This window comes from Pleuronectes platessa, chromosome 8 (genome assembly GCF_947347685.1).
Source record: "Pleuronectes platessa chromosome 8, fPlePla1.1, whole genome shotgun sequence".
Lineage (NCBI taxonomy): Eukaryota > Metazoa > Chordata > Actinopteri > Pleuronectiformes > Pleuronectidae > Pleuronectes > Pleuronectes platessa.
This window is the reverse complement of record NC_070633.1, coordinates 1,495,165-1,596,459: the sequence shown is the minus strand read 5'-3', so window position 1 is coordinate 1,596,459 and position 101,295 is coordinate 1,495,165. Positions and strand designations below refer to the sequence as shown.

Below are 101,295 nucleotides of genomic sequence, written 5' to 3'. Positions count from 1 at the left end.
TACCTCTGCTCCCGAGTATACTGTCAACATGCTTCCAGCTTATGCATTATTGGAACACTGTTTTTCCGTACCGACCTGGGATCACCTACGGCCTTTGTGTCATATATTATCTCCTCAGTCATGTCCATATTCAGGACAAGATGGTTGTTTTCACACCACTGTAAGAAATTCCTCAATTTTGGAATGATATACTGATGGGCTGATGTATTTGCTTATCAGGCCGAGGATGGCTGTATCATCCAAGAATTTTATGATGTAGTTCACTGGTTGGAGTTTTGTGCAATCGTTAGTATATGATGTGACCCTAACATGCTGAGTTCAGTTTGTTAAAAAGGAGAAATACGATTTCAAAATAAAAGGATTAACTTTCATCTGTTTCGGTTTCTGGATTATTAAGTGAGGCTGCAGAGTGTTCAAAGCAGGGGTAAATTGTCAAATGGTAAGTGTGCATAAGCCTTGGGGTCTTCTGGGTGTTTACTGATCAGATCTCTGTTGCTATTAATAGCATAGTCTGTGCCACACCCTTGCTTGTACGCAAACTGAAGATGATCTAAGAACTATTTAGCATCCTGTTGAAGAAATTACACCATAATCCTCTCAAAACATTGGATGTCAGAGAATTGTTTTAGCTAGAGTCATGTTTATGATTGCCTTAATAGTGTCCCACAGTTTTCTGAGCTCATTGCTGTGAATCTCTGTTCAATGATCTCCTTATGTCTCTTAAGAGGCGGTGGTCGAGTGGCAGAAACTTGGACTATGGGCAGAGAAGGTCTCTGGTTCGACTCCACGGAGAGACAACAAAAGACAAACCAGGATTGATCTGTCCAAAAATCCAAGAGTCTCCCTACCCTGTCTAGTGCCCCTGAGCAAGGCACCTCACTCCCCCAACATCTGCTCCCCGAGCGCCGTACATGGTCGCTCACTGCTCTGTGTGTCCTGCACCAGATGGGTAAAAAGCAGAGATTAAATTTCTCTACCTGCATGAGTGTGTCTGTGCATGTGTTTGGGAAGAATAAATGGATCTTAATCTTAATCTTCCTATTTTCTTTGAGCAGTTGATTCAGCTCCTTTTGCACAGTTTTGCTCTGTCCCCGTTTTGATGCCATTTTTTTGGCAATTGATACATTCTTTAAGTTGATATATTAACTTTCTGTTATATATAAGTCTTTATCTTTAGTTATAGGTTTTTTGTTGTTAAGATACACAATAATTTTTTTCTGGGCCATCACATTGTCGAAACACAAAATTGTATATATTCAGTTACCATCAGTGTAGCATTATCCACATCCATCTCATGAAAGATACTCCACTCGGTAGACAGAAAGCATCCTTTGAGGGACTCTATGCTGTCGCTAGTCCAAACATTCAGTTTAGTTTGTGGTTTGCTATGTTTCAAAATAGTTATGTAAGTGGAGATGAGGCACACTGTGCTTTGATCAGAATCTGACAATGGGGATTTGGCTTTGCTCATATAACCATTATTAGTGTTAACATAACATTTATCTAGGGTTCTGTTATCGCTTGTCTCACATTTGTTGGAAATCTGGAAGTTTCCCCTAAGATGACAATCAGGGCCTCTCCCACAGTGCCGAGAACTTGGTGTCTCTGGTGTGACACGCTACGTGTGTTTTCCCCTTGGCATGTTGGGCCTGGTCGAAGCAGCTCCAGAATAAAAAGTGCCAGTGAAAATTTTGCCAGGGTCCTCATTGGGCTAACATATGTGTGTGCACCATCTTTTGATTAAAGGTAGTTAAAAACAAGTTTAGAAAAACACAGAAACTGCAAGCATAGAACAGAGCCTGGGTAGCAGCAGTGCCGCGCCGCCATTGAATTTGAGGAATCAGCTAACACGACAAACCGTGTGTACAACCAAGTCTGGGCCATTCCAAAACTTAAATCTTCTTCTGGTGAAGCCATGCTTTTGTTGATTTGGATGTATGCTTTGGGTTGTTGTCGTTCTGAAAGATGAAATTCCTCTTCATCTTCATCTTTCTAACCAAGCTGACGCTTTCATCCAAATGGACTTACAATAAGTCCATTCAACCACGAGGCTACAAACCCAGAACAACAAGAATCAAGAAAGTCAGGTTTTCTTCTAGAAAGCCAAGCATGTCACTGCGTGGCAATGAGGAGGAAGCAAGGGAAATTATGCTCAATCACTTCAGTCACTGAGGCAAACTATGATCTTACACTGCCCCCTAGTGACAAAAAGTTGCTGCAACCGCTCAATTATCTTGATTTGAAATCATGAAGGATCAACCTTCAAGCACTCCCATGGCTACACGGTTTGAGCAAAAAGCTGTAGTTAAACCACTACTAAAGAAACTTAACCTAGACTGTAATGCATGGTTTAAACCCTAACCCTCACTCCAGTTTATTCAGAAATCTGCTTCTCAGCTTAATCAGAACCAAGAGGAGATAATACATTAGTCCAGTTCTAGCTGCTCTGCACTTGGATTGACTTTAAGGTTCTCTTCCTAGCATACAAGCCTCTGAATGAGCTGGTACTGAGTTACAGAGCTGACTCTCTAGTTAACTATATTCCCTCTAGAACACTGAGTTTATATGATACAAATATATAAGATGGGTAACAAAACCAAGCAATAGATATGCATTTACAAAAAAGAAATAAACTGCTCTACATCTTAAACATATGTCAACTAAACAAAACTAATGTATGAAGAAAAAAGGGCATCTCCTGCAGTTCATGACAGGAACATAGTCCATATATCAACTAAGATAATTTCACACTTAACTTGTCAGAATAATGCTCATATAAGGGCCTCATATTTTCCAAAAATACCTACTGTATGGTTCAATTTACAACTTAGTTGTCCATACTTGGCTATCTTAATAATTTATCCTCACACCTCATTAAAGGGGTTGTTTAAAAGTTTTCTTTATAAGGAAACGGAGGCCTATCACTGCCAAACCTCAGAGAGTACTATTACGCTTCTCAACTGAGATACATTGTGCAGTGGTGCCCCATTGAGTATTAGGCTAGATGGAAACACATTGAGCTGAATTTGGGACAAATTCATCCTCAAGCCAGGCTAGGTGGAAAAGAATACTCCATTCTAGATGAAATACTCAAAATCTGAGCTGAGATTCTTACAAAATACAAACTACAAGGAGACAGTAAACCTTTGACAAAGAGAGATAGATAATATATTTGTGAGATGGTGAGAAAAAAAGAATTGATTTTAACTTAGAAAAAGGAGGACCTGACAGATATTTACAAAGATTGTCTCTAAATTGTACCATGGTTTGCTAAAACAAAGTGGAAGAAACTCTGTGTGTAAAGCAAAAATATAAACTAGAAATTAATATTAAACTGTCACAGAATGAATGGCATTCAATGTGTTGTACATCGCAAACGTCGACTAGCTCTAAAAGATGGAGGGGAATTTGGCTGGAAGAATTTGATATGATTCTTTACTACACCTCACATAAAAACAAAACAATCAAGTAAATAGCAGACATGCTGGAGACAGTGTCGATAGCTGACTACCACTGAGTCACATTTTTTCTGGTCATGTATAAAAATTCAAACATTCTGGGATAGGGTTATTCGGAATCTTGAGGAGATTTTATGCTACAAGATTCCTAAGGATTGAGTACCTGGGATTGACACTATCACAAGGAGCTAGTTAATTAATTAATGTGACCCTCCTCGACCAGGATAGTTGTTGGAGATTGTCGAGAAAATATACTGTATACGGAAAAATTAACTCACTTAAGGATTAAACAGGGTTCCATGACCAACGCTGGGGAAACTAGACTACATACAAACAGAAGAATGCATTGTGTTCTCAGCTGGTCTGATAAGAGAGAGTGGTACCCCCTTCTCCATTTGTTTTACTTGTAATTATAAGGTGGATGTTGTGGCCTTATTCAGTGTAACTGTAATTGAAAAACTTTTTTTAATTAAAAAAAGCAAGTTAAGTATTGATATGTTCAGTTTCCAACAGTGCCATTGAAAGCATGTAAAATGGTCAGTTGGACACCAGACCCGACATAATTCTAAAGATAGCAGATACTGTACTTGGAAGGAAACAAGCTGCCTGATAAGTATGCAAAAGGTGGAACAAAGAAATGCAGATCTTGTAGTTATTTTGTAGTTAAAAAGTATAATCATTTTTTTCCCATCTTTATTCAAAAGGGTGGTCTTTCAGTTTGAGAGCATGACTTGTTGAATGTATGTTCTGATTGTATATTACTTTTGATCAAAACCATGCCCTTGCACACAAATAGCCCCTGTTTGCACTCAAATTCGCTCTGCTCCTGCTCAAACTGTGTGCTTGCACTCAGATAAGGCTATTTCGGCGTGTTGGTGCGCACTTCTGTGTTTGTTTTTAGTATTTAATTCTGTTTATATTGTTGTTCTATTGTTGTTTTATATTGTTGTTTGTACAGTGCACCAACCACACCAAGGCAATTTCCTGTATGTGTAAATATACATCGCAATAAAAATAATTCTGATTCTGATTCTGATATATTGTTGCTCGCACAGATTTCCTGCGCTTCAGCATCAGCCCTTCTCTGCACACGATATGCTTTCTGTGCGCTCGTGAAACGTCTGCTCTTTGATTTTTTAGTGCAACAACCCTGTCAAATTTCCCTACCAATAGAATCCCCGCTGTTGTGTTGACCACTGGTCAACTAATGAAACGAATGAAATGCCTCGTTGCGGGCGCATCTACCCCTGCCCTCCATGGCTTTATTATATGGACTTCCACTTGCTTTCTCTATGACATTTTTTTTTTTTTAATAATATTTTTATTACATTTTCTCATAACACAAAACATACAGAACTGCTCAGACACGACAGAAAAGGGAACAAAACAACAGAATGTGGGCATGTGGGTACAGTTAATAGAAAATAATTAAGAAAATAAAAATAAATGACAGTGGGCACATTTTCCAACCCGCCCCCCTCCCCCTCAATCCCCCACATCAAGACAAGGCAGAGTCCAGATAGGAGTCAATACAGAGCATACAAACATAGCGAGGCTACAAGGTGCACGTAACCACTTAAGACAAAGTACAAGGCATTGTCAGGCTGTTCAGAACCATATAGGTCGGAGTAAAATGATGCAAAGTTTTTATTAATAGTTCTAGTATCAAATGATCTAACACCATTAGAATTAATAATAGAGACTATATTTTGAGAATCTGCCCTCTTCTTGGCAAGATTAGCAAGATATCTGCCAGGTTTGTCCCCAAACTCATATAGTTTCTGCCTGGCAAATTTAAGGGACTGTTCAGAGTCCTGAATGAGAAAAGTATTCAGTGCAGTACGCGCGTGTAACAGCTCCTTAAGCAAATCAGGACTCGGACTAGATATATGATTTTTCTCCAGTTCAGCTAATCGAGATTCGAGAAGTCTACGCTGTTCATTCTTCCCACGTCTCTTGGATGCAACAAAAGACATAATCAGTCCACGAGAGTATATCTTACATGTCTCCCATGATTATCTGTAGACGGTGAGTTGATAGAATAAAAAATCTTAAATTCTGAAGTAAAATAGGAGGTACATTTGTTGTCTTTGAGAAGGTATGGCTGAAATCTCCAGCACCGTGACAATGCCCTGTCCTCAGCGAGAGAATACACCAAATAAAGGGGGGCGTGGTCCGATAACACAATATTGCCTATAGAACATGATAAAACAAGAGACATTTTTGAGGAGGGGATAAAAATGTAATCAATTCTGGTGTGACTCTGAATCAGTAGGGTGAAGCTGCCTCCACACATCACAATATTCAATATCAACACATATATTAGTGAGCACCCTTGCTCGCTTAGAAGGGGGAGAAATTGCAGATGGAAGTTTGTCAAGAGAGGGATTAAGGTGACAATTGAAATCTCCTCCCACAAAAGAGTTCCCTGAGGCCCGCTCCATAAAAACTGCAAGAGCCTTCGAAAGAAAATCAGGGGAGTAATCTGGGGGACAATATAGATTCATGAATGTTACCTCTTTCCCTGCGAGTATTCCCATAACAATTACATACCGGCCCTGGCTGTCTTTGACACACTCAAGAGACCTAAATGCCAGCTTTTTACTAATCAAAATGGCAATGCCCCTACTGAAAGAGGAATATGAGGTGGCAAAGAAGTGCCCCACCCAGCTCCTCAGAAATTTAGCATTATCCTTGTCCTCCAGGTGAGTCTCCTGGAGGAATGCAATAAAAACATTTTCCTTTTTCAAAAATGATAATACTGCCGTCCTCTTGGCAGGTTTTTGTAGGCCACGGACATTCCATGAACAGATCTTAATATGATATAAATCAGACATGGCCATAAGACAATATTTGCCACCAGGGCAGGATAAAAGAGTCAGAGCGGGTTAAGCCTACATTCATCCTGTATATGCCTCCCATGACCCTCATTATCGGATGCATAGGACAGTCACACCTGGCAGGAATAGAAACAAACTGATACCTCCACAAAAATCCTATATACATGTCATGTCCTGAGCTAAACACATGAACTACACTAAACAAGCATAACAAATGTACAACAAAGAAAAACAAACTGAGGGTTGTTTCCCGAATAAACAGGGACTGTTCACACTACAAACAGCTTTCAAACTCACCTAAAGCGAACTGACGGCATATGATGAAAAGTATGCCAAAAAAGGAAAAAAGTCCTCCATACGGGAGTAAACGAAATAAGGTGGAAACGCGATATTCACGTTAAGAGCAGCCGCGCCACTCGGTTAAGAAGTGTACATTATGTTCATAATGTTCAGAGTGCTCAAGAGAAAGTGACATCTAGAAAAAAAAGGAGCATGATCTGCCAGCCTGAGTGGAAGAACTACGGCTGCAAAGTTATCATCCAGGCAGAGATTCAACGAAAGCGCGTACCTCCTCCGTGGTGGAAAACCTCTTTTTGGAGCCTCCGTGTGTCACCTGGAGAGTAGCCGGGAACAGCATAGCATACGGCATCCCTGTCATATGCTGTTTCACTGCATCGTATGCCTTGCGTTTCTTCATCACCGTCGAGGAGAAATCGCTGTAAAAAGAGACCTTGGATCCGTCGTAGGTTAAGCCGCCGTCCTGGCTCGCCTGGCTCGCCGCTTCCATGACTCTCTGCTTGTCTCTAAACGCGTGGAATCGCAGCAGCAGCGACCTGGGTCTCCTGTTCGGGTCCGGTTTCGGTGCGAGGGAGCGGTGGGCTCTCTCCAGCGTGGAAATCTTTAGGACGCGGGGTAGCCAAGACTCTAAAAACTCCACCGGCTGCCCAGTCTCCGTACCTTCCGCCAGGCCGACGACTCGGATGTTTAGGCGCCTGCTGTAGTTCTCGGTCATGTCCAAACTCTCCGTGAGGGCGCTGACCTTCTTCTCCAGCTCCACGATCCTCGGCTCTTGTGCTGCGGAGGAGTTTTCAACTGCTAGTAGCCTAGCCTCTGCTTCATCTAGCCGCTCACTAGCGGCCTGGATCTCCGTAGCATGTTTGTGGATAGCCTCGGCCAAAGGACCGAGTTTTTCATCAATACCTTTAATAATGTTGGAGGTCATTACGTTCAGAGCTTTAACAAGGGCAGGGTCAAGTCCATCTGCGGAATCAGACTCGGCTAGGTCGCCATCTTGTGTGTCGTCGGCGGGCTCGGAGGGGACGTCTTTTTTATCTTTATTACCTCTGGTTCTTCCCATCTTGTCGAAAGACTGTGGCCAAAAGTTTTCCAAGGACATAGCCTATTATGTTCATAACAAAACTGTCTTATAGCACCTGGTTGTTATCAGGATAATGAGAAAATTAGCACCGAGTGGCACGGAGCTCCTGGAAAAGCGTCTGCTCAGCTCGCGTGACCCCCCTGCTTTCTCTATGACTTTTGGCATAAAAAGACAGTTATTAAAGGGTGGGAGTAGATGAAACATAGACTGTATGTAAAAGATGGACAAGGCTTCCGGCTCCAAAAGAAGAAGCCTATGTGGAAGTGCTTAAAAGTGTAATACCGCAAAGATCCAATAGGGTGGCTACAGTTGGCGTCAAACAAACTCTGGCTCAATAGACTGCCGTTCAACAAAAAACGCAAATCTCTCCAATGAAAATGCGAAAAATGTTTTACCCGCAGGTGATTATGGTCTCATTCTCTAGATATTGTCCTTCTTACCACAGATGTGGTGCTCCCTCTGAAGACAATGAATTAGATATGTATATTTATGGGCGTGTCTGTTTGATCTTCCTTAAAGACTCAGAGGACTGGTGGAGACAGGTTTGATGAGGGATGTGTGGAAAGTGGGGTGTATTCTGAGGACGTATGGAAGGTTGAGGCGAAAGGTGACTGAGTTGATAACCTTCTCTCAGTGGTTGGAAGTAACGTTGTACAAATACTTTGTTACTGTACTTAACTAAATTTTTCACATATCTGTACTTTAGTTGAGTATTTAAGGGGCAGCCCTTGACCTAATTATAAATAGTGGTTGTTCGGAGGTTGGTCGGGCTGCCTTGGTCGACCGGGGCTGAGCAGGCTGTACCGGTAATGATCCCTGCGCAGCTTCGCCTTCAGAAACTTTGTTAAGAGTTTTACTTCCCCGCTAGATAGTCAAGTTTCAGCGTCTTCTCGGCGCTCCGCCAGGTCCGTGACCAAATCTGGCAGGGCCAACTCGAGGACCTCACTAAACCATCCAATTGGTAGTAGCGATATGTGTACAAAGGGTAGGGACTTAATCATCGCGAGCACATATATTTATTCCTTAGAAAGTGAAAAAGTCCATGTTTAGTGATATTTACAGTTTATACTTTTTTAGTGGTTATACTGTGGTCTATTAGTGTTCTTAGGCAGACACAAGTGGCACTTGTTTATTCTGTTTTTAACACCTCACTGGAGACATGCCATGTACCAATCTGCTTCAAGACCTCCATTATCATCCCTGTCCCCTCAAAAAAAAGATCACTGGACCAAATGATTACAGACCCGTCGCCCTGACCTCTGTGGTGATGAAGGCATTTGAGCGCCTTGTGCTGTTCCACCTCGAAGCCATCACTGACCCTCTCCTGGACCCCCTGCAGTTTGCCTACAGAGCCAACAGGTCTGTAGACGATGCAGTATACAAGGCCCTTCACTTCATCCTCCAGCACCTGGACTCCTCAGGAACCTATGCCAGGATCCAGTTTGTGGACTTCAGCGCTGCCTTCAACACCATAATTCCGGATCTGCTACAGGACAAGCTCTCCCAGCTGCTTGTGCCTTACTCCACCTGCAGGTGGATCACAGACTTCCTGTCTGACAGGTTGCAACACGTGAGGACCAGGACCATAAGAACTGGTTCCCCTCAAGGCTGTGTTCTTTCCCCTCTACTCTTCTCCCTGTATACAAACAGCTGCACCTCCAGTCACCAGTCCGTCAACTCCTTAAGTTAGCGGACGACACCACCCTCATGGGGCTCAACTCTGGTGGGGATGAGTCCGCCTACAGATGGGAAATTGACCATCTGGTGACCTGGTGAGATCAGAACAACCTGGAGCTCAATGCCCTGAAAACAGTGGAGATGGTTGTAGACTTCAGAAGGAACCCAGCCCCACCAAACCCCGTCAACCTGAGAGACTCCCCAGTCTTCACTGCGGAGTCCTTCCGCTTCCTGGGCACCATCATCTCCCAGGACCTCAAGTGGGAACTGAAAAACTCAGGAACCAAAAGAGCTCAACAGATGATGTACTTACTGAGGCAGCTGAGGAAGTTCAACCTGCCAAAGACAATGATGGTGCACTTCTACACCTGCATCATCGAGTCCATTCTCACCTCCTCAATCAGCATCTGGTACGCTGATGCCACTGCAAATGACAAAGGCAGACTGCAGCGTATCATCCATTCTGCTGAGAAGGTGATTGGCTGCAATCTGCCATCTCTACAGGACCTGTTTGCCTTTAGGACCCTGAGGTAAGATTGTGGCCGATCCTTACCACCCGGGTCACCATCCCTTTGAAGTACTTCCCTCAGGCAGGAGGCTGCGGTCCATTAGGACCAAAACCTCATGCAACAAGACCAGCTTCTTCCCGGCTGCAGTTGGCCTTATCAACAAGGCCCGGGACCCCCAACTGACTTGAACTCTTACCCCGACCCATGCCTCAAGTCTGTGTTACATTAACACACATTACATTGCATATTGCATATTGCACATTGACAATGCACTCCTGTTTTGCATTTTATTTTACTTTTTACTTTACTTTTTATATCTTTTATCTTTTGTATATTTTTATTTCATATATTGTTTTTTTCTTATGTGTAGTGCTTATTGTGATTTTATGTTTTATGTTCATTGTATGCACCTTCAACCAAAACAATAGGTAGGTTTAAACCTACTTGGCAATAAATACATTCTGATTCTGATTCTGTTGTGTTGGTTCCTTGTTGTCCCTAGAAGTTCAGATGCACAAGTCCAATACTACTTGAACGTCAGCATCTGGGGTTCAAAAGTCATAAATTATACATTATATGTATTGTTATACATTTTCAGTCAGTTGAAATAAGGCTGAAGAGAAAAAAATTGGGTTGTTTTGTGTCAGTGTAGGCCTATTATAAAAAGCACTTTGCATTTTAAGTTGGGGACTTGTACTTTTGATACTTAAGTACATTTCATCACTAGATACTTTTGATACTTAAGCACATTTAATATGATCTACTTTAATACTTTTACTCAAGTAATTTTGTTCAGGTGACTTTTACTTTTAACGGAGTCACTTTCAGATAAGATATCTGTACTTTTAATCAAGTATTACTTTCAAGGCTAGTGCGCATGCAAAGGATGTAGACGTGTTTAGTTTGCGCTCCTCTCCGCGACTTACAAAATCATCTTTATACTGCGTCTTTTTTGCCCATAGACCACAAGTGTGTGTGTGTATATCTCCCTAACAACTCTATCAAACTGAAAATCCAAAATGCCGAAGCCAAACGTCTCCAGCAAAGCCAAATCCACCTACAGTCAAGCTGCCGGAGCTGGAGCTAGGGCCGCCGATAGCTGCAGCCCTGCGGGTGATTCTCCCACCAGGTCGGACATGCCTCCAGATAAAACTTATGAAATGTGTAAGGAGCTGTGCAAAGAAGTATCAGAGTCAGTCCTGCGCTGCATTAATGAACGTTTCGATGCCTTTGAGGCTAAGTTTCAGTCACTCGCAGCCTCGCAGGCCGAACTGCAAGCCCGTGTAGCTAGCCAGGAGCAAGCTACTAGCGACCTTGACGTCCGCATGCTAGCGCTTGAAGCTAAATGCACTGAGCTGACGGGACGCAACACTCAGCTTCACACAAAGGTGCTTGACCTGGAGGCCCGCTCTCGGAGGTACAACATCAAAATTGTGGGGATCCAAGAGGGTGAGGAGGACGGTAGACCCACGGAATTTGTCTCAAGATTAATCCCTAAACTGCTCGGCGACGAACACTTTCCGCATCCACTAAAAGTCGACCGGGCGCACCGCTCCCTCCAACCGAAGCCGGCTGCCGGCGCCAGACCGCGCACCATCCTAGCGCGCATCCATCACTTTCAGGAGAAGGAGTTGATTCTTCGCCTCGGCAGACAACAGTCCATGGAGTACAAGGGAGTTTTGCGGGTGGAAAATCAAAGGAGAGGAGTCGTCGTTCTCAAGTTGAAATTAAGCAAGTTTATTCAGAGGTCACAGGTCAGGAAAACGCGGTGTCAAGCAATTGAACATGCATGGGTCTCTAGTTCTACGCAGGAGCCTGCACAGGAAAAGAGGCGCTTAAACAGAGTGCGCACATAGGTTATATATTGATATATTGGGCGTGACTGGGGTTCGTCTTGGATTGGTCAAAACTAGATGGAGGCCGCTGCATCTAGACGGGGCAGTGCCTCATCTTCTTGGAATGTCGCGTGATGAAGATATCGTACGTGCAATCCGTTGTCGTGGTTACCAGAGGTCATAATGTTCCTGTCTCAAAGCAGCTACCTTAGTGTGTTGTGGGGGAGAGATTTTAGGCCAAGGTCTGCTCATTATCTGCTGTTGGTGTTCTACTTTGTGTGTGTGTGAATTGAAACAGGGAGCTGGGATGTGTGGTACAAAATGTTGACTGTTCTACAGAGTGTAATAAAGAGGTCAAAGAAATGTATGTGGTGTATGTCAAGAAATGTATGTGTAATGCATGTGGTATATGTCAAAAGGAGACAAGGTCCTTGTCTTCCCGGATTACACCAGCGAGGTCATGGCTCAGCGCCGCGCCTTCAGAGAAGTGCAACAGGCTCTGCGCAACGATGGAATAAAACACACTCTGCGATACCCGGCCAAGCTTTATGTTTACCCCCGGGATGGCGGAGCTCCCAATATCTTCGCGGACCCGAAGGAGGCGGCGAAGTCCCTGGAAAGGAATAATGTACGAGAAGGGGAGTAAATCCATACACTGACACTCTTCATTTAATTCACGGTTGCGCCGAGGTGAGGAAACTATTTGTTCAAAGCAGCTGACCAGCTGCTCACAGCATTGGGACTTTTTGCATATTGTCTTATATACACTATATTACAACGGTCCACTTTGAACTGCTGCCATGTTTGCACAACTTGAGGTGCTGATACTGTTTATACTTTCACTGCTTTAATGCTTTATATCGCGGCATCATATAATGAATGTTACTATATTGTCGCGGGGAGGGGGCTAGTGGTAACATATTTTAGTTACTTGCCCAGTAGCTCCCTTTGAGATGAACACGGGATGCTATGTGCCAGGTTCGGGGAGGCACAAGGCGGGGTGGGAGGGGAAGGATGTTACCGTTCTTTTTTTTGTCTTTTACTGCTTTTCATATGGTCAGTGCTTTACTTTACACTATTTGGTCGTGGGGGACACATTTGTCTTATGCAAGGGGCAATATCTCTGTAGAATTATTTGCTATTGATGAACAGGGTGGTGAAATTCGTGAGCTTCAATGTGAATGGTTTAAAGGACCTATTAAACGGAAGCGGGTTCTAACACATTTGAAAAAAATTGAAAATAGACATTGCCTTTATACAGGAAACCCATCTGACGCCCCTGGAGCATAGAAAATTGAAAAGGGATTGGATAGGGCATGTAATATCATCATCCTTTAACTCTAAAGCCAGGGGAGTGGCCATCTTGATAAATAAGAACACACCTGTAACAATAGGAGAAACAATTGTTGATACATTGGGGAGATATGTTTTAGTGAATTGTCAGATCTACTCAGAACCCTGGACCCTCTTAAACTTTTATGCACCCAATTATGACGATGAGTCATTTGTACAGGATATATTCCTGAAGGTGTCGACAGGACGGCAAAACATTCTTATAGGGGGTGACATTAATTTCTGCCTGGATCCTGTTCGAGATAAGTCAGCTCTATCGGTATCCAAATCTAAAGCAGCCAAAATCACAGTAGAATTCATGAAGGAACTAAACTTAACTGATGTGTGGAGACAAATGCACCCTCAAACCCGAGATTATTCTTTTTACTCTGGTCGCCACAACTCTTTTAATCGGATGATCTTTTCCTGTTGTCGACACAGCTGATCCACAGAGCATTAGACTCTGAGTACTTGTCTAGAACATTATCAGATCACTCACCTCTGACCCTGTCCATTTATATGCCTGAGAAAACTACTAATATGTATAGGTGGCGTCTGAACCCTACTCTCCTTCAAAAGCCAGATTTCTGCAAATTTATAAGAGATCAGATTGGGCTATTCTGTGAGACAAATTTTGCTTCTTCTCCAAATAGTTTTATATTATAGGACACACTAAAAGCCTTTTTAAGGGGACAAATAATCTCTTACACTAAAGGTATCAAAAAGAAATACATGGCAGAAATAGAAGAATTGGAAGCAGACATTTTGAAACTGGAAAAGGAGTTTCAACAATCAAGATCTAAAGATGTACACCAGTCTTTGGTAAATAAAAAGCTTAGATACAATACTTTGCATACTTACAAAATTGAAAAGAACATTCTAAGAAACAAGCAGAGATACTATGAATTAGGAGAGAAGGCACACAAAATTCTGTCTTGGCAACTGAAAAAAGAAGAAACCTCGAGGACGATTAATTCAATCCAAACTGAAACAGGTTCTGTATCACATAACCCAACAGAAATTAATGATGCGTTCAAACAATTTTACACACATTTATACACATCAGAACCACCAGAGAATCTGAGTAACATTGATAAATTTGTGTCCATGATTGAGCTGCCCAAACTTGGCCAAGAAGATCAAAATAGTCTTGATCTGCCCTTTACACAAAAATAAATTGAAAAAGCTCTGGGCTCATTACAAGCAAACAAATCACCAGGAGAAGATGGGTTCCCTCCAGAATTTTACAGGGAATTTAAGGACTTATTCCTCCCACTTCTCATGGATGTCATCAACTTGGCCTCTAAGACTCGAACACTCCCTGAGTCATTCTCTACAGCCATAATTACTGTTATTCACAAAAAAAATAGAGATCCTTTGAAATGCTCTTCATATCGGCCAATTTCATTGTAAAATACAGATTATAAATTAATTTCCAAGGCCTTGGCTAACAGACTTGGCCAATACCTGCCACAACTAATAAATCCAGACCAGTGTGGCTTTATTTCAAAGCGTTCCTCAGCTAATAACCTGTGTAGGCTTTTTAATATTGTTCACTTAACAAAATCTGAAACGGAACCCAGTATAGCTGTGGCTTTAGATGCTGAGAAGGCCTTTGATATTCTAGAGTGGCCATACTTATTTAAAGTGTTGGCCAAGTTTGGGTTCGGTCAATTATTTATTAGCTGGGTTCAAACTCTATATCATAAACCCCAGGCAAAAATCAGCACCAATGGACAGATTTCATCTACATTCCCGTTAAGCAGATCAAGTCGACAGGGATGCCCTTTGTCTCCAGCACTTTTTGTCTTAGCAATTGAGCCTTTAGCTGAAGCAAATAGACAAGATTCTGATATAAAGGGCTTTCAGGTGGGTCAGGCAGTTCATTAAATTAATTTGCTGGCAGATGATGTTATTCTATACTTAAAAGACCCTGATAACTCTCTTTCCAAATTACAAACTGTATTAATTACTTATAGCAGTGTTTCAGGCTATAAGGTGAATTTGGAAATAAGTGAAATTATTCCATTGACAAATTTTGATCACTCCGAACTCCAGCGAACAAGTAAATTTAGATGGCCTATGGATGGTATAAAATACCTTGGTATTATTGTAGACAACAACCTCAAAAACCTGTACAAACTGAATTACCTCCCACTGCTCAGTAAGATTGAAGATGATTTACGTAGATGGATGGGCTTGCCTCTCACTTTGATTGGAAGAGTGAATTGTATTAAAATGAATGTACAACCGAGATTGCAATATCTGTTTCAATCCCTACCCATTCCATTGCCACAATCATTCTTCAAAGCTCTCAATAGATACGTCAGGCAATTTTTATGGAATTGTAAACATGGGACTATGGCTCGGGGGGACTTCGACTGCCAAGTTTTAAAAACTACTACCTGTTCATCTCAGCCTTTTTTGAGGGCAGTGGCGCCCCTTCCTGGACACAATTCGGATTGCACCCCATGAATGAAAAGGTCCGCAGTGACTTCTTTTATAAGCACAATTCTAGAACTGTAAACAACAGAACAGATAACCCTATATTGAGGCATCTGACAAAAATGTGGTATGAGGTTCACAAAAGTCTTGGATTGAGGGTGGGGCTGTCACCTAAAACACCTTTAAAGCAAAATGAACTTATACCCATGACTCTTGATAATAAGATTCTGGACAGATGGCACCATAAGGGAATCCAACACTTGGAAGATTGCTTTGACAAAAGACTTTTCATGCCATTTTAACACCTGAAGAGGAAATATAACTTGTCCAATTAAACCTTTTTCTGTTATCTCCAATTAAGATCCTTTCTGAGGGCTAATTTGGGTCCTGAAATGACTCTGCCTGTTATGAATGATGTTGAAAGATTTCTTTGCGATGGGAACACATATAAATTGATTTCTAAAATGTATCGCCTATTGTTGAATGAAGGCCCAAAACCAGGTGTGCATAAGTCTAGAATGAAGTGGGAGTCAGATCTCAATGTTACAATTGACGAACAATTTTGGACAGAACTATGTCAAAACAGCTTGTCAACTATTATCAATGCCCGCTACAGATTGATTTACTATAATATTCTACATCAATTATATCTTACCCCAGAAAAATTACACTCATTCAAATCTAACCTGTCAGAAATGTGCTTTAGATGTGATATTGAAGTTGGTTCCTTTTTGCATTGTACGTGGCTGTGTATTAAAGTTAGGCCTTTCTGGCATGATATCTGCTCCACTTTAACCAGGATCACAGTAGTAAATGTTCCAGTGGAACATGAACTTTGTTTATTGGGGAACTTAACAAGTATTCGCCGTTCTCTAACCAATGCACAACTCAAATTCATTGAAGTTGCTCTATGTGTGGCTAAGAAGTGCATTGCAGTTTCATGGAAATCTGACTCCCCTCTTCTTACTGACAGGTGGTCTGTTGAGATGAATAGTTGCATCCCCCTGGAAAAAATCCCTTATTGTCTCAGAAAACGATATAACACCTGTTTGAAAATTTGGCAGCCATATTTAGACCATATTGGTACATCTCTTACACCAAATACTCAATGACTTAATGTAGTTGTTTGTATTGACCTTGAACACTGACCCTTTTTTTTTTTCTTTTTTTAATTTTTTTTAAGGGGGGCGGGGGGCACTTTATCCTTTGTTGTCCTTTGTTATGTCTCTATACTGTTGGTATACTGATATGTTTGTTTGTACACATTACATATGAAACTGAAAATAAAATATAAAAAAAAAAAGAAGTATTACTTTCAAGTACTTTATACACAACTGCCTAGAGCCGCTTCCAAATCCTGGTTGGCACGCTCGGTCTGTCCGTTGGTTTGGGATCAGATAATCGGAGGACAAGCTGATAGATGCCCCCAGCGCCCGGCAGAAAGCTCTCCACACATGGGAGGCGAATTGGGGCCCTCGGTCAGAGATAATATCCAACGGTATACCGTGTAACCGGAATACGTGCTGGGTCAGGAGGTCAGCGGTCTCTAGGGCTGAAGGTAGTTTGAAGAGAGGAACAAACATGCATGCCCTTGGAAAAGCGGTCCACAATGATCAGTATGGTTTTGTTACCTGCCGATGGGGGAAGACATTGTTTGGTGAATTCCAGGGTTCTTTGGACACCCGGATGGCAGGTTAGCTTGGATGCATGCCTACAAACAGGTACTTCGGATCTGAGGGAGTCTAGAACGTAGAGGCGGTTAGAAGGACCGTTACCTGGGCCAGGATGCTGGGCCTCCTTTACCCAGGACTCCACCTCCCAGAAGGCAGCTGCCACAATGCACGAAGGAGGAAGGATGGACTATGGACATTTGCTGGAGTTCCCACCGACACCAGATTCGAGCCTATGAAATTCTCGTCGGACCCCGAATCCACCAGGGCTTTGAGGAGGGGCGGGAAAGAGAATTCAAAAAAGCTAGCAAAGTTCTGCACGGGTTTCTGGATAGATTACCTGTGTTATCCAGGTGTTAAAGTTAAACTCAATAAAAAGATACATTTCAAAGTCCATGAGGACATGGGGATAATTCAGTTTAACACAATGTTAAGGTAACTACTGAGGTAACAGTAGCATTCACTTTTTTTGTGTTTTGTTGTGATAAGTGCTGTATATCTAAAATTAATCAGGTAAAAAATCGGTATGTTTTTATGTAGAAAAGCTGTCAGATGATGCTGACGGGAAAAAACGTAGTTAATTAACTCGATTCGCTTTTTAGGATTACATTCAGTTTTATGATTTCTCCTGGGCTACGGTTGTTGGTTTTCTTGGTGCCAGTGTCTTTATTTCTACTTGAATCTGATTATTTCATTCATGATTTTTTTCTATTTCTCTCTGGGTGTTATTGTTTGTTTTAATAACCTACATGAATCTACGAGAACCTGAAGGACTGAAGCTTAAGTTGATGATGATGATGTGAAACAGCTGGACCTATTCAAACAATCAGATCACTGGTGCCAACAGAAGGAAGACCTCATGTATGGAGCAGCATATTTTGGTGCCATTCTTCAGCTGCAGGTGTGATGGTGAGCTGTACCTGGCTGTGCCTCTGCACTGGGGGACACAGAGGAGCTGTGACAGGATTCTTTATATTCTCAGATTCAGTTTCTTACCTTCTTACCCAAATGAATTCACTTCAGCAGTCACAAGTGTTTACCAATGTGACACGAAGAGTCCTGTTGAAACTGTCCAACCTGAAGTTTACCTGTATGCAGGGGTGGACTGGGACAAAAATGCAGCCCTGGCATTGTCTGTCCAGACCAGCCCACTACATTATCAGCGGACACCACATAGAAGTCCACAAATCTCGCGGCGTCTTCTCTCATGCATACTACTGTTACCACCTAGCTCAAAGATGGCAACAAGAAGGGAGGCCACACACAAACCACTCAAGCCAAAAGTAAATTTATTTAACCCCAAATCAAGATAGCTCTAAATACGTAGTGGGATGTGTAAAATATGTTACGCGTCAGTGGTGTTAACAGTGTTTGGATGTGTGAAAATAAGGTGTGATGTATGTTGTAAGGTGCAGAAGCAAAGAAAAACAAAGGCTGAGGGCCCCATGCCCCTGGAAGCAGCCTTTAGATCTGCAGCTGAAGCCCAGCCCAAAAGGGCAGGCCCAGGGTGAGTGCCAGCTCTACCTGTGTCTGGAAAACAACTCCTCAGGCTCTCACATGTCAAGTGGTCAACCTGAGAAGGACATAGATACATTATAATGTCTGAAAAATAAAGAAAATGTTTTCCTCTGTCCTGCACCTAGAGTTGAGAACATTTTGGATGTGTGTTTCTTTTAAAACCTTTTGAAAATTATTATAATTATGAAGTATGAACTTATACATTAAAAAAAACATGATAAACTTACCAAATTCTAACAGTGGTCCCAAATGTCCACATATAAACCAGAGGGAGAACGACTCCTCAAATATATCACAACAACCTGTAATGGAGAATAATTGATCATTTAGTGTACATAATCACACCATTAAGGATCAACACATAAGCACTCTCATCTCTATTTACAGCTCAGAAAGTTTACTGTTGCTATGTCAACAGTAAACGACGTTAGCAGCTCTTAGCTAGCTTAGCTAAATCATCTGAACAATAATAACCCATAATATCACATTTCGGCATATTAAAACAAAATCAAAAACGTTTTCTACTTTGTTTTGGACATGTCTCAAAAATGTAGCCTAGCCAGCCCAATGCCAACGTTACTTACCATGTCTGCGTCCACTCGCTCATCATTGTCGAGTCCTCCTCGCTCGTCTCCCGGCGCACCTGCTGCTGCTGGGCTGGTGAACCCGGCACCAAATAGGTCAGTCAGTTTGGCACATTTAGCAGCCTCCACCTCCAGAGACTTCAGCTTTTTTTCCCGATGCTTCTGTGGCATTCGACGTTCGAGGAACTAATAAGATGAAGTTTTAGTTTGAACTAGTGACAAATTGCCAGCAACGCCACCCCAGGAATTTCACCTGGAGAGTTAGATTAACCTTAAAGTTAAAGCACACAAGTTCCTTACTAATGAAAGCTTGAGACTGGTTCCAACATACAATTTCAATTCCTTTTAATTAATATATACAGTCTTTAAACATGACTTCGCAATAAAATATGTTCACCCAACCACACTAAAGCGAACACACACACACACACACACAAAATACAAATAAGGGAGGGCAAATAAACTCAATAAATGCAAACAAAAGAAAACTAACAAAGAAATTAAATCAAAAGTAATGGAGATTTATCCAAACTGATAAATCCAAATAAATAGGTAAAGCAATTAAGCCAAACCAAAATAACTAAGAAAACGGATTAAACCAAAAACATGCAAAGCAAACCACAAAACACAAATAATATCATCAATAAGATCAGTTAGAAGTCGGTTAACTGAATAGATTAAGATGAGACTGAAGATGAGGCAGCAGTCACCATACTCGATGGTAGGTACAGCACAGTAGGAGATGCAGAGTAGGATGGATGTGTTGGCTATATAAGCCAGTGGGCAAAACAGCAGCCGGCCAACAGCAGCGTGAAGAGGGGGGGAAAAACGTGCTGGCAGAAACCGCCCACACACACGTCAACCCTGCCATAGAAAAATACATTTGTTCTAGAAGCTGAACAACAACTGTGGTAACTTGAGTTAACGTCATCTTATCCACATACCGTCAGGAGTTGAATGAACATCAAAGGGGAGGAAGGGGATCGCTTGCATCGAGCAGCACAATTACGTGCAACTCGATCGATCAGCTGATCGCTCCCCGCTGCAACCGGCAGAGGAGGAAAACACTCGCATGCCCTACAATTGGGGCCGATACGGGAGAAGGAAGACCCGGAACTGCCTGAGGGATGGAAGCCAGTGTTGAGGACTTGTGCAAAGTTTAGAAGGTACACAGACGCAAACAACTACTACATACCAAACAACGGCGAGCTGCACGACCCAGCTAAAAAAAGGCGACCAGGTGAGGCGGCCAGGTGCGGTGATAACAGGAGGCGGGGCAGTCTGGAGCTCCAAGGCAAGAGGGCTCCCAGTGCACAACCACTCACCTTTATAGACAGCGCAACCAACCGTGATGGGCCGGTACTGCAGCACTAATTAAAGGCCCATCCTGCTACATTCTACCCCCATCGACTTCATCGTCGTCCCGACGATGGAACAACTGATCCAGAGGATCACCCAACTAACTCCACGGCCTAAAGAGCGCAGTAACGGCATTTGACACTGGACCAGGGGGATTTGCAGCCCCAAATGCCAAGTTCCCTACAGGTCGCGGAAGGTGATAGAGGTTTAGGTGCTGGCCAGCCGTCGACCTGGCTGACCGGCGTACTTCACTTTCACCAGCATAACTGGTGGATGGAACGGCCAGGGAAACGGAGGGTGGATCTGCCACTGCAGTAGAGGGAGCGCTTGACGACTCTAACCCAGCAGAGTCAGGTGGTGGGAGCAACAACCGAGGGGTGGTTTGAGTCACCACGGCTGTGCGAGCAGGGGCAGCAACAGGGGTCTCCGGCCCCAACATAAACAAGTCTCCGTCAAACGGCAACTCATCCTCTGACCGAGGCCGGTCAAGAGGGGGTGGACAATGGGGCAATGCACTACCCTGAGGGGCAGCTCCAGCAACGGCTTTCAACAATGTTCGATGGACCTGCCGAACTTTGGTCTGGTCGTCCATCGGTGCGATGGTGTACACTGGACCACCTTCTCGGGGTGCCTTTACGACTCGGTACACCACAGGGCCCCACAGATCTTGTATCTTGTGGCGCCCCCTTGCACTATGATCGCGCAGCCACACCAACTGCCCCACCTTTAGTGGGTCATCCCGAACCTGATTATCATGATTCCTCCTCCTGCGCTCTGCCGCCACCTTCAACCTTTCCCGGGCCCCGTCAAAGGCAAGCTGGAGCCGGTTTTGATGTTCTTGGATCCACTCATGGACCTCGCCACCCACAGGGTCTGAGACTCTACCCAAAAGAAAATCAACCGGCAGCCTGGGTTCTTGCCCGAACATCAGGTAGAATGGAGACTCGCCGGTGGACTGATGGGGAGTGGTGTTATACGAGTAGAGCACCTGTGGCAGGCAAGAGTGCCAATCTCTTTTCCGAGATGCAGGAAAGGCACGCAATAAGTTGTGGAGAGTGCGATTAAAGCGTTCGCATTGGCCGTTACCGGCGGGATGGTATGGAGTGGTGCGAGATTTTTCAACACCGTAAAGTACACAGAGCTGTTGAATGAGGGAACTTTCAAAGTTGCGGCCCTGATCAGAATGGATACGGGCAGGAACGCCAAACTTATAGAACCACTCAGAGACCAAAGTCTGAGCAACAACTGGGGCTCGTTGATCTCGGGTAGGAACAGCCAAGGTGTATTTACTGAAAACGTCTGTCATGACTAATACATTCTCCAACCCGTTGTGGCTGGGTTCCAGCAAGGTAAAATCAATAGCCAAGATTTCATTGGGACGCGAAGCCAACAAATGCCCCATGAAACTGGGAGGCGGTCTGGGTGTGTCCTTAGCAACTTGACACCTCTCACACTCTCTGCACCACTGTGCCACCTCTGAGGACATACCTGGCCAGTAGCACCTTTGCCGCACTAGCTCCAATGTCCTCTCCACACCCTGATGCCCATGCCCTTGATGAACCTGAGACAGCACCTCTTGCTTTAACGTGGCAGGCAGCAGAAGCCGAAGCACCGCTTCGGCGCCATCAGGACGGAAGATGCGCCGGAAGAGAACACCCTCCTGCTCAACCAGCCGGTTCCACTGACCTATAATGGTCCGTGCAGGAGGAGACAAGTGTTTCCGCTCCTGATAATTGGGAGTCTGCTGCCGCCCCCAGAATGCTAAAACCTCCTGAAGGACAGGATCAGCTTGTTGAAGTGCCTGGAGGTCAGAAGGTGCATGATGGGGCAAAGCAGCAATAGCAGCTTGATTGGCGGGAGTGGTTTCACGCTGCAGGACCTGCCGCAAGGGCTCAGGAACTGAGGTACCAGGAAACATCTCCTCTAGGTTATTTGGCCCAGGTGGATGTTTCCGAGATAAAGCGTCAGCATTTTTATTACTCCTCCCAGAGCGGTACTTTATTTCAAAATCAAAAGCTGCCAATTGTGCTGCCCAACGCTGTTCGGTGGCACCGAGTTTGGCAGAAAACAAGTGACTGAGGGGATTATTGTCGGTGTAAACAATGCATTTATAACCAAGCAAGTACTCCCGGAATTTTTCTGACATAGCCCACTTGAGAGCTAAAAACTCCAATTTCATGGAGCTGTAGTTCGACATATTTCGCTCTGTGGGCCTCAACCCCCTGCTAGCATAAGCTATAGGTCTGACCTTCCCATTCTGTTCCTGGGAGAGCACAGCTCCAAGGCCACCATAGCTCGCATCAACCTCCAGGATGAACGGTAAGGAGAAGTCGGCGTAGGCGAGCACAGGTGCAGTGGTAAGTTTGGTCTTCAACGCTTCAAAATTGCGATGGCACTCATCCGACCAATGCTCCGCCACTATTCGCACCACACCCCTAGACTTCCTACCAGCTAGTTCTGCTACCAGCTTGTGTAGAGGGGCCGCCAACTTGGCAAACCCCTCCACAAAGCGGCGGTAATAGCTGGCGAAACCAAGGAATGAGCGTAGGTCAGCGATGGTGGTGGGAGGCTGCCAGTTGGCAACTACCTCTTGCTTGCTGGGATCGGTGGAGACTCCCTGATCAGAGACCACATGGCCCAAATACCGCACCTCCGGCTGGAAGAACGCGCATTTGCTTAGCTTTGCCTTCAGGCCTTGTTCCTGCAACCGTCCCAGTACAATCTCCAGCCGCTCCAGGTGTTGTTCCACCGTGGAAGAGAAGACTATGATGTCATCCAGATACAGGAGCAACGATTGACATTGTTGGTCACCGAACATTCGCTGCATCAGCCTCTGGAAAGTGCTGGGGGCGTTGCAAAGCCCAAAGGGCATGCGGTTCCATTCGAATAAGCCGAATGGGGTGCAAAAGGCGGTTTTGGGCCTGTCTGCTTCTGTGACCGGGACCTGGTTGTACCCGCTGGCCAAGTCAAGAGTAGAGAACCAGCGGGCACCTGTCAGGGCGTCCAAAGATTCCTCGATGCGTGGAAGGGGAAAAGCATCCTTCCGCGTTTTGTTGTTAAGCTGGCGGTAGTCCACGCACATGCGTAAACTGCCGTCTTTCTTTTTCACAAGGACAATTGGGGAAGCATAAGGACTGCTACTCTCTCTGATGATTTGATTTTCAAGCAGTTGGTTAATATGCTCCTTAACCACCTCGTACTCGGACGGCGGGATGCGCCTATGGCGTTGCCTGACAGGCACTTTGTCTAAGAGCGGGATGTCATGGCTGATCAGGTTGGTGCATCCCAGATCTCCCTCATGGGAGGAAAAGACAGAGCTGCACTGCCTAAGAAGGGACTGAACCTTACCCTGATCTTCAGTTGGTAAGGCTGACAAGTCCAGAGCCCCAATTCGATCTGGCACGACTTCAGACGTGGCCTGGGAAGCCACGGTGGCGACTTCTGTTGGCGTCTCGGTGACTCCTGCAGGCATGCTGACAACCCGGACTTCATCCAAGGTGCCCACCACAGTGCGAGGGTACAGCAAAACACTAGTGGAGCCAACATTTACGATCGGGATGTACGCAGTGCCTCGTACTACCCGAACCAAAGCAGGTGAAGCAAGCAGCCCAGCAGGTAGGCCAGACTCCGAAGGCTCAAACAACACCCTAGTACCCGAGTACTGCTCGGAGCATGTTGCTGTAACTATTGTCATCGTACCACCATGGATGCGGCATGCCTTCCCACCCCGAACCTTGACCTGGCCTGCTGCGTGCTGAGGGGCTTGCCTGCTGGCCTGATGACACTTCTGTAGTGCCTGCGTAACTGTCTCTGGTGCATCTGATACAGAGAGCGAATTGAACAAAGCCAGACCATGCTGTCCAAAGAGCACCTGATAACATCGATGAATAATGTTCATCCCCAGAATACCCGGAACCTGAGCAGACACCGCTCCCGGAGGATCTTTGACCACCAAAACCCCACACCGCGGCACCGAAGTGCCACAGAGCTCGACATCTAACTCCAGGTAGCCAACATAGGGGATGTCTAACCCATTGGCTGCTCTGAGCTTCAGCCAATTACAAGCTTGTAGCCTCTCATGCCCCCAAGGCTGGAAGTGTTGCAGGAAAAAGCTTTCTGTAACTGTAGACACCATGGAACCGGTGTCTACCAAGCAAAGAACCTGAGCTCCACCCATGTCCACGGCAACATGGGGGCAAGACGACATCAGCTCAAGAACTTCCTCCGAGCCAGTGGCTACCCCCCCCGAACTGTGGCTCTGCAGTTCGGCGGGTGCTAGTTTTCCGGCTCCTGGGCCTGATGAAAATGCCCGTTAGACGGTTGACGACCAGGCAAAGAAGACTGTGTGCGAGCAGAAACCCGAACGCCATCACAATCGCTTGCGTAATGACCTGGCTGTTGGCAGCGCCGGCATATAACAGGGCCACGACGAGGTGGAGGGCGGCGCAGATGAGAGGGCTGCAATGTGGCGATGCTCTGGGTAAGTTGGTTCAGCTGTTCTTGCTGCAACCTTAACATCTCTCTCATCTCCACCATTTCCTGTCCCTGAGGTGAAGTGGTTGCTCCCTGGGAGCCACTCTGTACCCCGTACTGGAGACCAAAAGCTGACGGGACGGAATGACTCCGACCCCTCCCGCCCCCAGGGAAACCCTCCCGCTCCCACCGGATCGCCTCACCCCGTACATCAAGTAAAGTAGCAGTAGCCTGCCTCCTGACCAACTGCTTCAGCTCGCGACGCAAGGCACCGTCCAAAACATGCTCGACAAATTGGTCGCGCAGCAAAACGTCTGCATTCGTCATCCCACTAGGTGCACTTCCTTTCACCGACGCCATCAAGCTCAACAACGCGAGGGAGAACTCATGCAGTGTCTCCCCTTCTTGTTGCCGTCGGGAGAAGAACGCCTCCTGTAAGGCTACATAAGACTTTGAGCACCCATACAGTTCCTGTAATACAGAGATGATTTTAGCTGAGTCTTCCCTCTCCACAACAGACCGATATTTGATCTCCTCTCGAGCCTCACCCTCAAGATGATCAAACAAGAAAAAGGCTTGCTCAGATGTGGATAAGTGACGCGCCCGCATGCAGGCTTGAACCTCCTCAAGCCACTCATTCAACCCCATCCCTGATTTCCCCCTGAACATAGGACACTTTCTATCCCTTGGCACAAAAACCAGCCTCTCTGCTATGGGGTTCCTAGTAGTAACAGGGGCCACAGGTGGCACAGAAGAAGTGGAGGATTCCGAAGTAGGACCAGGCACGGCCACAGCCTGCTCCTGCCGCAACCTCTCATTGTCCACCTTTAACTGCGCCACCAGCTCCCTCAACTCCTGCAGCTCTACATCCATAACTAACACTACAGTTAGACTAGAACACAACAACCCCACAACTGGATCCTCACCGGGACTCTGCGGACCACGAAAGGCCAAGCTGCTGTTTTGCCTCTGAACACAATTCAAAACCTCTACATCAAATATGTACCCTGGGGACTATTAAAATAAACAAAACAAATTATATAAAGGAACTGGACCACACGTCTCTGCTTTCCAAAAGTAAATATCCTGCCAACAACGCCAAATGTGGCATTCGACGTTCGAGGAACTAATAAGATGAAGTTTTAGTTTGAACTAGTGACAAATTGCCAGCAACGCCACCCCAGTAATTTCACCTGGAGAGTTAGATTAACCTTAAAGTTAAAGCACACAAGTTCCTTACTAATGAAAGCTTGAGACTGGGTCCAACATACAATTTCAATTCCTTTTAATTAATATATACAGTCTTTAAACATGACTTCGCAATAAAATATGTTCACCCAACCACACTAAAGCGAACACACACACACACACACACAAAATACAAATAAGGGAGGGCAAATAAACTCAATAAATGCAAACAAAAGAAAACTAACAAAGAAATTAAATCAAAAGTAATGGAGATTTATCCAAACTGATAAATCCAAATAAATAGGTAAAGCAATTAAGCCAAACCAAAATAACTAAGAAAACGGATTAAACCAAAAACATGCAAAGCAAACCACAAAACACAAATAATATCATCAATAAGATCAGTTAGAAGTCGGTTAACTGAATAGATTAAGATGAGACTGAAGATGAGGCAGCAGTCACCATACTCGATGGTAGGTACAGCACAGTAGGAGATGCAGAGTAGGATGGATGTGTTGGCTATATAAGCCAGTGGGCAAAACAGCAGCCGGCCAACAGCAGCGTGAAGAGGGGGGGAAAAACGTGCTGGCAGAAACCGCCCACACACACGTCAACCCTGCCATAGAAAAATACATTTGTTCTAGAAGCTGAACAACAACTGTGGTAACTTGAGTTAACGTCATCTTATCCACATACCGTCAGGAGTTGAATGAACATCAAAGGGGAGGAAGGGGATCGCTTGCATCGAGCAGCACAATTACGTGCAACTCGATCGATCAGCTGATCGCTCCCCGCTGCAACCGGCAGAGGAGGAAAACACTCGCATGCCCTACAATTGGGGCCGATACGGGAGAAGGAAGACCCGGAACTGCCTGAGGGATGGAAGCCAGTGTTGAGGACTTGTGCAAAGTTTAGAAGGTACACAGACGCAAACAACTACTACATACCAAACAACGGCGAGCTGCACGACCCAGCTAAAAAAAGGCGACCAGGTGAGGCGGCCAGGTGCGGTGATAACAGGAGGCGGGGCAGTCTGGAGCTCCAAGGCAAGAGGGCTCCCAGTGCACAACCACTCACCTTTATAGACAGCGCAACCAACCGTGATGGGCCGGTACTGCAGCACTAATTAAAGGCTCATCCTGCTACACTTCTCAGCGCCACCCGGGCACTTTTTACTCTTATTATCCATTTTAAGTTTCTGTCTCAGCAGCAGCCCGTCCCGCGACTCCCCCCGCCAATGCCATGAGGTCCCGCCCCACCCTGGTTTGTGTTGTGATTGACAGCACTGTCAGGGCTCTCTGACCCTGTCGGCCCATGATTGATTGACAATGACAAACAATAGACCAATAATATGTGTCGATGCTGGCAACACACTGCTAGCCATCTGTAGCCAATTGGCCGGCCCAATTGGAGGGAATTTAGAGAGGAAGAAGAGAAAAAAAAAACATAGCGGACCAGACCGGCCCACATTGGGTCAACGGCCCACCGGGACGATGCCCGGTATGCCAGATGGCCAGTCCACCCCTGCCTGTATGAATTGTGACTTCTATAACAATTGCTTATTGCTGTTTACCCTAAAAGTATGTATTACTTTTACATATTTTTAAAGTGTAAACAGCTGTTTACTTAACCTCTGATATTTATGATTAAACTGTACTGAGTACATTTTCCATTTACTACAGATGTCTAGTTTTTGCACATTTACCTCTTATGATAAATCAAACAGGACACTGTTTAATTAATCTTTTCATTGTCATAAAATGTTGTCTTAAGACACATAAGCAAAATATGAACTCATATCTTCACCATCAATGGTTGATTTGATTAAAACCAAAATGTAAAATACCTGTTATTAATATCAAATTAGTAAAGTAGTATTTCATAAAAATCTTACAGCACTTGATGCAGTCGTCTGTTTACTATAAGCTAAGGCCTTTTATATTTAAAATGTTTAACAGTGTGTAGTTAGACTGTAATGATGTTAAATTGTTTTGTATTTATATAGCGCTTTTCTAGTCTTTATGACCACTCAAAGCACTTTACAGTACAGTTTTACATTCACCCATTCACACACACATTCAGATTCTATTCTATTCACAGCACTTCGATATCTATGGGGGGCCATTTAGGCTGAACCCTAAATGGCCCCCCAGGGTTCGGCATGCATATGGGTCAGACCTGGGATCAAACTGCCGACCTTCAAGTTGGAGGACGACCACTCTACCCCTCAGCCACAGCCGCCCCTGGTGGTGATGGAGGAAGTCCAGGAGCAATTATTCATCACAGTTCATGTAGCATCTCACATATGTTCTGACGTCTCTGAGTGTTCTGCAGATTAAAACACGGTGTAAGTAAATATTTAACACAACACTATTTATAATTAGTCACATGCTAACTTATAAATATGGCAACAGAGTTGTAACATAAACTTAAAAACACAGTCCAAAGGAACAGATTAACATTAGGGTTCAAGAGCAATGTTGGGATTCAGCTGATGCCGAACAGAGAGCGATCTTCAGGTTTCTACAAAACAGAGAACTCTACAATAGAAATTAGGTAAACATCCATTCTGACAGACACTCCTTTCCAGACAGTGGCGGTAATGCACCGATAAGCTATTTGCCAACTGCGTCTGAAGAAGGAGAAGAAGAAGAAGAAGAAGAAGAAGAAGAAGAAGAAGAGGAGGAGTTCGAAGAAGAAGAAGAAGAAGAAGAAGAAGAAGCAGCAGCAGCTCAACTATTTCATAGTTAAGCTGCTGTCCACACAGTAACACCACTTCTTTGATAGAAAAACAGAGGTATGTTAGCTGCTCTACCAAACACCGTTCACATTCAGTCAGTGTGGTTGCCTCTGTGTGCTATGTTAGCTGGGACTGTGCTAATCGAGCTAGCTTTGACAAAGAGCAGGCTGAAGTTTACAGCATGAAGACGCGTGTGACATGTTTGTGTCTTCAGTTTAATATAAATCTTTGGGTGAAGACGTAACTATGACTGGTCTCTGGACTTGTATGATAACTTTGATTAATTGGCGAACAAACCGCTGTTTGTCTTGTAGCTGCAGCGTTTCCGTTAAACTGCCTTTCGTGAGCTTTTTTGTTATTAGACTTCTGCTGTTGACATTTGTGCTAAGTCATGTTGCTATCATTAACTAAAGCCTTAACACTTGTATGTCATACGTGCTTCTGTAATGGATAAAGCGTGTGCTTGAAGCCTCTGCTGCGCAGTGTGTGTATCTCGTTAAGAGCGAGCTGTCAGGACAAAGGTGCTTCCACTTCTTCACATCAACAATAACCACTGCTCACCATTTGAAATGTATTACATACGCTGTCATACATAGAATCAGCCGAGTATTTCATATCATGAAATATTCAAAAAAATAATACAATAAACATTCAACAAAATCATGATTAAAAGGTTCATTGATGTGAATTATCATCGCACAATTAAACCAAAAATTATATAAAAGTAAGGTCATGATCAGTTTGTATTTCTTACCTTAATTTCCAAGTGCAGTTAACCGGAATCCAATCAGTGTTTACTGTTATCCCCCTTCTTTCTTTACACCAGCACCAGTTCTGCTCAGTTCACTCTCAGGTACTTGATGGGCTGGTTGTTCAGTATCAGTGTTTCTTTTTTTTAAGCCAATTTCAGACATGAACCTTTGAGGATGTCCACACACTTGGGTCTGGACATTGTCTGGAGGTAGCCTTTCATACATGAACAACGCAGCAGGAGATAATCGGCTCAGATACGTTTACAACACAAAACAACACTAATCTCAGAAATTTTATGTATAAATTCTGCTGATGAGATCACAGTTTTTTGCTTACAGTTCAAAGTTCAAAGTTCAGTTTATTGTCACATGCACCAATGACAGCGTCATCGGAGCAGTGAAATTCTTGTGACATGGCAGGCAACATCTACGCAGTAGCCGACTTTACAAAAAAGAAAAATAACATACTATATACCATATAACATATAACATCGTAACATATAACATAGTCAAATGAAGCAGCAGTTTACAGGGTGAAGGAGTGGGGAATATTAAATTAAATAATATGAATATATGTGTGACATATAAAATGGTCAAATGAAGCAGCAGTTTACATGGTGAAGGAGTGGGGAATATTAAATTAAATAATATGAATATATGTGAAGTAAGTGTATTTGTATGAGGGGGGAGCAGAATGTACATGGTGACTGTTCAGAGGGTCAGTGTTGATTGTTCAGAAGCCTTACGGCCTGGGGGAAGAAGCTGTTTTTGAGTCTGGTAGTCCGTGCGCGGATGCTCCGGAAACGTCTGCCAGACGGCAGCAGTGTGAGAAGTCCACAGCCTGGGTGGCTGTGGTCCTTGATGATCTTCCGTGCTTTTCTCAGGCATCTTGTGTTGTAGATGCCTTGCACGGAAGGGAGATGGCAGCCGATGATGCGCTCCACTGTCTTCACCACCCTCTGCAGGGCCTTGCGATCAGCAGCGGAGCAGCTACCATACCAGGCAGTAGTGCAGCCTGAGAGGATGCTCTCAATGGTGCACCTGTAAAAGTTTGTAAGTGTTTTTGCAGCCATGCCAAACTTCTTGAGTCTCCTCAGGAAGTATAGGCGCTTTTGTGCAATTTTGACCACAGAGTCCGCTTGTTTGGACCAGGTAAGGTCATCTGTGATGAACACACCGAGGAACTTGAACTCTGAGACTCTCTCCACTACAGCTCCATCGATGTGTATCGGACCGTGACCCCCCCCTCTTCAGCTTCCTGAAGTCCACGATCATCTCCTTGGTCTTGCAGACGTTAAGAGACAGGTCGTTCTCTTGGCACCATGTTGCCAAGCCCCTGACCTCATCTCTATAGGCGGTCTCATCGTTGTTAGAGATGAGACCCAGGATGGTAGGGTCGTATGCAAATTTAAGGATGATGTTAGAACTGTGTGTTGCCACACAGTCCTGCATGTACAGGGAGTACAGGAGGGGGCTGAGTACGCAGCCCTGAGGGGCCCCGGTACTCAGGGTCAGTGAGGAGGAGGTGTGTTTGCCCATTCTCACCACCTGGGGTCTGCTCGTCAGGAAGTCCAAGATCCAGTTGCACAGGGGGTTTTAAGACCCAGGCTCCTGAGCTTGGGGACAAGCTTGGCAGGCACAATTGTGTTGAACGCAGTCCACAAACAGCATCCTCACATATGTGTTAGCCTCTTCCAGGTGGGAGAGGGTGGTGTGTGTTGTCAGGGCGATGGCATCGTCCGTGGATACATCAACACCGGCATCAACCCTTATTACTAAAAGCTTTCTTGACATCTTCCTCAGTGTCTTGTACGTGTATCCTGAGATGTATATATTTATTTAAATTATTTTTCTTATTTTATTTTACTTCTGTCGCATGATAGAAACTTGCAGAGAATGTTCAGAGATATTCCAGAGTTTAGTGCATGTTTGAAAGCAGCTTTAATTTGATCGCACACTGGCTCCATGATGTTGAGATCAGGTTTCTGTCCAGGATCAGACTGTACAGAATGGCTCATTGTCCTGCTGCACAAGAAATCTTGGATATCAGACGCTGTCTGGTGATACTGATGATGAAGAACAATCTAAAAATCAAGAGCAAAAATGTTGATGTCTCAACTTTTATAGTCTCAAGTGTTGTTTGTGAGTTGATATAATAGCGGGACAAGCTTGTGAAGCCAATTACGGAAAGCCTCTCTAGACCAGACGTTCCCAATTTAGTTCAGTCTTCGAAGGGGGTCGGTCTTGGAGGGCTGCATAGATGGTGTCCTCAGAAGGATGCAGCCCCTGAATTGAGACACAGCTAATATTTCCATGTCAACCACCATGCCTGGTTGACACCTACCTCATTCAAACCTCCATCTTGTATTAGTACATGGCTCCAAAAAAATTAAGGGAATATTCCATCATCCTATTATAACACCATGTCACTTACACTTAAGGGATATCTATCTGCGCATTTAGGGAGCATAAGTGATTTATTTAATTTCACCTTCTTCTGTGTAGGTGAAAGTGACCAAAGGTGCAATGGAGAGGCAAAGCAAAACAACCCCCAAAAAGGGAATAGTTTTGCATGTGGTGGCCACAAACAATTGCGCTCTCCTTATCTGACTGGCCATTACCTTCCCCTTACCTAAATCCAATTGAGCACCTATGGAACGTTATGTATAGTGTAGCCGACACCGCCAAGTATCGCCACAGACTGTCCAGGAGCTTACCGATGCCCTGAAACAGGTCTGGGAGGAGATCCCCCAGGTCACCATCCGCAACCTCATCAGGAGAATGCCTAGATTTTGTTTGGAGTGAATACAGACACGTTGAGGCCATACACAATACTGAGTCACATGATGAGTTGCCGTGATGAAATTAATGCAAGTTTGATCAACCTCTGATTTCAATATTTACTACGATTTTCAGTGAGTTTTTTTTTTTTTTTAATCCAGCCCGTGATGGGTTCATTATTTTTGTTTCCATCGACCCTTGTTACTTATTTTGTTCTCAACAAATTATTCAATGTACATCAGTAAAGACTTTAAGTGTTCCCTTATTTTTCTTTGAGCAGTGATTATGCTTTCTGTAATGGATTTCTAAACTCAAGTCTAAGCTCAAGTGAAGTTAACCTTGATGACATTACTAAGACATTATGAGGGTTATTTTCTCAGCGTATAACCCCTTTAATGGATCAGTACAACTTACAACCTAAGTAAACACCAATGCCAACTAACAAACAGTATTTAGCTGCTAAGAAACATATGGTAAATAGAGTAAAGTGTCTGTTAGCTGTGGACTCACACAAATTGCTAGCGGAGAAATAAGAGCTAAAAGAGCTATCACTGACTATGTGGAGGATCATTTGGTAATGGCTTGTTGCTCTCACCTTCCTACTGGTAATCAAATAGAATAAACCGTTTTAATAGATAGTGTTGTAGTGCAGCGATATTCTGGTAGCCAGAAATAAAATTGGTTAATTTTAGCCAATGAGATTGCTGCAGTAATGTTAGAGATTGGAAGAGTGGTTATGCCTGGACACACACAAAAGGAGATACAAAAACAGCAAGAGCCAATTCCTCTTCCTAGCCTAAATTGTTTGATATTACACAAAATGCACCTAAATATTGCACTAACATGCAAGCACTTTGTAGTTTGGCTTTTTTTAAGGCAATGCACTTACATGATTCTTGGATTTGTACCCTCATGTTTGAATGCACTTATTGTAAGTTGCTTTGGATAAGAACGTCCCCTATATGATATGTAATGAATGATATTTTATGGGTTCTTTGTTGAACGTCCTACTGTTTAACTAATATTCTAAAATCTAAATACATCTAAAAGTTTGGAGTGGTCTGACCTTGTGTATGAGTATGTTGTGTTTTTCCTGAAGCTGAAGAGGGTCCTCCCTCCACTCCTCTGCTGACCTGCGCTCACACTTTAACAATTAACACTAACACTAATCCGAACCAATTAGGACCTGAATAGTACTGATGTTTACTTTGTGTTTGTTGATTTCTCCTTAGATTTTATGAGGCATGTATTTAAACAAGTGTGCACAGCCATGACATCAGTGTTAAGGTGACTTGAATGATCCAGATTTATGATCTGACATCATCGATAAATAACTAAACACATGTGGATCAGTTTTTGTGAACGACTGAGATGGAAGCACGTTTTATGGAGGACGATACATGACTTAAGTATAAATAAATAAATGTATGAATAAATACATAAATAAAACATAAATAAAACAAATAAATGCAGAAATAAATAAATACAGAAATGTTTAAAACATGTCTTTAATATATTTCCACATTTATTTATTTATCTATTTCTGTGTCTGTATTTTAATGAGAAATGTGGCCTAACCTCAGTCTCATGCGGGATTGGTCACAGGAGTGTGATGATCCAGTCCTGCTACTTTTGCCTTTCAATGCTGAATGTTGTCCTGTATCTGTTTGCAGTGTTGACCCAATTCACATTTAAAATGAACAAGTTCAAGTTCAGAGGGTTAGGTTTAGTAAGTTTATTTTTTATTGGGATGATATCGGTGTCAATACTCCAGACTGTGAGCGTCACGTCTCGTGTTGTACTGAGCAAAACAGCTGTACGAGTAATGATATGTAAATGAGGTAGGAGGTCCCAACCTTAGTCTCGAGCAGGATTGGTCAACTGAGTATACACACACACACACACACACATAAACAGGCCCCGGAGCTAAGCCTATGATCAGTACATGAAGCAATGAAGCAATTTAGTATTTGTTTGATTCGCTCCAGAGTTGAAAGATAAAATGAAATGTGGCAAGAGATGAAAAACGCTACTGGACAACAGTCAGCATTAAAAGGCGGAAGTAGTAGGACTGGATCGTCACACTCCTGTGACCAATCCTGCATGAGACTGAGGTTAGGCTTGCCTTTCTCATTAGCATACAGACACAGAAATACAGAAATAAATAAATGTGGAAATATATTTAAGATGTTTATTTATACATTTCTGTATTTATTTCTGAATGCATTTATTTATACTTAAGTCATGTATCGTCCTCCATACTGTTATCCAGGAACATAAATATAAATTCAGCAGGTTTTTATAAAGATCAGCTCTAAGTTTGTGATTAGAAAAAATCAGAGGTGCAGTATCTCCTGTTGACCAGCAGAGTAATGCGGCTAATGAAGATGCACACCTCTTGTGTTCACACTGACAAAAGATCAATCATGTGTTAATATAAAATTCTTTGTTTCATTGATAATTGTTTTATAATAAAACAGTAGCCATCTGAATAGGTATCTATTGGTGACGTGCCTAGAGATTCCCACGCCTAGTGTTATGGAAATGAGCTGCATAATGCAGTCACTAACAGGTGCAATTTAAATGCTGTCTGCATTTGATGAGAGACAAAAGTGAAGGATTGCCTTGTTTATACTTCCTCATGGCACCTCAGCTTCTTCAACTGTGAGGGGAAGTGTCCTCAACTATAATCTGTTAGATAAAGATGTTAGAATGACATGCTCAACCTGTAATACCTTGTGTCCTTCTCCCACAATCCCATTAGCTTTCCATCTTCTGTGATGCTCTGTCTAGAATGATGCTTGAGGAATAGATCCTCCAGGCTGCGGAGGATCTAGGAGGAGGAAGGAGGTGCATGTGCGTGTGTGTGTGTAAAAGCCGGAGGCGTAAGGTAGTACCGATGGGTCCAAGGAGGAAGGCCTCTAAACTCCAGCCTGTTGGGGGCAGCGTTGGACGGGAACTGGTCCACTGTCCCTGTGAGACCAAGGACTACATCAACGAGCTGTCCCATGAAGTCCTCTGTCACATATTTAGGTACACCGTTCTCCTACAATTCTGTCATTTACTTTAACAAAAATTATATATATGAATAGAACCCTACAATATCTGTTTTCATTGTCTTGCATTTTGCAAGACCCTTCACCGTGAGTATAATGTCAGCTCCGTAGGTTGCACTGTAGTTAAGCAGGGTGTTTATATCACAGGAAAAAATATATTTTGTGTATTTACAGTTTGTAAATATACCCTTTTTAATGAAACGTCATGTAAAATCAAGGTACTTAATTATGTTGATGCAAGTCATCTAAAAAATTGCAACAATGCTCAAATACACCCAGAGGTTTTAGACAGAACATTTTGACAGTATGGACAGTATCACAAAATCTTTGATGAAAAAAATCCCCTCATGCACATGTTTGTACAGTACACACACATCATACGGTGTGTGAGTAAACTGCAAAAGGTTTTCAATCTTTTCAAATTTGTTTGTTTGCTGTAGATACCTACCCATGAAGGACATCATGTGTATGGAGAGTCTGTCCAGAAAGCTACGAGAAGCTGTGACGTTGTACCTGCGAGTAGTAAAAGTAGTGGATCTATGTGCTGGTCATTGGTGGGAATATATGTCTTCAGGTAAGACTCCAAAATAAAACCAGTGTTACAGCTACTGGAAGTGCTTCAGGTCAGAAATATTGTTTTTGAAGTCTGGTGTGAATGTCTTCTGAGCTCAGTCCAAAGTAACTCTACTGGGTTAAGGTCTTTGCTCTTACTAGATTTCTTCTGCTGCTAGATTTCCCTTTTTTGAAGTCATTCTGTTTACAATCAACCGATCTTCAGCTGGTGGACCGAAACCCTGACATTATTCTGTAGGACACGTTCATAATCTTGGGGATTAATTTTCCCCTTAATGATGTGAAGCTGTCTGGGCCCAGACGCAGAGATGTTACAACAGAGATAGAACATACTTTATCCAGTCCATGTTATGTCCAATTGAGCCCATCTGCAAACAGACAAAGGGCTGCATCCAGTTGACACTAGTATACAAATGTGATGTGATATGTAATAAATATGTTACTTAGGGCATAGCAGTCATACATTTTTCAACTATAACATACATTTACCATGTTGTTTGACCATACCCTCAGCTTACTACATAGTAGTTAGATAATTAATAAATAATTCAGAGTAGCCCTACACTCCAGTCGGGTTTCATTGACTGGATTCCAGTTTTAATAAATACTGTCTCCGGTCAGCTTATGTTGATGTTATTTGAAGTTCACATACTGTTTCAAAACCTTAATGTGAATATTTCAATGTTATTTACAATATGGAGGAGAACAATACAATGATTTGTTTGGTATTAGTTAAAATATTGTGTTTGTCATTCAGTGTAACTTTGATAATGATCTGACTAGAGCTAAAGATAAATATAAACATGAACACAAATATTTATAGAGGGTTCACATAAGACTGAGACACTTCACTCTGACAATTGCGTTCATGCATGCTCCTTTTCCCGAGAAAATTAGAAGGGACTGCAGAGTCCAGTGCATGTCTGAAAGCAGCTATTGAGAGAGTCCAATCATGTTTATTGTGATTTCTGTTCTAGGCTTTACAGACTGCAGCTTTCTTCTTCTCTTGAAGAAGATACCAGATTTGGAGCAGCTATATGGCCTACACCCTCGATACCTGGAGAAGAGAAGAGTTCGAGGCTATGAGGCTTTCAGTATACCAGGAGTCCTGGAGGCACTACAAGCTTGTCCCAATCTGCTGGTTAGTATGTGAGAATTAAATACTAGAGAAGTTCTGAAAACTTGTAATTGTAGGTCCAATTGCGTTAATTATCCCAGTCAGTCACTTTCATTAATATTCAGCTAAACTTTCAGAAACTCATGTAAACTGCGAAAATAGGTAAACCCAATCACTAATGAGAACTGTTTTAAAAATCCTTTAACCTCCAGATGAAACACATTTTTGTGCTGTCTAATTCTGTGCAGGATAATACATTGTACAGGGTTTCAGACCTTTTTTGTCCTTTCTTAATGTTTTCCTTAGTATATTGAAATGAGGAGACATTTTAGAAGAATTTTTTTAAAAGTAAATAGTCAAAGGTACTGAGGTAAAAATATATGAAATAAGGGCGTAACAATTCTTACAAAGAACATTATACCCCAAAATAAACTTTAAATCTATATATATTTTCAACTGCTAGGTATCTACTCCATTATTAAAGGGTATATATGACCTGCTGAAGTATAATTTGGATGTTTAGGAAGAAGTTGGAAAATGTATACCTTTTTTGTTACCATTTACTAGGTACATATCACTATTTCAATGTAGAGAATAACCATCAAACTGAGTCAAAATCGAAACCTTCATCACATAATAGGGATGCCACAATAGTGAGTGTTACCGGTTTTACATAGTGTTGAGGCACGCACTGATTACACAGCTTGCGCACTAGCTAGACAATCTGCTTCATTTTGTTATAAGCATTAAACCTATTTTTGTTCATCAGTGGCAGTGCCTACAGTCAATTCAAACATTTAAAATTTTGAAATACTTGCTATTAAGTTAGTCTGATGCTTCAGTTGTGAACCGAAAGTGTCTCCTCGATGCTGCAGGGTGCAGAGTCAAATCACAGAGTAAATTAGTCTTATCATGTGATTACAGTTGACCTACAAGAATGATGATGATTTGACGTGCAAGGAGTCAGGCAGTTAAAATATTAATGGAATGTTTTGAAGATCCACCGGCTCACAGACAGACGTTTTAAGTGTTTATGAGAGACAGAGCGAGCAAGTGCAGACCGTAGAACAAATTTTTAGTTAGAGAGATGTTTCATGTTATGAGAACTTGAGTTCCAATGCCTAGGGTATTAATGGGAAAATGCTGCACACAACTAAAGTACACTACAAGACAGAGGCTATAAGGTATTTTTGGCTCAAAACAGCTTAGCACCTGTTGCAATGGAATTTGTACTCGTAGAAAGGAAGTCGTAGTTGTAGGAAATGGTCAAACATGTTAATCAGTTAATTTGAAGTCACAGAGGGTTGCTCCCGTCTAGGTAATTAATGGAAAACACTGGAGCTATACAATTTACAATTAAGCAAACTGAGTCCACTGTGAAAACTGCAAGATTTCGTTGAATAAAAAAAAAAAAAGCTTTTACATGGAACTTAATTTAAAAAAGAATTATTATTTGACCTCATGTCAGGGCGTGGAGACTTCCCACCTGGAACTCGTGGAAGCCATATGGAACTATATGCCCCAAGTTCACATATTGGGAAAGTTCCGCAACCGCAACGGGGCTTTTCCGATTCCTGATGAGAACAAACTGACCATCCCCTTAACTGCAAAGATTCAGACTCTACATCTAGTGGGTGAGTAGGACATAATAAATTGACACTTCTACCTCTGCCTCAACATTACAGCTGAAATACAAAGGAGTAATTTTATGAGATACTGAATGTAAATAAGCTTCATCCTCACTGGCCTGTAGAAAGCTTCTCTTGAATCTGAAGTAGGTTTTCACATTTTGTAAATACAAAGAGACACAGTGAAAATAAGAAGTGGTTTTGTAAACATCTATGTAAAAGTTCATAGCAGAAAACTGTAAAGCTCAGCTGTGAGTGATGCTTAAGTTACAAGTATGAATTGTAACTCTGTTCTTAACCATGATTTTGAATGGACAGTTATATCCTCAATAGCGGCAGCAATTTGTCAATACGGGGAGCTGGGGGCACCGCCCCCTCCAACATCCTGAGACAAAAAAGCATTGAGGAAATGTTAAATATGATTTAATTAGATGATAATAGTTTACTTGTACAATGCACGTGGTAAAATGTAAGTGGCTCTGAGCATTCAAAGGAGATTGTTTCAAATTGTATTTGGTTAATTTCTGTCTAAATACATACACTTCCAGGTGTGGGGCGCCGGCCAGCTGAAAGTGAATGTGGGTCCTTAAACCTTTAAAACCTGAAACTGCTCTTTAATTGGTTGTTGCAAGTTTTCCATGGGACGCACCTCTCTGCGCCCAAGACACTCCCCCTTTTATTAGCAGCGAATAGGCATTGATTTACGTTACGATTTTTTCAGCATGTCAGCCCCTCCTTCGGAGCTGGTCAGAAACCAAAAGTATATCACACATGTTGATATTGCAATGGCGATAGTTTTTATAAAAATATCGTGCAGCCCTAATACACACTCCTGAGTCACATTAGGCGTTGCCATAATGAAATTGACGCAAGTTGGATCTGCCTGTGATTACATTTTAGTGGATTTTTGGTGGTTTTCTAACGTAATTTTGTTCTCAACAAATTATATAATGTACATCACTTAAGATTTTCAACTTGAATAATTCATTCCTCAAGAGCTGATGTGTGATTTAAGTGTTGCCTTCATTTTTTTGAGCAGTACACACACACACACACACACACACACACACACACACACACACTACACACACACACACGTTTATGAGCAGATAATATACCTTTGTTGATTCTCTAAACATCTGGACTAGACAGATAAACTCCAGACCTGGTAGTAACTCTATGAACTGGTTCTGTACTTTCTACTTTCGTTAATTCTGCGAAATCTGGCAAAACAACATGGTTGATTGTGGGCATGTAGGTGGTGTGACATTTGTATGTTTCCAGGTCAACAGTGATTCATAAAGGAAAGATTGCCTTCAGATGTGCGTGTGCATGGATTTATAAATCGGAGTAAAACAATAGATACAATTTAGTTTTGGTGTTTATTGGTTAGGTGTAAAGCAATTGCAGGTCATCATGAGTGTTGTGGGATCATACCCAGACATGACTCTCTGACACGGTGTAAACCAACCACTGGTTCTGCTCTGACCCTGAAATAGCGGCGGTGATATTTTATCATCAGCTGTCTGTCGTGGAAACCCTGTATTGCAACTTTTCTACATTTACCTACTCTTTCACGTTTCTCCTCTTATCTCTGCTTCACTTTCCGTGTGTCATTGAGAGGGGGCGGGGCCCGGGGCATGTGTGTGTGAGTGTAAACTCCGCCTCACTCCAAGACGAGGAGATGATTAACAAACCATTACTTGGACTTGGATCATCTTCAGTTGTGGCAGAAACAAACATTGTCATGTTAATGTTGGATTAATGTACCTTTTTATTGAGCTTGACTTCAACACCTGGTTAACACAGATGAGCAGCCCTGAGCGAACTGGTAGGCCCAGCACTGCAAAGTTACCAGATAAATAGCTTGGTTAGCATTGTAGTTCACGTTCACTGTGACAGTAACTAGCATGCTTACAGTTTCCTCTTCTCCGGTCAGAACACATAGAAACATTTGTTGAGCACAGTGAACACGTGTGAAGATAAAGACTGTAAAACTTTAAGAAACAGGTTTACTCACCTAACAAACCAGAGATATCCGCTCCTCTGTACTGTGTCTTTTGTTACTGAAGAAAAGGCCTTAAACCCAGTGTCTCAAAACTAATAATCAAAGTAAAAGCAATAGTTTCCGTCAGTGCTTGGACCCTAAATAAAGACAAAGAAACAATAAAAGTGTCATTGTAAAAATCCTCTCCGGCAACTGATAATGACAGAATCAGAGTAAATGTCAAAGAACTGAGTGAACACGATCTAAATAAAGCTCGGGTAAGGGTTATCTTTTTAAAATCTCTCTTGTCTGACCAGCTGCTGTCATATCATCTGGGAGTCTGTGTCAATCAGACACGTCCCCAAATCTACACCTTTTTAAACTCTAATATGTAATTTAATTACCATATCTCTCCTGGAACCGTCACCGTCACGGCGCTTCGGCGGCGCTACCGCGTCCGGTGTGACCGGGCAGCGCTAATAATATCAACCGTTGATCCAGTAGTATTCAAGCATATACTTACTTGTTGCTCCGACATTAAGCAACAGCGTCCCAACATTTGTCTTTCTTGGTGTTGTCTTTATACAACATGTTCCAAGGATCATACAACTCACTGCACTTCTCCACTTCAATTATTAATTTAATGTCATCCATGTTGAAGAACTCCTCCGCTGTTTGCTCCGTTAAATGTCGGGTGTTGAGGGTAAATTACGTATTCTCCACTCAAGCCTATGTGGATATTACGTAGCTCCTCCCCCCCCCCCCCCCCTCTCCCTCTTTTTATCGTTATGACTGCTTGTGTGGCTGTAGTGGATGGGCAGAGGGGGACATTTAATAATGTGGTTGGTAAAATTAAAACTCCAAGACAACAGAAGGTGAATACAAAGTATGGGATGCATATTTGATCATTTATATCATATAAAATATCGTTTAAAATAATTTTCCAGTGGGTTTCCTGTTGCGATACGCTCGCGTCAAGCGGAAAAAATAGACTCGACGCCGAAACGATCGCTTCACGGCGCTAGGCAGCCGCGGCGCTTCAGCTTCCGGTGTGACTGGCACAAAGCCAGAGGCTTGGTGCTGCGCTTACTCCACGCTTCGGCGTCGCTTCCGCGTCTGGTGTGAACCCGGTGTTACACTTTTAAGCACTTCCGCACAGCCGTCTTCTTTTGGAGCAGGAAGCTACGTCCATTTTAAATATACAGTCTATGTTTGCACCAAGTTTTTTGGCTGGTCCCTAAAATAACCACAGTCTGCTCTGAATGTTCAGCTGCAGTTTGTGTTGAGTTAAGTTCTCAGGTCTACTGATCAGCTGTAGACACTGCTGTAACAATGGTTTCAGTTATCTCATACGAATCTGGGCCAAACTAGGCACTAGGTGGGTATGTCACATCTTACTTGGTGATGAAAGAAGTTTTACAGAAAACAAGGTAGTAATGCAAATTAGTTTTCTGAGGTAAAGAAGGCCTTTGTAACCCAGAACTTTTTAACAATTTGAAAAAAAGGAACAATTTCTCCCCATCCATGTTTTTTCTTTGGAACAACCATTCAAGCTCGCATTCACACAAACTGAAAGTCTCCATTTTACCTAACCCCAGTGTTGTGCAATAGTAGGAGTAGAATTGACGTTGGCTAATTATTAATAATCATGAAATATGATTATTAAAATAACAATTATTTCTTAAAAATAATCAAAAATGATAAAGCTGTTAATTAAGAAATGTAACACATTTAATTAGAAATGATACGGTTATCCATTAATAATAGTTAAAATAATTAATGAAAACAATAAAATTATCAATTAAGAATAATACAAATCTGTAATCATTGCTTATTGTCGCGGGGCACCACCCTGGTTACAGGGACCAACGATACAATCTATAAATATCAGTCTCATAATGATAAATGTCAAATCAATAATCTCAATATTTAATATTAATAATTATTTAATTAACAGTGAAGGCTACTAAGTTCGAGCACAGGCAATCATAATCCAGCTGTATTCACATACACATGTACAAATAATCACAGAAATACAAATACTTTAATTACAAAAGCATTTATTAAAAAGGGGAAATAAAGTTAATGTTATTCAATGATTCATCATTTTAACAAGCTCCGATATTTCAAAGATAAACACAGCAGCAGCACTTATCACAATTCAGAAAATACATGTAAAACCGGCGGTCTACCTATGTATGTCTGTCTCGGTGTGTGTGTGTGTGTCTGTGTCAAAGTGTCTCTCTGTGTGTGTCTGTGTCTATGTGTATGCATGTGAAATAAAGTTAGTGTTATTTAATGATTCATCATTTTAACAAACTCCCATATTTCAAAGATAACAACAGCAGCCGCTTATCACAATTTAGAAAAACACATGTATTCATCTATGTGTATCTGTGTGTGTATCTGTCTGTGTCTATCAATGTGTGTCTGTGTGGGTGTGTCTGTGTGTGTGTGTGTGTGTGGGTGTGTGAGAGAGCGAGAGAGAGAGAGAAAAAGAAGGGGGCGTGGCGATGACGCAGTCACTTGGTGACGTCACATCTAAGATGGCGGCCGATCATGATTCGTGGAATCAAGGCCTAAAAACTCTCAAAATGGCGGATTGACTACAAAACAAGATGGCGGAGCCGTTATGAATTTAGAGCCAGAATGGGAAGAGAGGGAGAGAGGAGGCGTGGCAACAATAGATTCAAAATGGTGGTTTAACTTGCGTTATCCAAAATGGAGTCTATGTTAATGACACCATGTGGCCGGAGCTCACACTGGTGGTCGTCACACGAATTACACAAAGGGATTTTCAGACAAAGAGAATTCTTTGTCTCTGCTTTGGCGTTCGGCCGCATGGCTTCCAGATGTGTCCAGCCTCTCTGAATATAGATTTAACTATGTTACATGAACTGTATTCTAAATACAGATCGGATGTGTATATAGGTCGGTTTAGAAGGAGAGAGAGAGAGAGAGAGAGAGCAAAGCTCTTAAAAGCACCGTCAGAGACAAGTTACATTTACATTACCACTCAGCACCCAAGTGGCGTTGTGTGCTGAGGTTTGAACGGTAAAGTCTCTTTAAAGTTGTTCAAACGGTCACAATGAGCTGGAGACGCTGCTCACGGCGCTTAAAAACTGTGGCACAAGGCCGTAACCGGAAACCGGAAGTGGCGAGTCGCCGCTAAACATTAGAGACTCGGCGGTCTCATACAAAACAAATACGTTCAATTATTAAAACAATACGCTACGTATTATATTAACATCTGCCCAGACAATAAAGCCTCTTACTGTACCACCCTCGCGGTGTGCGTGCGCGTCGGGCCAGTGAATCACGTGGTCTCTCAAGCGGTCTTCGGCCGCTGGACCGGACAAACAGCGGATTTGCTCGTGCTGCTTCGACGAGATGAACGTCGTCCTTCTTCTTCAGGGATGTGGAGCTCGTGCTCCTCAGCGGAATGAATCTCGCGCTTCTGCAGGGGATGAACAGCGGTAACGCCGCTGTGGATTTGGAAAGAAAGTCTGTGATGCTCGACCGGCGAGCGAGTTCCTGTGCGCGGCCTCTTCAAGTTAAAAGAGCAAAAGTCCTTTTGAAAATAAAAACGTCGACTGAATAAAGAAATAAAAGAAATGAAATAAAATAACTCTGGTTGCCCCCTTAAGCAACTAAATCAGCTGGGAGGCCCCGAAGGGGGCCTGGTGTTGTCTTCAGAGCAGGGTAAAATGGCAGCGATGTTTGGGGTCTCAGTGGTTTTGTTCTACCTGAGAGGTCCTCCTCCTTGAGGAGTTGGTCATAGGATGATGCTGGCTTTAAGCCAATTGAGTGTCAGAAATGGATCTGAGTGGGCGGGGCTTGGAACTGAGCGGGGGTTTCTGGGAAAACCCCAGGACATTTCTCCACCACCAGGGGGAGATTCTTGGGCCTGCAGGAGGATGTTTCCCGCCCAAAGTTTAACAACCCTTTGTTCCTCTCGGCTCCAGTGTCTGGCGGCCCCCCCGCTGGGCTCTGGCCCAACAGTCCCCCTTTTGGTCTGGAGAGTGGGCTGTGACCCCGGTCTCCAGGGCAAACTATGGTCGAGAGTCCAGTGATAATCCATGAGAGGTAATCCTTGAGTGGAGTTGAAGCAGTGAAAGTTAGTTCATTATGAGGCAGAGAGGCATAAATGTCTTCGAGGCATGAGTCTAAACAGAGAGAGGTAATTGTCTGGGCAGACAGGCTAAATAACATATATTCTAAAACACGGCACACACTTTCAATTTCACATAATGCTTATCGGCAGTTATTGTTAAAATACCAATGAATTTCGGTGAAGAGTGAAATGAAAGAAAAGTGGAAACACGAACAGAAGAAAATGTTTGAGTAGGTGCTGGTGTTTTGAGGTAAACATGTGTGTTATCCTGTCAAACCAAAACATTTAGAACGGCGAGTCACGTTCTGTTGTTCGCTAATCTGTGAATTTATGATAAATCCTATTTCTAGGTTTTCAGATCTACAGATATTGGAATTTCACTGCCAAGACTGAATTGCCAAGTGTACCCGTGAGGGCTGCACAACCGTAGTGGTAACGACTTCAAAATCCTCAACGAGGTCTAAGGAGGTTCACTACCTGAACTACGTTATACAATTTACTGACAGAGGGTCTAAAGCATGCAGCTATTGATGGAGTGAGTGGTTTGAGCGTTTTTTTGTTTTAAAGTTGGGATTTCTTCCCCCCCTTTTCAGATGTGGAGGTGAGAGGGGGTTTCTGGCAGCGCCTTGGTCCTTCCCCGTCATTGAAGTCATCTTTTTGAGTGGAGAAGGAGGGCGTCTGCTCCTAGTTTCGCCAACGGGGTTCAGTGTCTGGTCTCTCAGTGGAGCCTGGAGGAACACGTGGCACAATGTCTCTCATTGCTTCATCCACACATCTCCGTATTTACCGCTCTGTCCCAGGATGCATCCCATGTGTTGGATTTCGGTCACCACATCTATACTACTGGTACTGATAGGGTTTCCGTCTGTTCCAGCCCCTACTCCTCTGTTGAGAGGGATTCAGGTGCTGAGGTCGAAACTGTTTGTGGGGCTGGTTGAAATCCTCACCCCCTTGGTTTTGAGGGGCGCCCTGTTGGAAGGGTCGCTGTTCCTGGTTCTCTTTGCTGGGGTTCATCTTGGCGTGGGGAAAGTTGTCATCTTCCAGCGCCGGGTCCACATTTAGTTGGATTTGAACTGCCAGAACCGCGGTGTCGTCTTCGTTGAACCCTCGGTTGTCTGGGTCGAAGCGATAAATGTCTTTTTTTTAAGGGGCTCTAGCTGCCGGGTGCAGATTTCCTCTCTTTGAGGGGGTGCTGAGTCATCAGGGTCTTCTGAATTGTGTGTGCCACAGTATTCATCTTTGTGGCCACCATCTCTTGCACCGGGAGTGGAGGACCATCCAGGACGCAACCGTGAGTCATGGTGCGCCCCTGCCTGAGTGGCAGACTGGGAACTCTCCTTCAGCCCTCCAGGACGGATTCCTTCCGTCGTTGTGGTGTGGATCAGCATGGCTCCGTGCAGGATGTGTTCCTTCTGGCTGGAGTGGATGCTGTGTGTCCGCTGGAAAGGCATTTGGAGTGCCTCATAGCGGTCCCAGGTCACTGCACGTCTAGGGGTTGAGTCCGGCCCCCCCTTTGGTGTTGAGGGGGTTGGAGCGGTCGACTGCTGGGTGTGTCTGGCTCTCCAGAGCAAAGCTTCCTCTGCAAGAGGGTTGCGTAGCTGTGCTCGCAGCTTTTCTCCCAGTGTCTCTGTTCCGCTGGCTTCACCGGGAATGACGTCAGCTCCTGGCCCTGTCATCAGGGATATCAGCTCGAGGGGGGGGGCAGCTCTGTTTGACTGTGCCCCCCTTTCTGCTGACCTTTGACCTTCCGTGCAGAGCTTCGTGCTCCTGCTACGCCTGGTCCTGTTCTGTGCGGGTCTCGATGATATGCCGCAGGTGGGAGTTTTTCTCCTGCTCCGCTCGACATGCTGCTTGCATGGCCTGGAGCTCCTTCGCATGTTCTTGGGCCTGCAGCTCGGCTCTCTGCTGGTAGGGGAGTGTCAGTTGACCCAGAGCATGGGGTATTTTTGGATGCGGGCCAGTGGGGTTGATCAGGTGAATGGACAGTTCTTTAATCTTACGATCGCAGGTACTTAAATCATACTCACTCAACTCACTCACTTCATCACTAGAAAAATTGATCAGACTGGCGACTGTCTCTGACAGGTCGTCTGGTCTTGAGGGAGCCCTGCCCCAGTGTGGTCCATGCTACTCATCTTCTGAGTGCGCAAACACCTGGTGGGCTGCTCAAGCTTGCTTAGATAAAAGCGGACAAAAACTCAATTATAGCATTTCTATAAAAATTGCTCAGACTGGCGACGGTCTCTGACAGGTCGTCTGGCCTTGAGGGAGCCCTTGCCCCAGGATGGTCCATGCTACTCATCTTCTGAGTGCGAAAAGAGCCTGGTGGGCCGCTCAAGCTTGCTTAGGTTAAAAGCGGATAAAAATTTAATAAACACTACACAAGATGCACAGGTGAGCTTCACTCTGTGTCTATATAGTAGCGCTATGTAGGATAGCTCGATGGCTCAATCCTTAAGACCTAGTTGGTTAACAAACAAGTCTCAACAAAACTAGTCTCTCAAATCTAGTTTGTTTCCTTAAAATTAAAAAGCATGCAGAAAATTCTCCAATAAAAAATATTACTAACCTACTGAAACGTAGTCAGCAACCAACCATAGCTATACACAACGCCTGCTTAGCAAAGGGAATTAAGAATAAAGAAAATTCAAAAAGAGAAATAAATTTCCAAAATTATTTTTCTCTTAAGAAAAGGAATTATAATTATTGTGCATTGAGATGACACAACCACTAATATGCAATAAGCAGCCAACCACGGATACACAAGGCAATAGTATACCTGTTTGGCACAGGTGCAAAGGGATTACAAATAAAAAAATTCAAAGAGAAATAAATTTCCAAAATTATTTTTCTCTTTAAGAAATTAATCATAAATATTGTGCATCGCTAATACACAACCACCGATTGCACTCTGCAGCCAACCACAGATATGCAAGGCACGAGTGTACCTGTGTTGCAAAGGTGCAGGGGAATTTAGAAATTAAAAAAAAAAAAAAATTATTTGCAGAGAAATAATTTTCAAAATTATTTCTGGATCATTGTACACAGTATTATGATACAGCTGGAGTTAGATAGCCTCACGCAGGGGCATTTATGTTGCATGCGTGAAGCGTTCCGCCCTCACACGGGGATCCATTTATGTTGTGAGGGATAAAAAAAAAAGTTTTGGAAGGAAAAAAAAATTAATTAATATCTTTTTCTTCAAAAATTAATTTCTGGGGGAAAATGAATCTGGATTATTGTACAGTATTATGATACAGCTGGAGTTAGAATGCCTCACACGGGGCACCATTTATGTTGTGCAATAGTAGGAGTAGAATTGACGTTGGCTAATTATTAATAATCATGAAATATGATTATTAAAATAACAATTATTTCTTAAAAATAATCAAAAATGATAAAGCTGTTAATTAAGAAATGTAACACATTTAATTAGAAATGATACGGTTATCCATTAATAATAGTTAAAATAATTAATGAAAACAATAAAATTATCAATTAAGAATAATACAAATCTGTAATCATTGCTTATTGTCGCGGGGCACCACCCTGGTTACAGGGACCAACGATACAATCTATAAATATCAGTCTCATAATGATAAATGTCAAATCAATAATCTCAATATTTAATATTAATAATTATTTAATTAACAGTGAAGGCTACTAAGTTCGAGCACAGGCAATCATAATCCAGCTGTATTCACATACACATGTACAAATAATCACAGAAATACAAATACTTTAATTACAAAAGCATTTATTAAAAAGGGGAAATAAAGTTAATGTTATTCAATGATTCATCATTTTAACAAGCTCCGATATTTCAAAGATAAACACAGCAGCAGCACTTATCACAATTCAGAAAATACATGTAAAACCGGCGGTCTACCTATGTATGTCTGTCTCGGTGTGTGTGTGTGTGTCTGTGTCAAAGTGTCTCTCTGTGTGTGTCTGTGTCTATGTGTATGCATGTGAAATAAAGTTAGTGTTATTTAATGATTCATCATTTTAACAAACTCCCATATTTCAAAGATAACAACAGCAGCCGCTTATCACAATTTAGAAAAACACATGTATTCATCTATGTGTATCTGTGTGTGTATCTGTCTGTGTCTATCAATGTGTGTCTGTGTGGGTGTGTCTGTGTGTGTGTGTGTGTGTGGGTGTGTGATAGAGCGAGAGAGAGAGAGAAAAAGAAGGGGGCGTGGCGATGACGCAGTCACTTGGTGACGTCACATCTAAGATGGCGGCCGATCATGATTCGTGGAATCAAGGCCTAAAAACTCTCAAAATGGCGGATTGACTACAAAACAAGATGGCGGAGCCGTTATGAATTTAGAGCCAGAATGGGAAGAGAGGGAGAGAGGAGGCGTGGCAACAATAGATTCAAAATGGTGGTTTAACTTGCGTTATCCAAAATGGAGTCTATGTTAATGACACCATGTGGCCGGAGCTCACACTGGTGGTCGTCACACGAATTACACAAAGGGATTTTCAGACAAAGAGAATTCTTTGTCTCTGCTTTGGCGTTCGGCCGCATGGCTTCCAGATGTGTCCAGCCTCTCTGAATATAGATTTAACTATGTTACATGAACTGTATTCTAAATACAGATCGGATGTGTATATAGGTCGGTTTAGAAGGAGAGAGAGAGAGAGAGAGAGAGCAAAGCTCTTAAAAGCACCGTCAGAGACAAGTTACATTTACATTACCACTCAGCACCCAAGTGGCGTTGTGTGCTGAGGTTTGAACGGTAAAGTCTCTTTAAAGTTGTTCAAACGGTCACAATGAGCTGGAGACGCTGCTCACGGCGCTTAAAAACTGTGGCACAAGGCCGTAACCGGAAACCGGAAGTGGCGAGTCGCCGCTAAACATTAGAGACTCGGCGGTCTCATACAAAACAAATACGTTCAATTATTAAAACAATACGCTACGTATTATATTAACATCTGCCCAGACAATAAAGCCTCTTACTGTACCACCCTCGCGGTGTGCGTGCGCGTCGGGCCAGTGAATCACGTGGTCTCTCAAGCGGTCTTCGGCCGCTGGACCGGACAAACAGCGGATTTGCTCGTGCTGCTTCGACGAGATGAACGTCGTCCTTCTTCTTCAGGGATGTGGAGCTCGTGCTCCTCAGCGGAATGAATCTCGCGCTTCTGCAGGGGATGAACAGCGGTAACGCCGCTGTGGATTTGGAAAGAAAGTCTGTGATGCTCGACCGGCGAGCGAGTTCCTGTGCGCGGCCTCTTCAAGTTAAAAGAGCAAAAGTCCTTTTGAAAATAAAAACGTCGACTGAATAAAGAAATAAAAGAAATGAAATAAAATAACTCTGGTTGCCCCCTTAAGCAACTAAATCAGCTGGGAGGCCCCGAAGGGGGCCTGGTGTTGTCTTCAGAGCAGGGTAAAATGGCAGCGATGTTTGGGGTCTCAGTGGTTTTGTTCTACCTGAGAGGTCCTCCTCCTTGAGGAGTTGGTCATAGGATGATGCTGGCTTTAAGCCAATTGAGTGTCAGAAATGGATCTGAGTGGGCGGGGCTTGGAACTGAGCGGGGGTTTCTGGGAAAACCCCAGGACATTTCTCCACCACCAGGGGGAGATTCTTGGGCCTGCAGGAGGATGTTTCCCGCCCAAAGTTTAACAACCCTTTGTTCCTCTCGGCTCCAGTGTCTGGCGGCCCCCCCGCTGGGCTCTGGCCCAACACCAGTTAGACCAAAAGGCATGGGCTGAGCATGCAAACTCCAAACAGGCTTACTGCCAAACCAGGATTTAAACCAAGAACATTATTACTGTGGGGTGACTAACCACTACAGGGACAATTTTGAAGATCATAACATTGGCACTTAAAAAAAGACACAGTTGAGTATATGATGTTCTTCAAATTGTGCATGTTTGTTGCAGGTGTTAATGTCCCAGAGATTCCTTGTGTTTCGATGCTGCGCCACCTTTACCTGAAGTGGGTCCGTCTCACCAAACCACAGCCGTTCAAGGATTTTCTGTGTGTGAGCCTCAGAACCTTTGTCATGCGGAATTGTGCAGGGCCAACCAACTCCCTAAAATACGTTCCCTTGGTAACTGGTTTAGCATCAGCCAGGAACCTGGAGCAGCTAGAGCTGGTGAGAGTTCCCTTTCTGGGAGGGCTGATCCAACATGTCGTGGAGGATAGCTGGAGATCAGGTGAGGATAGCGTGCATTTCTAATCAGCCTGCAGAGTTGGTGTAACAAAAGTAATATAAATTTCAATGATTAATTGTTTTTATCTGGGTTAGGATTTTATACCATAGGGCTGTGACAAAGATATAGTACTCTTATTGTGTACCTCATTTTATTCTCCATTTCTCTTTATGCTTATCAAAGGTTTTTTTTTGTGCTCTTCTTAATTACAATCATCTTTCCCTGTCATATATATTATGAAAATGACAGCAGAATTTGAGTTAATGAATTAAGAGTATTTGATTAACTGTAAAATAAATGGTTTGCTCTCTGTTATGCTGTGTATTTTTATTCCTAGGAGGATTTCGGAACCTCCACACCATCGTGTTTGGAGCCTGTAAGAATGCTCTGGAGGTGGACTTAGGCTACCTCATTATCACTGCTGCTCGCAGGTGCTCAGCCAGTTTCTTTATCTAACTGAGAGAAAAAAACTTGTTTATATGCAGATCATGTTTTAAAGCAACTGGCAAATGGTTTTATTCAGTATCTCAAGTGCCGATTTTGAGACGTGGTTTCATCACTGATCAGTCTGTAATAAATTGAAATGAAGTATATATTGTACAAAGTAAGAAGTTTAGAGATAATGTCAGTATATAAGATTGTTAAGACACACTATACCAGTATTGTGTCTAGGAAAACGACTGTGAACCTCAGCAAACATTGAAATGTAAAAAGCCCTAACCCTAAAATCAGTGTTTAGTTTGTCTGTACCCCTGGTTAAACTTTTAAAACTTTTCAGAACCAATATACTTTTCCATGGGCTAGAACTTCCTTAGAGCCATGTCATTGTGTCACCATTTATGTCACTGTCTACCTCTCAGATTTCCCAGCAACATGTTGCGCCTACTACAAGCTAGGGTTGGGCAATATTATCCATCGTCATCGTTCGTCGATCGTCAGTTGTCTTTTTAGCCATTTAGCCGGTTAATTAAAAAAATTTTAAACTGCAGAAACATAATAATGTCAAAGTAAGTAGGAGGTGTAATAAATATATATTTATTTGTAATTGCTTCAGGCTAATGAAATGTACAATCCATTAGTGAAAACAAATTACTGATTTATTGAGCACGACCACTTAATTTGACAGAATGAGAATAGGTAAAACTGAAAGAAGGAACAAGACATGTTCTATGAAAGGTCTGGACCCCTCATTTCTATTTGTGCTTGTAAGAAAACTCAAAATACATGAGAATTGGTGAAAGCGACAGGTTCTTAATCATAAATTACTCAAATGCACAACTTTTTCTGCAAGATTCTTGCATTAGGCCAAATGATTCTTAGTTTCAGGTGATCATATACTAATGTAAACATTGTTATGAATATAATATATTTCTGTCAATTTATCATATAGTGATCCTATATACATATATAAGAATTTCAGGAGTTTTCTTTAAACAAATAAATTTGGTGAACATTCATGTAATTAAACAGTAAGCCTTCAATGTTTTTTTTTATCTTCAGCTAACCGTAGAAAGGTTGTCAGAATTGTGTAATACAAACACTTCTCTAAACAATTTAATTGTGTTTTAACAGGCTTCATGAGCTGCGTATCCAGCCTTCACTGACTAAAGATGGAGTTTTCTCAGCTCTCAAAATGGCTGAACTAGAGTTTCCGCAGTTTGAGACACTTCATCTTGGATACGTGGATGAGTTCCTGCTTCAGTGTTAGTTCCTCCTCTCAAATATTATTACAAGGCTCTGACAACATTTTGGAGTTTTAAAAAAAAGCGCCCCTTTGCTTTTGTATTTTATAGGAAAAAAAATTATGTAAAACAAAATGCTAGAGATACCCATTTGTATGTCCGACCGGGTCCTGCAGTTTGAATATACCCATGTACATTTTTCCCGAACATTGTGATTAAATTTGTGACCAAGTTTTCATACTGATAAACTCTAGCAATGGTAGAACATCTCAAGAGTACAGTAAAAATGCAACATTTTGAATCTTATGAGTTAAATTTGCAGTTGTGTGAAAAAAAGCTTGTATGTGTTTTGAATGCAGGTAAAATGAGTCATTCGGAGCTTGTGAAGTACGGTCTGGCTGATGTCATTGAAAACCCAGGCATCATTACTGATATTGGCATAAAGGTTGTGAACGAGGTGTTCACTAATATTAAATACCTCCTCATCTACAACTGTCCTCACCTGCATAATCCTCACCACTGGATCACAGGTAAAGCACACCATCATTGCCTTAATATTCATGTAAATAAGTATGATTTTGGTAAGCTCAGTTTGATTATATATAAAAGAGGGTTCTAATATTTTGCCTGTTTCTCTGCTCAGATCAGTCCAGATGGAGCCGTCTCGTTGATCTCACCCTTGTTCGCTGTCATGCAATCAAATTGGAATCCTTCTCCCAGTTCATAGAGTTACTACCCAGTCTGGAGTTTATCTGTCTAGACCAGATGTTCAGAGAACCACCGAAGGTAGTTGTGTGTGTGTGTGTGTGTGTGTGTGTGTGTGTGTGTGTGTGTGTGTGTGTGTGTGTGTGTGTGTGTGTGTGTGTGTGTGTGTGTGTGTGTGTGTGTGTGTGTGTGTGTGTGTGTGTGTGTGTGTGTGTGTGTGTGTGTGTGTGTGTGTGTGTGTGTGTGTCAAAATTAAGGGAACACTTAAACCACTATATAATTTGTATACTTTATCAACCTATAGAGGGTTTGATTCAAAACCACCATAAATTAAGTAAAATGTTTACTCACAGGCTGATCCAACTTGCGTGAATTTCATCATGGCAACTCCCAATGTGACTCAAGAGTGTGTATTGGGGCTGCACGAGATATAAAAAAATATCGTCATCGCAATATCTTGTGCGATATACAGCGCATCTGGAAAGTATTCACAGCACTTCACTTTTATCTTGTCTTATTCCAAAATGGATCAAATTCATTTTTTCCTCAAAAGTCTACACACAATACCCCATAATGACAGAATGAAAAAAAAAACTCACATGTACATAAGTATTCACAGCCTTTCTCAATACTTTGTTGAAGCACATTTGGCAGCAATTACAGCCTCAAGTCTTTTTGAGTATGATGCTACAAGCTAGGCACACCAACTTTTGGGCAGTTTTGCCCATCCTTCTTTGCAGGATCTCTCAAGCTCCATAAGGTTGGATGGGGAATGTCGTTGCTTAGGGTCGTTGACCTATTGGAAGAGAAACCTTCGCCCCAGTCTGAGGTCCAGAGCACTCTGGAGCAGGTTTTTGTCAAGGATGCCTCTGTACATTGCTGCATTCATCTTTCCCTCGATCCTGACAAGTCGCTAGTTCCTGCCACTGAAAAACATCCCCACAGCATGTTGCTGCCACCACCATGCTTCACTGTAGGGATGGTATTGGCCAGTTGATGAGCGTTGCCTGGTTTCCTCCAGACATGACGCTTGGCATTCAGGCCAAAGAGTTCAATCATTGCTTCATCAGACCAGAAACCTTTGTTTCTCATGGTCTGACAGTCCTTCAAGTGCCTTTTGGCAAACTCCAGGCGGGCTGTCATGTGCCTTTTAGTGAGGAGTGTCTTTCGTCTGCCAACTGTACCATACAGGTCTGATTGGTGGAGTGCTGCAGAGATGATTGTCCCTATGGAAGGTTCTCCTCTCTTTACAGTGCAATGCTGGAGCTCTGTCAGAGTGACCATTGGGTTCATGTTCACCTCCCTGACTAAGGATCTTATCCCCCAATCGCTCAGTTTGACCGGGCAGCCAGCTCTAGGAAGAGTCCTGGTGGTTCCAAACTTCTTCCATTTACGGATGATAGAGGCAACTGGGCTCATTGGGAGCTTCAGTGCCGCAGAAATTTTTCTATACCCTTCCCCAGATCTGTGCCTCGATACAATCCTGTCTCGGATGTCTACAGACAATTCCTTGGACTTCATGGCTTGGTTTGTGCTCTGACATGCACTGTCCACTGTGGGCCTTATATAGACAGGTGGGTGCTTTTACAAATCATTTCCAATCCATTGAATTTACCACAGGTGGACTCCAATCAAGTTGTACAAGCATCTCAAGGGTTATCAGTGGATACAGGATGCACCTGAATACTTACGTACATGGGATTTTTTCGTTTTGAATTTTCTTATAAAATTTTCAAAAATTTCTAAAACTTTTCACTTTGTCATTATAGGGTATGTTGTGTAGAATTGAGGAAAGAAAATGAATTTAATCAGTTTTGGAATAAGGCACATAATAAAATGTGGAAAAAGTAAAGCGCTGTGAATACTTTCTGGATGCACTGTACGTATCACAAAAGACCACCTTACTGAGATTAGTGGTGATTCATGCGCCATGCATTCACGCTCTGCATGTCAATTGGATTCTCGGGGGATCTCCTCCCAGACCTGGATCAGGGCATCTGTGAGCTCTTGCACAGTCTATGGTGGTACTTGGCGGCGACGAATGCACCGATACCTAATGTCCAATAGGTGCTCAATTGGATTTTAGGTCAGGGAAACGTGAGGGCATCGATGGCTTTGTCATCCAGGAACTGCATACAAACTCTAGCCACGTGAGGCCGGGCATTGTCCTGCTCCAGGAGGCCGGGCAGTGTCCTGCTCCAGGAGGAACCCATGGACCATTGCACCAACGTAATGTCTGACAATTGCTCAGTGAATTTCATCCTGGTACCTAACAGCCATCAGGGAACCATAGGCTATGACAGAAGTCTGTGTGGACCTCCGAATATATGCCTCCCCAGACCATCACTGACCCACTAACGAACCGCTCATGCTGGATGATGTCACAAACAGCATAACATTCACCATGGTGTCTTCGGACTCTTTCAAGTGTGTCACATGTTCTCAGTCTGAACCTGCTCTCATCTGACAAGAGAATGTTGCGCCAGTGGAGAATGCCAATCGAGCTTCACGGTGCTAGGCTGTGAGCACAGGTCCCATGAGTGTCGGGCCATCATGCCACGCTCAAGGATTCTGTTTCTGACACTTTGGTCAGATACATGCACAGCAGTAGCCTGCTGGAGTTTATTCTCTGGGCTCTGGCAGTGCTGCTCCTGTTCCTCCTTACACAACAGAGAAGATACTGGTCCTACAGCACTGTCCAGCTCTCCTCGAGAAGCAAACGGTCTCCTGGTACAATATCACCTTCATGCTCTTGATACCGTGCTTGGAGACCCAGGAATCCTTTTTGCGACCACAAGTATGGATGTGCCACCCCAAAGGAGCTGAACTACCTGTGCTACCTAATTTTGCTGCAGGTACCGCACCATGCTACCAGTAGTAAATGGTTTGTATTTATTTATTTTTCTAGATGACCTCATGACCGCACTCAAAGTGCTTTACAGTACAGTTTGCCATTCAGCCATTCACAGACGTGATACAGTGCATCTTTTAGAAGAACTTTTTTTCTTATGAGGGGCAATTCGGGCTTCAGCATATTGCCCAAAGACACTCGGCATGCAGATGAGGAAGACTGGGATCGAACTGCTGACCTTCTGGTTGGAGGACGACCGCTCTAACCCTAACCCTAACCCAGTAGTGGCAAGGACACTAGCCGAACACAAAACTAGAGAATAATCAGTCAGGAAGTGTAAGTACAGAGCAATTGTCTGTGGCCACCACATGCAAAACCATTTCCTTTTTGGTTGTTTTTGCCTCTCCATTGCAGCTGCTGTCACTTTAATTTGCACCAAAGCAGGTAATATTGATTTGCAATCACTTGTGCCTCCTAAGTGGACTGATTTAGAATTAACTGACTTGGTGTTATGCTGTAATATTGATTTGCAATCACTTGTGCCTCCTAAGTGGACCGATTTAGAATTAACTGACTTAAGTGTTCCCTTCACTTTTTGAGCAAATGCACCGTTTGTCTTCAAATAGGGGGGATGCGACATTAAAATATGGCATAAATGGGATTATCGTGCAAAAAAAAAGGCTCCCTGGCATGCTAACGCTAGTGCGCTCGCGATCTCTTTTTTTTAAGGTAGTGAAAAAAATGACTATAGTACATTGAAATGATATTAAACTACTCATCATTATTATAATTTAGCCTACAGATGATTCACAAGGCATTCTTGGTACCCCTTTGTTTGGGTCCTACCCCTACGCAAAACAAAGGGTAAGGGCTAATGGCTAGGGCCAAGGGGTGAAATGGAATTGGGCCTTAAAGTGAATTTTTATTTCTGGGTGAACTGTCACTTTAAGAGACCCCTGAAAAACTGATATGCAATGTAAACAAAAATACATGCATGCAGTGGTGACTGGAGAAGAGGGTATAGTATTTTTCTTTTAAAGCAGCCCATCCAACATGGGGTCAAGTGTGTGTGTGTATGATAAACAGTGACATTTAAGACTACACCAAAAATGGGCCAATAGTATTTGCAAAAATCTTCATATTATTTCTCATGGGGTAGTTTGAAAATATTTCTAATATAACTATGTAAATAATAGCACTGCATGTCATTTAAATAGTTGAAAAGGCACTTCCATTCAAAAGTGAATTTTGAATTTTATAGAGGTTATAGTTCATTCTATATTGTTATAGAAGGAGCAGAATCTCTGTCACCATCAGCATCATAGGTGAACTATTCCGTTAATCTCTCATCTTCGTCCGCTTATCCGGGGTCGGGTCGCGGGGGGAGCAGCTCAAGCAGGGGGCCCCAGACTTCCCTTTCCCGGGCCACATTGACCAACTCTGACGGGGGGATCCCGAGGCGTTCCCAGGCCAGTGTTGAGATATAATCTCTCCACCTAGTCCTTGGTCTTCCCCGAGGTCTCCTCCCCACTGGACGTGCCTGAAACACCTCCCAAGGAAGGCGCCCAGTGGGCATCCTTACCAGATGCCCGAACCACCTCAGCTGACTCCTTTCTAAGTACAGGAGCAGCGGCTCTAATCCGAGTTCCTCACGGATGGCTGAGCTTCTCACCCTATCCCTAAGGGAGACGCCAGCCACCCTTCTGAGAAAACTCATCTCGGCCGCTTGTACCCGCGATCTCGTCCTTTCGGTCATCACCCAGCCCTCATGACCATAGGTGAGGATAGGAACGAAGATCGACCGGTAGATCGAGAGCTTTGCCTTGCGGCTCAGCTCTCTTTTCGTTACAACGGTGCGGTAAAGCGAACGCAGTACCGCCCTCGCTGCTCCGATTCTCCGGCCAATCTCACGCTCCATAGTACCCTCACTCGCGAACAAGACCCCGAGGTACTTAAACTCCTTCAATTGGGCTAAGGACTCATTTCCTACCCGGAGTAAGCAATCCATCGGTTTCCTGCTAAGAGTCATGGCCTCAGATTTAGCGGTGCTGATCCTCATCCCAGCCGCTTCACACTCGGCCGCCAGCCGATCCAGTGAGTGCTGAAGGTCACAGGCCGATGATCCAATGAGGACCACGTCATGAGGACCACGTCATCTGCAAAAAGCAATCGGACGGCAAAAAGCAATCGGACGGCTTCCCTGACCACCGGTGTCCACCACGGTGTCCGAGGGTTACCGCCCCTTGAGGAGCCTAAGACCCTGAGGCCAGAGCTAGCCGCCGCAGCTTCAGCAATGGAGGCTTTGAACACCGCCCACTCCGGCTCAATGCCCCCAACCTCCACAGGAATGCCAGAAAAACTCCGCCGGAGGTGTGAGTTGAAGATACCTAGGACGGGGGCCTCCTCCAGACGTTCCCAGTTCACCCGCACTACTCGTTTGGGCTTACCAGGTCTATCCGGAAATTTCCCCCATTCCCTGATCCAACTCACAACCAGATGGTGGTCGGTTGACAGTTCCGCCCCTCTCTTTACCCGAGTGTCCAAAACATGCGGCCTCAGATCAGATGACACAAAATCGATCATTGATCTTCGGCCTAGGGTACTCTGGTACCAGGTACACTTATGAGCACCCTTATGTTCGAACATGGTGTTTGTTATGGATAATCCATGACTAGCACAGAAGTCCAATAACAAACGACCGCTCGGGTTCAGATCAGGGAGGCCGTTCCTCCCCACCACGCCTCTCCAGGTGTCTCCATCGTTGCCCACGTGGGCGTTGAAGTCACCCAGCAGAACTACGGAGTCCCCTACTGGAGCCCCATACAGGACTCCATTCAGGGTCTCCAAGAAGGCCGAGTACTCTGAACTGCTGTTTGGTGCATACGCACAAACAACAGTTAGAGTTTTCCCCCCTACAACCCTTAGGCGCAGGGAGGCGACCCTCTCGTCTACCGGGGTAAACTCCAACACCGCGGCGCTCAGCCGGGGATTTATGAGTATCCCCACACCCGCCCGGCGCCTCACGCCCTTGGCAACTCCGGAGAAAAATAGAGTCCAACCCTTATCCAGGAGTACGGTACCAGAGCTGAGACTGTGCGTGGAGGTAAGCCCCACCAGATCTAACTGATAGCGCTCCACCTCCCTCACAAGCTCCGGTTCCTTTCCCCACAGCGAGGTGACGTTCCACGTCCCCAGAGCCAGCTTCTGCCGCCCGGGTCTGGTCCGTCGAGACCCCTGATCTTCGCTGCCACCCATGTGGCTGCGCACCAGACCCCAACGGGTCTTCCCACAGGTGGTGGGCCCATGAGATGAAGAGAGGGGGGGGTGCCACGTAGTTTGTCCGGGCTCCGTGGCAAACCCGGCCACCAGGCGCTCGCCATCGAGCCCTCCGTCTGGGCCTAGCTCCAGACGGGGGCCCCGGGCTTCCTCCGGGCCGGGTCACATATCCTCTTTTTCCGATATTCATTGAGGCTTTTTTGAACCATTCTTAGTCTGGCCCCTCACCTGAGACCACTCAGCCATGAGAGACCCTACCAGGAGCACAAGGCTCCAGACAACACAGCCCTCAGGTTCACAGGGACACGCAAACCTCTCCACCACGATAAGGTGACGGTTCCAGGAGAGGATTTCTCCGTTAATGTGACTGAAAATTGTGGTTTGAGTCCATGACTACACCAATATGTCTGCCTTGATTTGTGGTTTTTTACTTAATAGAACCTGAATTATAAATGATCTTCCTTGTTCACGGAAACATTTTCTTGAGGTTTATCTTTGTTTAACTCAAGGATTTTCTGGCTCTCACGTGTCTAAAACAGCACTTAGATCCAGTAATACGAAGACAAAGATTCTGCCAGTGCTCTGTTTAAGTGGATATCATTCAAGACCTTAATGAGAATGCTCGGTGGTATAGTGTGGTCATATGTCCCCTTTGAAGACATTAAAACAGAAATGTTTCCACACAAAATTCAAGTTCAATCTACAACCTTCTGATTTACATTGAAGGCCTTTGTATTTAGATAAGATTAACACTGACTTTTATAGTTAACAAATAGAATGAGCCCGACAGTCTCCTCAGGAAACCACAATTAAATTGACTAGAGGGGGATTTTTATTTGGATATGCATCATATTGGACGCTTTCATAAATATCACTCCCTTTAACATTCCCTTTTTTTTCACTAGAGATCCACAAATTATGAACTCTGACCATGAGGTTATGTTTTCATTTGCATTTGTTTGAAATTAGTAAAAAAAAATAAAAACATGGACCACCATCACCATTATGCCGATGGCGGGTGGGTGAGGTTATTGAGTCCTTTAAAACACTTTTGGAGTTTCAGGGGTACACCATGTTTTAAGCCGAAATGTCTGTTGTGATCTACACGCAAACGCAGCTCCAGTGGAGGATATCAGAGGACATTTAGGCTAAACACATGGTTTAAATGACCTAGTTTCAACTTGAATTTGATGCAGATGACACCAAAGGAGCAGTATGGAGACATATTATATATTTTTCTTTTATTTAGATAGATGGATACTTTATTAATCCCGAGGGAAATTCAGATCATCCGTTTGAAGAATTGGTCACCTTTAATACAATTGTATTTGATTTAGCTGCAACGCTGTTAACCCCTAAAACTCTTTCACACATACCTCCGTCAGCAAGGTGTTAAGTAGATAATAAGTGAAATTTCATTTTTTGGTGAACTTTCCCTGTAACAGAGTGAAAGAAATAATTGTTGATCTGTCCCCAGATCCGTATCTGCACTAACATTACAAGTTCTTCTCTGACCCATGCGACTATTTTTGTGTTAATCCCTCCAGTAGTTTTTACATTATCCTTCTTACTAACAGAGATGAGGACAAACCAAGAGGAAAACATAACCTCCTTGGCAGAGGTAGCAACAATAGACAAAACAAATCAAAACAATTTCATGTGAATAATTGATGTGTGGCTCATACCTAAAACTGCTTAATAAGGTTGTTGCATCTGCTGATGCATAATAAATATTATGTGTGTATGTTAGGGATGTGCCAGAGTGGGCCTGAGTGCAGGAACTGGTATTGGCGTGTCCTCTGCATTGGTCAGCAACCAGAACTCCAGCAATGACAATGAGAACAACAACCACCACCACCACAATAATGAGGCCAACTTGCCCCCGGCCCCCCCACCGGTCAACAACAACCAAAGGCAGCAGCAGAACCAGCTTCAGCAGCATAATGGCAAGTTCCAACTGCATTGTTAGTCAGTGGAATAACAGCAATCAGAACACAGCAGCTGTGGCTTTCTCTTACAAATAGCTCACTCGTCTAAACTTATTAGTGAAGATGAAGTAAGAAAATGTGATGTCATTCATGTACACTGACTGTTGTAACATCACATCACAAACACATCACTCTGTTATTGTTCAGTCACGAAAAAGATGTGTCAGCAAATTCAGAGAGCATGTTAATATTCAGATAAACAAACAGGGACAGGATATTATCTGCTTGGTTAAAGTATGTAAAGAATTTTAACCCTTTTTTGTTGATTACAAAAAACTCAAAGGCTCTCTTTTGAAGCTAAAAAAGTTAATTTATTGACACATCATGGTCATGTGTACCTCAAAAAATTTACTTTTCTTCATCTAGCCTTTGTCAGGGAGTTAAACAGATCACCTTAAACAATGGTTCATTTCTGTAGTGCTATGCAGCCAATAGGAAACTGCCAATCAGACATGGAGTTGTGGCCTAAAGGATGTGGACACATAAAAACAGCTAATGTGATGATTAGCTCCACATGTTCATCACAAAATCATCAAAGCATAATATAAACAATGACTGGTTAGAATTATAAATTTTTTTATCAAAAAACAATATAATACATGTGAACAATGACTTTGGCAGCAAAACACAAATAAAAGTTAACAAATATTTATAGAAGAAATCTAGCTCATTTAAGCCTGGGTATTTTGTAGCCTGTAATTTATGGAGCTTCCTTTAGTTAAAGTTTGCTTTGTCACCTTTTCAGATAGAAACAGGGACGAGGTCAATGCCAAATACTTGTATGGCATATTTGTGTTCTGCTAGTCTGGAACTTTTTTTTATTCCTGATGGGGGAAAAAAAACATGGCAAATAGAACATTCTAGACTGTAGATTACAAATGTTGCTTTGTAGTTTAGGTAATGATATATGGTGAATTCCTTTTGAGTTGTACATTACATAATAGCAAGGGCGGGGCTGCCCAGCTCTCACAGCAGGTGATCTCAGGGGAGACATGGCCTCATGTGCAGGAGCTCTTGCCGACCGTCCTCGGCTTGTTGAAAATAAAGATGCCAGAAGTGAGATCTGGAAGAACTTCGGATACGAAGCAGACTGTGAAGGAAAGCCCATCAACACACAGAGACCCATCTGTAAAACATGCTTCAAATCCACTCAGGCAAAGGGAGGCAACACGTAAAATATGGCTAAGCACCTCTCAGACAGACACCCCGAACTTTTCAGAGAGTTCAAAGAACGACAGATTAGCAAATGTGATTATAAACATGAACACCCCCAAGCTCACCCATATACAGCCTAACACGAGTAGCCTTAGCCTTGTTTAGTGACAGGATTTTCCCCATCACAGAATTTTGACGATGTGTTGTACAATGATCATAATGCAGTGTGGTTAACGCAGTTTTAACGTCTGCCACTCCCCCTGCCCTGGAGCGGACTGTTGACAGGGTGAGGGGGCGTGGCGGCGTTCTGAGGGACGTGGCGGCGTTCTGAGGGACAGCTGGCAAGTCAGGGTTGAGAAGTGCAATACAGTGGGCCATAGATTCAACTTTATTTTTATTGCACAGTACAAGTACTTATACAAAGAAATACAGTTTAGCATCTAACCAGAAGTGCGAAAAAAAGGCAGTAAAGGGCAGAGTATTGTGCGTATGGTGCAGCAGTAGAAATTCACCAGAATCTGAGGAGACAGGTGGGCCTTCTTCAGTCTCCTGAGGAAGAAGAGTCGCTGGTGTGATTTCTTGACCAGGGTTGAGGTGTTGAGGGTCCAAGAGAGGTCCTCAGAGATGTGGACACCCAGGAGCTTGAAGCTGGTGACACGCTCAACCTCCGTCCAGTTGATATGGATGGGTGTGTGTGTGCCATCTTTCTTCCTGAAGTCCACAATGAGCTCTTTGGTCTTCTTGGTGTTGAGAGCCCGGTTGTTGTCGGCGCACCACTCCGCGAGATGCTGGACCTCTTCTCTGTAGGCCGACTCATCGTTGTTGCTGATGAGGCCAATCACCGTTGTATCGTCTGCAAACTTGACAATGGTGTTAGAACCATGTACAGGTGTGCAGTCATAGGTGAAGAGGGAGTAGAGGAGAGGAATCAGCACACAGCCCTGTGGCATGCCGGTGTTCAGGATGAGGGTTGAGGAGGTGTGATTCTCTAACCTAACAGACTGGGGTCTGTTGGATAGTAAGTCCAGTATCCAGTTGATTCCTAGGTCACCGATAGTCCATTATATTACATTACATTTCATTTAGCTGAAGTCTTTATCCAAAGCAAATTACAATAAAGACCGGCGCATGGTTCTGCAACTGCACCTGCAACTTTTCAAGCAGTTGTGTCGATGGACTCGTTCTAATTTATGGTTCTCCAAGGGTTGCGCGTGTTGCAAAGCAATTCACCGCCAGAACACTAGGTGGAGTAACGTTTTTTGTCGAAGACGAACTTAGAGACGCCTTCTTTGTGTGTGGCAGTCATCGTCGACTGTTTATTACTTTATTACTTATTCTAGAGGACAAATTTGTCCCTGATCTTTCTCCACAGCTCCATACCTTCATCGACCTGCAAACCGACGTTAGCCGAGTCCTTCCAGGAATTGCAGGCCATCTGCGTGTCCTTGTATTCCGTCAATGACGGGTTATACAAGTGGTCATACTTTCGGACCTCTTCTGCCAAACGCTCTTCTATTTGGTCCATATTTGTTCTTCTAAATCTTCCGTGGTGTCTGCCGGTATTATGAGGCATGAAACCGGTAATGTGACTCCGGAAAGGATGTAGTTAGCGGACCAATCACAGCCTTGCGGGCTGCGTGAGGCTTGCGTAACTTTGTCGTATAGTTAAAAAAATTGGGCAACGCACGAAAGGGGCTCTTGAGCCCCTTCTTGCATGTCTCTGAAAACACAGAAGCATGCGCGGTCCTTAAGTGCATCAACCCCGAGGGTTCAAACCAAGAACAACAAGAATCAAGAAAGTTAAATTTCTTGCTATAAGTAAGTGCCATTTAAGTGCTACTAAATTTTTTTTTTAATATATTATATTTTAAGACATTGATGCGGGCCAATTAAAAATGGATGGCGGACCGCAGTTTGGACACCCCTGGTCTAGATGTTTGGCCCTTGTGCATGCTATATGGAGCATATAGTTACTGTAGCCCTGTGCCTGGAAATGTGTTTGTCACACATTCTGCATGTTTGTTGAAACTGGCCAAAAGGCAAATTGTCTTTAAGCAACTGTGGATGGAAGCAGTTGGCATGTAGTATTGTATTTCTGTCTGAAGGTTTCATAAATATACATGTATGCCCTTGATTGACTTTGAAAATGGTTACTTCTAAGAGAAATGAAAAAATATCGTTTTTTGTCACAACACACAGTACAGAAGCAGAAAACATTAAACAGATAACAAACCAAAATTAGTTTATTTTGGTTTATTATCAAAATAAAACAAATTTTATTGGTTTATGATTGTAATGATTGTAATGATACCCCATTATTGGGGTATCAATAAAACGTTACGCAAGATCTCCCCGACCCACCATTGTTCCGTTTCAGGAGATGCTCAACAATGCAGGATAAACTGGTACAAAGCCATCTTAAACCTACCACCCAACAAACTGGTCGGGCCCAAATCTTCAGGGTCCTACAAATGTAACCACTGCAACCACCACATAAATGTCAAGCAGACAAATACATTTATGGACTGTACAACTCTAAAGGAATTCAACATCAATCATTATATTAACTGTATAACAACATTTGCAATCTACAGATTAAATTGTCCTAGTTGCCAAGTTTTATCCTCGGGAGAACAAAAAAACATCTCCAGGACAGACTAGCAGAATTTTGGCATTGACCACATCCCTGTTTACATCCGAAAAGGTAACCGAAACACTTGACTAAACAGGAAGATTTTGGGATCCATAAATGACATGCTACAAAATACCCAGGCTTAAAGGTCCAGTGTGAAAGATTTTTATGTGAAAGGGATCTAGTGGCAGAAATTGAATATAAAATAATCCTAGTAGTGTTTCATCATAATTCATTGTTTTTATAGGGATTTTAATATTTTGTGATCAACATGAGCTAAACATTACCATATCCTGGATTTTTTATTTGCCCACTCCCTTAAGGCCACATTCCATGTCTGAGTGGCAGTTTTCTATTTGCTGAATCGCAAAATGGAACCATTGTTTAAGGTAATCTGTTTGACTCCCTGACGAAACACTAGATGCCGAAAAGCGCAGAAACTTTTTTTATTTATTTTTTTACATGAAAGGCATTTTAATAGCTATAAAGATAGAGCCTTGCAGTTCTGTGTAATTTTGTATCCACATGTATCCAGGTCCAAAGATCACCTCAAGCTAACTCAGTTTCCAAGTGCTCTCTCTTAGAGTTCTCAAAAAAATAAGATTTTTGTTTGTTTCACAGCTCCGGTTGAAGTAAATGGTATGGAAGATGAGGAAGAAGAAGAGGAAGAGGAGATGATCTTGGAGGAAGACAACATGGAGGCTGAACCACCGATAGAGGTGAAAGTAGAAGAAGGGGGGGTGATAGTGGACGAGGCTGACGTAGCTCCAGGGAACAGTTTTCCTGCTGGAACACGGCAACCTCTTGATGAAGAGCAAGCAGGTTTGGTACTGCTTTTTGTTCAGAATAATTAGATGTTAAAATAATTTTTGTGTTCTACACTTTTCATCACCATTTTATCAATAAGAAACTGATGTCCTTTGCCCATCCAGGTCCCAGTGGTTTAGTCCAGCATTGCAGAACGACTGGTGCTGTTGTTCCAAAGCCCCAGCTGGTCATCTCAGACTCCGACAGTGAGGAAGAGGAAGGTCTTGTTTCAAGGCTGATGCCAGGTTCCTGTTTGCAGCAGCCAGCATCCTTTACAGAAGGTGTCATTACAATATAGAACAAACCAGTTACTCACAAATGTAGCCAGGTGTCCATCCAATTGTAGTGCAAAATGAAAACAAATTTAAAGAAATCCACAAAATGCTAATGAATGCGTTTCCATCCACTAATGTAAATTTGGTTTATTATTATTATTTATTATTTCTAACAGATGGGAAAGGTATTTCTCAATTCACTGCCTTGAAACTACTGCAGAAGATGATGAGTTGATTAAAAGAGCTGCAGTCAATGCTGAGACAATGAAAAAACATCTGGAGATGATGGAAATTTTTGTTTAATATATTGATGTAAGGAAGGTTCCACTCTCGTCATTGCTCCACACACATCTGAAGTTTTCTCCCTTTGTGCTTCAGAGCTGTCCGCTTATTCTTTTAAATAGTTTTTTATCAACAACAATGCTTACACCTCAGCCAAATGCAGATCTTCTCTTGTGACATAGTGAGTTTCAATGTTTGCTCTCAGGTTTCTTTAATGTGCAAATTGTAACTGCATCAGCTGCAGCTGAAAAGAGATCATATAAGTTTCAAAGTTAAATTTACTATGATGAGCTATTTCTGGACAATAAATAAATTGTGGTGGCCTTACCAGATTAACATAAGTGTTTCTGTGTTACTGCTTGTTTTCAGGTAAAGGAAAGACTCCTCTGCGGCGAAGCAACAATGTGTCTATATCAGTGTCTGTGGACAGGAAAAAGGTTCATGTGTCAGACAGCAGCTGTGAGAAGAGCTGTCAGGTGACCAGTGAGCAGATCAAGGCAGATATGAAGGCTGCAGCTGATAACAGCAGGAGGACAAGCAGTAAGGGAATCACTACAGAGTCCCGGGAGACCACTCCAAGGGCTGACAGTTGGACAGAACAGAGCTCTGGAAGTACTGGGGCAGCAGCAAGGACTGAGCTGAGGCAAGTGACTGAATCTGTGGTCAGAAATGGAGCTGGAGCGGCCACATCCAGGCAGGTGGATAGATGTGGGAGGGTGGTTGTGGGGATGAGCCATAGAACAATTACAACCACTGAAAACCCCTCTGGAGCACTGACCGGGAGCACAAGGGATTCTGGGATCCGACTGAGCTCTAGTTCTGCCAGTTTAGAGCCAAGAGGTGCTGCTGTAGACCACGCTTCTAGGAGACCAGCACTGGTTGGAAAGCGAGAAAGCCAACATGTTCCTGATACTGGTTCAGGTTCAAAACATGCTCCTGCCAGAGACGAGGACTTTGTTCCTAGAAGACCTTTGACCCGTTCTTGCACACGTATGTCCTCTGTACCCCTGGTACCTGAGACAGGTAAGACTGAAGTTACAAACACAGAACACACTTGATGTGTGCACTGACATGAGTTAAATGAATGTATCATGTTTAGTTGCAAGGGTTTGGGCTTGTGCTTCCATATCAGTGCACATGAGGCCCATTCCAGTGTTCACTAATTCTTGTGTGCAGCCATCCAATTAATTGATTTCTTAATTCCCCTCAGCTGTATGTTAAGTCTCTAAGAGGGTAAGAGATTACTTCAGACACATGTTAATATGTAACCCACTTTTTAAAGATTGCTAAAAAAAGTTTTTACCATCTAGGGGAGACCTGGACTTAACTTGCCGTAGACTCATCAGTCTTCATAACCTCAAGAAAAAGGCAGTGGCACAGTTTCAAAATTAGTTGAAAAAACAGTTTTGTTACTTTTGAGTTGAGAAATGCAAAGTGGTCACTAATCCTTCATAACTACCCTATGCAGGTCAATAAAACCAAACAAATGACAAATTTCATTAAAAAAAAGCTCCTTTCTCTTTGTGGGAATGTTGGAAGAAAGGCCCAGGTTAGGGTTAGGGTTAGTTTTAAAGAGAAGTAGTTCAGAAAAATGACCTAGGAACACCTCCCCAACCAATCTAACATCCCAATCCATCCCCTAGACCAGGGGTCACTAACAAGCGGACCCAGAAGCCGTCCCAGATGGACCCAGACTTACAGCCAATACAGAAGGTTATGATTTTAAACCTGACGGGGCGCTTCTATTTGTAACCGTTGCAGCTTTTGTAGTCTTTACAGTAGTGGTTTAGTGGATGAGGAAACGCACAGACCAATTGCATGCGAGTTAAGCCATCCCACGTGATACTACTCAGCCAATGAAGTCTGTACATTCCAGGCTGTTAACATTGCGACTCTACAGTGTAGACAGATGAGAGAGTTAGAGGCGAGTTACACATGAAAAGAAAGAAAAAGAAAGATAGCAATACAGGTAGAGAAAACAAAGGGAGAGAGACAGACGACTGAGCCGGAGAAAGTTGAGAAACAGAGGAGTGAGACGAACAAAGTTTAGAAACAGAGGAGAGACACAGAGAAAATTAGAGAAATGGAGGAGTGAGATGGAGAAAGTGGAGAAACAGGAGTGAGACTGAGAAAGGGAGAGAAACGGGAGTGAGACGGAGAAAGTTGAGAAACAGAGTGAGTCGGAAATGGGAGAGAAACAGAGGAGTGAGAGAGAAAGTTGAGAAACGGAGGAGTGAGACGGAGAAAAACAGGATTGAGACAGAGAAAGTTGAGAAACGGAGAAAGGGAGAGAAACAGAGGAGTAAGACGGAGAAAGGGAGAGAAACAGAGGAGTAAGACGGAGAAAGGGACAGAAACAGAGGAGTGAGACGGAGAAACAGGAGTGAGACTAGGGCTGCTCGATTATGGGAAAAATCATAATCACGATTACTTTGGACTATATCAAAATCACGATTATTCAAACGATTGTTAATATGTTCCCTTATTTTGAAGTCTATACTTTATTTTTTTAATCACTTCCGGTTCCGGTAAACACCGAGGACGGCTGCGTGTCTTATTCCTCTGTGAAACCAGGATATCGGTGCCCGGTTATTCAAACCCTTAATGATGGCAACCCTAACACTCTATGACCGACTGACCGGCGCGGAGAAATGCGGGTCCGGTCTGACCGGTCTGAACAGCCAGGCGGGAGCGCGCTTGAGAAAAGCGGTGCGCAGCGCGGCCGCTACATGGTGTGCTGCTGCCCTCCCTGCTTTTCCACTCGCGCTGTTTTTTTCACCGCCGCTGAATGCTTTGGGGGAAGGACTGAATTGCGCATGCGCGTCTCTTTCGAAAGAAATGCCAAATAATCGTTTGGAGATCGTTTGACCCCATAATCGTAATCACGATTAAATTTCGATTAATCGAGCAGCCCTAAGTGAGACGGAAAAAGGGAGAGAAACAGATGAAAAAAGTGGGAATGGGATATAAGAGGGGAAGAAAGTGATTCTAAAACTATTCAATTGTTAAGATGTGTTGAGATTTATTGTCTGTAACATTCTTTGAGACTTTCGAGTCAAGATGTGAAACAGAAAAATTTAAATTATAGCTTTTGCTCCCTTTATTTAATTTTTCTGAAGTTAAGCCCTTTATTTGAACATGCAGCTCTACTTTTATTTAGTTATGAGAGAACATTATACATATCTGCAATCATACATATATGTTTCGTGACAATAAATATTGTCAATAGGAAGATGCAGTTCAATAAGAGAAAGCAGCTCAACAGGAACGTTTTTGGTGCATCCTATATAGGCAAAATGCTAAATGCTTTATCACCCCTATTTTACTATACGATATAAACATATTTGAAAGGTTTCATGATGATTTAACAAATATTTAAAGAGTTATGGCAATTTTTCTCGTAGCCCTGCCCTTGGCAAAGATTTAAGGTTAATAACGGCAGTAGTTGTGATAATTTATAATAGAAATGTGATTCTCAGTCTCACAATGCTTTATACTGAACTTGATTGATTGAAAAAGGAGATGTGACGTTACTGTTTTTAAATTTATGCAAATAAGCAAAAATCCATCATGGCAGACAGTTTTGGTCCAAGAGGCTCTGAGGTGGACACATTGAGGTGGACTTATGTGTGAAATTATAAGTCAATCGGAAAAACTGTGTGAGGGGCATGGCCTGTCGTATTTGGGCTTAAGTTTCTTTGGCCTTACTTGTACTTGTACTTCCAACAATCAATTCAGCACTTTAGATTTTAGTTTGTTGTATCCCCTAGAGCAGGGGTGTCCAAACTATGGCCCACAGGCCATCAGCGGCCCGCCATCCATTTTAAATTGGCCCGCCTCAAAAAAAAAAATATATATATATAATTTTTTTTTTTTTATTGAAACTAACAATTTAGTAGCACTTAAATGGCACTTACTCATAGCACTTTGTAGTTTTGTTCTATTTTTGAAGAAATTGTACTTTCTTGATTCTTGTTGTTCTGGATTTGTACCCTTGGGTAAACTTGAATGGACTTATTATAAGTTGCTTTGGATAAAAGCGTCAGCTAAATTTAATGTAATGTAATGGACCATGGCCCACTGTATTGTACTTCTCAGTTTAGACGCTAGGTGGTGCCCAACTCACCCCTGACCTGCCAGCTGTCCCTCAGAACGCCGCCAGTGAGATTCGCCTAAAACGCCTGTCTGAGGAATAGCCAAATTAAATTGAAAGCTGTTCTTGAACCATTTGGAGTACATGCATGATCTTGGTCTCTAAGTGCTACTGGCATTGAGCAATAGCAGTTGGCACACAGTGAGGTAGAAGGTTTTTATTTCCGCCTGAATATTTTTTTATAAACAGATGCCTGCAGATGACTCTAGCTGGGACTTATGAGCTGGAAAATACAATAGGACCCTAGCATGAAGCCTTGACTAGCCCAAGTTCAAATTTGATAAATATTTACCACAGAAACTGAATATTTGACAGATTTTTTCCTTAGCACATGTCTAGGCATTTTCCACAAAGGCCATTTGGAGACTCCAAAAGACCCTTTGTAACCATGGCAACCAACCAGCCTAAAACAGCTAATTTTCAACTCAAAATCATAATTTTATAATCATATTTTATAATATAAGGAGCCAAAACTGTTCATATGTTTTTAAAATGTATACAAAAACACATCCATATTTTTAGCAACATGCAGCAGTCACGAAGGGAACGAAACACTGACGCAAGATGCTCTGGGACCAGCTGGACACTTTTGCGCAGTGATTTGCGTGGTGTCTCCTTTTTTCCCCACCGTCAAATAGCACATCATTATTTTGGAAATTTCATTGGCTAAACGATACGCTAGTCATCAGAACAATCGGTTGCAATTGGCTCAGCCTTTACCCAATCGCCTGCTTTCAGGTCTTGCAAAGCAGGTGGGGGGAGTGCTGCTTTCACCTGCTTTTGCAGAGCATTCTCTCATTCCACTGCACCGGTAGACTGGGGCTGATAAGAACAGTGATGTTATATAAGAAAAACAATATATTGATAAATGTCTGCCATGATTTGGTTTGCAAATCCTGTTCCACTGTCACTGCTGATCAACCTAGGAATTCCCATCTGGGAATGATTTCTCTCAATAACATTTTTGCAACCGTTAGGAAAGGCTTCAATCCACTTGCTGAACAATCAACGGGCAATATTTCTTTCCTTCTGAGGGAGTTAATTCAATGTAATCCAATTTTAATTGCTACACAAATTACACATTGCTACCCTTTTGTGTACCATCAGCTGTTTTCAGCTATGCACATTCCCCCGTTGTCCATGTGATGAACAAGCTTCCCTTTTATCACAGAAACAGACTTGGTAGCAAAATGGTGTCCAGTAGCGAGGAAACAAAAACATGGTGAACGATAGGTTTACTAGATGAAATGAGAAAAGGTCCGTGTTACTGTAGTGCACCAAAATCATGAATACCACCAAATGTATATCTGGAATCGGTGTAAATGTTAACACATTTGTTCTTAGATAACTTGCATGCTTCTGTGAGGGCTACTAGCTCAACCCTTGTTCAGAAATATGTGAAGGGAGTCAACAAAATACTAAAAGTCAACATTTTGCAATGGGGTGTCAGTCAAGTCAGGTCCGGAGGAATTGAACAACTACATTGAATGATTGAATCAACGCTCCACCAAGTTTCAAGGCATTCAAAAATATATTAAACGCAAACAAAATTACAGTGGCACTATTTGGGAAAATAGGGACAGAGGTCCTATAGCTAAGGTAGACTCAAGAGCCTGATAATGTCTCGTATGACGAGCTGACTTTAACACAAATTTAGAACACACAGCTGTCCTCAGTAACATTGATCTCTTTCCTAAGTGTACAGACACTGTGAAATTGATCAAACAGTGTGGGCTGAAAGCCCCCTGGGTGCGAACTCCCTTCTCCCTTCTGTCTTCTGAGTGATGGGCATATTGAAATACAAAAACTCTTGGAGGGAATGACGACGTGCTAGACTTTCTTACAGAGGGCACCACAACACTGATGCCTCTTGTTCAAACCAGGTTAATAAGGGTCAAAGCGTGTAGGCCAAATTATAAAATACAACATTTGGAAGAGACAGGCCACCAGACTGGATAATTTCTCCCGGAACACATAAGATAGGTGGACTGCCAGGAAACGGGGAACGATTGGCACATCTGCTCGCCGTGGGCGGGACGGCTAAGATGCCTTATTCTTCTGTCTGGCCTGCTGACTGGGAGCTGGGCCTGGTTGAGCGGCCTGGGTTGACGGGGAATGGAAGTTTTTATTTTAAGTGGGTTTGAAGTCAGGAGGGCCGGTGGTGCTCGCGTCAGGTAGAAAGCAGAGAGGATGCTCCTAGAGGCAACTTGAGCGAAAGTCAGCCTGTGTTCTGTCAGCTTTGAGCCAAGCCGCAAATCATCCTTAAATGAAGATAACTGGTCCGCCTCATTGTCCCCGGGCCCCCGGACCTAAACTTGTCAGCGTGCTGCAAGTAGATGCACTGTATGAATGTGTGTGTGAATGGGTGAATGTGAAACTGTAATGTAAAGCGCTTTGAGTGGTCATCAAGACTAGAAAAGCGCTATATATATACAAATCCATTTACCATTTAAAGGTCTAGAAGGTTGATAACATCAACTGGCGCTATGCATTAATTAGTGCGGCAGAACTTAACTTGTCGTATGTTCTTAAATAGGAGGCGTTTAGTTTAAAAAGGCATAGAGGTAAGGATGTCTGATCTACTGAGTGGGCCACATGGCTTTCATAGTACTGCCATACAAACCAGTAGCCAGTCAGATTTACCTTGAGCCTCAGTGTACCCGCAAGTTCGGCCTGTATCATTGATTACAAGGCAAAAACACCTGATGGTGCAGAGGGAATTTATGATACATGACACACAGAGCTTCTCTTTCCAGCTTCTCCTTCCTCTTCTCCATCCTTATCACATCAAAGTAATTCATATCACATCAATACATGTTTCCGACTTGGCCCCATCCCCGGAGCCCATCTGCCTTATCGCCCGCAGATCCAGGGTCAGAGGTCGCGGTGGTGAATCCAGTGTGGTGGATTCTATGTCGTGCCGGCATATCGTAGTGGGAATGGCGGTTCCTTTGACGTGTTGGAGTGAGGTAATGGTGGTGGACCACGACCGAGGTTGCAGCTGATGATAGATCCTAACTTTCGGCAATGGATAATGACTGTGGACTATAGTGAATCCGATCTTGATGATAGATCATGATCTTGCTGGCTGCTGACCATAGACTATGATTGCAGCAGGACTGCTTGATATATAGTATTTAAGTTATCCTTCAAAATATTTACCCTCATCAATGCTACTAAAACCTGTATCTTGATGTTTTCCTACACTTGACATCTATTGCACGTCTGTCCGTCCTGGGAGAGGGATCCCTCACATGTGGCTCTCTCTGACGTTTCTACATATTTTTACCCTGTTAAAGGGGGTTTTGGTAGTTTTTCCTTACTCTTGTTGAGGGTTAAGGACAGAGGATGTCTCACCATGTCAAAGCCCTATGAGACAAATTGTGATTTGTGAATATTGGCTATACAAATAAAATTTGATTGATTGATCAGAAGCAGGACATTGGTCACTGTTCTCTGCTTTGCCTGTTCTTTCAATATTACAGTCCCATACTGCATTGAAATCTGTCCCAAGAACCAGGTGGAAATCTGTGTGACTCAGCAGAATTTTGGTTAAAAGGTTATAGAAACCAGCATCAAAAGTTTTCATAGGCAGAGGTCAATGCAATGTTTTTCCCATCTAAACCAATTTTAGCAATGGCAATCTCTCCATCAATATCAGCCCAGGAACCAATAATATCAAACTTCAACTTACGTTTACAAACAACCAACACGCCCTCGGTTTTCGTAGGAGCTGACGAGAAAGCAATAGGGTGGTAAAACGTATTTTCAAATAAATTAAATACCCTTATGGAGCAAAAAATAGCCATCCTCAAAACAAATAACCCTAAACAATAAAGAATCCCAAAACAAAGCGTAGTAAAGTGAAAGGAAAGCTTACTCTCCAACACCATAGGACGAAAAACTCAAATCGATGAACCATAATGCTGCCTAAAAGAGGCTTAGCACCTGCTTAATGCTGTTACATAAATTATGTGTGTGTGGCCTGTGAGTTGGCAGAAGGCTTAATATGAAGTTTTGAATGGTTGTTGATATTTTTTTGTGTACGTTGTGAAGATCTTTCAAGAGCCAGGCCTCGAATTGCAGTGAGGAGGAAGCGAATGGCTGACAAATCAACCAGCACCTCAGACCCAGTCACTGAGGATGACCATGTACAGGTATACATTCACACCTTACATTCAGACAATTGTTTATGATGTTACACTATAGTTTTAAAGTCATCAATTTATAAAGTATCATTTATTTTATCATTAAATGTTCTGGCGGGTGAATACTTTAGTATGCACTGTTCAGAGTATAAAAAACCTCAGTTACTCATGATTTTTTTTATTGTAATTACATTTTGTATTCATTTTTTTGTGCAACAAAGCAGGGGAGCATACCATATAGCGCTTACACTATAGCTAATTTACACATTAGACAATGATCCGCTTTTAGCATAAAATGAAATATAACAGAGCCATGGATATTTAAATTCAATTTAAGGCTGAGCGTGGTGTTTTTGATCAAATTTTCTGAAATTTCATCAATTCTCTTTCACAAGAAATAAACCCGAGCAGGCTCCGGAACCCAACTTAAGGCTAAACCTTGACACCATCGCTTATATTGTCCACCTTCATCTCTGCTATGTCTTTTCATCCATTCAGGAAATGGGTGTCTCCATCCCCCCTTTTTTTTTTTTTTATCTAGTAGTCTATCTCCCCCTACTTTTCCATATTTTCAATATTATCAAAAGCAATTACGTTTGGCATCTGATCTCTGACACCTAACAATTCTTAGTATTTTTTGGAATTTCCTGACAGCAGTTTCTATTTTTGACTTCAGCATGTTTAGGAGATATCAGACTGTACTTTAAAAAATGTATTGCATATGTCACCACACTAGCTATTTTTGGTTAATAGTGTTTTTTAACGAGGATATAACTACCCGTCATTCTTTTTTAATGAGTATATTTAGTGGGAGTACACCATGGAGAGAGACTATTTATGATAGGTCATGTGCACTTCAAACAGAGGGTGAAATGTATGAATAGTGAGAGCTTATCTCTCATGATGAATATCTAATATTAATGAGAACAGTTCAAACACAGACTAGAATGTTTAACAAAGGTTTTCTTCCACAAGAAGACAAAATCGTGGGTCTAATGGTAGAGCCGAACCAAGCCAATTCCTCAATATTTTCAGATATTTTATCGGTGTAGTATTTTATATTCGGTACATTTCCCCCAATAGCTTTTCTGATGTTTTCCCTTTTTTGATACCCTATTATATTATTGATTTGTAAGGTCCTACTCAATCTCTGATAATTTTGTAATACTGCTTTTCAATAAACTCCGAAATCTCCGAGGGAGCATTATAGATAGATAATTAAATTTAGAAGCTACTACCATTTCAACTATAATAACTTTACCCCAGAATGGTAGCCTTAGAATTATATATTTTATTTTGCTCAATAGTGGGACATAATTTAAAGTATTTATTTCATCTAGATTTTATAGGCACTTCATTCCACGTGGCACCCGTCTAAAATTGAACTCAAAGACTGGATTTGAATCACTGGCTTACTCCAGATTTTTTAAGTAAAAACTGTTTTCCCTCACTGGAGGGTGGTAGTCTGTTACAGTTGGGGCTCAAAGGTACATGCTTGAGGTAAGTGGGGACGTTTCCTTACGTCTGTTGCCTAAACAGTGCATCAGTTGGGAAAAGATATCATTCTTAAACATAAGTCTGACTTTGTTTTTTCTTGCTTTTCTGTTATACATGTTTGTAGAGGACATTACTTCTGCAAACCAATGTATCCTCTGTAAGTGTAGCCGACATTCGGAGATGCCTTTTTGTTTTTGCAGATTTTATCTCTGAGGAGCAAGAACCTGGTGGGCATCACTCTAACCAACTGTGGAATCACGGAACTGGTCCTCAAGGACTGCCCCAAGATGATGTTCATTCATGGTAACACTGATATTTGATGACTCGGTGATGTTTTTTGAATTATTAATCTTTTTAAATTAACTAATAGCTGAACAAGTGTTCCTTAATTAAATAAAGTTGTCTTAATTTTTCTCGAATAATTCTGAGCTTTATTTCACAATAATGCTTTATTCACAATAAATGAGATGTGCGTTAGCGAATAAATTATAAAGATCATAAAGAATTATGCCTCGAGAAAAGGTTTGTTTACTGTGTTAATTTATGGACTCTAGAATAAAGTTATATAAGCAGTCACATTCACTGAGTTTAACATAACTCACAGCATTATCCTAAGTCTCTATGCTGAATCACTCACTGCGCTGTCTCTTTGTGTTTCTTCCCTCTGCAGCCACCAGATGTCGAGTGTTGAAGCAGCTGAGAGTAGAAAGTGCCCCCATAGTGAACAGGTTTGACTATGCTCAATGTAAGAAGTTGGACATGGAACAGGTCCTGGATCAAATTTTGAGAATGCCTCCTGAGCGGAACCGCATCATCTATATGCGCCCTATGCATCGGGTTGGTAATCTTAAAAATGTTACTTAAATTGTTATAGGGGTCCCTCTGTGTCAATCGTCTCCTTCCTTTTGTCTTCCCTTGCTCGATCACTTTTATTGTCTTTCTCCCGTCTTCAGATTGACACAGTGGCATTGGAGCGTCAGCTTTTCCAGGGACCATATCCCTACCACATTGCCGTAGTGCACGAATTCAGCAACCCTCCAAACATAAGGAACAAGGTTCGCATTCGCAGCTGGATGGACACAATAGCCAACATCAGCCAGTGAGTCGTATTTCACAAATGAGTCTACCTTTGTGTCAGTTTATGGCAAATATTTGCCACGCAGTGTTTGTTCTCCCTGCTTTCTCTGTCCCTTTGCGAAATTGAATCCCTGACCCTAAGATGTGTCTACTTTTCTAAGAGATGGCACAGTCAAATGTTTAACTGGTAGTGTTGTTTCCACATTGAAAATAGTTGTGTCATGGTTTGACTAATACTAATTTGAACTCCCAAACACACAATGCTTGTGATGTGTTCAGCACTACATTTACACTCTTGCTCCATCCGGTGCACAATGGAGTAGTCAATCTCCTTAACCTAGTTTTTTATTGCACTTCGAAAATTTCATATCATTATTATAGTTACCAAAATTATCACAGTTATCAGTATTACTAGGGTAATGTTAAAATGTTCAAAAAGTACTGATGCTCAAACCGTTATATGAAGTATTAAATTTGAATGATATGTCATTGATGAAAATGATAATTTTATCATTTTTTAATGAGATTAATATAATGATAATGAAACAAAAATGTCAACACCATATCAAATTTGCGACATTCACATAAAAGAAAAGGATGATCTTACTATTCTGTATACTTTTTATTATTCTTACTTCTTCCTAAAAGTTTCGGACGCTTCTCCTCCCACAAATTTTGTCGCACATTCACGAGACATACAAATAAACCTGTGGAATTACGTTGAATGGTGTGCTATGTGTTTTATAAGAAATTCGTTCAACAGTTCGCTCAAAGATCGCGATAATGTGGCCGAAAACGTACAATGGGAGTCAAGCTCTCTCTACCAAAAGAGCGACAGTGCGAAAAAGAGCCGTTTTCAGGTACCCCGGGTGCACTAAAACTGCTCTCAAATCCCCAAACGGAGGTCCTCAGACATGATTTGTAGATATTTGAGGTGGTGAGACTGTTTCCTTCGCAGACATGTCACTCTCAAATCTCTCCGACATGTGCTTATATACGCATTGAGAAATCAAGGAATTATTTCCGGATCCTTCTCTCATTGGAGCCCAATGTTAATCTTGAAGATTATTCTAAAAGATTAAAACTGAACAATGAAACGTAAATCGCTCCCACGGATCCATTTCCTAGCTCTCACGAATAAAAAATATATCTGGTTGTAGCGGCAAGCCTTGTTATTCTCAAAATGTTTTCATTTTCCATGTAGGACTTATAGTTTTTGAGTAACAAGAGCATTTTGTTCGGGTCAAGGGGACTATTGAACTCTTTAATCTTACAACTCTCAATGATTTGAACAACAATGTGATTGGCTCTTCATCCGATTTTCTGTATTAATGTGTATGAAGTGGTAGTGATAGCGCCACCTAGTGGTCAGTGTGAAAATTAAGTTTTAGCAATCAACCCCAATATTCTGTCACATGATCAGAGTCAACACCTGATGAAGTCTAGACTATTACTGCATACACACTAATAGTGATAGCGCCACCTAGTGTTCAGTGTGAAAATTAAGTGTGAGCAATCGCCCCCAAAATTCTGTGACATGATCAGAGGCCTGACCTGAAGAGACCTATGAGTGTATGCAGTGTTAGTGATAGCGCCGCCTACTGATCAAGTCTCTCTCTCTTTCTTAAACCAGTGTCGCTCTCTTTCTCTCTGGGTCTCTCTCTGAAGCTGGTACATTTTCTCTCTCTCTCTTAAAGCAGCCAGTCTGTCTCTCTTCCCAAAAAAAGAAAAAGTCTCTTTCCGACCCGGACGCAGAAGGCACCCATTCGAAATTTCTCGGCAGGAGGAATTTTCTAGTTTCTCTTCCCCGCTCTATATGCAAAGGCATATAGAACCCTAACCCTAACCCACTGGACATTTTATGCCCTATGAAAGAATATAATACTGACCTAAGCCACCCACCAACCTGGAAAACGCATTTTACTCTTCAACAACCCCAAATGAGCTAGATAACCGCTCCACATATATAAATATACATTTTCAAAGTGATGAATATACTTTGTTGTGCAATAGAGATGGACAATTCAAATAAAAACCTTTTTTTAAACACAATAGTGTCATAACATGCTGCTTGGAGATGGATGCATAAGAATTAGAAAATGGATGGTTAGTTTAACCTGCTCGTAAAGGTATCCAGATTTTGATGGGGTGTTATTTGATATAAATAGATCTTTTAAAGATCAGTGAAGTTACATTGTTTACATTTTCAGCTTCTTAACTTTTTTCTCCCCGCAGTTGTGCCAATGACTTAAAAAACAATTTCTGTACCCTTTTCAAAATGTAAGCTCTTCAGTGTTTCTGTTTACTGAATCCATTAATTTGTATAGTACTGGTATTTATGTAGGACTAGTTTTATTAAAGAAACTACATTAGTCACACCAGAAACTTCACAAGGGCTGTAGTTATAGGCTATTATAAGTTAATGTAAAGAACTTCACGTGATGGGCAGTCTCTCTCTCTCATTCTCTTGCTCCGTCTCTCAAATTTACAAACACATACGCTGTTAATAGAAAATATAATTCTAATTATATTAACTAACTCATAATAATAACAATAATAGTCTTCTTAGAGAGCCCTGATCTGTGCTGGGCCCTTGGAATGGTCATAACTCTAACCCTTTAACAGGCTTTCAACCGTGAGTGGTCCGTTGTGTGTGACTCCCAGGTAAACACATACATCACCTCGTTTGCAAAGATGAAATTGGTTGAAAGTTCCTCTCTTTGCTATTCCAAATGTTGATGTTTTAATAAAACCTAGTAATCCCCCCGGTTTTTCATACGCTCCCACTACCACAATTAAAACTAACTAGTTCAGAATTCAGTTCATGCAGATGAAAGTGAACTAGTTCACGGTCATAGTTTATTTTTTAAATGTTGAACTTAGTTCAAAGTACCAAAAATGAACGTTAATTTATTCAATTCTTTTTATTGGGATGATTTAGATGACAAACTTACGATCTTGTGTTTATTTATTAAACAATGGTGTTGGATCATGAATCAGTTTCACTCACTTTAACACCAAGTCCTGCATTTCACGTCTCGTGTTGTGCTGAGCACAAAATGCTGACGAATAATTTTTCATGATGTTTAAATTCAGTCTCGTAAACTCTGGAGCGAATCAAACAAACACTTAGTAAACTTCATGTACTGATCAGGTCCTAATACTTGATGAGGGTTTATCAGTTAAAGTGAGAGCAGGTCAGCAGGAGAGTGGAGGAGGACACAGGAAACTCCAGCACGATACAAACCAATTGCAGCTTCTACTCTGATTATGAAGCAGTGGCACTGATTATTGAGCAGCTGGGGACCAGAGAGAAACTCGGTAATGTGTGTTCCCACACAGTTTACACACATTTATTTTATCAATTCAAATGATAGAATTTAAGGTCTAGCCTAATAATTGGTTTCATAGCAAGGCATAGCACTATGATTTGCTGTGCCTTTTGTTTGCAGGGTATGAATAAATAAACAGGCAAAATTAGCAATGATAAAAAAAAAATGTAAAAAAAAATTATTTTAGGAATTGATACATTTGAATTACAGTTTAAGGCAAGGGTTAGTGATGGATACAGTTTTCTTAAAAAACAATTTAAGTCTTTCACTCCCACTTCCCACCTTTTAAACTATGAAATTAACTGAACTATGAACTAGTTCATGAGATGTTTGAACTTGCACAACACTGGCTGTCTGCTGCGAGAGGGGTATCAGAAGAGAGCGAGAGATGTGAAACAACAAAGAATTTCATGCTGATGGCTTAAAACATTCACGTGACCTTTTGTAAACGATGGTCTCAATATAGACATTAAATACATCTCAAGTGGAAAAAGCCGGGATATATTGAGTATACTCAATATATTGCCCACCCCTAATAGTAACTTAATTTTAATTAATATAAACACAGACAGATGTAGATGGTTATTAGACACCTTCTTAACCAAGTCATAGTCAAAAGAGATGTGTCTTAAACCTGCAGCGTAAGATGTGTAGACTTTCTACAGTACTGATGTCAATGTGGAGCTTGTTCCACCATTTTGGAGCCAGGACGGCAAACAGTTATGACTTTGTTGAGAGGCTAGCTGTTCCTTGCAGTGAAGTGAATATGAGTGAAGATGAGTGAATGACAGAGTCGAGAGAGTTGGTGTACAGAGAGAAAAGGAGGGGACCCAGGACGTAACCTTGAGAGATTCCAGTAAGTGGGCAAGGTTCTGACACAGATCCTCTCCAAGTTAACCGGAAGGTACAGTCTTTGAGGTAGGGTGAGAGCAGAGAGAGTGCAGAGCCTGAGAAACCCAAAAAAGAGGAAATAAGGTTCCGGTGGTTCACCTTATTAAACGCAGCAGAAAGGTCTAGAAGGAGGACCACAGAGGAGAGAGAGGCTGGACGGCAGTTTCAGTTGAGTGGCCTGCTTAGATAGCACGCTTGAGTGCTTTGGAGAGAAAAGGAAGAAGAGAGACAGATCTGTAGTTGTTAAGTTTAGACGTGTTGAGGGGGGGTTTCACTAATCCACAGAAACTGCTTCATCCCTTGTCAAATCTCATCAGCTCATTAAACTTCTACCATTAAGAACTGGGAAGCCATGTCATTTTTCGCTCCTATAGGTACTGTCCGCTGGTACTTTTTTTGGAACACCTATGCAATCAGCTACAATCCATTTAGGCTGCTCTGCAGTAAAAATACTTTTCTGATGGTTATGATGTTCAGTTGTTGCACTGTTCACATGCACAAGGTGCATCTGAAGAAGGATGATGAAAAATAGAAACAGCTCTCAGTAGAATGCATTCTAATACAATGCCACCTTAGAGAACTTACTCATTTCCCACTAAGTCACCACCTATAATATCACAGCTGTGGGTTTGAACTTACATTCAAGATACATTGTTTAAATGTACTGTACCTGAGTGTGTGTGCATCTAATACATAGCTGTGTTCAACTTGATTTGTAATTCCTTAGGAAAGCATACATAAACGAACAGTTTTCACTAGTGATGCACCGATGTATCGGTCGAACATCGGTAGCGGCCGATATTCGCCTCGTTTACTTGGTGTATCGGTAATAAACTTGACTTTCACCGATATCATTGGCCGATGTTCATATTTTTGATAAAACCGCTGGGCACGTGCCGCAGCTGGGGGAACAGTCGCCCCGTCGCCCTCCTCTCCATGCCGCCGGAGGCTCGGTGTGCGGCACACCTCAAGGTTTTTTTAGGGGGGGGGGGGGGTGGGTCCTCGTCCGCGGCGCCTCACGGCGTTGCTGATGCGAGGGCTTTTTTTCCCTTGGACCGCGGGGCGGTGTCCATCGTCGGTGCAGAAGGTGGGGCGTTGGAGGGGACCGGGTGTGGCGGTCTGCGGCGGCGACTCTGGACGGGTGTCGGGCCCGTCTCGCGGATCACCGCAGCTACAGCGCCCGCTGGGGGAACCCTCCGTTCACCCCGGGGTCCCCTCTGGCGGTGCTCGTCAGCTCGCGCCTAGAAGCTGACTCAGAATTGGCGAGGACCAGGGGAATTCGACTGTTTAATTAAAACAAAGCATCGCGAAGGCCCACGGTGGGTGTTGACGATGTGATTTCTGCCCAGTGTTCTGAATGTCAAAGTGACAAATTCAATGAATGTAAACGGTGGGAGTAACTATTGGCACTCAAAACAGGTCACTCTGAGGAGGGCTGTTTTAGACAGGGTAAATTTATGCTGTTTTAAATTATCCTTGTGGTATTTTGACCAAAATATGTCACAGACATTTCATTAAGACCCCAAGGAACCATTTCAACTTACGGTAAAATGGGGAAATATGTCTCCGTTAAATAAAGTTTAGTTAAATTAAAGATTGTTTCATAAATCTGATTCAATTTGTGCTCATTAAAAGATAAGAGTGCTAAAGGGCTGAACAAATTTAAAATAGTGCTTTTTAAATAATTATTTAAAAAAAATTCTGGCAAAAAAAGGTGAATGAATAATAAAATAAACAAGTATCGGCCAGATTGTTGTTTTAAATATCGATATTGGCCAAGAATTTCCATATCGGTGCATCCCTATTTTTCACCATGTAGATGTAAACTAAATGAACTAGGAAGATGCATGGACACGCAAGAGATGGACAGATGAAGCATGTTTGATTAAATAGATAGTTGAGCCAAGAGATAATCATACTCACAAAATGTCCTCCTGATGTAGAGATCTGTAACAACTAGGGTTGCAAAGGGGCGGAAAATTTTCGGTAAAATTTCGGAAACTTTCCGGAAACTTTCGATGGGAATATTGAGCTCAGGAATTTTGGAGAACAAAAAAACGGAAATTAAGCGCTGAGCAATAAAAACATAATTCAAAACTCTATTTTAAAGTAGTATGGAATGCAGCACACGCTGCCTATTGAATTTTAACCCTACACTATGCATTCTTCCATCACATGCGCAGATAATTCCCAGCATCCTGCACACTACAGCAGGTCTATTTAGGCCTTCTGTAGTGTGCAGGACTAGTCAGGTAAGTTTCGATGATAATACTGGGAAAAATATATTAGAATGCCGATTGAGGATGGTTCATCTGTTCATCTAGCCCAGGGCTGGGCAAACTTTTTGACTCGCGGGCCACAATGGGTTCTAAAATTTGACAGAGGGGCAGGCCCAGATGGATGGATTGTTTTTGTGAACTAATATAGATGAAATGGAAAAATCCTCACATGAAATGATTTGGCCTTTAACAAGTAGCAAAGCATTTATTTGCAAGGCAATTTAACAAAACCCGCCTTGGTAGTTGACTCTTGAATCGCAGTTTGTCGGTGAAAAAAATGTTGCTAAGTCTGTAAATTAGCCGCCAACCTCTGAGCCGTAGCCGCCCGTTCTTGAGTTGATTGCTTTCTAGCGTAGTTAGCATATCAGGCATTCAGCCTTCGATTGGTCTTCAGTGAAAAAATATTTTGTTGTCCAATCCGTGTTAAACACTCGGCACTCATTGTCCACTTTTCGTTTCCTTGATCCGCTCATTTTAAAGAAGGGCTCACAGGGCAACGCGAAAAAGCAAAGGGAGATCATGTGCCCTTTCGAGCCCTGTATACCACACTCCCATTCAAATTTTATATAACTGACGCCTTTATCCAAAGCAACTTACCATAAGTGCATTCAACACCGAGGGTACAAACCCAGAACAACAAGAAGCAAGAAAGTACAATTTCCTCAAAAATGAAGTAAAACTACAAAGTGCCATTTAAGTGCTACTAAATTGTTAGTTTCAAATTTTGGGAAACTAACAATTTTAATTTACTTTCCCCATGTCTGATCTAGCCTATTTCTATTCATTTATCCATCAATTTTAAAATATTTTCAAAGACGATTCCAATTGTTTGGACAACTATTTATATCTCTTGCATTGCTTTAGTGTTTTTTTACAAGACTTTTTCTCATCTTATTCTACAGAATAATGCCACGTGCACTATCTCATGTGTGGAGACATTTCACCCGAGGCCAATGTAGAAGGAAAGGCTGTGTGCATTTGCAAATACTGTGCAAAGACCTATGTTAAGAATGACACAAAGATGCAGAAGCATATAGTCAAGTGCCCAAAGTTTCCTCAGGGCTCAAATCAGCCTATGACAAAACAAAACGTTTATATTTATGTCTGTATATTAAAGGTAAATACAGTTAGTATAAATTTCACAAAAAATGTCCAGTTTATTCCCGTTAATTCCCGTATATATTCCCGTTAATTCCCATGGAAAGTTTCCAACTTTTAATATTCCCGGAATTTTGCAACCCTAGTAACAACCAATCTAATTACACGCAAAGTTTAACTCGTTATTAATGTTTGGTCACTCATACATTGTTGTAGTATGAGACAAATGTTATTTAGAACATTATCTTTTTTCTCCATCTGATGATCGCTGTGTTTGTTTGTCTTTCCCCCAGAGAGTTAATTAAGTATGAGTTCTTCCCAGAGGCCACCAGGACAGAAGTAGATGTCAAGAAGTATCCCAGATACCCTTGGGGCAGGGACATCTATACACTGGAGGGTAATAGAGTCATGCCCATACACATACAACACACAGTGTTTTAAAGTGCAGATTTAATTGGCAGCCACTTGACAAATTCAATGAAAACCAGCACAAAGTGTCTGAAAAAGGTGTCAGAACATCTTCTGAAGTCTACCTATGGCAGGAGTCGTTTTGTCAAACTTTTGTCAGATAGTTGATCCCCCTACTAGGTAGTGGGTCGTCTGGATCCTCTCAGTCAAGGTGTGAATGGCTGTTGATACCTGCAAGTTTTAGACCCAACCTGCTATTGTGTGAGTCTTAAGGCCGGCGCATGGTTCTGGATGTAGTTAGTAGACCACTCACAGCTTTGCGGGCTGCGTGAGGCTTGTGTAGCTTTGTCGTATCGTTACAAAAATATTGCGACGCACGCAAGAAGGGGTACGAAAGCACGCAAGGGGAACGCAAGGCGCTCTTGCACGTGTGTGTCACTGCGTTTCTCTGAAAACGCAGGACCATGCGCCGGCCTTAAAGAATACAACACCTTGGTCCAAATCAAAAGACCTGAATTTAAAGCCTTCTCATAACACTTCCACGCAGTGGATAAAAACACTAAGTCACTGCCGTGCACAAAAGCTACCCATAAGTACAGAGGGCATAGCGAAGGGAACAACACATCAAGGAAGCAAAAAAAACTGTGGCTACTGTTGGGATTTTAAATTTTCGCTTGTCACCCAAACTGGGTTTTCATTAAAACCTCCAAAAGAAACAAAACTCGCATACATGTACATTTCAAGCCTAGCAACACATTAACTTAACACAACAGAACAATGTGGTTTAATACCGTTGCATGCAACAATGGTTGCTTAGACCTATTCATCAGGGCAGCAAACAACCACTTCATAAACAGTTGCTATAGCACTAGAGCCAGTTCCTCAGGCCAGGACTCAGCAGGACTTATCAATTGATCAATCAATCAAATTTTATTAGTATAGCCCATATCCACAAATCCTAATTTGTCTCTTCTGCCCTTAACCATCAACAAGAGTAAGGAAAAACTAGTAAAATCCCTTTAACAGGGTACAAATACGTAGAAACCTCCGAGAGAGCCACATGTGAGGGATCCCTCACACTAACACCTTTGTAATGTGTGTATTTTGGCCAGAGAAGATGGATGACACTCTCCAGGGGGGGCGCAATGTCACAGACCAACAAAAAACGACCGACGACCTGTCACTGGTTAGTGAAAGCTCCCTCAGTGGCGAAATGCTAGGGGCTGGACTGACACAAACAAATCAAATCTGTTTCGTTCCTGATCCGCCCATAAAAAGAGGAGTGTTATAATTTGAATGCGATTTGCACGTATGCTTCCGAGTATAAAAGTAACTGCAGGCATGGTCAGCGCTCACCCTCACTGAGACGACACCCTGCAGAGTTTGTGCGATTTCTCTTGTTTGCTCTATAATTCAGATATTCATTGCTTAATAAACAGTCTTTTTAAAAACTCACTCCTTTCTTAGTAATACCTTCCTGCACTTGCAGGAGGCCTATTCGTAGCCTAATCTAAGGAGTAATTTGCTCCACAGTCTTTTTTAGAAAGCTCATAGCCCCAAGAGCTAGCCTTCTAGCTAGCTAACTTCCTCCAACTGCAGCTAGCCCTTTTCATAATAACACCTACCTTTACATCTTCAATCATCCACCGTGTTGCAACAAATAAAACACCAGCACTTGAATACTATTCTGTGCAAGTTTCTGATTCGTAAAAGTCAGGCAACCGATGCGCCACTTGCGAAGAAGCCAAAGCTATTTGCAGTTTGATTTCACCGTCACTGGCACGACTGAGCAACGTCCTCAGTGTGTTTTGTGTGCCGAGGTGCTGGCAAATGACAGCATGAAGCCATGCGAATTAAAAAGGCACGTCGACACCAAACACCCCGACTTGAAAGAGAAGCCTGTGGACTTCTTTAAAAGGTAAACGTGATGGTCTCCATCAACAACAATCCACCATCTCACACTGCATGGGTGTGTTCGGAGAAGGCTTCAACTTCCTGTGTTTTGATTTTTACCCAGGTTGTTGTTGCTTAATTGTTATGGAACTTTCCTGGAAGCTGCTGAGAGGAGAACTCAGGCAGCAGCTGATGTCTGAAGATGTCTTCCCCAGTATCCCCATATATCATCCTCTACTTGCGTCACCCATTCTAACAGCACATCCATGAATGGCTAGAATTGGTGTCACTCTCATAGTTACATGTAGGCGTTCGCATCCTATTTGGTAGTTAAGCCTTGTGTCCTCGCACCTTGCCACTAGTGAAATACGCAAAAGAGTTGAAGTTGGTGCCTCTCTGTCTGGCACATCTGAGTTAGATATGAAAGTCCCTCAACATAAACACAACAATGCACTGTTGGTTGGCCCTTATCTATAACCATGACTCACAAAATAGCAGGGTGGATCTACAACCTAAAGGTATCAACAACCATTCGCACCTTGACTCGGAGTTACCTAACGACCCACCATATGGTCGGGGTGTGGGTAAACAACCTGATTGTTTAACATAACGACTCACAGGACAGACCCACATAGGTTATATGATACACTACATTTTCAACCTCCTCTGTCTTGATTCAGAATCAGCTAGCCTTGCCTAGTATTTTTATACATGCCACAGAGCATGATGGGATGTTGAAGGGATGTGAACTGACAAGTTGATATTTTAAAAGACCACCAAGCAATTCAGTCTGGAGACATGAGTCCAAGATTCTTTCTCTTCATTAATGTCTCCTGTCACTTTCTTCAGGAATTGTGGATGGGGCTCCTTACAGCATGATAACTGACTTCCCCTGGCTCAGAACACTCAGAGCAGCTGATCCCAACAGCTATGCCCGCTATGACTTTGAAGATGATGAAAGCAGTGAGTACAGTCAATGCATCTTTGGTCTAGTAGGCTCTCCATGTAGTAGTTCTCTAAATGTACACACTATTTATCATAGAGGCCTTAAAATATTTTTCTATGGTTTTATGTTGTTTGTTAGCCACCATCTATGCCCCACGGCGAAAAGGCCAGCTGTCAGCTGACATCTGCATGGAGACCATCGGGGAAGAGATCTCAGAGCGCCGACAGAGCAAACAAGGAGTATTTCAGAGAGTAGTGGTCCTCTTCCTTCATCACTGTGATACACCAGGAGAACCTGTGGATGATGATTACATCTAGACAATAGACCACTCCTGTATAGGAAATTAGTGGGATCCATGCAATGACAGTCGTGCTGCAGGCTATGGCTTGAGCTCCAGACTGAGGAAAGATTTGGTTTTGTGAAGACACAATGTGATCTGAAGAACACTGCTGTGTCCTTACAAACTGTATCGAACATGATAACTTAGCTTCATGGATGAGGAGTAACTACATTTGTAATGCACTGGGTGTTGCTGGTATCAATCGCTTTTCAGCCATTTCAGAGAAATTGATCATCTAACTGTATTATGTCATTATTTGAATAAAAACTGTGGCTTTCAAAATGAGCCAGTTCTCCAAGATAGTATTGCTCCAAATAAAGGCTTGACTCTTTGTGCTGTTCAGGCATGAGCCCAGCTGTCAGCTCTTATTTGTTTATCATGCTACCACGGAGAAGACTCACAGAGACGGGCTGCCTATTTTGTTTCCACTCATGACTGATCGCCAGACACAAATGTCAAACAAACCATACTTTTTAATTAAGTTTTCCTCAGATTCTTTTCTGTCAACTAAGATGTTGGTGGCTCTGTTTTGTTTTTAGACCAGCAAGAACAAAAAAAACAAGGGATATTCAGTCCAAATGGAGCTGAGAAATTAGAACAGTTGTGGGTGAACTTTTGACTTTTAAATGAGTTTTCTTGCACGTTTGACCCATTGGATAGAGATTAGGGAACTAGATCTTATAGCCAACTCCTGTCCATTGGAAGTTATGAATCAGATCTGCTCCAACATGAAGCTCACATTCTTATTTGGCCATGCAAACATACCATGTCTGACATGTCTTTAGCACATTGACATGCTGAGTTTCCACTGACTCAGGCTAAAAGCAGTGGATCAATTCTTGACGTTGGAGTTGCTATTTCAGCCTGCAAATATAAGAATGAACACATCTGAATGTACCGTTAGCTTATCTGTTCTATATTATCATCGACCCAGACCCTGTAACAAAATGAGTTCTGAAGTTTGAAATTGGATTCCAATTTTCGTTATTTTAATTGTTACTATTTCACTATTCAGACCGTTTGATTTAAGCTATATACATTATTACAGATTGTGAGGGTCCATTTCCAGAAGAGTAAACAGAACATGAACTGAAGCATCAACCTGTTGGAATGGGTTTGAAGGATTAGTAGCCCAAATGGGTTAGATTACTTTTCTTCTGGCATCAGATGAACATCTTTGTTGAAAACATGAACAGAAAGTGCAGTGTACAGGTTAAAGTCTGTACTTCTTAGTGTATTGACAAATGTACAGATGTCATGGTTGATGATATGCTTCCATGGTGTTCATATGTTTATAAAGGAAGAACAAGATTATTTCAGATAAATAAAATAAAATAACAGTAAATAACTTTTGCCTTTGTTGTCTTATTTCTGTATCAGAATTGAATTAACATGTATGGAGTTATCCTCAAATCATTAAAGATTTACAAATGTATATAACTGAAACCTGAGTTCCCTTCACACAAAAAAAGAGCGTTCATCCACATCTGAGTATTGACTGTGGGTGCATTCAGAAAGTGAAAATAATCTCCTTTCTTGACTACTATTCCTTGACCCCGACTCAATACGTCACAAGGTCAAGGAATGATGTGAGAGAAAAAACATGATGTTAGGAAAGGAGAAGCATGGTGCAGAGAATATCAAATTCCATTTACACTTTTAAGAACAACTTTATAACAATAGATACACACAAATTGTATGGTTGTCTGTGTAGTGGGATGTTTGATTTAATAAGTTTCCTGTCCGAAACAGAAGAATATGTCTTGAGAAAAGATGTTTTCAGTTTATACATTTGATTATCAGATACCCAGAGAAAAAACTAAGTTGATTTAGATCATGTCTGGTCAGGAAAGCGACCAGACATATGCAAGGCATATGTTTATAATTTACCAGAAATGTTTAACAAGCTACCGGTTGCTGTCATCGTACATTCTCGTTTTCTACCCCCCTCTATATGATTGGCATGGGGGTCACAGTATTATCTCTCAATTATCTATTTTCTGAAGTAATTGTATATTTTTCAATGTACTGATAAGCCTAAAGCTTATATTGTTTCATAAATCCCATCATGTTTTATATGCCAGCAGGAGGCACTATTGCACAACTTGTTTTCATTCACTGCATTTAACAGCCACAACGCCCACAGCCATCAACATCTCAGCTCTCTGAGTAGTTTATTATGAAACTTTTGGAGAAGTTGTTTGTCATTTTAAACCCTACACTTGTTATTCCCCAGGTGCACTGTTTTTCTTTACATTTATTTCATCTCATCTCATAGTACAGTTAGTTGTGTTTTTAAAACATAGATCCATATATCCTTTATTGGAGAGATTGTCCTTTCAGATGCATCAAACACATTCAGAGAAAAAGCTTTACATTCCTTAAATTAATGTGCTATGTTTCTTACATGTTTTTCGATTAAAAGAGGACAATTTTTTGATTTACGGTAGTACTTTTCGTAACACAGTCTGACAATAGAATACCACTTTCAAGCAGCACCTACCATTGATAAACATTGCATGCCAGCCAAATACCTGCAACATACCAATCTAGAGAACAGCTTATGTCGATCTGTAGCGGAATATGCAGCGGAGCCACTAGTGGCATACCATATGATTTTCATGCTGTTCGTGCAACCAAGTCGATGGAGCTGCAATTCAGAATCACCTGCTTCAAACGAGAGCTAATAAGCTTAAGGTTGATGCCGATTGTCGAATTTTTAACAAGTCATGGAATATGTATTTTTTTCACAGAGTTTGGCGGTAAAGCTGTTAGTTTAGTTTGCGACAAGCCACTGATATCCATAAGGGGAATAACCAAAGACTTTGGCATTACGGAGAAACTGGCTTCCATACAGTCAATGAAAGGGACAACAACTAGTAAGGATTTATTTATTTAATTTCATGCATGCAAAAATTAGGACTACCGAGAACAGAAACTATTATCTTTGCACTGTAATATTCATCAAGAAGTGCTATGCAAGTCGGTGCTTAAACCATGTGATTGATGTTGTTACAAAAGTTTCACATTTCATCAGGGAAAGAGCATTAAATCACAGACAATTTGTTGAACTTTTGGAGGAGCATGAGACTGAACATGCTGATCTGAGCTACCACACAGCTGTCAAGTGGCAACATCAGGTATTATAGCTGAATTTAACTGACTAGTTCAAGCCCATCAGAGAATTATCACCTCCCACTAAACTGGCAAAACCAGGCATCAATGTAATTTGTATCACAGAGATCATACCTGTGTAGTCAAAAAGACCATCCTACTGACAAATGCATTTGTTGGTACGAGTTCTTGTCAAAGATGCAAACAGAAACACAGAATGGGCTGTGTTCATTAAAGTCTCCATGTGTCACATGTCAATTTACTGTGTGAAGAGTCAATATTTATGTTGAAATTTCATTAGAGTGGATTATCCAACAAACTGTTAGAGATAAACTGGTTTGGTTTTATTTTCCAGCATTTCCCAATTTTCTTTTAGATTTTTGTTAATAACCAGAAATAGTCAAACCTGTACAGTAACTCTTCCATTTGATTTTCTTGATACGATGATGTTTGGGGCAATTGCAAATATACAGTGCCTTGCATAAGTATTCACCCCCTTTGGACTTTTCTACATTTTGTCATGGTATAACCACAGATTAAAATTTATTTCATCGTGAGTTTATGTAATGGACCAACACAAAATAGTGCATCATTTGGAAGTGGGGGGAAATATTACATGGATTTCACAATTATTTACAAATAAAAATCTGAAAAGTGTTGAGTGCATATGTATTCACCCCCTTTACTGTGAAACCCCTAACAAAGATCTGGTGCGACCAATTGCATTCACAAGTCACATTTGCAAGTCACATAATTAGTAAATAGGGTCCACCTGTCTGCAATTTAATCTCAGTATAAATACACCTGTTCTGTGACGGACTCAGCGTTTGTTGGAGATCATTACTGAACAAACAGCATCATGAAGACCAAGGAGCTCACCAAACAGGTCAGGGATAAAGTTGTGGAGAAATATGAAGCAGGGTTAGGTTATAAAAAAATATCCAGAGCTTTGAACATCTCTCTGAGCACCATAAAATCCATCATAAGAAAATGGAAAGAATATGGCACAACCGCAAACCTACCAAGAGGAGGCCGTCCACCCAAACAGAAGAGTCGGCCAAGGAGAAAATGAATCAGAGAAGCAACCAGGAGGCCCATGGTTACTCTGGAGGAGTTGCAGAGATCCACAGCTGAGGTGGGAGAATCTGTCCACAGGACAACTATTAGTCGTCTACTCCACAAATCTGGCCTTTATGGAAGAGTAGCAAGAAGAAAGCCATTGTTTAAAGGGATCCATAAAAAATCCCGTTTGGAGTTTGCCAGAAGCCATGTGGGAGACACAGCAAACATGTGGAAGAAGGTGCTCTGGTCAGATGAGACCAAAATTGAACTTTTTGGCCTCAATGCAAAACGCTATGTGTGGCGAAAACCCAACACTGCCCATCACCCTGAGCACACCATCCCAACAGTGAAACATGGTGGTGGTAGCATCATGCTGTGGGGATGCTTCTCTTCAGCAGGTACAGGGAAACTGGTCAGAATAGAGGGAAAGATGGATGGAGCCAAATACAGGGAAATCCTTGAAGAAAATCTGATGCAGTCTGCAAAAGACTTGAGACTGGGGCGGAGGTTCATCTTCCAGCAGGACAATGACCCTAAACATACAGCCAGAGCTACAAAGGAATGGTTTGGATTAAAGAATGTTAATGTCTTAAAATGGCCCAGTCAAAGCCCAGACCTCAATCCAATAGAGAATCTATGGCAAGACTTGAAGATTGCGGTTCACAGACGGTCTCCATCCAATCTGACTGAGCTTCATCTTTTTTGCCAAGAAGAATGGACAAACCTTTCCATCTCTAGATGTGCAAAGCTGGTAGAGACAAACCCCAAAAGACTTGCAGCTGTAATTGCAGCGAAAGGGTGTTCTACCAAGTATTGACACAGGGGGGTGAATACTTATGCACAAACAGATGTCAACTTTTTTGTTCTCATTATTGTTTGTGTCACAATAAAATTTATTTTGCACCTCCAAAGTACTATGCATGTTTTGTTGATCAAACGGGAAAAAGTTTATTTAAGTCTATTTGAATTCCAGTTAGTAACAGTACATAATGGGAAAAAGTCCAAGGGGGGTGAATACTTATGCAAGGCACTGTAACTAGGGCTACGTTGTAGCACTAACGGGCCCGAGCACAGGCGATTTCAAGTCTGTTGCGGTCGGTGAAGAGAAAGCGATTGATGACCAAGCGCACGTCTCTGCCTTGCGTGCGTTTTAAGCTCTGCAGCAAGGATAAACGCTTCACTTCCTGTAGCCAGCAGGTGGCGATATGATTTTAAGTCATGGTTTCTTTATAGATGTCATCAGGTCGCGACTCTTTGGAGTAATTTGGACTTGACTGGACCAAATATGTCCAAGATACAGAAGCTCGTGTTTTGATGGCGTGTAATCAAACTTTGACGCCACGCCACGGTCAAACCTTGTGAGTAGAAATCGATCTTTTAGTAACTTTTTATCTCCATCTTCTTGTGATGACACTCAACTAAATTTTAGGTTGAGCTGATGAAAGCAAGTACATCAAAGTAAAAGTGTGGAATATGGCCAAAATGGCCACCAAATCCAATATGGCAGGCTTCCTGTATGGTCTAGCATATCTGTCCAAGAGACTTATTTCTTTGTCATGAAAAGACACATGTCCCTAAGGATTTTTTTAGATGTAGACCAATCGTAGTGCCGGGGCTGCCCTTTAGGGGGTGCTAGTCAGTTATTTTGCCACGCCCATTCCTTAAAACCATCTGAATATCTTCAGGGGGGGGGGGGCTGTTAATACACACATGTAGTTTGAGGGAGATGGACCCATGATCACGGAAGTTACAGCGATTTTGTGTGTCATGGCGAGCTGATAAACTTTGAGCCACGCCATTAATAATGCACATGATGAAAAGTCACAGTAATCTTATGCCTACATTATCAATGTCCTGAGACCCATTTGACACAGTTTGACATGGTTTTGCAGGTGTATGAGGAGAAATACATCCAAGTGTAAGACGTACCAAAAACAAGACATTTCCTGCTGCCACCAGGGGGCGCTGTCATTTTAAGTCACGATTTCTGTATAGATGTCTTCAGGTCGCGACTTTTGTCTTACATGTCTAGTTTGGAATCGATTGGACCAAATATGTCCAAGATACAGAAGCCCGTGTTTTGATGGCGTGTAATCAAACTTTGACGCCCCGCAACGGTCACACGGTGTGACGAAAAATCAATCTTTCAATAACTTTAGATCTCCATCAACTAAATTTTAAGTTGATCTGATGAAAGCTCTACGACAAGAACATCAAAGTAAAAATGGAATATGGCCAAAATGGCCACTAAATCTAAAATGGCGAGCTTCCTGTTGCGTTTTTCATAATGCTCCTTGAGGCTTTTTTGTGCATCTGGTCATGATACACAACTATCCTCATTTTCGTGAGGATCAGTGAATGCTAAATAAGGAGCTTTTCCATAGGTGGCGCTGTTGAGCCATTTTGTCACGCTCATTTCCAAATACTCCAGAATACGTACATTTTCACCACTTTCTTATTTACTGCAAACTTTTAAAACTTTTAGAGTACGTTGAAAAACGCTCAGAATAATCCTTACAATTTCAATAGGGCCTTCCACCGGAGGTGCTCGGGCCCTAATAAATGCTGAAGTAAGAGGACACCTGATAAGTGTGCACACTCTCTTACAACTGGGGATGTGGCTGTCCAAAATTCACCAATCACCTTCAATCTCATGTTAAATAGTAGTCAGTACACACCTGCCATCATTTACAGTGTCTCTGATTAATCCTAAATAAAGTTTAGCTGTTCTAGTAGGATTTTCCTGACACTCTCTTAGTTGCAACTTACAGCAAGAGCCATGGTCCGCAGAGAGCTTCCTAAGCATCAGAGGGATCTCATTGTTGAAAGGTATCGGTCAGGAGAAGGGTATAAAATAATTTCCAAGGCATTTGTTATACCATGGAACACAGAGAAGACAGCCATCATCAAGTGGAGAAAATATGGCACAACAGTGACATTACCAAGAACTGGACATCCCTCCAAAATTGATGAAAAAACTGGTCAGGGAGGCTTCCAAGAGGCCTACAGCAACATTAAATGAGCTGCAGGAATTTCTGTCAAGGACTGGCTGTGTACTACATGTGACAACAATCTTCCGTATTCTTCGTATGTTTGGGCTATGGGGTAGGGTGGCATACAGAAGCCGTTTCTTACCAAGAAAAACATCCAAGCCTGGCAACATTTTTCAAAAACGTACATGAAGTCTCTTTTTGGCCATAATTCCAAAAGATATTTTTGGCGCAAAAACAACACTGCACATCACACAAAGAACACCATACCCACAGTGAAGCCTGGGGGTGGCAGCCTCATGCTTTTGGGCTGTTTTACTTCAGCTGGAACAGGGGCCTTAGTTAGGGTTGCCAACCGTCCCTTGAAAAACAGAATCGTTCCCTATTTAGAAACAAAAGAACCTGTCCCGTATTGAGCTGAAAAGGGACGCACTTTGTCCAGTATTACTGTGAGATTATAACAATTTTCAAAATTATGACAATCTATTTTAACTTCGTTGACAAGACGGGACGAAAATGTTGGTGATTGACTAAGTCACAATAATTTTTTTAAACATCATCGTATAAGGCCGTCATGAAGTACCAGGAGCGAGCAAGTGAGTGTGTGTGTGTGTGCTCCCAGATAGCGCACCGGTCCCGGGGCTCCGCCCCCCGCCCACTCGCTCAGAGACACAGCCTTATTCATTATTCGTGTGCAAGTCGCTCCCAGCCAGGGGCGTTTCTAGGATTGAAAGAAAGGGGGGGGCTTAGCCCCTAAGGATGCTGAATGTTTACCGCCGCAGGATGCGCCAATTTTTTTTGGGCTCATTTGGAGCTGCGGATATCCATTGTTTCAGACAGTTCATAGATTGGTTCAATCAGAAAGAGTGTGATTTTTCTCTGTATCTTTGCTTGCATTCATTCAGTATAAGATAACACAAGAGACAGAATTTCAGGGTCATTGTCAAAATTGACAACACAAATATGAACTTTTATATTAATATATTAATATATTATATTATTAACTGATTATAAACAAGGGTTAGGGTTATAGAACAACATTCTATAGGCACTGATATTATTGTTTTAAAATACTAGAGATAGATATTAATGCAAAGAATAGAGAGCTGTCGATAGTTATTTCTTACATTTCCAATTTGCTCGTTCACACTCTTGCTCACTGGAGACATTTTCTAACAAAAAAGCTAGCTAGCTAGCTTAGTGTTAACATAGCTCATTACAATATTCCCTTTCATTTGCCTCAAGTAAACCAAAATTTAAGCAGGTAACAATCGTTAACAACTACAGATAGCCACATTCTGTACTTACAATTTCACTCCATGCATCATTGATACTAGTCTCAATTGGTTTCAGTCAGTGTGTACACCAACCTACTCATTTTTGTAACCACACACTTGACCTTGTATTATCGTACGGTGTCGGAATTGAACGTTTAACAGTACTTCTGCGCAATCCAGTTCTATCAGACCATAATTTAATAACCTTCGATTTTTCAATAACTGAATATATGCCACTAATAAAAAACTCATTTTCTAGATGTCTACCTGATAGAGCTGTAGCTTAATTTAAGGAAATAATTCGAATTACATTTAAACCAGTATTATCCGTAGATATAAACAACAACTTCTTTAAATACCCCAGCTCCATTGAGATCGATCGTCTCGTCGATAGCTCTGCAGACTCATTACGATTAACATTAGACTCAATAGCGCCTCTAAAAAAAAAAAGTCAAACATAGTAAATTGGCTCCATGGTATAATTCCCAGACAAATGAGTTAAAACAATTATCAAGAAAACTAGAAAGGAAGTGGCCCTCCAGCAACCATGTTGATAATCTCTTGACTGGAAGAATAGTGTTAAGGAATATAAAAAGGCTCTCCACAAAGCAAGAGCTGCCTACTGGGACGGCTGCGATTAGATGCACTGTATGAATGTATGTGTGAATGGGTAAATGTAGAACTGTACTGTAAAGCGCTTTGATTGGTCATCAGGACTAGAAAAGCGCTATATAAAATACAAAGCCATTTACTATTCAAAACTAAAAGAAGAAAACAAAAACAACCCCAGGTTTGTCTTCAGCACTGTGGCCAGGCTGACACCGAACCCAGTATTCCTCGATCCCTAAATAGCAATATCTTTATGACCTTTTTCAATGATAAAATTCTAAATATTAGAAATAAAATCAACCATCTCCTGCCCTCAATTGGCACTAATACCCTACCAGCAACAGAAATCTCAGAAACGGCTGAGAATCCTACCCATTATTTAGACAGTTTCTCTCTGATCACCCGTGATCAGTTTACCAAAATAATCTCAGGTTCTAAACCTACATCATGTATCTTAGATCCGATTCTGACAAAATTACTTAAAGAAATTCTGCCCCTAATTGATAGTTCGTTACTTAATACAATCAATCTGTCATTATCATCAGGTTATGTACCACAGTCTTTTAAAATAGCTGTCATCAAACCCCTCCTCAAAAAAAACACCCTAGACCCAGAGGTTTTAGCCAATTACAGGCCAATATCTAATCTCCCCTTCATGTGTAAAATCTTAGAAAAAGTTGTAGTCAATCAGCTGTGTGAGTTTTCCAGGAAAATAATATAATGAAGACTTCAATCTGGGTTCAGAGCCAATCACAGCACAGAGACAGCCTTAGCAAAAGTCACTAATGACCTTCTAATAGCTTCAGATCAGGGACTTGTGTCTGTCCTCGTTCTGTTATATCTCAGTGCAGCATTCGACGCAATTGACCATCAAATTTTATTACAAAGACTTAAACAGTTAATTAACATTAATGGAACCGCCCTTAACTGGTTTAAATCTTATTTTTCTGATCGCTCCCAATTCGTGCAAATGAATGATGAGTCATCTGTGCGCACCAAAGTTAACCATGGTGTCCCACAGGGCTCTGTGCTCGGGCCAATTTTATTCTCATTATATATGCTTCCACTAGGAAACATTATCAGGACACACTCTGTAAATCTCCACTGCTATGCGGATGACACCCAGTTATACTTGTCATTAAAATCTGAACAAAGTAATAAATTAAAAAAACTTCGAGCATGTCTCAAGGACATAAAAAGCTGGATGACCCATAATTTTCTCTTATTAAACTCAGATAAAACAGAGGTTATAATACTTGGCCCATAATCACCTTAGATATACATTATTTCAAGATATAGCTGCGCTAGACGACATTGCCCTTGGGATTGCCCAGGATCTTTGATCCTGATTTATCCTTTAATAGTCACTTAAAACAAATTTCTAGGACCGCTTTTTTCCACTTGCGTAATATTTCAAAAATTAGACATGTCCTTTCACAAAAAGATGCAGAAAAACTAGTCCACGCCTTTGCTACATCGAGACTGGACTATTGTAATTCATTATTATCTGGCTCCAGCAGTAAGTTGTTAAAGACTCTACAGCTTGTCCAAAATGCCGCAGCACGTGTCCTGACGAGAACAAAGAGAAGAGAGCACATTTCTCCAGTATTAGCATCGCTACACTGGCTTCCAGTTAAATCTAGAATAGAATTTAAAATTCTTCTCCTCACCTTCAAGGCCCTTAATAATATAGCGCCTTTTTACCTTAAAGAGCTGTTAGTACCTTATAAACCCACTAGAGCACTCCGCTCCCAGAATTCAAGCCTACTTGTCGTCCCTAAAGTCTCTAAAAGTAGAGTAGGAGCCAGAGCTTTCAGCCATCAAGCCCCTCGGCTGTGGAATCATCTACCACTTTCAGTTCGGGAGGCAGATACCATCTTTTCATTTAAGAGTAGGCTCAAAACCTTCCTTTTTGATAAAGCTTATAGTTATAGCTAATTAGTGCGGAAGAACGTAACTTTTTCTATTTTATGACACATGACACACGGAGCTTCTTCCTTCCTCTTCTCCATCCCTATGCCCCTTCCCCGGAATCCCTTTGCTTTATCACCCGCAGATCCAGGGCCTCTGTGGCCGCACCATGGATTGCGGTTTGTGGATCGCGCACCGGCGTCGCAGTGTTGGACCAGTGTGGCGGATTCTGAGTTATGTGGGCTGATCGTGGTGCTGGTGGCGGACCCTGTGTCGCGTTGGCATTGGGCACGGGCGGTGGACCAGGACCGCGGTGGTGGCTTGTGATGGGTCCTGGTGGGCGGCGGTGGACGGTGACTGAGGACTGGAGTGGCGTCTGGTCTGGATGGTGGATCGTGGTCTGGATGGTTGCTGACCATGGACTGTGATTGCAGCGGGACTGCTTGGCATGTCATGTTGGGGTTGTCCTTCGGGATGTCTACCCTCATCAAATGCTGCTAGAGACTTTAATCTTGAAGACTTTAATCTTGATGATGTTTTCCTGCACGTGGCATCTATTGTACTTCTGTCCATCCTGGGAGAGGGATCCCTCACATGTGGCTCTCTCTGAGGTTTCTATGAATGTAAAAGAATGTTTAGGGTCATTGTTCTCTTGGAAAATAAATCCAGGCCCAATAAGACGACTCCCAGATGGTACTCTGTGCCTCACCACAATCTTGTGGTATACTTTCTTATCCATTGTGCCATCAATTTTCACTAAGTTATCTGTTCCTGAGACTGCAATGGCACCCCACTCCAAAATACTACCCCCTCCGTGTTCAACTGTTGGCAAGAGACACTCATTTTCACATCTTTCCCCCACCCTCCGTCGAACATACACTCTTCGCTTGTTGCCAAACTGTTCAAACTTGGACTCATCAGTCCACAACACTTTATACCAATCGTCCTTTGTCCATTTCTTGTGTTCTTTAGCAAATTTCAGGCGTTTCACTCTATTTTTCTCTCTCAGTAATGGTTTCTTTGCTGCTATTCTGACAACAAGTCCTACTTCTCCCAGTTTCCGTCGCACAGTTCTTGAAGACATTGTTGCACCATCAGTCATTGCGGTGTTGATCTCATCTCATCTTTTTTCTACCTCTCCCCTTTCGGTTCTGGTGTGAACTGGTGGCATCATGGCGGTCTAAAGTGTACTTTACAGTGGTTGGACTGCATCGCAAGTCCTTGGCTATGCGGCGGTAACTCCAGCCAGCATCAAAAAGGACCTTAATTCGAGCCCGTTGCTCACTCGTTATCCTTGTTTTTTGTAAGGAAAATGACCTAAATCTTCTTATGATGGCTCTATTCTATGGTTTATAGAGCATAATTGATGACTTTATAGATACTTCATTAGTTTAATGGGTATTTTAATGGCCAATTCAACAAAAACAACTGAAA

At 42.3% G+C, this 101,295-nt stretch overlaps 1 protein-coding gene and 1 long non-coding RNA gene across 6 annotated transcripts; one reads left to right on the top strand and one right to left on the bottom strand.

Moving 5' to 3' along the window:
* Positions 1 to 25,769: 25,769 nt before the first annotated feature.
* Positions 25,770 to 30,138, bottom strand: LOC128445435 (uncharacterized). Of its 3 annotated transcripts, XR_008339463.1 has the most exons (4): positions 29,761 to 30,138; positions 28,445 to 28,594; positions 26,963 to 27,138; positions 25,770 to 26,882 (listed from the first exon to the last, which is right to left on the bottom strand). It is a non-coding gene; the product is annotated as an uncharacterized LOC128445435 (long non-coding RNA). The 3 variants fall into 3 exon arrangements; XR_008339462.1 differs by having other exon boundaries at positions 25,770 to 27,138; XR_008339464.1 differs by having other exon boundaries at positions 25,770 to 27,138; positions 28,464 to 28,594.
* fbxo38 (F-box protein 38) lies at positions 28,924 to 90,247 on the top strand. Of its 3 annotated transcripts, none has more exons than XM_053428089.1 (21): positions 28,924 to 29,063; positions 35,333 to 35,572; positions 36,036 to 36,169; positions 37,146 to 37,309; positions 38,754 to 38,919; positions 50,911 to 51,186; positions 51,521 to 51,614; positions 52,756 to 52,886; positions 53,225 to 53,395; positions 53,509 to 53,651; positions 61,448 to 61,643; positions 66,094 to 66,294; positions 66,405 to 66,560; positions 67,206 to 67,859; positions 75,046 to 75,146; positions 76,835 to 76,937; positions 77,305 to 77,471; positions 77,588 to 77,733; positions 85,605 to 85,708; positions 88,462 to 88,575; positions 88,697 to 90,247. In XM_053428089.1, the coding sequence occupies exons 2-21, from the start codon at positions 35,394 to 35,396 to the stop codon at positions 88,873 to 88,875; spliced, it is 3,579 nt and encodes a 1,192-aa protein (XP_053284064.1). In that variant the 5' UTR covers positions 28,924 to 29,063; positions 35,333 to 35,393; the 3' UTR covers positions 88,876 to 90,247. The 3 variants fall into 3 exon arrangements, 2 of the variants coding, with proteins under 2 accessions (XP_053284064.1, XP_053284063.1); XM_053428088.1 differs by having other exon boundaries at positions 35,304 to 35,572; XR_008339461.1 differs by lacking the exon at positions 85,605 to 85,708 and having other exon boundaries at positions 35,304 to 35,572; positions 88,697 to 88,837.
* Positions 90,248 to 101,295: the final 11,048 nt, after the last annotated feature.

Excerpts from the sequence above, each read along its gene's own strand:
- fbxo38 (XM_053428089.1), top strand. The coding sequence starts at position 35,394 with ATGTGCGTGTGTGTGTGTAAAAGCCGGAGGCGTAAGGTAGTACCGATG. Across the intron at positions 51,187-51,520 it reads GGAGGATAGCTGGAGATCAG|GAGGATTTCGGAACCTCCAC; the intron begins GTGAGGATAGCG and ends TTTTATTCCTAG. Across the intron at positions 76,938-77,304 it reads CAAGATGATGTTCATTCATG|CCACCAGATGTCGAGTGTTG; the intron begins GTAACACTGATA and ends TTCCCTCTGCAG.